Source organism: Jaculus jaculus, chromosome 17, assembly GCF_020740685.1.
Source record: "Jaculus jaculus isolate mJacJac1 chromosome 17, mJacJac1.mat.Y.cur, whole genome shotgun sequence".
NCBI classification, from domain to species: Eukaryota; Metazoa; Chordata; class Mammalia; order Rodentia; family Dipodidae; genus Jaculus; species Jaculus jaculus.
This window is the reverse complement of record NC_059118.1, coordinates 5,610,142-5,746,127: the sequence shown is the minus strand read 5'-3', so window position 1 is coordinate 5,746,127 and position 135,986 is coordinate 5,610,142. Positions and strand designations below refer to the sequence as shown.

Here is a 135,986-nt window from a genome sequence, read left to right as displayed (position 1 = left end):
AGGATTCACCTGTCTCTGCCTCCCGAGTGCTGGGATCATAGGTGTGTGTCATCATCACCAGCATTGCTTTTTCTGCATGCATATATACATGTAGTGTGGGTGTGTGATGTATGCATGCATGTGTGCGTGTGTGTGTGTGTGTGTGTGTGTGCACGCAGATGACTGTAACTCCTGCCTGTGCAGTGGAGGCCAGAGGGGAACACCACGTGTCCTTCTCTCCTCACTCATCTGCATATTTCCTTGAGGTGGGGCGTCCCCCTCGACTCAGACTTGCTGTCTGTCGGCCCCAGCAACTCTCCAGTCTGTCCCCCTCCTGTCCCTCATGACTTCATGGCCATGCCCAGCTTTTTACTTGAGTTCTGGGGTCACACTGGGCTGTCTCTGACCCAAGAAGGCCTCAAGGTGAAGCTGCTTTGTCATCTTCCCACCCGTTCATTCTTTCCATCACTTCTGCTACTGTAGTCCCTGAGCCTCGGAGGAGAAACAACAAAAATCGAGGCTGGCGTTTCACCCGAGAAATGGCCAACGACTGGGATGGATCACCGCCAGTGAGGTGCTGGCCAGGGAGCTCCCTGATGCCCCCAAACATTACAGGCCATTGCTGAGGCCCTTGGTTTCCCACCAGGAATAGATGGTAAGACCCTTCTGCTGAAGACTCCACATACTTGGGCTGCAAGGCCACTGAGAAATCCTGCTGGAACCGAGCTGATAACATCCTCCATGTAGACCAGCTGACAGAAAGCTGGAAGAAGCCATTCTACATGCAGTTCAATGGGAGAGAGAGAAATCACCAGTGAAGATACTCAACAGTGGACACTGAAAGCCTTATATTTGGCCAGCTAGGCCAAATGAGCCAACAGGTGCAATAGTGGCATGTCTGTCATGGTGGAAACCAACTTCCCTCTAATTGGACTGGAGGCCCGCTCCATGGGAGGGAATACATCCCTGATACTGAAAACCTACAATAGGGGTACTCATGAGCCCTAGGGGTGTAATGTCTGCTGCTGTCTGGCTAAATGTATATAGTATGCTCATCAAACTGCCCAGTAAGCACTTCTGTTAATGTACATACCCTTATATTAATGCTACTCTCACTTTTGATAGAGAACCTTCTCTTTTCAGATGGCAGTGACCTTGGGATGACTCAGAAGGCACCATGGTGCTGAGAAGAAATGACAGAGGAGTGCTCAGCACTGAAATATCTCTCTCACACCTTCCAAGGCTCAGGGTCTATTGCGGAAGAGGTGGCAGAAAGAATGTAAGAGCCAAAGGAAGGGTAGGATTCCTTACAATGTGCTCCTCCAGACACAAAATGGCCTGGATATCCATGACCTCACAGTGTCTGACACTACTTACACAAGACCATCATAATAGGAGGAAAAGATCATGACACAAAAATAAAAGAGAGACTGATTGAGAGGGGAAGGGGATATGATGGAGAGTGGAGTTTCAAAGGGGAAAGTGGGGGGAGGGAGAGCATTACCATGGGATATTATTTACAATCATGGAAGTTGTATATATATATATAAAAGAAACAGGTGATGAGGCATTCGGCATCATTAGCCATCATGGGAAAACAAGTTAACATGACTGAAACATATCCACTCAATAACCGTTGTTAAAGGAAAATGCAAAGATGACATCACCAAATGTTGGAGTGGACATGAAGCAACTAGAACTCTCATTGCTTGAAAGACACACACACCCATTGGAAAACATTGTAATTTTTTTGTTTTATGTTTATTTATTTATTTGAAAGTGACAGAGAAAGAGGGAGAGAGAGAGAGAGAGAGAGAGGGAGAGGGAGGGAGAGAGGGAGAATGGGCATACCAGGGCCTCCAGCCACTGCAAACGAACTCCAGATGCATGTGCCCCCTTGTGCATCTGGCTAATGTGGGTCCTGGGGAATCAAGCCTCGAACTGGAGTCCTTAGGTTTCACAAACAAACGCTTAACTTCTAAGCCATCTCTCCAGCCCTGGAAAACATTTTTATCATTTCTTTTCTTTTCTTTTTGTTTTTAAGGTAGAGTATTGCTCTAGCCCAGGGTGATCTGGAATTCACTATGTAGTCACAGGCTGGCCTTGAGCTCACAGCAATCTACCTATCTCAGCCTCCTGAGTGCTGGGATTAAAAGCATGTGCCATCATGCCTGGCATGGACAGAGAGAGAGAGAGAGAGAAACTCCAAATACACACACCACTTTGTGCACCTGGCTTAACATGGGTACTGGATACTGGAACTCGGGTTGTTAAGCTTTATGGGCAAGCTTCTTAACCATGGAGCCATCTTTCCAACCCACATTTTGATGATTTCTTAGGAGGTTAAATATATGCTCATAGAATGCTAAAAATTTTTTCCCTAGGTATTTTTTCCCTAAGAGACAAATCATGTGATCACACAAAACAGTGTGTACAAATGTTTACAGTAGTTTTACTCATCATAGCAAGAATTGTAAATAACCGCAACCACCCATCAGTTACTGAGAGGAAAGCAAGTGCACTTCTGGAGTACAGTCACAAGTGTGGAGCAGACAGACAGATGACCACATGCTTCCAAAGGAATTCCACTCAGTGAAAACAGCTAGGCTGGAAGGGCCATATTAGTGTCATATAGTTCATAGAAACTTTCCACAAGGGCTGGAGAGATGGCTCAGTGGTTAAGGTGCTTGCCTGCAAAGCCCAAGGACCCATGTTCCACTCTCCAGACCCCACGTAAGCCAGAGGCACAAAGGTGAGGCAAGTGCAAGGTCACACATGCCCACTAGGCGGCGGAAGTGTCTGGAGTGTGATTGCAGTGGCTGAGGCCCTGGCACACCAATTCTCTCTCTGTGTCTCTCTAGAAAGAAAGAAAGAGAGAGAGAGGGAGGGAGGGAGGGAGGGAGGAAGGGGAAGGGAAGGGAAGGAAGGAAGAAAGAAAGAAACCTTTCACAAAACACAAATCTGGGTCTGGAGGGATAGCTTAGCAGTTAAGGCACTTGCCTGTGAAGCCTAAGGACCCTGGATCGATTCCCCAGTACCCATGTAAGTCAACCGCACAAGGTGGCACATGTGTCTGGAGTTCATTTGCAGCAGCTGGAGGCCTTGGCATGTCTATTCTCTCTCTCTCTCTCTCAAGTAAATAAATAAAAATAAAAATGAAAAACCCCTGCAAATCTATAGGAACAGAAAACAGATCAGTGGTTGCCAGGAGCTGGGGATGGGAAAAGGGTTGACTGTAAAAGAGTTGAGAGAACTTGGCCTGATGGAGATGTTCAGAGTCCTGATTATGGTGGCTTATTTATCTGTCAAATCTCATTAAAATATTCATTGAAAAATGAAAAAGAAAAGTGGTGAATTATATTGTATGCAAACTATACCTCATTGTGGTGGTTTGACTCAGGTGTTCCCCAAAAACTCCTCTGTTTGGAGAGGTTGGTATCTAGCTGGTGGCAATTTGGGAGGTGGAGCCTTGCTGGAGGAGGTGTGTTACTGGGGGCCAGGTTGGGGCTGTTCCAGCCAGCTCCCCCTTGCCAGAGCTCTGCTCACCCCCTTGCTGCTGTTTTCCACCGGCTGTGGCAGAGGCGATGTCCAGCCTCTGCTCTCTTGTCTTTCCTCTGCCATCACGAAGCTTTCCCTTGAGACTGTAAGACAAAATATATCCTCCCACGCCCCATCAGCTGCTTTTGGTCAGGTGTTTTGTCCCAGAAACGAGAAAGTGACTACAACACTCATTGATTTATCTATATAAACCATGTCTGGGGAAGGGCAGAATATAGGCTGGTCATCACATTGCTCTGTCATGACCAGAGTGACATCTGCAAAACAGACAGGATGTGGGAGGGAGCCACATTCATCATAGATGGCCACGTAAGGCCTCAGGCACTTCCTCAGTGCGATGGAAGCCTTGGGAGAGATCCTAGAACACCCGGGATCAAGGACCAGTTGGGAAGCCATTGCAAGGATGTGGGTACTCAGACCACTGTGGCGACAGCGGAGGTGTTGAGACACGCTTGGACTTGGGTTTCCTTCTGAAGGCAGAGCCAACAAGATTTCCTGTTGGATTGGATGTGGGGGGCGGGGGGTTGTGCGTGTGTAAGAGAGAGGAGGCAAGGATAACGTCAAGGTTTCTTGGCCAGAGCAGCTGGAAATCTGGCTGGGCACCCCCCCCCCCCCGCCACCGTGGGTGCTGTTGAGTGGTTTGAGCTGTCTCCTGGGGCCTGTGGGTGAAGTCAAGGCAGAGGGAGGTGCGGCTGGGGCCTGCTCCGGCTCTGGGCTCAGGAGATGGGCTGCGTACACTGGTTATTCCATTTCCCTGTATTTATTGCCTTATTGGCTTTTGTCATTTCCTCGTTGTCTCCTGTCTGGAGTGAAGGCTATAAATGTGATGAATTGGTACAGGATACCGGCGGCCAATTATCTCTGCGGAGCCGGCCTCTCCTCCCGGGCTAGTCCTCTTCGCTCCCCACCACCTTGGCGGCAGCTCCAGCAACCCCGTGTGCACAAGGGGCCTGGCCCTGGCTGTCCACAAAGTGGGGTCCCCCACCCCAAGAAGGTGAGTGTAAGACAGATGGTTCCCAAGGAGACCCGGCTGCAAAGACAAGTCCTGAGTGCAAGTTTAGCCCTCTGTTACTTGAGCCTAGCATGCCAGCATATGCCCCTCCCCCCGCCCCGTGCCCTACATATGGCGGGGCATGGGTCAAGGCAGGGGAGAGGGCAGGACATACCGCGGGCCAGTCAGCCCACATCCGGGGAAGAGGCTCTGCTGGGACCTCACGCCTCTCTGGAACCTGAGCCTGCTTGTCCTCCACAAAGGCTGGGTTGACGGGGCTCTTTTTTGGCGGCAGCAGGTGCCTGGCAGCTGCCTGGGGATGCCAGCCCCATGAGCTGGTATGGGAGGAAGTGCTTGTAAGGGTGGCTGTTACTTGTGCTGGGCTCAGGCTGGCTCGGGGCTGACCACTATTGCTCAGGCTGGCTTGGGATGCCCACAAAAGGGTGGTGATGCCGCCTGCCCAGCTCCCTAAATCCCCTCTAAGGGATCTTGGCAGCTGCCAGCCTCGAGTATCATTTCTGAGCGAATTCTCTCAGCACTCCGTCAGTCCGAAGGCCCCATGGGAATCTGACTATCTCCATCCCTGGGAATGTTCTGAAGCTTGTATCCCCAGAAGATTTGAAATAGGAAGCCAGCAGTTCATTCCTGGGTTTTGAGCATCTTTTCCTATTCTTCTCTCTCCAGCCCCCACCATCCCCAGCACAGGCCCTTACACTTTGCATGTGTAGGTACACACGTGTGTGAAACCACACATCTCCCCACCTGGTGGAAGATCGCATAGGGACCTGGGTCTGGCCTCCTTCCAGATTAAAATACGGAGTGTGAGGGCTGGAGAGATGGCTTAGCGGTTAAGCGCTTGCCTGTGAAGCCTAAGGACCCCGGTTCGAGGCTCGGTTCCCCAGGTCCCACGTTAGCCAGATGCACAAGGGGGCGCACGCGTCTGGAGTTCGTTTGCAGAGGCTGGAAGCCCTGGCGCGCCCATTCTTTCTCTCTCCCTCTATCTGTCTTTCTCTCTGTGTCTGTCGCTCTCAAATAAATAAATAAAAAATTAAAAAAGAAAATACCGAGTGTGAAGTAGCACTGCTGGCGAGGAAGGGGCGAGCAGAAGGGGTGAGCGAGAAGCTGCGTGTAGGCTGATTGGTTGGTTGGCCCGCTTCTCCCCACGTTCTCCACACCTGTGCCGGGCCCCAGGGTGAGGGCTGGGCCAGGACTGTGAACAGACAGCCTCACCGGTGAGAGGACAGGACCTGTGTGCTTAGAGCGTGCTGGAATGCACAGGGGTGCGGGGTCAGCATGGGCTCGGAAATCAGGAAGGCTGGGGAGGCCCCAGTGCTTGGGGCCCCCACATCCTTGTGTTGCCTCCGGCCGTCCCATCAGGGCCCCTTTTCTTTTCTCCTTGCTTCTCTCAGCCTCCTGGGCACCGAGTCTCGTGGCTGTCAGGGCTGACGGTGGAGGGCTGCTGGCATGGGGTAGGGGCAGCTGCCAACACCGTGGCCCTAGGGTGAGAGCTGACGTCTGGCCTGGGGCATCTCGCTCCCTGCCAAGAGCTGAGATTCCCGGCTGCATGCCTTCCCTCTTGACACAGGAGCAGGCATCTGCCACTCACAGAGCCACCGGCTGCCTGGACCCCAGCCCCATCCCTGTGTGGCCTGGTGACAGCTGCAATATTGCGACAACCACAGGCCTCCTTGGACTGCCTCAGGCCCGGGTCCCGCTCACAGCACCCTCCACTCCAGGGCACGTGAGGCTGGGGAAGACCCCACATGAAGGTCCGAGAAGCCCAGACTCCACATCTTGGCTTTAAGAACAGAGGTCAAATGAAGCCATCATGCTGGTCCAGTCTGAGGGGGTGGTCAGTGCCCCCGGAGCTTGTGAGAGAAGAGACCCAAAGTCTTCCCCGGGCTGGTGGTGGCACGCAGCCTCAGACCCTTTGTCCCCTCATGCACTCCACAGATGCTGAGCTCCGTGTCAGCCTCTCAGGGAGGTCCTGGGAGAAAGTGGTTGAACACACAGACCCAGTTCTTGTGTTTCTTTTAAATTCTGTTGTGTGGAATATTTCATAAGAAATTTATTTGCAGGCTGGGGAGACAGCTTGGTGGTTAAAGGCACTTGCTCCACAGTCTGCTAACCCAGCGTTTGGATCTCTGGGACCCACACAAAGCCAGATGCCAAGTGGTACACCCATCTGTGATGCCAACACTTCTTTGGCAATGGAGGCAGATTTAGGAGAATCCTAGAGTTCACAGGTAGGATTGTCTGGGGCTCCCAGGAACAAAACAACAAGAGATCCCGTCTCAAACGGGATGGCAGGAGAGGATGGGCGCTGCGGGTTATCCTGACATGAGCACGTCACGGTGCATGTGTGCCCGTACAAACGTCACATACACACAAATAAGAAAACATTAAAAAACTTCCCCGCACCCGGCGGGGACAACACAAAGGCGCTTCCTGGGTGTACTTGCCTCTGAAGCAAGAGTCCCACGGTGACATGCATCCCCGTCACACAGGCGGCCTCTCCGGTGACATGCATTCCTACCACATCGATGACACCATTGCTTCCTGTTCTGATGTACTTTAAAATGTTTTGTAACTTATTTTTTATTTTTTGAGGCAAGCCCAACAGACTGGCTTTTCTTGGTTGTCATTTGTTTGTTTTTCCAGGTAGGGTTTCACTCTACCTCAGACTGACTTGGAATTTACTATGTAATCGAGGGTGGCCTCGAACTCATGGCAGTCCTCCTACCTCTGCCTCCCGAGTGCTGGGATTAAAGGCATGTGCCACCACGCTTGGCTTGGCTTTTTTTTTTTTTTTTTTTTTTTTAATGAGAGACAGCAAGAGTGAGTGAGTGAGAATTGGTGTACCAGGGCCTCCAGCCACTGTAATCAAACTCCAGACCTGTGTGCTGCCATGTGAGCAGGTGCAACCTTGTGAATCTGCATTATGTGGGATCTGGTCGAACATGGGTCTTTAGGCTTCACAGGCAAGTGCCTTAACCGCTAAGCCATCTCTCCAGCCCATGGTGCACTGTACTTTTTTTTTCTTTTTTTAAAAAAATATTTTGATTTTAATTTATTTGAGAGAGAGAAAGACACAGGGAGAAGGAGAGAGAGAATGGGCATGCCAGGGCCTCCAGTTCCTGCAAACAGACTCCAGACGCATGCACCACCTTCTGCATCTGGCTTACATGGGTCCTGGGGAATTGAACTAAGGTCCTTTGGCTTTTTAAGCAAGTGCCATGGTGCACTTTTTAAAAAGCTGGTGGTGGACCTGGGGCTCAGTGAATAAGAGAGCCTGCAGCTTAAGCACGAGGGTTCTCTGGCCAAAGATGGCCAAGATCAACTCCCCAGAACTCACATAAGAAGCTGAGCCTTACCGTGTGCTCCTGCCACCCCAGCCTGTGGGTGTGGAGATTGGAGATTGCTGGGGTTCACTGATAAACAGAAGTACCTGGCTGAGTGAGAGAGAGAGAAAGCCTGTCTCACAAAAATACACAAATGAGAGCTGGGGAGATGGCTTAGAGGTTAAGCACTTGCCTGTGAAGCCTAAGGACCCCGGTTCGAGGCTGGATTCCCCAGGACCCACGTTAGCCAGATGCAAAGGGGGTGCATGCATCTGGAGTTTGTTTGCAGTGGCTGGAAGCCCTGGTGCACCCATTCTCTCTCTCTCTCTCTCTCTCACTCTTTCTCTCCCTCTTTCTCTGTCTGTCACTCTCAAATAAATGAATAATAAACAAAAAAATTAAAAAAAAATACACAAATGAGCAAAGGAGAAGGACACCTGATATTCTCTGGCCTCCACACCCATGCACACAGGGCATACACATGTGCATGCACCACACATCCCAAATACACCAACACACGCATGCATACGCGTGCGCGCGCGCGCGCACACACACACACACACACACACACACACACACATACATGGTTGTAGCCCACTACCCTGAGACTTTCAAAGGCCCCGGTCTGGCTGGGGAAAGACAATTCAGTAGGTGACCAAGGAACCCATCCCAAGGGTTTCAGGGACCCAAATCATGTGTCTTTCAAGCAAGTGCCTTTAACTGCTGAGCCAGCTCTCTAACCCCTCATGTTCCTTTCATCTGAGTGTTTCTAATAAAGGAAATGTCACTGGACAGACAGACCCCTCTGTCTCCTCAAAGGTATCCAAAGGGGCCCGGGGGCTGGGGAAATAGCTCAGTGGGTAAAGCGTTGGCCTCCCACGCACAAGGCCCTGACTTTGACCCACAACTCCCGAGTGAAGTGCGGAGCATGGTGGTGTGTGCCTGTAACCCTAGCACTGGGGAGATGGAGTCAGGAGAACCCCTGAAGCTTGTGAGCCAACTGGTCTAGCTTCACGGGTGAGCTCCAGGCCAATGAGAGACCCTGTCTCAAAAACAGGTGGTGGGGGCTGGAGAGATGGCTTAGTGGTCAAGGTGTTTTCCTGTGAAGCCTATGGACCCAGGTTCAATTCCCCAGAACCCATGTAAGCCAGCTGTGCGTGGGGCATGCATCTGGAGTTCATTTGCAGTGGCCCTGGCTTGCGATTCCTCTGTCTGTTTGTCTGTATCTCTCTTTCTAGTAAGTGAATGAATAAGAAAAATGCTAAAATAAAAAAGTGATAGATGGAACTGTTGAGAAATGACATCTGCGGTTGTTCTGTGTCCTCCATGTGCATCTGTGTCACATATCCCCCACACGTATGTCTGAACACATATGAACATGTGTGCACACGCACACATCCACATGTACTAAAAAGGGAGCGTTTCTAAGAGAGGAAATACTGACATGACCTGTGACTATGTTTCTCATTTTTGTTTTGTTATGTTTATTTATTTAATTTTATTTTATTCATGAGAGAGAGACAGAGAGTGAGGGGAGGGGGAATTGGTGTGCCAGGGCCTTTAGCCATTGCAGTCAAACTCCAGATGTGCTGGGTATCATCTTAGGCACATGCACCACCTAGTGCACCTGGCTTACGTGGGATCTGGAGAGCCAAGCCTAGGTCCTTCAGCTCTGCAGGCAAGCGCCTTAACAGCGAAGCCATCTCTCCAGTCCATTGTTTTGTTTTGTTAAGGTAGGGTCTCACTTCAGTCCAGACTAACTTGGAACTCATTCTGTTGATCAAGGCTGGACTTGAACCCATGGTGATCTTCCTAACTTCGCCTCCAGAGGGCCGAAATTAGAGGTATGCACCACCACGCCTGGCTGTGAGCAGGTTTCTTTGGAAGGAGTCTTCACGGTGTTGTTCCCAGGACTCCAAGTCCTTCTCTTGGGGAAACGACTGAGGAGTGGAGTGGGCATGTGTCATCTTTTACATCCGGACCTACGTCACAGGGTGTTCAGGGGGCTCCTCAGAGCACTGGGGCTCCTTGGGCCCAAGAAAGCATGAGCGGATGAGTGTGGTCTGCCGCAGGCCTTAGAAACCTGGAGGCAGGACCTCTGCTGCTCTGTGGGGCCTGCAGATGTGCTTCTGTTAGAGCTTGGTTCCTTCCCAGAGTAGGGGACAGGAACTGAGAGTGTTTACCAGAGAGAGAGAGAGAGAGAGAGAGAGAGAGAGAGAGAGAGAGAGGGGAAGGAAGCAGCCTTAGGCTCACAGGTGCCTGTGGGCAAGGAAGATGATCCCCAGGGCTCCTGGAAGAAAGTATCCCCCAAGAAACTATAGAGAGAAGGCCCAGGGGAGGGCTGTAAACAGCTCAGGAAAGCACCTCCACACTGCCTACCTGGCTTGGGAGAAGCCACTCAGTCGCTGTCTGCCCTGGGCACTGGACAGTCTTAAGCCAGGCCTGGCCTGTGTGAATGAGAAGTGACTATAGACTGCTGTTCTGTTTCTAGAGCAGAAACACCTCAGGTTCTGTCTGTTCCCCCCAACACCAGGGCCAGGGAGAAGCCACCGAATAAGCCCACAAGCCACAAGGAGGGATAATATGGCTGGTTTCTCTTACATCAGGGGTCCCATTTGTTCCCAGACCACAAGGTCCACTTTTTTGGGGCGTGTTGAAATGGGAGCTTCTGAGAGCTGGGCCAATGACGGGGAAGGGGCTGGACTTTGTCCAGGAAGGATCCCAGAGAAGAGACATTTCTGCAAGTCTTGTAGCTGAGCAGAAAAGCAAGGAACATTCATGGTTGAGACACTGGCAACTGGAGAGGCTAGGGAGAAAGATCCTGGCGCCTCGGGGGTTAGTGAGATGCGGTTACAGAGCTTGGCCAGGGCTGGAGGTCTGGAAGGGTTTGCCCTGATCCTGAGGCAACAGGAAGCCAATGCAGGGCTTTATCCCAGAAGGTAATTATCTTGGATTAAAATGTCACCCTGAGCTGGGTGTGGTAGCACATGCATTTAATCCCAGCGTTTGGGAGACAGAGGTAGGAGGATCACTGTGAGTTTGAGGCCAGCCTGAGAGTACATAGTGAGTTACAGGTCAGCCTGGGCTGGAGGGAGACCCTACCTTGAAAAAAATATGAAAAAACAAACAAAACAAAAAGTCACTCTGGCCACTGAATGAAGAATTTGGAATAGATGAGGTCAGAGAAGGAACTGTTGAGGTAATCTCCAAGAGGCAACATACTGACATCAACCAAGGAAGGGGGACAAGGTGGAACCAAGTTGTGGGATTTAAGTCGCTAAGAAGGGCTACAGAGATGGCTTACCAGTTAAGGCTCTTGCCTGTGAAGCCTGAGGACCCAGGTTCGATTCCCCAGTGCCCACATAAGCCAGATGCACAAGGCAGTGCAGTGTCTGGCGTTCGTTTGCAGTGGTTGGAGGTCCTGGCACGCTCACTCTCTCTCCATGTACCTCTCTCTCTCAAATAAATAAATATAAACCAAAAAAAGATTTGTTTTAAGGAGTCACTAAGACAGTGAAGTCCCCAAGACTTGGGCTGGGTGTGTGGGTATAGGGGGTGTGCAGCTAAAAATGGTCTCAGTGGGCTTAGAGCGAGGCAGGGGAGTTCAGTGTTGGATGGGCTGCCTGAAAGTTCCTGAGACCCTCGAAGTTAAGCAGCTGCGTGTACCGGCCTGGGGCTTGGTGGGCAGGATAGCTACAGACAGACACACAGACTTCTTCAAAGCCACGTGTTCAGTGTTGTTCTCTATCTTTTATTTTGCTTATTTTTTTTTATTTTTTTGCGACATAAGGTCTCACTCTAGCCCAGGCTAACCTGCAACCAGGTTTGGTTCCCCAGTGAGGGGGAGACAGGTAGCACTGGAGACAGGCAGGAAGGTCCACGGGAGAAATACAGATCTCGACTCCTGTCCACCAATTAGAGATCAAACAAACAGCACTGCTTAGCAGCTCACATTCAGCCCCACCCTGCCGCAGAGCTAGAATTAGTCAGGTCCACGCGGAGTTCGGGGCCCGGCATCTTCCAGATGCTGCACTCAGGTGTGCTGGATTCCAGATTCAGCCTCGACCCAGGATGAAAAGCCTGGCTGCTCACCAGGCGTTTGGTGGCGTTTTCCTCTTGTCTGGCTCCTAGGCTGTTCATCTCCCGGTGCCTGAGGCTTTCACTACTGGTAAGATTCTGTCGTTGCCATCCAGGCAGCTTGGTGGTGCTGGGGTGGGAAAGAGTTGTTGTTGCCTCATTTTTAAAGCCTCTCTTATATTCTTTATTTGAGAGAGAGAGAGAGAGAGGGAGGGAGAATTGGTGTGCCAGAGCCTCATACTGCAATCAAACTCCAGACACTTGCACCTCCTAGTGAGCATGTGTGACCTTGCACTTGCCTCACCTTTGTGTGTCTGGCTTACGTGGAATCTGGAGAGTAGAACATGGGTCTTTAGGCTTTGCAGGCAAGTGCCTTAACTGCTAAGATGCCTCTCCAGTCCTTATATTGCTTTTCATTTTTTTTCCCCTAGGCCCATGGACTTTTACATGGGCCCTTAGACCACGTGAATGTACCCACTCCTCATCCTTTGGTCCCCGGACATTATGGAATAAAATGTAATGATTCACAAAAATAATCCTTCTCAGTCTTGTTTTGTTTCAGTTCTTTAAGTAAAGCAGACATGAGCTCGAGTTTGGAGTTTGCATTTGAACCCCCCAAGGTAAGCTCCATCTCACTAGTACCCACATAAAGCCAGATGCACTCAGTGGTCGCATGCATCTGAAGTTTGTTTGCAGAGGGAGGCTAGAGGCTACAGGCCCTGGTGCACCCATTCTCTCTCTCTCTGTCTGTTTTCTCCCTCTGCTTGCAAATAAATAAATACATAAATAAAAAGCCAGCGATTCTACTTGTGGGTATATATCCAGCAGAATTGGAAATAAAATCTCCTAAGAGATGTTATGTTCATAGTCACAGCAGCAACTAAAATGTGGAAGTAATCCCACGTTCATCAGTAAGTGAATGGGCAAATAAAGTGTGGTAACAATTAAGTGCAACATTATTCAGCTTTAAAAAGAAGATATAGATGGGCATGGAATTTACCATTCCAATCCACACTGAAATAGGAGGATCATCTTGAGTTTAAGGCCAGCCAGGGATACAGAATTCCAGGTCAGCTTGGGCTAAAGTGAGACCCTACCTCCGAAAAGAAAAAGAAACAGTAAAGAAATTCTGACACATGTTATGATATGGTTGAACCCTGAAGACGTTATGCTGAGTGAAACAAGTCATAAAAAGATCAGCACTGTGTGACCCCGTTAACAAGACTCTTAGCGACAGACTGTGGAATGGGGCTGCCCATGAGAGAGGACTGAGGAGTGTGCGGTTCATGGATACAGATGTTCAGTTTGCAAGGTGAAGACAATTCTGGAGATGAACATGGATGGGACGGGGCACAAGGCATTGAATACTGCTGAACTCTGCACTTAAAATGGCTAAGACACTAAGTTTTGTGTCATGTATATTTTAGGACAATTTTATGTGTTCTTCTCCCTCTCCCTCCCTCCTTCCCTGTAGATTTTTGAGGTAGGGTTTCACTGTGTTCCAGGCTGACCTGGAATTCACTATGCAGTCTCAGGGGTGGCCTTTAACTCACAGTGATCCTCCTACCTCTGCCTCCAGAGTGCTGGGATTAAAGGCGTGCGCCACCACACAGGGCTTAGGACAATTTTCAACAAACGACAGCAGATGAAAATACTAGATGGTGGCTCCTGGCCGGGGGAGGAGGGGAGGACTTCCACAGTGGCTGCCTGCTGCCTACTCCGCAGGTGCGTTCCTGAGGGCAGGGAAGGACGGGGAAGGCTCGGCTGTGCTGACAGAGGAGAGCCGCAGTATCCTGAAGGAGGGAGGCGGACAAGAAAGCCAGCGCCAGATGTTGTAGGTCCAAGGCAGCCAGGGATCCTGCCCTGGAGCTGCCCCTGGCTTGGCATTTGGGTGTGGCCCACCTCTGGGTGTCCTTCCATGGGGACACAACGCTTTGCCTGCATTGCACTTGTCCCAGCTGGGCCCATGTTTCCAGTTACTCCCCAAGACAAATCACTCCCTTCCTGCCCCCATAACCCCTGATATCTAGGCTTGCTCTGGCCAGGGCTCTCCTCACAGCCCCCCCTCCCCCCACCTCCATGAAATCTCAGCATAAGAAGAGATCCCAGACCAGGTCGCGTAAGCCATTTATTGGTTTGTTTGAAAAATATGTATTTTATTTATACACGAAGTTTGGTGTGAAGTGTTTCGTTAGTTCAGACAACACCTGACACATATGCACACCCCTCCCTCCTCCTTTCCACTCTCTTCTCCCTCCCGATGACTGTGCAGTTCTGGGAAAAAGAACAAACCACACTGAGCCAAGCTCTTGGGGTCTAGCTCTCAGCCGATCTGTCTACAGCCAGACCCTGGACACCTGTCTCAAGGCTCCAGGACTGTACACACACACACACACACACACACACACACGCACACACACGCACGCACACGCACGCACTCCTTCCGGCCAGCTGGGATGTCAGCCTGGCCAACTCCAGGCTACATTCCTGCCTGTGCAGCGGGCAGTGAGTGCCAGGGAGGGGCACACACCTCTCCAAGCCTTGGGAATAAAGCACAGATCTACAAAAATAAGATTTCCACTCGGAGAAGTGTCCCTGTTACAGTTAAAACCAAGCTTCCCCCACCCCTCCCAACCCCACCCCCCACACGCACTGGACTCAGAAGGGAACATGGGAGAAGAGACGTCTTCAGGGCTGGGTGGGGAAGGGGCTGGCTGCCACCAAGGGAGCTGAGGTGACAAGGAAACATAATACTTGACTCGCCGGCAACGCCCACCCTTCGGCCCTGCCACGAGTGTCGCGAACGTCCCGCCCTCCGACAGCTCGGCGAGGTAGGTTAGAATCAGCCAGCCTGCAGCGGGCAGGGGAGCTGCGGTGGCCCGTGAGGTGGGTGCCCCCTGGCCGAGGGTGGCTCCTGTCACTTCAGGGTGACAGTTCTCTACAAGAAAAGATTTGCATATGCTAAAAAGGATTGTCAGCAGCTGAAGGGTTTGGGCGGGGGGGGGGCATTAAACTAGTAAAGGTATGTATATGTATATATATATTTTTTCCCTGAAAAAGCCTTCTCAGAAGATACCTTGGGATGGCAGGGACCCTTCTCTGAGGAGTCCTGTATGAGGACCCAGGGTGGAGCCTCAGAGTCACACTGCTTCCTTTCCCCGGTGGGATGCAGGGCTCGTTCCCTCCCGGAGCCAGGCCTGAGCATCCGGGGCCTTTCTTTGGCCCCGTCCACACGCAATGTCTGGACAGGGGCTGGAGCTCCCTTGGGAGTCTCTCACCCACAGACCGGCCCTGCTGAGAGTCTGGGAGATGGTGACCAGCTTCCTGTTTGGACGGGTCGAGCAGCCACCAGGAGCAGGTGCCCATGTGTTCGACGGCCCAGAGCCCCCGTGGTGGAGCCGGCCTCCTCCTCCCCCAGCCCGCGGGCAGGGCCTGCCAGGCCCCGGAACTGTGGCCGCGGGCGCGGCGGGCTCCCTCGTGCCTGTGGGCTTCAGCGATCATAGTCCTCTCGGAGGGAAAGAGAAGAGAAAGCAGTGTGAGCGCCTGCGACCCAGCTGCTCTTCTGGAAGCTTCTGAGTTTTTGTAGCACTGACTTAGTGCGGCCTGAACGACAGACAGGAAGATGGGACCCTGGGGGACAACGGGGAGCCCCGCGGGAAGAACTCCACGCCCAGGGGCTGCCAGGAGAGGCCTGTCTCCCTTCAAGTGGCTGCTGGGACCGAAGGGAACCTAGGTCCTTGTGGCCTGCGTGCGGGGCCTGTGTGTGTGAGGAGTGGGTTCACGCGCACGTGTGTGTGTGTGTGTGTGTGTGTGTGTGAGAGAGAGAGAGAGAGAGAGACCTGGTGCCTCAGCCCGTGACTTTCCTCCCCGGGGCACAAAGGCCGAGGCATCCCGCCGGGCCTCACTTGGGAGCAGAGTTCGGTGGCTCTGTGGACGCTCTCGCTCAGGGTTAAGAGGAGGCAGCGTGGACTGCTGCCCAGGTCCATGGAAAACTGTTCTTTGTTCAAGTAAAAAAATATCAAATATAATAAATTTATGAAATCCCCTCCACAACCCGTGCAGTGTCCGCGTCTTGTTTTTCGCAGGCTATGTGGCAGGCTTCCACAAACTGGGGCCTCCAGCCGCTTCCAGAACTCCGCCCTGTGGCTCCTGGGGGCCGAGGCCCATCTCTTGCTCCCCCCCACCCCCAAATCCAAAGCCAGGAAGGCTGCAGCTGATGTTGGTTTTTGACTGCATTCAGGTTTGTTAAGATGCAACAGGGGGCGTCCTGGCCAGCTGAGGCCAGCGTCACACTACAGACTCTCGGTCCCTGTCTGGGGACGGGGGGAAGTCAGCAAGGTCCTCGCTATGGCTGTAGTCCGACATCCGCACGGGGAGGTTGTCGCTGGTGGCCCTGGTGACACTGTCGTAGGAGGGCGGGAAGGACGTGGAGGAGATGGAGGAGCTGGAGGGCGGGCCACCGCGCCGGGAGAAGTTCTCGTTCATCATGGAGGCGATCAGGCCCTCTCTCTCCGGGGCGTCCTCGTCCGAGAGGCCGCCGCTGCCCGCCTGCTGGCGGAAGAGGAAGGAGGCGTGCTTCACCGAGCGCTGCAGCAGGTGCCGCCGGAAGGCCCGCTGGATGACGGTGGCCGACACCTCCTCGTGCTTGCGCCGGAGGGTGGTGGTGATGGGTTCGTAGGAGATCTTGGACGGGTTGGCCGCCATGAACTTCTCCTCCATCTGGATCTTCAGGGCGTCCATCTCCCCGGACTCCCCCAGCACCCTCTTGGTGAACGCGAACAAGATGTCCATGCAGTGGATACGGTCCCCGCTGACCATGGGCAGGTCCATGTTGATGAGGCTTATCTGGTTGGGCTTGGCGATGCGGAGAGGCTCAGACAGGGCGTCGGCGAAGTCGGACAGCGCCGAGTACTCGATGAACTGGGTGGCCTCGGGGTCGAACTTCTCCCAGATCTCGTAGAACATGTCGAAGTCGTCCTCGCTCAGGGGCTCCGTGCTCTCCTCGGTGGCCACGCTGAAGTTCTCCAGGATGATGGCGATGTACATGTTGACCACGATGAGGAAGGAGATGATGATGTAGGTGGTGAAGAAGACAATGCCCACGGCTGGGCTCCCGCAGTTGCCCCGGGAGCCATTGCTGTTGTGCAGGTTGGGGTCACAGTAGGGGGGCCCCGTGTTGAGGATGGGGCTGAGCAGGCCGTCCCAGCCGGCCGACGTGGTGATCTGGAAGAGGCACAGCATGCTGTTGGCGAACGTCTGGAAGTTGAACATGTCGTCGATGCCGGCCTCCCACTTGACGTAGGCGAAGTTGGCCATGCCGAAGATGGAGTAGATGAACATGACGAGGAAGAGCAGGAGGCCGATGTTGAAGAGGGCGGGCAGGGACATCATGAGCGCGAAGAGCAGCGTGCGGATGCCCTTGGCCCCGCGGATCAGCCTGAGGATGCGGCCGATGCGGGCCAGGCGGATGACCCGGAAGAGCGTCGGGGAGAAGAAGTACTTCTGGATGATGTCGGAGAGGACGGTGCCTGTGGGAGACACGGGGAGCTGGTGGCCACTCACAACACCCCGGTTCTCCTCCCAGCCCACGTCCATGCTGAGGGGGCAGGGTGTCTATAGGACCCAGGGAGAGAAGACCCTTCCAGGGTGCCTGGGGCAAAGGGACGTGCTAGGACTGAGCCATGCACCTCTCTGTGACCCAGGCGATGAGGACTCACGCTTCACAAAATGCCCTCTCGGCTTCTCTGTTCCTTGCCAGGGTGACATGGTGGCATTCCCATCTTCTACCCACAGTTTCTGAGGCCAAAGGGGTCGAGAACTCAGACCTCTCAGCTCCCCACTACTCACTGTGTGGTCTGAAGACCAACGGCCTTGGGATCTCTTGGGTGCTTAGGGGAAATGCTAAAAATCTCAGCTCCACTCCTGCTCTTTACTTAAAATTATTTACTTATTTGAGAGACAGAGAGAGAAACAGGTAGGTAGAGAGGGAGACAGAAAATGGGTGCAACAGAGCCTCCAGCCACTGCAAGCAAACTCCAGACGCATGCACCACCTTGTGCATCTGGCTTATGTGGGTCCTAGGGAATCGAACCTGGGCCCTTAGACTTTGCAGGCAGGCACCTTAACTGCTGAACCATCTGTCCAGCCCCCTTTTCTTCTTAGTTAAACCAGGCATTTTGAGTCTATATTGAGGGTCAAGAAATGCTGGCCCCCACGTGGCACTGGCAGTCAATGGCATGGATGTGAGAGGCAGGTCCATGGCCGATGGGAAAGAGCTGCCGCTGGAGTAGCTGGCTGACGCCTCCCCTGTGTGCGTCTGACTGGGCGGCCCTGCCTCACCTCCAGTGAGAGGCTCACGTTGGCTTCTGTGCTCCGCTCACTTGTTGCCATTAGTTCCCAGTTATCTCCTGAACAGGGAAGCTTGGGCATTGAGATGCTAGAGACAGACTTTTTTTTTTTTTTTTTCTGAGGTAGGGTCTCACTCTAGCCCAGGCTGACCTGGAATTCACTACGTAATCTCAGGGTGGTCTTGAACTCACATTCATCCTCCTACCTCAGCCCCCAGAGTGCTGGGATTAAAGGCATGCACCACCATGCCTGGCTGTGACAGATATTTTTTTTTCTTTGAGGAAAGCCCAACAGACTGTTTTTTTTTTTTTAATTTAGAGTGAGACTGTGTGTGTGTGTGTGTGTGAGAGAGAGAGAGAGAGAGAGAGAGAAAGAGAGAGGGGGGAGACAGAGAGATAGAGGGAGAGAAAGACAGAGAGAGAGAGAGAGAGAGAGAGAGAGAATTGGTGCACTAGGGCCTCCAGCCACTGCAAGTAGAACTCCAGATGTGTGTACACCCCTGTGCACATGTGCGATTTTGTGTGCTTTTATCACTGTGCATCTGGCTTATGTGGGACATGGAGAGTCAAACATGAGTCTGTAGGCTTCATAGGCAAGCGCCTTAACTGCTAAGCCATATCTCCAGCCCGAGACAGATATTTTTAATCTGCACTGTTTCCAGACACCAACAGGGACCAATCTGTGATCCTGGCAGATGCTAGGCAATCTAGAATAGATCTTCTTCTCCAAAAAATTCATGAGATTTATTCAGACATTGCCCTCATGAATCCATTCTACTCTCTGGGAAAATGCCCATCAGGTGTGAACTGTCGGGAAAATGCCCATCAGGTGTGAACTGTCGGGAAAAATACCCATCAGGTGTGAACTGTTGGGAAAATACCCATCAGGTGTGAACTGTTGGGGAAAATACCCATCAGGTGTGAACTGTTGGGAAAATACCCATCAGGTGTGAACTGTTGGGAAAATACCCATCAGGTGTGAACTGTTGGACCAGAACCTGAAGCTCTGGAGGTGGCCGAGAAGGCTGGCACTTTTGGGCCCAGGTCATAAGCCGAGTCTGCGACGGACCCCTAAATTCTAAGAGATCCTGCGGCAAGGGTTTTGTTGCTTTCACTCTAGCAGCCTTGTTGGTGCACCTGAAAGATGGCAGACCACTGAGCGTGGTGACAGACTGACCCTAAGCTGGGACGCCATGCTCTCTTCCTTTCTGCACATGTTATGGTCCCACTTCCCCGTGCTGTACAGATTTATTTATGGAGGAAGCCTGCCTGTAAATGCTATAGTAAACATTCCTCTGTTCTAGAGAGAGAGAGAGAGAGAGAGAGAAAGAGAGAGAGAGAAACACTGGCCCGGGCTCTGTGTCCCCTGCCACGGGCCATGCCTCCGTGTCTTCACTCAGCCTCTGCTTCACCTCCCGCTTTCTCCACCATTGGGTCTCTAGTAGCCATCTGGCTTTGGAACTTTAAGGAACATGGATATAAATGACAGGAGAAAGCAAAATGAACCTGCCCCATAAGGATCAGGGGAACCTTTCCTGACTCCTCAGATAGCAGTAATGTTGCTGGCTCGCATGTGTCAAGAGGGCACTGCACCGAGCACTTTACAACCATCCTTCCATTTAGTCCTTCCCATCACCCCCGGGAAAGTGAGCCGGCAGCATCACGTTCACTTTCCAGAAGAGACAGCTGCAAGGCGAGGTGACTTATGCAAGCTGCTGCCTCGGTGAGAAGCTGGGGTGGAGCGCAGACACTCCGGCTCCACGGCGACCTCTCAGCCAAGAGCTCTGGGATGGCCAGCGGGTGACCCCAAAGCGCACACTGCACTTCCTCAGGCCGCAGAGACGCTTCCCGCCAGGCCCACCCCGCTCCCGACATCCTGCACCCCCTACCTTCTTCCAGCTCCATGGAGCACACTGGCACCCTCACCCCTGTCTGGGACCGCAGGGCATTCCTGACCCTCCTCCATGCTGCCAAAACCATCTGCCCATCACGGCAGCAACAGCGGTACCTGCTTTGGCCTCTGTTTGGGTTCACCAGATGGCAGAAAGATAAAAGGGTGACCCCCCCCCACTCCACAAGGCAGAGGTACTCATGGACGTAGAAATAGGATCAAGTATTTGGACCCTGAGCATAAGCAACAAAAGCAAAAATACAGGTAAAAATTAGGTTCCCTTGAGCCAGGGAAGTGGTTCAGTGGTTAAAGGTGCTTGCATGCAAAGCCTGATGGCCCAGGTTCTGTTCCTCAGTACCCACGTAAAACCAGATGCATAAGGGACAATGCATCTGGAGTTCGATTGTGTTGGTAATAAGGCCCCAGTGAGGGACAATGCATCTGGAGTTCGATTGTGTTGGCAATAAGGCCCCAGTGTTCCCATTCTCCCCTATCTCTTCTCTCTCTCAAATCAGTAAATAAATATACTGGGGCTGGAAAGATGCCTTAGTGGTTAAGGCATTTGTCCGTGAAGCCCAAGGACCCAGGTTCGATTTCCCAGCCCCATGTAAGCCAGATGTACAAGGTGACACGTGTCTGGAGTTCATCTGAAGTGGCTGGAGGCCCTGGCATGCCCATTCTCTCTTTCACTATCTGCCTCTTATTCTCTTTCTAATAAATAAAATAGTATAAAAAATTAGATTCCCTTAAAATTAAAAAAAAAAACCTTGTGTTTACATCCTAAAGAAATGGAAATAACACAGAGATGGGTAGGAAATATTTTCAAGTCATACATCTGATGAGGGACTAGTGTCTGGAATAGATACAGGATTTTTTTTGGGCTTTCGAGGTAGGGTCTTGCTCTAGTCCAGGCTGACTTGGAATTCACTATGTCGTCTCAGGGTGGCCCCGAAACTCACTGCGATCCTCCTCCCTCTGCCTCCCGAGCGCTAGGACCACCATGCCCGGCGGATTCAGGAACTCTTAAACCCAACAATTAAAAGATACGGAAGCCAGAGAAACTGGGAAGGAGGGGTGAGGCACGCAGAGAAGCAGGGCGAAGGAGCCTAGTACTGGACTCGGCACTGAGCGGAGAGCCGAGGGCCGGGTGGGCCTGGGTCAGGCTCCCCGCGTACCCACCCACGATGGAGAGGATGACGACCACGAAGTCGAAGATGTTCCAGCTGTTGGTGAAGTAGTAATGGCGCAGGGCGGCCATCTTGATGGTGCACTCGCCCGTGAAGATGGCCACGAAGAGCAGGTTGATCTTGCTTAAGATGTTGACCTTCTCGGGGCTCTGGTCATCCGTCTCCACCATCATGGTCACCATATTTAAGCAGATGAGAAACATGATGGTGACGTCGAAGGCCTGCTTGGTCACGATGTCGAATATGAAGCCCTGGTACTTGTTCTAGAGGGAGACGTGAAGGGGTTGAGGGCAGCGGGGGCCGCAGACACGTTCACAAGCCCTGCCCCCTCGCTGCCCCTCAACCCAGACCACCCGAGCTTGTTTAAGAGAAGGAAAGCAGGGCTGGGGGGGGGGAGGCTGGAGGGATGGCTTAGAGGTTAAGGCGTTTGCCTGCAAAGCCAAAGGATCCGCGTTTGACTCTCCAGGACCCACATAAGCCAGATGCATAAGGGGGCGCATGCATCTGGAGTTCATTTGCAGTGGTTGGAGGCCCTGGCACGCCCATTCTCTCCTCTCTCTGCTTCTTTCTCTCTCTCTCAAATAAATAAAATATTAAAAAGCACTGGGAACAGTGGTGCACGCCTTTAATACCAGCACCTGGGAGGCAGAGGTAGGAGGATTGCCATGAGTATGAGGCCAGCCTGAGACTACATAGTGAGTTCCAGGTCAGCCTGGGCTAGAGTGAGACCCTACCTCAAAAGAGAGAGAGAGAGAGAGAGAGAAAGAGAGAGAAAGAGAGAGAGAAAGAAGGAGGGGGGGGAGCTGGAGAGATGGCTCAGAGGCTAAGGCACTTGCCTGTAAAGCTTAACCACTTGGCACTTGGTTTCGATTCCCCAGAACCCACATAAAGCCAGATGCACAAAGTGGCTCATGCATCTTGAGTTCATTTGTTTGCAGTGGCTGGAAGCCTTGGCATGCCCATACTCTTTCTCTCTCTCTCTGTTTTTGTAACTCTCTGCTTTGCAAATAAATAAATAAAATACCTTTAAAAAGAGAAGGAAAAAAGGTAAGTTCCTATAAAATAAGAGGTGTCCATTGCCGGTGATTGCCTCCACTTCTTTTTATTTTGGGGTGTGTGTGTCATGTGAGTGTACAGTATGCATGTGTGCAGATGTGTGTACCCCATGTGCATGCCTGTGGAGACCAGAGAATGTTGGAGGTCCTCCTCTATTGCTTTTCCACATTGTTTCCTTGAAACAGCCTCTCACTGAACCTGGGGCTGCTGGGTTTTTTTGTTTGTTTGTTTGTTTTTGGTTTTTCGAGGTAAGTTCTCACTCTAGCTCAGGCTGACATGAAATTCAATTCACTATGTAGTTTCGGGCTGGCCTCAAACTTACTGTGATCCTCCCACCTCTGCCTCCTGAGTGCTGGGATTAAAGGCGGAGGTGCTGCTGTTTTCACTCAAGCTGGCCAGAGCTGGGGAAATGGTCCAGTGATTAAAGGCACTTGCTCACAAAGGCTGCCAGGCTGGGTTTGATTCCCCAGTAGCCAGGTAAAGCCAGATGCACCAAGTGGTGGTTGCATGCATCTGGAGTTGATTTGCAGTGGCAAGAGGTCCTGGTGTGTCCATGTTCTCTCTCTCTCACAAACACACAAATTAATAAATAAAAATATTAAAAATAAACTGGCTGAACAATGAGCCTCAGCGACTCTCTGTCTCTGTCCCTTTTCGGAATGTGGTTATATTGTTTTTTGAGGTAGGGTCTCACTTTAGCCCAGGATGACCTGTAATTCACTATCTAGTCTCCAGTGGTCTTGAATTCACTGAGCCTCCTACCTCTGCCTCCTGAGTGCTGGGATCAAAGGCGTGCGCCACCACGCCCGGCTTTTCCCATTCTTCACTCTTCTTATAGAATTAATTTTATATACCGACTAAAATTACTTTATATCTATGTGTCTTTTTTTTTTTTTCTTCAAGGTAGGCTTTCAGGCTAACCTGGAATTCATTCTGTATTCCCAGGTTGGCCTCAAACTTGGAACAGTTTTCCTACCTCTGCCTCCCAAGTGCTGGGATTAAAGACAAGCGCCACCACACCCAGCTATATCTGAGAATCTTTAACTGTACATGAGCCCAGATGACTTGGAGAAAGAGGATTACAAATTAGTACGCCCACTTTGGTTGGGGACTGGATGCCTGCACACACAAAACTAACCTAGGACAGAACATGGCGAACAGGAAAGAATCAGAAAGTGATGAATTAGACTTAAAAGTTGGGCATGAGATGGGTGTGGTGGCGCACGCCTTTGATGCCAGCACTCAGGAGGCAGAAGGAGGAGGATCATTGTGAGTTCAAGGCCAGTCTGAGACCACACAGTGAGTTCCAGGTCAGTCTGGGCTAGGGTGAGACCCTATCTCAGAAAAACAACAACAACAAAAAAGTTGGGTCTGCTACTTGGTAACTACTGGCTCAGGTAACATTACCTAATTATTTTGAGTATGTCCCCACATCAAAAATTTTTTTATTTATGCGAGAGAGAGAGAGAGAGAGGGAGAGAGAGACGCAGATAGAGAATGGCTGCACCAGGGCCTCCAGCCATTGCAAACAAACTCCAGACACATGTGCCACCTTGTGCATCTTGGCTTACGTGGGTACTGGGGAATAGAACCTGAGTCCTTTGGCTTTGCCAACAAGCACCTTAACCACTAAGCCATTTCTCTAGCGCCCATCCCACTATTTTCTAAAGTCTCACTACATAGCCTTGGTTGGCCTTGATCTTGCAGTGATCCTCCTGCCTCTGCCTCCCAAGTGCCGGATGACAGGTGTGTAGCATGTCTGGCTCCCATCCCACTTTTTAGAAGCAGCAGCTTGATGGGATCAGTGGAGCCAGCCTAGCCAACCAGCAGTCCAGCACCTATCTCGGCTCTACTCAACAGGGGACCCTGGAACACAGCTCCCCGACTGCTCTGGAGTTCTAAGGAAGAGACAATGAATGGGGATGGGGCTATGAAAGCTGTCTGCTCTTTCTGGAGGCAGCTTGGACCCCTGAAGGAAGGTCGGGGCTCCCTGGAAATCTGAGTTCTTTTGAGTAACCAGTACTCCCTGGATACCACAGGCTCTCTACTATCTAGGTGAGGGTTAGCCCTCTGTGAGGCGTCTCAGACTTCCAAGAACCTTTCTCAGCTGAGCTGAAAGACTGAGGAGCCTCAGATGGCTGGCTGGGAGGCCAGAGGGAATCCCAGACCCCCCCCCCCCGAGAAGGTTCTCCCCATTCTGCCAAGGAGCCTGTCTCACCAGAGGCCGTGGGATGGGTTTCTGGGGTTTCTTGGAGCCCAGCTTCTTCATGGCATTGTAATACTTCTTCTGTTCCTCTGTCATGAAGATGTCCTGGCCCCCTAAGTGCAGAGAGACAGCACCAGGCTCATTGTGGGGTCTTCAGAACCCCAGTACAGATGCCTAGGAATCTCGCCTCCTGAATGAGAGTTGTATCACTGCCTCATCACTTCCTCTCCCCTTCTATACTGAACGTTCTTCCCCCAAACTGCTGTCACTGGGATCTCTCGATGGCACCATGACCTGCAGACCCAATGCACATCCCACTCTTCCCCCTGGACCAGCACAGCCAGGCCTGGGTGTCTCTTCTGCTTGGTTTGCCTGATAATCGTGACCCCTCTGATGGAGCTCCAAGGTGACCTTGGGCCTCTTCACAGCCCAACATATGATCCCTGGTCATGGACCAGATGAACTGTCTCAACCTCATCCCAGCTTCTCGCAGAAGCCTCGCATCTCAGCCGATGGGGACGGGCAAAGAGCCTCCCTTCAAAGTCCTTCATTAGAACTGTTGGTGTGTGTATGTGTGGCATGCATGCATGTGTGTGCTCATGTGTGTGTATGTACATATGGAGGCCAGAGGATGATATGAGGCATTTTCCTCAATTGTTCAATTTTGAGAGAGGTAGACTCAATCTCTCCTCTCTTCTCCCTCTCTCTTTCAACGTGCAGCTGCCAGTTCAGCTAGACTAGCAGGCCGGGAAACCTCAGGGAGCCTCCTGTCTCTGCCCCTCAGTGCTGGGATTGCAGACACACAGCATTGCGCCCAGCTTTTATGTAGATCTAAACTCAGGTCCTCAGGCTTGTGTGGCAAACACATTACCAGTAAGCCATATCCCTGTCCTGCTCCTGACATTCTTTATAGACCATGGGCTTGGCTGTCCCCCACCTGATTCCACTGAGCTCAAGTAAAGGACCATTCCTGGTCTGGAGAGATGGCTTAGAGGTTAAGGCTCTTGCCCGCGAAGCCTGAGGACCCGTGTTCGACTCTCCAGGTCCCACGTAAGCCAGATGCACAAGGTGATGCAAGTGCGCAAGGCTGCACATGCGCACAAGATGGCACACGTGTCTGGAGTTCAACTGCAGTGGCTGGAGCCCCTGGCGTGCCAATTCTCTCTCTCTCATAAAAACAAATACAAGCTGGGCACGGTGGTGCACACCTTTGATCCCAGCACTCAGGAGGCAGAGGTAGGAGGATCACTGTGAGTTCAAGGCCACCTTGAGACTCCATAGTGAATCCCAGGTCAGCCTGGGCTAGAGTGAGACCCTACCTCAGAAAAAAAAAAAAAAAAAGAAGGAAAGAAAGAAAGAAAAAGAAAAAATGAAAAGAAAAGGACCATTCCCAAGAGAGCAGGTGAGCTGGGGTCTGGGGCTCCCCTGGCCCCTTGTCCTCCAGCCCGGCCCAGCCCGGCCCAGGTGGAGCCGGAGCTCTACGTATCTTTTTCTTCTGTTGGTTGAAGTTGTCAATGATGACGCCGATGAAAAGGTTCAAGGTGAAGAAGGACCCAAAGATGATGAAGACCACGAAGTAGACGTACATGTACAGGTTGCTCTCCCACTGCGGCTGCTCCTCGTACTGGGGAGAGACACACAGAGAAGCTGGGCGGGCAGCGGCTGGAGGGCGGCCGTGCCCCAGGAGAGGCCACCAGGACGGGGCTGGGTGGCTGTACAGACAGGGCAGGGCCCGAGGTGGGGTGACAGGCAGGCAAGGAGAGCAGGCGTGCTAGGCTCAGGGCCGACCCCGCGGCAAGCATGTGGCTTCAGCCCCTGGGCAGTGGGGGCCTGGGATACAGGAGGACCTCTCAGTCGTTGCTGAACCGTCACCGTGACAAGGTGGGGCGAAGGGCCGAGAGGAAGCTCGAGTTGCATCTCTGCTGCTTCCACCCTACTCTCCTAAGATCGGGGTCCACTACGGCGCATGCCGTTTGAAACACAAGCACGTGAGCGTGTGGGGACTTCATGAGCGGCCATGCAACCTCGCCCCAGGGAAAGGTGTGGGCACCCCAAGGAGATTGAACTCCAGGTTGACCCAAGAGCATGCTGATGTTGCAGGATGGGATTTCAGGCCTCGGAGTCAGAGCCTCAGGTTCCCGTCTGGTCGGGAGAAGCCAGGTGACAACTTACCCCTCGGGAGTCCACAGCCGCGTACATGATGTCCATCCAGCCTTTGAAAGTCGCCTGGCAAGAAAGCATGGAGAAAAGAGTTTCCTGAGGCCGCTCCTGGCTTCAGGTACACAGGGCTCCTGTCTAGACGAGCAGGTCGGGAAAGAACCGCCTACAGGAAGCAGGCAGGCCCTCTCGTAGCCATTCGTTTTCAAATGGCTGGGGCCAGAGGGGTAGCGACCGAGTAGACATCCCCAGAAGGCCAAGCCAGGTTTCTTGTGTGCGTGCGCGTGTGTGGGTATGACGTCTGAGTGTCCAGGTTTCTCGTGTGTGCATGCGTGTGTGACGTCTGAATGTGTGCGTGTGATGTCTCAGTGTGTGCATATATGATGTCCGAGTGTGTGCATGTATGTGTGATGTCTGAGTGTGTGTGTGTGTGTGCGTGTGCATGTGTGACATCTGAGTGTGTGCAGTTGGACATGCATGTGTTTGTTCAGGTCAGAGGACAACCTAGGGTGTTATTCCAGTTAGGCCCTTCAGTTTGTTTGTTTGCTTGTTTATTTATTTATTATTTGCAAGCAGAGAGAGAGAGAGAGAGAGAAAGAGAGGGAGGGAGAGAGAGAGGGAGAGAGGGAGAGAATGGACACACCAGCGCCCCTCCAGCCACTGCAAATGAATTCCAGATGCATGTGCCACGTTGTGCATCTGGCTTCACGTGGGTTCTGGGGAATCCAGACCAGGTCGTTAGGCTTTGCAGGCGAGCGCCTTAACCACTGAACCATCTCTCCAGTCCTACCCTTCTGTTCTTTGATACGGAAAATCTCATTGGCCTAGAGTTTGTCAATTAAGCTAGACCGGCTGGCCAGTGAGTCCTAGGGTTCCTCCTGTCTCTGTTTCCCCAGCTCTAGGATTAGAGGCACATGCCACCACACCAGGCTTTTTTTTTTTAATGTAGGTGCTAGGGATCGAACTCATGTTCCCACGCGTGGGAGGCCAGCGCTTCACTCTGCACTGTCTCCTCAGCTCCCAAGCCAGGCTTCCCAGCTGAGTGTAGCGACTGGTGAGGTCTCGAGGTCCACCCCTCAACACCACGCATTGCACATTAACACAATACAGCACCCCAACAGTGGCTGTCAGGGACTGAGAGACGGAGACTAAGCCCGTCCCCACTTCGGGTTAGCCCCCGGGCTGATCTAGTTCCTGGCGTCATTCATCTCATGTGCCTTTTGCTTCACAGGCTTTCAAAGGACACCCCTGAGGGACACTGACCCTGCCAGCATGAAGGGTCTTTTTTTTTTTTTTTTTGCTAGGCCCCACACCATGCACCTCTTCTCTAGAACTGAGACTTGGGACTTCCCAGAGTCACGTCCCTGGAAAACCCTAGCCTCCTCTGGTCCCTGAGACACTACTGTACAGGCCTCATGGGGTGCCCCTGCTCTCTTCTCCTGTCCATGCCAGGGATGAGGGCACATGCTAGAGTTCCAATGAGAGGAAGGGGTCCCTTCTACCCAGGACTTACCACCTGCAGAAGGGCCAGGTACCCAGCCCCCACGTTGTCAAAGTTGACCTTCACCTTGGTCCAGTACAATTCTCCAGTCACGTTGAAGGACTCACACTCGCTCTTGTTGTTCACAATGGTGTAGTTCAAAGGCATGTCTCCCTCGGTCTGGTTGATGCACTTTCCAAACTTGCCCGCGAACAGGTTCACACCCATGATGCTGAAGATGAGCCAGAAGATGAGGCAGACCAGGAGGACGTTCATGATGGAGGGGATGGCGCCCACCAGGGCGTTGACCACCACCTCAAGTGGACAGAGAGGAGATCTGGTTCTTGGGGATGCCCAGAACCCCCCTAGACCCTTTTTGAGACTCCTCACCACCAAGTGAACTCCCTGACCACAGGTGGCTGTGGGAGCAAGGATGGGGCCACTCCAGTCATGGGAGAGGCCGGAAGCCATGGCGCGGAGGCAGGGGAGTAGGAGAGAATGCAAGAAGAGGCCTTTGTCTTTGGGCACTAAAGTTTGACATAACTCCAGGACATACTATATTTTTCCCTTCTGAGCCCTCCCTCCCTTGCTTGTAACCATGACCTTCAAACCTTTTTTTTTTTCAAGGTAGGGTCTCACTCTAGCCTAGACTGACCTGGAATTCACAATGTAGTCTGAGTGGCCTTGAACTCATGGTGATGCTCCTACCTCTACCTCCTGAGTGCTGGGATTAAAGGCGTGCGCCACCAATCCCAGCTCTCAGAGCTCATTTTCTTGGATGTGTGTGTGTCTTCATGTGCATGCCACAGCGCATGTGGGGAGACCAGACGACAGACTGTCTCTGGTGTGGTCCTTGTCTCCCCCTTGTCTGAGGCGGAGTCTCCCACTATTCACTCCTATGCTTGCCAGGCCGGCCTGTGAGCTTCTCAGCCATTTTCTTGTCTCCGCTTCTCCTCATGACATGAGCTAGGATTACAGAGGTTGGTGCTGCCATGTTCGGATTTTAAAATTTACTTATTTATTATTTATGAGAGAGAGGGACAGAGAAAGAGAACATGGGTGCACCAGAGCATCTTGCCCCTGCAAACAAACTCCAGATACATGAACGGCTTTGTGCATCTGGCTTTACATGGGTACTGGGGAATTGAGCCTGGGTCAAGCAGGCTTTGCAAACAAGCATCATTGCCCGCTGAGGGTCTCCAGCCCCCACCCCTCCATGTCAAGATTTTAGATGGGTACTGGGGATACAAACTCAGACACTCATATTTGCACAGCAAGTGTTCTTTCCAGTGTGCCATCTTCCCCAGTCCCCAAAACTCGATTTTCAGAAACACAAGGTCTCTACAATCTGATGGGCTAGATATATTTAAAACATGTCCCCAAGACTCTGGGCCATTGATACAAATCAATGCTTACACTCTTTGAGCTAAGCTTAGGGTTCATTTTAGAGATGCTGCTACAGGAATGGATGGACGTTTTTCCCTAACGTCTACTTGGGGGACTTTGTGTCCTACGCCTGCAGGTGCTGCGACAGTTCTCCAGTGACCAGGTGTGAGCAAAGCAGGAGGGCGGCTGTCACAGCCACTCCTGCCCCTGTCCCTTCTGGTCTGACCCCCATACTCTCTAAACTCAGCTCTTAGAGGGTGGCTCCCTGAAAGATACGTTTGGGACACTCCGTCCCAGCACAAGGCCAAGTCTGGCTGTCCACGAGTTGGAAAGACGTCTGCCAGTCAGATGGAAGGAAAGCTGATGTGAGCTCTGCTGTAGTCCAGAGATGTGAGGACGAGGAGTGCTATCAAACAGCAGGTACCATGACCCCAGAACAGAATGGGGAACCCAGATCTGCAGAGCACGGGGCTTTCTGCAGAGAGGACAGGAAGGCCAACAGTTTGCCCTTGGCTGGCTCTGTGGCCAACAGCCACATCAGAGGCATTCCTGGCACCTCACATCACCCCGTGTCTCTCTAGAATGAAATGTCCTTGCTCCCAAAGAGACATCTGATTCTGGTCTGATTATTCCCTCGTGGGTGGGTCCCCACCAGGAATAAGCCGTATATTCCTCCATGAACTGGTGGTGTGGGAAAGGCTCACGGCCGCCAACCAAGTGGCGAGCTGTGGAATGGTGCCTGTGGGGTAGGGAGGCAAAAGATGTGCAAGTTTTGTGTCTCTCTCTTTTAGTTTTTTTTGAGGTAGGGTCTCACTGTAGCCCAGGCTGACCTGGAATTCTCTATGCAGTCTCAGGCTGGCCTCAAACTCATGGCGATCCTCCTACTCTGCCTCCCAAGTGCCCAGATTGAAAGCACGCACCACCACGCCTGGCAAAATCTGGCTTTAAAGTAGGTTCTGGGGATTCAAACTCTGATCCTCATGCTGATGGGACAGGCGCTTTATCCACTGAGCCATCTCCCCAGCCCTATGCCTGTTCTCTTGATGAACATTAAACTGTTTCTTTCTCAGTGCTGGGGTCTGACCCAGGGTTGGCACATGCCAGGCTCTGCCATGGAACCACATCCCTAGGCTTCATAGATGTTTACCTCAGGAGTTTTAAAATTTGCCTTATAAAAATGGATGGGACTGGAAAATACAATATTAAGGTAACCCAGGCTCAGAACAACAAATACTGCCTGGTCTTTCTCATACATGGACCCTAGCCTTTAATTTTTCTGTGCGTATTTATGTGGGAATGAGTGTGGGGAAAGGTTAGTTAAAATTAGACAGGGGCCCATGAGAGGGGGGCAAATGTGTTTTTTCAAGGTAGGGTCTTACACTAGCCCAGACTGACCTGGAATTCACTATGTAGTCTCAGGGTAGCCTTGAACTCAGAGTGATCCTCCTACCTCAGCCTACCAAGTGCTGGTATAAAAGGTGTGCACCTTCACACCCAGGAGAGAGAGAGGGAGAGAGAGAGAGAGAGAGAGGATAGGCATGCCAGGGTCTCTAGCATAAACCCCAGATGCATGTGCAACTTTGCGCATCTGGCTTTATGTGGGTACTGGAGAATCAAATCTGGGTGATAGGTTTTACAGGCAAGCACCTTAACTGCTGAGTCATCTCTCCAACCCCGGGGAAAGATGTTTTAAAAGAGGGGAGTGGGAAAGGTAGCAGAACACACAGGACCTAAAAATGAAAAGGAGATCACTGGGCACAGAAAGGAGCAAGCAGGGAGTGGGGGGCGGGGAGACGGAGAGAGGAGATGGGGAAGGGAGGGGCCAGCCCAAACTGAGTGTATACAAAAATGCCTTAGGAAAGCCTCTGACTTTGACTTTGTATCCTAACTTAAATAAAACTTAAATTAAAAAAAAAAAAAAGAAAGGGCTGGAGACATGGCTTAGTGGTTAAGGCACACTTTGCCTGAGAAGTCTAAGGGCCCAGGTTCAATTCCCCAGCACCCACATAAGTCAGATGTACAAAGTGGTGCATGCACCTGGAGTTTGTTTTCAGCGGCTAGAGGCTCTGGCATACCTATTCTCTCTCTCTCTCTCCCTCTATCTGCCTCTCTCAAAATGAAATAAATGGAAAATAAAATTAAAAAAAAATAAAATTTGAGGCTCTGGCATACCTATTCTCTCTCTCTCTCCCTCTATCTGCCTCTCTCAAAATGAAATAAATGGAAAATAAAATTAAAAAAAAAAATTTGAGGCTCTGGCATACCTATTCTCTCTCTCTCCCTCTATCTGCCTCTCTCAAAATGAAATAAATGGAAAATAAAATAAAAAAAAATAAAATTTTCCTATCCATTCACATTTTTTGGTAAAATATGTGAGCCCAAAACAAGCACAGGAGATGGCACTGCACCAATAGGGCAGAAGTATTTGCTGAGCTGCGAGCCCGCATGCTGCAAGCCAGCGTCTTAAGGTGGGCACACAGCTTGCTCCACGCCACCTCCCTGGCCCTTCCCACCACAGCCCCCTTGTCACCTCATGAGGGCAGAGGAAAGGACAGTCACACAAGGACAAGGGTAGACGTGGAGGGGCCCTGGTGCCCGTGGGGCTGGGGTGTCAGCCAAATGCTGCACCCCAAGGAGCTTTTCCCTCTTCCTCTACCCAGTGCTCTCTTGACCTCACTGGGGCCCACAGGGCCCAAGGTGCGAGTTCCGAGGATGTCTGTGTTGGAGACCCTGGACTCCTCTAAGCCAGTGAGGCCTCCACCCCAGCTTCAGGCTGGGCTTCTGGGTCCCTCCACCCCATAGGACAGCACCAAATCCATTTACCCTCATGCCCTCAAAACGTGACAGGGCCCTCAGGGGTCGCAGTGCGCGCAGTGTCCGCAGTGACTTGATGGGACCCATCTCGGCAAAGCCCAGAGTATTGGCCACGAGGCTGATCAGTGAGACCTGTAGAGAAACGGGGAGGGTATAGGGTAACGTTCTTGGCTCACCTCGGACGGGTGGAGTTGTCTTCATAAACCCCTTGGGCACTGGGCCAGGCTTCTTTGATTCCTAGGGGCGTGGGGCAAGCAGGATTGTTTTGACGGCAGACCGTTCCGAGAGCTGGCCACGTGCACGTCACGCAGGCCCGGCATGACTCAGCGCCCTGCCGCACTGCGCCGCGTCACCCCCGCTCCGCGCACGAGAACACAGTTCCAAAGCTCTGTGCTGAAGCGAGGAGAGGAGGGCACACAGCGGCTCCTGCCGTGGGCCTGGCGCCACCTGGGGCCTGGGCTACCTCTCCTGGGCAGCGTGGCCAGTGCCACAGAAGCCAGTGCTGGCATTGGCTGTGGGCTGGGCCCTTCCCGGAGGTGACCTCCGTGGCTTTCCCACAGGCTCATTTTCTTGTCTTTGGTCTGAGCTGGAAGCACTCAGTTCTCCTCAGCTCTGAGGTCCTTGGGTGATGGTGGGTGGGTCTCCTAAGAAGCCTCTGGGGCCTTCGTTGGAATGCCCTGGGGGTGTCCCATAGCAGGCCAATGTCCCAAGAAGCTACAGGTATAGCTGGCCAAGGACACCTCAGGGTTCAGCTGCCAGGATGCCAGGCTTTATCATGGCCATTCCAAAAGGAAGCCTCGGGTCTCTCTTATGCTCTCTTCTCTCTCCTCTCTCTCTCTCTCTCTCTCTCTCTCTTTCTCTCTCTTTGTTTCTTTCGAGGTTAGGGTCTTGGTTTGGCCCAGGCTGACCTGGAATTCACTATGTGGTCTCAGATTGGCCTCGAACTCAGGGCGATCCTACCTCTGCCTCCTGAGTGCTGGGAATAAAGTCATGTTCCACCACTTCTGTTTTTAAATATTTTGTTTATTCACTTGCAAGAAGAGAGGGGGACCGAGAGAGGGGTGGGGAGGTGGTAAATGGTGCATCAGAGACTCTGGCCATTGCAAATGAACTCCAGATGCATGCGTCACTTTGTGCATCTGGCTTTATATGGGTACCGGGGAATCAAACCCAGGCTGTCAAGCTTTTAAGGAAGCACCTTTAACCACCGAGAATCTCTTCCAGCCCCACCTCTCTTATCTTATGGAGGCAATGAAGGCTGAACTAAGCTGCCAATCACCCACTGCCATAGTCTTAACATCCTCTTGGCCACTTGGGGCAATAGGAAGATGCCAGACTGGAGGTTCAAGAACCTGGGATGGTGTCTCTGAGTATTCTCCACACCTCCCCTGCTGGAGACACCATGACTCAATCTCCCATCTTAGCTTAGTGGCCCTAGCTTGGACTTTGGCTAGGCCTACTGGGGTTGAGTCACTTCTCTAGACTCTGAATCATGTAGGAGGTATGGGCACTAGGGCATCCAACCCAGGCCACCAGGCTTTGTAAGCAAGCCCCTCTGCCGCTGAGCTGTCTCTCCTGTAGCCACAAGCCGTGCTGGTGTACAGAACTGCATCAATCCCAGGAACCACTAGTAAAGCAGCACCTTCTTGAAAAAAACATGGCCCTCAGTACGAAGATCCTCACGCCCACTCTATCCTGATGGCCCCACACCAAGGACACATGCTTCTGAGCCCCCTGACCCCCTCGCTTCTGCTCTGACCCCTCTGCCTTCACCAAGAGCAGATCCAGGATTGCTCTGTATACTCCCTGAGTCTTCTTTGTAAAATATTAACAATATTTTATGTGGGCTGGAGAGATGGCTTAGCGGTTAAGCACTTGCCTGTGAAGCCTAAGGACCCCAGTTTGAGGCTCGATTCTCCAGGACCCACGTTAGCCAGATGCAAAGGGGGCGCACGCATCTGGAGTTCGTTTGCAGTGGCTGGAAGCCCTGAAGTGCCCATTCTCTCTCTCTCTCTATCTGCCTCTTTCTCTCTCTGTCACTCTCAAATAAATAAATAAAAATGAACAAAAAATTTATGTATTCATTTGAGAGAGAGAGAGAGAGAGAGACAAAGACAGAAAGAGGCAGAGAAAGAGCGAGAGCGAGAGAGAGAGCGAGAGAGAGAGAGGAGGGAGAGAAAGAGGAAGAGGCATCAGAGTCCCCAGCCACTGTAAATGAGCTCTAGACACATGCGCCACCTGGTGCATATGGCTTACGTGGGTCCTAGGATATTGAATCTGGGTCCTTGGGATTCACAGGCAAGTGCCTTAGCGGCTAAGCCATCACCCAGCCCCACTGCTTCTTGACCCCTGCTCCCACTTAACCATGCTCAGGACCCCTGCTAGGCCTGCGCAGTGTCCTGGGGCCGGGAGAGCATGGGGCAGGGACTTCTCTTTCCTTCTGCCAACCGGGTGCTCACTAGACTTGCCAACTTCCCAGTCCTTCCACTTGGGCAGACAAAGCCTCCCAGCTGCCCAAGGGTGCAGCAGACAGCGCTGGTGTTCCTTGTCTCATCCTCCCAGGGTTCCTGCACGGGAACCCGCCCAGCATCCGTCCATGACCTGCGTGGGCACGGAGGCACTCTGCCAGCCTTCCATCTAGTGTTTCTGAGGCACCTGTGGTCCACCATCGAGGAAGGCTCCACGGAGACATGACTGCTCTCCCGCTCCTTCTGCTGCGCCTCTGCCCAGAATTCTGGCGAGCAGCTCTCGGCCCTGACCACCTCCGGCAGAAGCAGAGCCCTGGGCCTCCTCCTGCTCCCAACCGGACACTGTGATGGCACACCTTTGTGGGCTCCTGTGGTCAGGTCCCCCCAAAAGTGCTCAGGCAACTGGGGTGGGTGAGTATGTGATGAGAGAATCACTCTCAGGAGATAGTTGAACAGCGCTCTCAGTTTATTGTCAGGAAAATGGGTTTATAAGCATCTGAGGGTGGAGGGGTGCCTAAAGGGATTGGACGTACCAAGTTCATTTCTGATGCCTAATTACCACATGGGGATATTCATTCCAGCACTAGGCAATGGCAGGGGGGTCGGGCGGTCTAGGGTCTCAGGGGGTTGGGCTGTGTGAAGGCTAATAACGAGTTTCCTAGGCAACTGGCCAAAGGTCACAGGGCTATGGGCAGAGCCTAAGTTCAGGCAGGCCGGGCTTGGAGAGGGAGTGGCCTTCTGTAGCCTGGGGGTCCTTAGCCATGCCTGGCAGTTCAGGCCCCTCTCCTGAAGGCTCCAGCCTGTGCCTGGCATTGCCCAACACACCTTTGCTCTCCTGTTTCCTCTCTGCCTTCCAGACCCAGAGATCCCCGGGTTAGGGGCTTGGCCTTGGACTCCTGGCCTCGTTTTTTCTTTTTATTATTTATTTTATTTGCAAGGAGGTAGTGAGAAAGAATATGTGGGTGCACCAGAGCCTCTTGCCACTACAAAAGAACTCCAGATGCCTGCGTCACATTGTGCATCTATCTGGCTTTACACAGGTACTGGGGGTCCAACCCAGGCCATCAGGCTTTACACAGGTACTGGGGGTCCAGCCCAGGCCATCAGGCTTTGCAAGCAAGTGCTTTAACCACTGCATCTCTCCTGCCCCTTGGCCTTATTTTTTCCCCTCTGCCCACCCCATGGCACAGCTGAGCGTTTCCACTCCCACCAGCCAACTCTGACGGGGGCCTGCCGCTCCCCCCGCACGTGGCCACGGGCCTCCCCTCCTCCGCCCCTCTCACGCACCCACACTTACATCCACGATGAGGAAGTCGAGCCAGCACCAGGCATTGGTGAAGTACTTCTTGAAGCCATAGGCCACCCACTTGAGCAGCATCTCCAGCACAAAGACGTAGGTGAACATCTTGTCGGCATACTCCAGCAGGACCTTGATGGTCTGTCGCTCCTCCAGATAGATGTCCTCAAAGGCCTGCGAGCAAGGCACACAGGCTGGCTGGGTGTCCAGACACTCGGGCAGGCAAGGCCTCCAGCCGCCTGAGGAGGAAGGCACCACTTTCAGGAGCAGTGGCTGCCCCCCGCAGGGTGGGCACTCGGGTAGACGGGTTCCACCCCCCTCAGCGCCGGGTCAGGGCTGAAACCCGGCTGTGTATGTACCACAGCGGGGCAGGAAGTGGCCCTCGGGGTAGATGGGAGGCGAGGCAGCCTGCGTGGCGAGAAGTCCTGCTCCCTGCATGTCAAACAGCGAGTGTTGGTTTTGGGCCAGTGAACCTTTCAGCTCAGCCTCTGGCAGGGAGCCTGGTGGTGCAGGCCCTGTAATCTCAGCTACTCGGGAGGTTGAGGCAGGAGGATTACTTGCCTGGATGGGGGTGGGGGGGGGAGAGAGAAAGAGAGATGAAAGGGGGGGGCAGAGAAACAGAGGGAGGGAGAAAGGAGAAAGAAAAAAGCCGACAGAGACAGAGGGAGAGAGGAGGAAAGAGACAGAGATAGTGGACCCTGTCTCAAAATAAAAGATAATAACTAATTAATGCTAAGGATGTAGCTCAGTGGCATGCACAGTCTTTGCCTAGAATCCTAAAGGCCCTCGGTTCAATCCCTAGGACAGTAAAATAAATAAATAAAAAGTAGATTTTTAAAAATTTAACCTTTCTGGGCTGGAGAGATGGCTTACCGGTTAAGCGCTTGCCTGTGAAGCCTAAGGACCCCGGTTCGAGGCTCGGTTCCCCAGGTCCCACGTTAGCCAGATGCACAAGGGGGCGCACGCGTCTGGAGTTCGTTTGCAGAGGCTGGAAGCCCTGACACGCCCATTCTCTCTCTCTCCCTCTATCTGTCTTTCTCTTTGTATCTGTCGCTCTCAAATAAATAAATAAATAAAATTAAAAAAATTTAACCTTTCTGAAGTGGGGGGGGAGTACAGGGGAGAAGGGAATTGGGAGGAGGAAGAGGGGTGGAAAGGGGACTGAAATCAACAGAACAGATTGTATTTAAAAAGTACAAAAAAAATTAGCCTTTCTGAGACTTACCCATTTTAACCTTAAGACAAAGTATGTGGGTTCAGCTCAGCTCAGCTCTCCGCTGGATACAAAAACTTCTTGTTTTCACTCTATTTTGTTTTCATGTTATTTACCTTATATGGTTGGCTATTTTTAAAAATATTTATTTATTTGCAAGGACCTCTGAGAGAGAGAGAAGAGAAAAAGAGAAGAGAAAGATAGATAGATAGATAGAGACACAGACAGAGACAGAATGGGTGCACCAGGGTCTCCAGCCACTGCAAATGAACTCCAGATGAATGTGCCACCTTGTGCATCTGGCTTTACGTGGGTCCTGGGGAATCGAACCTGGGTCCTTAGACTTTGCAGGCAAGCGCCTTAACTGCTGAGCCCCCTGGCCTCTCCAGCCCATAAGTTCGCTATTTTTCATAGGAAACTGTCTTGGCCTCCAGTTCCAAAAATGACTGAATTCTTCCCTTTACCACACACACTTAAACAGAAGCCCAGCAAGGGCTAGTCTAAAGCAAAATTTTCAATCAATGCCCAAATGTAGTTTTCATTCTGGAATTCAGGCTCATCTCAGAATCTAGGAATCAGATGCTTGGCAGAGGCCCAGAGCTTGCTGGGCAAGTGGGAGGCTCTGGGATCTGACCATAACACACAACAAAGGCAAACGTTTTGTAAGATCCCCGAAGCTGTGAGTCTCTCTGGGTTTCCTCATTCCTGCCTCCACGCCAGCATCCCTGTTCAGCTAACAGGAGAGCTCGCCAGCGTCCACCTGCCCTCGTCCCCAGCCTTCCACTTGTCCCTGTTCTCCTCTGTCACCTCTCCATCCACTGTGCTCTGAGGCTCCCTGTCTAGGCGACCAAACACGTCACTGAGGGCCCCGGGGAGCGGCCTCCTCCTGTCACCCCTGGGCTTCCTCGTCTGACTTTAGGGCCTCTGCTGAGCTACAGTGATCCCTGATCAGGGTTGTTAGCATCACTGCTGAGGCAAAGGTAGGGCTAATTATAATTGTGGACACCATAGTGGTATAATTCAGTCATCAAGTGGACTTAGGAGTGCTTCAAGATAACAGGTGTAGATGTGTGCGTATACATTTTGTTTCTGAAATAAAAATGTGTGCTTCTTTTGAAAAAAATCACTCAATACAACTTGATGTGGTGGTGCATGCCTTTGATTCTAGCACTTGGGAAGCAAAGGTATGATCACTGTGAGTTCAAGCCTAGCCTGTGACTACAGAGTGAGATCTAGGTCAGTGTGAGCTAAAGTGAGACCCTATTTCAAAAAAATAAAATAAAATAAAATAAAATAAAATAAAATAAAATAAAATAAAATAAAATAAGTAAATACAGGCTAAGGATGTAGCTCAGTTGTAGAGTGTCTGCATGATGCCCTGGGTTCAATTCTCAGTACCTCAGAAATGAATGAATGAATGAATATAAACAAAATTTTAAAATACATAGAAATATATCAAAACTGGCACATCCAAACAGTGCTAATATTTAGGTGAGTGTGTGTGTGTGTGTGTGTGTGTGTGTGTGTGTATAAATTTTCAAGGAGAGAGAGGAGAGAGAGGAAAGAGAGAGAGAGAGAGAGGGAAAAGAGAATATGGGTGTTCCAGAGCCTCTGTAGTTGCTGTAAACAAACTCCAGATGCACGTGCCACTTTGTGCATTAGGCTCCATTTGGGTACTGGGGAATCAAACCTGGGTCATTAGGCTTTACTGATAAGAACCTTAGCCACGGAGTTATTTCTATAGCCCAAGCATTCCTTTTGACAATACTCTTGGGAATGCGTGCATGTATTTGTGTACAAACATATACATGATCTTATCAGATATACTTATAAGATAAACTTTTTCTTTGGAATTACTTTTCCAACCAGACACTGTGGTACATACCTTTAATAATCCCAACATTTGGACAGGCCAAGGCAAGAACAGTGAAAGTTCAAGGCAAGCTTGTCTACATGGCAAGACCCTGCCTTAAAAATATCAACCAAGGGCTGGAGAGATGGCTTAGCGGTTAAGCGCTTGCCAGTGAAGCCTAAGGACCCCGGTTTGAGGCTCGGTTCCCCAGGTCCCACGTTAGCCAGATGCACAAGGGGGCGCATGCGTCTGGAGTTCGTTTGCAGAGGCTGGAAGCCCTGGCACGTCCATTCTCTCTCTCTCCCTCTATCTGTCTTTCTCTCTGTGTCTGTCGCTCTCAAAAAAAAAAAAAAAAATTTTAAAAAAGTTTTGCCGGGCGTGGTGGCGCACGCCTTTAATCCCAGCACTTGGGAGGCAGAGGTAGGAGGATCGCCATGAGTTCAAGGCTACCCTGAGACTACAGAGTTAATTCCAGGTCAGCCTGGACCAGAGTGAGACCCTACCTCAAAAAAAAAAAAAAAATCAACCAACCAATCAATGAACAACCACCACCCATCCATTCATCCATCATCCATCCATCCACCTATCCAACCAACCACCACCCATCTGTCCAACCATCAATCCACCCAACCATCTATACATCCAACCAACTGACTGACCATCCATCCTCCATCCATTCCTCCACCATTTATCCATCCAACATACATCCGTCCAACCATCTATCAGCCATCCATTCACCATCCATTATCCATCCATCCATTCGCCACCCATCCAACCATCCCTCCATAATCCATTTATCATCCATCATCCATCCGTCCATGCACCCATGCACCCACCCATTCATCCATTCATCATCATCCATCCATCCATCTATCCAGCCAACCAAGAAAACCAGAGAAATTACTTCTTCCATTTGTTCACTATTATGAAAACGTGTGTCACCACCTGCTGGTCATTAGAGAAGCATGATGCCTCAATATTTGCACACTGAACTAGTTGGTAACTGTACATTTCAGTTGTTGTCAGTTTACCGAATCCCAGCGTCCACATAAGCCAGGTGTGGCTGTGCATGCCTGTAACCCGGTACTGTGGGGAGGCGCAGAAACAGGGGAATCCCTAGGGCTCACTGGCAACTCCAGGTTCAGTGAGAGACTCCTCAAGGGAATAAGGTGAAAGAGTGATAAAGGAGGATGGCTCGTTTTCTCCTCTGGCTTCCACATGCATGCATATGGGGTGCATGTACCTGCACACACACACAGGCATAACACACACACACACCCCACATGCTGTACACACACCAAAAAGTCCACTGATCAAAAGTCAATTTGGGGGCTGGAGAGATGGCTCAGCAGTTAAGGCATTTGCCCACAAAGCCTAATGTAACTGGGTCTGATTCCCCAGTACCTGTGTAAAGCCAGATGTACAAAGTGGCACATGCATTGGAGTTTATTTTCAGTGGCTGGAGGCCCTGGCATGCTCATTCTCTCTCTCCTTGCAAAAAACCAAATAATAGATTTTTTAAAGTCAATTTTGTCATATAGTTCTCTGTTTACTTAAATCTATTTCAGACCTTTCTACTTGATATTTTGTTTCATTTCTTTTGTTGCGGGAGTTGGAACCCATGCTAAGCCTTATTTATATATCCCCTTTTATATATCAGCTGTTCTGATGCTGTCTAATCCTGAATTAATGTCACATGCATTTCAATGGGTCTTTTTGAATTTTTTTTTAAATTAATTAATTAATTAATTTATTTCACAGAGAGAAAGATAGAGGGAGAGAGAGAGAATGGGCGTGCCAGGGCTTCCAGCCTCTGCAAACGAAGTCCAGAAGCGTGCGCCCCCTTGTGCATCTGGCTAACGTGGGACCTGGGGAACCGAGCCTCGAACCGGGGTCCTTAGGCTTCACAGGCAAGCGCTTAACCGCTAAGCCATCTCTCCAGCCCTGAATTTTTTTATTGACAACTTCCATAATGGTAAACAATATCCCATGTTAATTCCTTCCCTCCCCCCCTTTCCCATTTGAAACTCCACTCTCCATCATATCCCATTCCCGTCTCAATCAGTCTCTCTCTCTCTCTCTCTCTCTTTTTTTTTTTTTCTAGGTAGAGTCTCACTCTAACCCAGGCTGACCTGGAATTTACTATGTAGTCCCAGGGTGGCCTTGAACTCATGGCGATCCTTCTACCTCTACCTCCCTAGTGCTGGGATTAGAGGCGTACACTACCACACCCGGCTTCAGTCTCTCTTTTATTTTGATGTCATGATCTTTTCCTCCTCTTACGATGGTCTTGTGTAGGTAGTGTCAGGCACTGAGGGCATGGATAGCCAGGCCATTTTGTGTCTGGAGGAGCACGTTGTAAGGAGTCCTACCCTTCCTTTGTCTCAACAGGTCTTTTTTATTATAATTTTTTGTGTATGTGGGGGGGGGGGCATGCATGCATGCGTGAAGGCACACATGTGCATGCGTGTGGAGACCAGAAGTTGTAATCAGGTGTCTTCCTCCAATACTCTCCACCTTACTGAGTCAGGGTCCCTCATGAGAACCAGGGCTCATCGATTCAGTGGCTCTAGCTAACCAGCTTGCTCTGTCTTTGCCTTCTGGGCACTGGGATTATAGGCTGGCCTCCATGACCCCTGGGCATTTTCTGGGTGCTGGGGATCCTAACTCCAGTACTCAGGCCTGCACAGTGAGCATTTTACCCATTGAGTCATCTCCTTTGCACTTTTGTGATTTTTTTTTTCCCAGAGTTTAGGACTTTTAATTTGTCTTAAAGTCACTGGAGCAAAAAGAATCATGATAAAACATGTTTTTCTTCTTGGGTTTTTTGAAGTAGGGTCTGAACTCTAGTCTGAGCTGACCTGGGATTCACTATGTAGTCTCAGGCTGGCCTCAAACTCATGGTGATCCTCCTACCTCTACCTCCCAAGTGTTGGAATTAAAGACATAAGCTACCACACTGATGATAAATTCTTTTACAACCTCAATGCAAAAACAAAACCAAAAACAACCCCCCCAAAGAACACCAAAACTATTTGTGTATAAAAAAGGGTTTAAAAGATGAGTGATAGAGCTAACCATTATCTGTAAGTTTTGAATTCATATTGTATCACCTCATGTACAACCCTTTTGTAAGTTTAAAATTTTTTTTTTTTTTAATTTGTGAGCAGAGTGAGAGTGAGTATGGGCATCCAGGGCCTCTTGTCAGTGCAAATGAACTCCAGATGCATGCAACACTTTGTGCATCTGGCTTTATGTGGGTACTAGGGAACTGAACCTGGGCCATTAGGCTTTGCAAGAAAGTGCCTTTAACTACTGGGCCATCTCTTCAGCTCCGACTTCTCTTACATACATCTCTTGCTAAATTATTTCCAGTTATTTTAATTTTCAGTGCCTGAAAGGTAAGGAATATCTGAGAAATGTTAGTTGTGATGAGACTGTTTCTGTTAGCATAAAACAATAATGACAGGGCAATTCTTTGTGTACTTAGTCTATAATTGGCCATTTAGTGTTTTTTATGGGTTTAAATTTTTTTCTGTGAATTAACATTATACAAAATAATGATACATTGTTATTATTATTTGCAATATTGGGGAGCAAGTACTTTAACACTGAGCTATATCCCAATTTCTCATTTTCCTCTTTTAAAAAATATTTTATTTCCTTATTTGCCAGGAGAGAGAGTGAAAGAATGAACATGGCAGGGCCTCCAACTGCTGCAAATGAACTCCAGATGCATGTGCCACTTTGTGTATCTGGCTTTATGTGAGTACTGGGGAACTGAGCCCAGATCATTAGGCTTTACAGGTATTCACCTTAACTGCTGGGCCATCGCTCCAGCCCCAATTTCTCAATTTCTATTATCTGTACTGTATTTGCGTTTGTGTGTGGATGTGAGTGTGAGCGCCTGCCTACCACAGACCACCTCCCGCCTTGTCCCCATCTCTCGGTGATGCTCACTGTGTGTGCCTGGCGAGCTGGCCCCTGAGCCTCCGGGGAATTCTCATGCCTCCTCCGCCCATCTCACCACACATCACTGCGCTGGGATCACAGTACCTGCTATGGTTTCTGGCTTCTTGGTGGTGTCTGAGGATCTGAACTCAAGTCCATGGGCTTGAGAAGTAAGCATTTTATCCACTGAGCCATCTCCCATCCCCTATTAAAAAAAGACTTTATTTATTTGCACATGCGTGTGCGGGCCTGCATAGATGTGTGCATCAGAGTCTTTTACTGTTACAGATGAACTCTAGACACTTGCACTACTATTTGTGTGGGCGGCTAGGGAATTGAACCCAGGCCAGCAAGTTTTGCATGCAAATGCCTTTAACCACCTAGCGATCTCCCACAACCCTATCTTTCATTCTCATTTTTTTAAGGTATTTATTTGCAAGCAAAGAGAAACAGGGAGAAGAGAGACACACAGGGAGAATGGGTGAACAAAGGCCTCTAGCTGCTGTAAACAAATTCCAGATGCATGTGCCGCCTTGTGCATCTGGCTTTATGTGGGCGCTGGGACACCAAATCTGGTTTGTTATTGGATACTGGGACACCGAATCTGGTTTGTTATTGGGTACTGAGACGCCAAATCTGGTTTGTTAGGTTTCACAGGCAAGCATCTTAACCACTGAGCAATCTCTCTAGCCCCTAATTCAGGATTTTACATTCAACTGACTGTCTTGGTTCAGTTTCTCCGTTTTCCCATTTTCACACAATGTATTTAGTAGTTTTGGCTCAATGCACTGGCTAGGACTTAGTGGCTACTGTAAAATAATAACTAACAGCTAAAAAGTAATTAAATGGTCTTTTCTATATTCCTAACTTTGGGACTGCAGAATGAGACCCTGATATGCCCCCATGCAAATAAATAAGTAAAATGAAAATGAAACGATTCCCCATATTCCTAGCTTCAATGAAAATGATTCATATGTTTTACCACTGATGAAATACTAGAAGTTAAGGGCCTTATTTCTATTTTTACCAGATTTTTACACAAGCATTCATCAAGATAATTGTACGTTTTAAATCTTTTTTCTATTCATGCAAATAGATTCCCTAGCATGCACCATTCTGACATTTTAGAATAGATCTCTGACATAGTTAATTTTCTAGGTCTATTACAGGATCCCTTACTGCTTGTTTCCTTCAAGATTTCTGCATCATGATTCCTACGTAGTGAGTCTTAAGTATGAGAACTGGCATAACGTTTTCTTTTCTTTTCTTTTTCCTGAGGTAGAGTCTCATTCTACCTAGGCTGACCTCGAACTCACAGCAATTCTCTTACCTCTGCCTCCTTTAACTGCTGAGCCACCACCTCAACCTTTATTTATCATCTTTTTGCTTGTTTGTTTATTTATTTACATTTGTTTTTTTGAGGTTTGGTCTTGTTCTAGCCCAGACTGACCTGGAATTCACTATGTAGTCTCAGGGTGGTCTTGAACTCTTGGTGATCCTTCTACCTCTGCCTCCCAAGTGCTGGGATTAAAGGCGTGTGCCACCATGTCCAGCTGTTTATTAATTTATTTATTGAACATCCATGAACTTATCACAAGACGATTTTGTTTGATGAAAAAACCTCCAATATCTGAAAACATTTCTGGACTCAAGCATTTTTGGGTAAAGGATATTCAACCTAAATAAATTTTGTTCCATGTTTAGTATTTCCAAGGCATCTTGTTTTGGGTCTGTCATTTGAGAGCTCACAGGTGATGTGTTTTTCAAAAGTCTTTTCCTTTTCAAAGATAAGTTTTATCCAGTTACACTTATTATTAGAACAGGTTTCAAATTGCTTGGTCACATTCTTTCCTGCTTTCTGATTTCATAGTTCCTCGTCACTTTCCTTTTTTTCTTGTTAAGATCTCTGTTTTCTCTAAGAAAAACAAATTCTCTTCAGCAATTTGGAAGGGATATGGTTTGCTTTCTGTCAACTTTCTAACTTTAAATAACACACTCAGATTTCTTTTCCCCCAATATATCATCGACAGGGATTTTTAACAACACGGCCTGGCTGCCTACCCTGACTAGATTTGCCGGGCGCTTGCCAAAACTCCTCCTCACTTATGCCAGCCTGAGATTTTCCTGCACAGCACAGACTAAATGGCTCTGACTGCCCTTGTTTGTGGCTGTTTCCAAACAAAACTTGTTTAACATATTGTCAAATCATCTTTCTCTGAAACCTACGGAGACTTGGCACTGGCTGCTGATGGCAAAACAGCAGGCAGGCTGCAAGGCATGGCTCCAGGCCCGCTCCAGAGCCGGGCGGGGCAGGACGGGGTGAGGAGGGAGGCCTAGGGTGCAGATGCGAAAGCCGAGGTTCCTTCTCACAGCCCGTCCTGACAGGAGCGGACGACACGGTGGAGCATGGAGCTTTGGATCCATGGAGCTTGCTCCCTACTGGGTTCTTTTTCTTTTTCTTTTTCTTTTTTTTCGAGGTAAGGTCTCGATCTAGCCCAGGCTGACCTGGAATTCACTCTGTAGTCTCAGGGTGTCCTGGAACTCATGGCGATCCTCCTACCTCTGCCTCCCGAGCGCTGGGATTAAAGGCATGCGGCACCCGCTCCCCCCCCCGCCCTCTACTGGGGTTCCTATGTCACCAACAAAGCCTGCTCCCCACTTCTTTTATCTTCTTGGTCACCTGCACCCTTCTCTGCTCACCAGGACCTTCTCTTCTAGCACCATCTCCAGGGCTGGCTCATCTCTTCTTACAAGGGGTTCTACGAGATCGGAGCAAGGTTCTTGCAAGCCGGATGGGGGGGGGCATGTCTGGAGGGCAGCACAAACTGCCCTGTACTCCAATGTGGAGTTCTATCTGCTTCCTCCAGGGAGTCCTTCCTAATTGCCCCAGTGACCTCTGACCTCCCACTACCCAGAGTCTATTCTTTTTTTTTTTTTTTAAATCTTTTTATTATTTATTTGCAAGGAGAGAAAGAGAGAGAGAGGGAGGGAAGGAGGGAGAGGGAGACCGTGCGCACGTGGGCATGGGTGTATCAGGGCCTCCTACTACAGCAAAGGAAGGAACTCCAGATGAATGCACTTTATGTGGGTACTGGGGAATGGAACCCAGGCCACCAGGCTTTTGCTGATCTATTCTTGCTCAGCTCTATTTTTTATTTATTCATTTATTTTTTTAATATTTTATTTTTATTTATTTATTTGAGAGAGAAAGGGGGGGAGACGGAATGGGCTGGGCGCTCCAGGGCTTCCAGCCACTGCAAACAAGCTCCAGATGCATGCGCCCACCTTGTGCATCTGGCCTACGTGGGTCCTGGGGAATCGAACAGAGGTCCTTTGGCTTTGAAGGCAAACATCTTAACCACTAAGCCATCTCTCCAGTCCTGCTCAGCTCTACTTTTGATATCTCATCTACTGAATCTAGTTTTTTCAATGAGAGTGGGGGCCCCTGAGGCCACAGCTCCGTTCTCCTCTCCTTGCCCCCAAGTGCCTCACTGGACCAGAAACCAGGTGAGTTTACAAGCAACTGTTGATTTATTATTATTTGTGTGTGTGTGTGTGTGTGTGCACGTGAGTGTGTGCATGTGGGTGCCAATGCACAAATGTGGACGAGCATTAACGCTGGGCGTCTTCCTTTATGGCTTCTCCGCCTTCTTTGAGACAAGGTCTCTCACTGACCCTGGAAGTCACTGCTTGGCTGTGTCAGCTAGCCAGGGAACCCCAGACGCCCTGTCTCCCCCTTCCCAGTGCTGGGATGGCACGCCCACCCCACCGCGCCTATCCTTGCCCATGCGCACTGGAGTCATCCAAAGTCGGGTCCTCACGCTTGCGCGGTAAGTGCTTTACCCCACTGAGCCATCTTCCCAGCGCCTAGAACCTCACTGAAGCCTCATGCCAGATGCATGGCTTCGGAGTGGTGGGGCTTTGGGCAAATTACCGCCTGCCTTCGCCGAACTTGAGGTGGGCATGGAATGTGACGGTATGCCGGCTATGTGGCTCGGCCTGTAGCCCACGAAAGGCCGAGGACGTGCGGCTACCGCTGTGTCAGTCTCCACTGCACTCTGAGGTCCCACAAGACACCCAGTGGGCAGGTGGGCGTGTCCCCAGAGCCCCATTGGGAGATGATGGAGGGCCGGGGCATGCTATTTTCCTCTCATTGAACCAGGAGTCGGGCCGGACGCAGGGCCTCAGCCTGTCCTTCTGCTCGGGCCCCATACGTGCTGTGGGTGCGGCATTTGCCTTTATGAGCCACGGGCCAGGGGAGCACGTTTCCAGCAGAGGCTCTGGCCCGGTTTCTGACCTGGTGCTCCAGCTGGAGACCTCCTTCCCCAGCCCCCCTCTCCTCTGGCACCCCTCCTCTCTTCCTGCACCCCTCCTCTCCTGCACCCCTCCTCTCCTCCTGCACCCCTCCTCTCCTCCTGTTTCCCTCCTCTCCTCCTGCACCCCTCCTCTCCTCCTGCTTCCCTCCTCTCCTCCTGCACCCCTCCTCTCCTCCTCCTCCCCTCCTCTCCTCCGGCTCCCCTCCTCTCCTCCGGCTCCCCTCCTCTCCTCCTTCCCCCTCCTCTCCTCCAGCACCCCTCCTCCCCCGCACCCCCAGGAGGTACCAGTGCTCCACTGCTGAGCAGGATCATGAAGATGATGAACGTCTCGAACCAGCTGTGCTCCACGATGCGGTAGCACGTCTTGCGCAGTCGCCACCAGACCTTCCCAGGGGCCTGCGTGGTGTCCACAGTGCAGCAGGGACAGCGCCGGACACAGCCTGCGGGGGAGGGCGACGGTTAGGCCTGGCACAGGACCCGGGAGCACCCACATCCGATGGCCGGGGAGTGAGCGGGAGAAGGCTGTGACGACAGTGCGTGGGACCCCGGTGGCGCGGGGCTTGGCGCGCTCCCTGCAGGAGCCACACGCTCGGGTGGGATTCTGCAGTACCCAGGGAGAGGGTCTGGGCAGGGGCGAGGCTGGGGCTGACCAGCCTGTTCTCTGCTCGCTGGGGCAGCCTCGGGAAGTGTTAAAGCCATCCTGGGGTACTTGTTCCGCGGTTTTCTCCATCTCTGCGGCTCCTGAGCTCTGTTCAGAAGGGTGGACCCCGAGAGCTAACGCTGCAGGGGCCTATGAGGACGACCCTCAGTTGCCTTCCAAACGTATCACCAACTTACTCACGGGAGGTGGCAGTCACCATGTCCACAGGGCACACGCACCTCAAGTATTTCCCCAAGACCCGCCGGGGATGTGGGGTGACGCACCACAGGCAGGAGGCGCAGAGAGGAGAGACCCGTGTCCCCAAGCAGGGGGCGGCGTGGTGCGTGCCGAGTGCTCAGGGGCGGCTGGACCCCCTCCCCGTCCACTCTGAGTGGGTCTGAGCCGGGCCTGGGGGCCGTGCGGGGACAGGTACCTTCGGTGAAGCAATCCTCCGGGTCCTTGACGTCCTCACCAAGGTCCGGGATCTGCTCCATGAGGTCCGCAGTGTTTGTCACATCAGCGGTGCTCCCCTCTGAGTAGCTATCCTCCGGGGTCTATGTGGGAAGCAGCGCGTGGGCCTGAATGTGGGCCGAGCAGCAGCCTGGAGCCCCCACTCACCCCCACTCCACACACCCTGGCCGTCCCAGGCCCGGGTGGTCAGGCACCTGCGCCGGGCTCCTGCGAGCCAGGCAGGACCTAGCGAGGGCCGGGCCCGGGAAGCCTGGTTGTGCAGCTTCCGTCTGCTAGGTTTGGGGTGCAGGGGGGTGAGGGGCTTTGAAGAACACGGGGATGGGAACGCGCACACCCGGACACAAGACACACACGGCTGGGGCACAGTGAGGACATGCGCTGGGACGGGGACGTGCGTCTGGAGCAGACTTGGAGCGTGGACACGGGTGCACGCGGCTGCACGTCCGACATGCAGAGCCCAGGCCAGCCACGCAGCCCATGCTCGCGCCCCGCCCTGCGCACCCCGGTGTCGGAGGGGTGGGGCCTGGTGTGAGACAGAAAGCGCGGCAACCTGTCCTTCCGGACTCTGCAGGGGTGTGCTGCCCAGACCTGGGGAACTTGCTGGGCTCTAGGGTCTCCCATAGCCCGAGTGACACCTGGGTGCGGGTGCCTATGGCTGCGGCTGGAAGGATTCAGTAAGACAGAACACCCATCCTGCTCCGCTGCACAGCTGGCTCCCTCTTTATCTGCTATCCCGGGGAATGCCTCTGTGGTCACCACCTCACCCCAAGGGTGGCCAATGCCCAGCTGAGCGTCTTCCCTGGACCTACAAAAAGCCAACTCCTGGGCCGGGCGTGGTGGCGCATGCCGTTAATCCCAGCCCTCGGGAGGCAGAGGGAGGAGGATCGCGGAGAGTTCGAGGCCTCCCTGACACTACATAATGAATTCCAGGTCAGCCTGGGCTAGAGTGAAACCCTACCTTGGAACACCCCCCACCCCCCACCCCCCAAAAAAGCCAACTCCTGCCTTGAGCTGGGAGAAAACCACAGGGCAACTCCACTCCAGAGACCCTGGTCTTGTCCTTGGCTAGCCTCTGCCTCTCCAGCTTCTTTACTGAGTTCCCCTGAGATCACTCCCTCCAGCAGACATTAAGACACCCATCCCCGGCTCTGGATCTTCTGAGGAAGCCAGTGAAAAGACAGGTGAGCTGGGGACTGCTTTGGTCTGGTGCCTGCCTCAGGCCAGCGCAGGCTCAGGCTCCGCAGAGAGGAGGCCTTTGGCTGAATCCTTGGCCATGGCTGTGTCTTCTTTCCCTGCTTCCTCTGACGAGTCACTGTGCTCCGGGCTCCATGTCGAGTCTTCCAGTTTTGAGGTCTGTGATGGGAAAGGACCGGGTCCCACGGGAAAGCTGAGCCCGCTCCTTGGAATGGCCGGAGGAAGGAGGCTCTGTCTTTTGTGGTCTTGGTGCTTTGAGGCTGGGCTATGCAAGGTCACCCGCAGGGCCTCTCTGCAGAGGCTGAAGTGCTCTAAGATCCATGAGGAGGTCAGGCAGGCCTACTGTAACTGAGAGAGTCTTTCCTTACCTTACTTTACCTTTCTTTTCTTTTTTCTTTCTTTCTTTCTCTATTCCTTCCTACCTTCCTTCTTTCTTTCTTTTTTCTTTTTTGTTCTTTTGAGGCAGTGGCTGACCTGGAATTCACTATGTAGTCTCAAGATGACCTTTAACTCATGGTGATCCACCTACCTCTGCCTCCCAAATGCTGGGATTAAAGGCATGTGCAACCATGCCTGGCACCTTTTTTTTTTTTATTTTTTTATTTTTTATGTCTGTGTTTGTATGAGCATGGGGGTCCGAGTGTGATGGCGTGCGTGCAGAGGTCAGATGACAACCTCAGGTGTCGGTCCTCACCTTCTGCCTTGTTTGAGGCAGGGTCCCTTGTTCCTTACTGTGTTTGTCAGAGTAGCTGAACTGCGAGCTTCTGGGGAGGAAACTGTCTCCATTCCCCATCTCTCCACAGGAAGATGGGGGTTACAGATCCTTGCTACTGTGCCTGGCTTTATGTGGGTTCTGGGGATCTAAACTTGGGATGTCATACATGTGTTTTTGTTTGTTATTCCTCCACTAAGGCATCTCCCTCAGCTTCTCCTTTTTTTATTTTTTTATTTTTATGAGAGAGAGGGTGGGGAGGATAGGCATGCCAGGGCCTGAGCCACTGCATTTGAACATCAGATGCATGTGCCACCTTGTGCGCTTGCATCATCTTGTGCATCTGACTTACGTGGGATCTAGAAAGTGGCTTCGCAGGCAAGCGTCTTAACCACTAAGCCCTCTCTCCAGCCCCCCCCCCCCCCCCCGCCCAAGCCTCTCCTTTTCTTTCCACTTCTATTCTCTTGACAGGGTCTCGTATGGACCAGGCTGTCCTTGAACTCACTATATAGTGGAGGAAGATTAACATGTGCCGAGACTGCAAGTGAGCAAACTACGTCTGGTTCATGCAATCTTCAGGGTAGAAGTGCCCGTGGGCACTCCTACATCTGGCTTATGCCGTGCTCAGGATAGCACCCAGGGCTCCATGCACACTAGGAAAGCACTCAATCAACTGAGCTACATCCCCAGCTCAGAAGTGCTTTCCCCATGAAAACCCCAGTGCATCTCTCTCCACTTTTACAGCCCCCTTCATAAACGGAGAAGGAAAAAATTTCAAAACTCCTTTGAAGGTCCACACTCTCCCTTGTGACTCCAAGCATTGGACCGTCCAGTGACCGTGTCAGTGACTTCACAGTTAGCACAATGACTCCACTAGGCCCCTTGTGCTCCACACTGGCCGTGATGACGCAGCCTCCCAGGGCCGATCCCACAGACGGGAAGTTTCAAGCACTGGGCTGAGGAGTGAGGTCGGGCTGCAAGACAGCAGCGCCCAGCCCTTTCCGAACACATGCCTCCACCTTCCATGTGCTTGACAAGAGTGGAGGGTGAACAGGCCACAGGCTGTTGGCTCAAGGGCTGCAATCTCAAATGTACAATGGAGCCAGGCAGGTGATGCCTGTAGTCAGGCACGTGGCCCTTCAGGAAACGAGAGGCCTCCTGGTGGAGGCAGGGGAATAGCTACCACTTCTGTCCAGCAGGGTGACACCTCTCCCCAGTTATCAAAGGAAGTCAGAAATGCAGATTTTCACATGAAAACTCCCCAGTTTGAAAGAGCAGTGTGGTAGTTTGAAAAAGATTTTCCCCATAGCCTCAGGTGTTTTGAATGCTAAGTCCCCATCTGGTAGCAATTTGGGGGGTGGGTGGAGCCTCGTTGGAGGAGGCGTGTTGCTGGGGGTGGGATCTGGCCAGAGCTCAACTCACTCTCTTGCTGCTCTCTGCCAGCTGCTATGGCAAGATGTGATGCCCAGCCTCAGCTCTACCATCCTCTCCCTGCCATGATCAATCTTCCCCTGAAGACTGTAAGCAGGATTGAAAACTGCTCTGGGTTTCCCAGCAACGACAAGGTAACTATAACAGGTGTGAATCCAAAGGAAAGCTTTTGTTTGTTTGATCAGATCAGATCTGGTACAGGACAGGCTTGGAGGGTCTCCAGTTTGGCCCTGCTTTAGTTCGGGTATGGGGCAGCAGGTGACCTGTGTGGCCAGAATTGTCCTCAGAGCTCCCTAAAGTCCTCTGTGGATGGGGGAAGTCACAGGACAAGCGCTTGCCCAACAGTACAAGACACAGTGACAGAGCATGAGGAGAAGGCGGACACACAAGGTGCTGGGTCAGTCCTGCCTCGGAGTCCTGGGTTAGGTGTTTCCAGAATGTTCTTGTGGCCTTGGACAGTGCATCGTCTGGCCCTGTCATGACAGGAGTTACCCACCCTCCTCTGCACGGAGATCTCCCATGCTGCCTGTGACGGCGGCGGTGGCTCCCACTAGCAAATGTGGGCGTGTGCCAGGGACCCTCGCAGCGTGGTTCCAGCCCAAGCCGCAGGGCCCCGCTGACTTTGGGGACAAAAGCGAGCATTACCTCACCACACCCTGGGGCCCGGGGCTCCGCTTCCCACTGCTGCTGCTCGACTGCCTGAGACGTGGCGGCCTCAGCCTCGGAAGAGGCGGTCTCTGACACCTGGCTCCAGGCCCTGGGCTCCTGGGTGGCCTCTTGGCCATCGGACACAGGCTGGGATTCCTGCTGAAGAGATCCCAGCCCATGAGAGAGCTTACACACCCAGTCAGAGGGTCTCCAGGGCCGTGGCTCTGTGGACTTCAGGCTGTGCCGTGTGTCTCCTGGCTTTTTCAATGCATCTCCGTCTTATCAAAGACCCTTTCTGCAGGGGTCCTGGGTTGGCGACTGGGAGGTTCCGGGTAGGTCCAGGCCAAAGACCTATAGCTAGACAGAGCCCCTGACCAGCCTAGCACATTATCTCCCTTCTTCTAATATCTATCCACCTACCTGCCTGCCTATGAAGGAGGGAGGGAGAGGGACAGGGAGAGAGAGAGAGAGAGTATGGGTGTGCCAGGCCTCCTGCCACTGCAAACGAACTCCAGATGCATGTGCCACTTTGTTCATCTGGCTTTACATGGGCACTGGGAAATTGAACCTGGGTCATCAGGCTTTACAAGCAAGCCCCTCTAACCAGTGAGGCATCTCTCCAGCCCGTATCGCCCCTATTCCGATTCCTCGAATGTGTATCACTGGGTCTCAATGTCCATCTCACCAGTGCTGTCAGATCCACTTAGGACATGCTGGCTCCCTAAGTCCCCAAGGTGGGTGTATATAACACGCACACACCCACACCCCCTCCCCCCACACACCCTTCTGGCCCCAGGGAGTCAGTCAACAGGCCAAGAGAAAGAAAGGAAAGGGGAAAAGGAGGGCCAGGCGGAATTCCACCTCTGTGCCTGAGGAAGCTGCTGAGGGCCTGGTAACCCATGGCTTCCCTCCCCATTGCCACTGTTACAACCTCTGGGACCATCAGAGGCAGGGGCAGCCGGAGCCGCAGCACTAGAGCAAATCCCCACATCGGGCCAGGCCCATTTCCCCCAGAGCCAACTCCAAGGAAGCTGCCAGGATAGGCCACCTACGTGGAGAGACCCACTGGACACGCTGGACCTAGAGACCCGAAGGAGCAGGCCTGGGAGCCCGGCTCAGACCAAGGGGAGGCTGAGGGGCAGGCTCTATCTCTTTTGGCCAGGCTCCGGTCCCAAGTGTTAAAAATAACAGGTCAGGAGATAAGATAGTGCTGTCTCCAACACCTCTGTCTTACAGTTGCTTATTTTAAATCTTAGAATTAGCCCGGGGCAGGGGAGGAGGGGAAGGGGCAGCTGTGAGGTCATGGGACCGCACCCCTCCCACACCCACTCATTCCTCCTTGCTGGTCCTGGAGCTGGATGGACTAAATGGTCAGGGTTGGAGGCGAGAGGCCCTGGCTTGTTCTAAACATATGAGGAATCCCTAGCAAGTCTTTCTGGCCATGCCTCAGTTATCCCGTCTATGCAAGAAGCTGTCTAGGATCAGCCAAGGGATGAATGGGTAACATATGGTTTTGCTACCCTTCGTTTGTGTGTGTGTGTGTGTGTGTGTGTGTGTGTGTGTGTGTACAAATGTGCATGTATATGCGTAGCTGTCAGAGGACAACCTTTGGGATTATTCTTCAGGCACCATCCATCTTTAAAATAAATTGTTTTTTTGAGGCAAGCCCAACAAACTGGCCTTTACTTATTTATTTATTTTTGGTGTGAGAAAGTGAGATCAAGTGGGAGAGAATCTGCACACCAGGGCCTCCAGCCACTGTAACCGAACCCCAGACATGTGTGCCACCTTGTGCACGTGTGTGACCTTGTGTGCTTGCATCACCTGTGTGTCTGGCTTACGTGGGGCCTGGAGAGTCAAACATGGGTCCTTGAGCTTCATAGGCAAGTGCCTTAACTGCTGAGCCACCACTCCAGCCCCATCATCCACCTTTTGTGAGACAGGGTCTCTCGTTGGCCTGGAATTCACCAAATATGCAAGTCTGTCTGGCCCACACGTCCCAATGTCTGGGACTGCAAGCATGCACGACTATGCACGATTATGTGGGTTTGGGGGATCAGACTTGGGTCCTCATGCTTATAAGGCACTTTACCAACTGAGCTATCTCCCAGCCCTAATCCTGGCACCCTCTAGATAGCCCAGCTGTTGGGCAAAGGGGCTGTCTTCTATCCCCAGCTACCCCATGGCAGAGGCAGTCTGGCTCGGTCAAGGTTGGCTCCCCTGCCCAGTGCCGCTCCAGACCGTGCGTGAGCAGGTGCTCCGACCATCATGCCAGGGGCTTACCTGCTTGCTGGATTCTTCGTCAGTACCTAGGCTGTTCTCTTCCTCTTCCTCTTCCTCCTCCTGGTCATCGGTGTCTGATTCAGCCACAGCAATGGGAACACACACGGGCTCGGGATCCCCAGAAGTGCCCTGGCCTGGCCGCTTAGCTTCCTCAAATCGTGTTTCCTTCCGGGCTGGGGGTGCCTTCTCCACCTCTGGGGGTGGTGGGGAGCCGGGGGCAGCGATGCAGCTGGGCAGCTGGCCATGGGTGGCGAGAGCTGCGGGTTTCTTGGGCCGCCGTCGCAGGAGCCCGCAGCAGAAGTCCCAAGTGGCCCTCTTGACGAAGCGCAGGCCCCGCTGGATGCGGGCCAGGGCCAGCTGCAGATTGTTCATCTCCCCGTCCTCGTCGGGGGCGGTGAGGTTGTCTGCGCTGAAGGAGCTGAGCAGCAAGGCCAGAAAGAGGTTCAGGACCTGCGGAGGCAATGGGTCAAGTTCACCCAGGCCGTGCCGGGCCATGGCACTCACCTCAGCTTCATGGAGGGAAAACAGAGGATCTGAGATTTTGAGCCCTGCCTAGGACAAACAGCTCAAGGCATGAACCCAGCCCCTCATCCACCCTCTTTCTTCTCCTAGCTTTACAAATTCAGAGTCTTCCTCAAAGGGCTCAGATGTAGGCTGCAAGCAAGACCTTCAAAACTCGGGGCCCTTGGATGCTAGCTCAGGTCAAGGGCAGAACCATATGGTTCACCCAACGTCAAAGGTTACAGATGTTGTTGATGAGCAGTGGCTGGGGAGATGGCTTAGCCAGGAAGGTGCTTGTCTTATAAGAATGAGGACCTGAGTTCAATTCCCAATATTCACATAAATGCAGGTGTAATCTTAGCACTGGGGAGGCAGAAAAAGCCCCTGGAGCTCACTGGGCAGACTAGCCTAATTGGTGACCTTGAGGCCAGTGAAAGACCATCTCCAAAAGAAGTGCATGGGGGCTGGGGAAATGGTCTAGTGGTTAAGGCATTTGCCTGCGAAGCCCAAGGACCCTGGTTCGATTCCCCAGGAGCCACGTAAGCCAGATATGCACAAGGGGGCGCATGCGTCTGGAATTTGTTTGCAGTGGCTAGAGGCCCTGGTGTGCCCATTCTCTTTTTCTCTCTGTCTCTTTCTCTCTCTCAAACAAATAAGTAAACAAATAAATAAGAAGTGGATAGAATAGTGGAAGAGAGATGCCTGAGGCTGTCTTTTGGTCTCCACACCACAGACGTGTACCCATACACATCTGCACATGCATGCACATATAATGCCAAAAAAAAAAACCCTACCTACCCCTGGGGATGAGGTATAGGGAGGGGCTCACTCGGGGTCACACAGGGAGGCCAGGCAGAGCCCCGTCTGCTTCTGCATATGGGCTTCCCTCTCCTTCCAATTCTTCCTACTGTCTTGTGAGAAATAGAGAGCAGGAATAAGGCAGAAACCCCCCCCCCCGAAAAAACGGTTACCCACAGCTCTACAGGCTTTCTCAGGAGGGGGCCAGTGGGCCTGGGGGTGAAGATGGGAGGATGAAGATGGAGGAGCAGAGGCAAGCAGCCTTGACTCCTCATAGAGGAAGGCTCCCTGCTCACAGTGTCCGGGGCTGACTGGCTTTCCGCAGCAGAGGCTCAGGGAAGGAGCGGAGAGGGGGCAATGGCAGGGAGAGGCCGGGCAGGCAGCCGCCTCAGACCAACGGCGGGCTCAGGAGGTGCTTGCACCTTATCCAAGGTGTCTGTAATGGGTGCTGTGGGACAAGGGGCTGGGCTGGGATTGGCCCACAAACAGCCCCAGTCCCCAGGAGGAGTGCAGCCAAAGGGACAGCAAATACCTCTGAGTCTCTGTTGCCACCTTTTTATTTATTTATTTATTTATTTATTTATTTATTTATTTATTTATTGTTTTTTGAGGTAGGGTCTCACTCTAGCCCAGGCTGACTTGGAACTCACTATGGAGTCTCAGGGTGGTTTTGAGCTCACAGCAATCCTCCTACCTCTGCCTTCTGAGTGCTGGGATTAAAGATGTGCACCACCATGCCCAGCATACTTCTTATTCTTTCTTTTTTTGTAAGGTAGCTAAGGCTGAACTAGAACTCGCTCTGTAGTTCCAGGTTGGTCTTGAACTCACAGCAATCCTCCTACCTCTGCCCTCGGAGTGCTGGTATTAAAGGCATTGTGTCACCACACCCCGGCTCCATAGTTACTTCTTACAAGCCCCTAAGCGATGTCTTCCGTCGGGGACCCTACACCTGTCAGAAAACTGGGGAGGATTCTGATGAAACCTGGCAAGGCTAGAGGACCAGGCCTCAGAAACAAGCCTTTGGTTTTAAAAGGTAACTGCAGGGCTGGAGATATGATTTAGTGGGTTAAGGCACTTACCTACAAAGCCAAAGGACCCAGGTTTGAATCTCCAGGACCCACTTTAGCCAGATGCACAAGGTGGTGCGTGTGTCTGAAGTTCTTTTTTCAGGGGCTAGAGGCCCTGACATGCCTATTCTCTCTCCGTCTTTCTCTTTCTCTCTGTCCTCTCTGCCTCTCCCTCTCTCTCAAATAAATAAATAAAGTACTTTTTAAAAGGCCACAGCACACATTTCTGTGACCAGCGCGTAACAGCGAAGGAAAAGATTCTTCCATGTCCACTCTAGAGAGGTGACCACTTCTGGTACCTGGCACGTCATCACTGGGGGTGAGCCATGTGACGTGAATCAGAGCTGCTGCCCATCCTGACCGCCCACCTGGCCCCTGGCCCCTGTCCTCGGGGCGTGAGCATACCCTCCTCTGCTCCTGTCCTACTCAGTCCTCACCCTGGCTGACCCCCGTCCTGGGCCCAGGAGGAAGGCGACGTGGGGGTGTGGGGGTGGCCATCAGTGGCTCTGTCCACCCACCCGGGACCCGAAGGCCTCCCTGTCATCAGCTTTCCAAGTCTGCCTTCTTCTAGGGCTCCCTGTCCATCACACGTGGCTTCCAGCCCTGCCCGATCACTTCCCATTTCAGTGGCAGGCTTGTTTCCACCCACGCGCCTGCCCCCAGCGGCGCCCGTTCCTGCAGGCAGCGTGGGCTGGCGGGCTGGCGGTAGCTTCCCTCCTCCGGAGCCTCTAATCTTCTGTCCCCAGGCAGATCCGCTAGGAAATGGCAGGGTTCTGTGTGACAGGCGGCGGGCTGGGCGCTTTCTCTTTGGAAAGACACGGACTGGCAGCTCCTGGGACTGGGCCCTGAGACGCAGCATGGCTGCACCCCAAGGGGCAGCTGGTGTGCGCGGCCAAAGAGTTGGGCACTATAGGTAGGCACTATGTACCTGTGCCCTAGTTATTTTGGGTACATGTAAGGACTGGTGAGGGCTGACCCACCACTGGACTGAGGCAGCCGGGAGGAGAAGGCAAGCAGTTTTGGGGAAAAAGCTCTACAATCTACAGCCTGCAGCTCCTACCCCACTGCGGGCTCGGAAAGTGAACTGGAAACCGTCCCACTGCTGTGACAAGGTGTCCCCCGCGAGCTAGACAGCCACGCAGGGCCAGACCACGCAGCAGCATGCGTGTGCATTGAGGTAGGTCGCTCCTCGTCCACCGTGACACTGGCTCCTGCCTGAACCACTGATTAGGCCTCACCTTGCCTCTTTTGGAGCCCCTTTTTCTTGGCGTTTAGGCCTTGCTCTCTCGACTGTGGAGTCTGCCCATTGAAAGGGTCCTCGGCAAGGTGGACTTGCCCTAGGATAGACAGGTGGCCACGGGAGCAGTGATCCCTCACGATGGGTGACATAAAAAGCTCTTACCGGGGCTGGGGAGATGGCTCATTGGGTAAAGTGCTTGCCAAACAAGTATGAGGACCTAGGTTCTGACCCCCAGCACGCAGGTAATGCTGAGACGGTGGTATACACCTGTAATCCCAGAGCGGGGGCGGTGGAGACAGGCGTACGCCTGGGGCAAGCTGGGGAGACGAGCTAAGTAAGTGAGCTCTAGGTTCAATGTGAGACCTTGTCTCAAATCAATCAATAATAATGGTAACGTAGGTGCTGGAGGGATGGCTCAGCAGTTAAGGGTGCTTGCTTCCACAGACTGGCGATCTGGGTTTGAGTCCACATAAAGCCAGATGTACAAAGTGGCGCATGCATCTGGAGATTGTTTGTAGTGGCAGGAGGCCCTTGAGCTCTCTGTGTCTCTCTCAAATAAACTTAAAAAAAATTAAAAACATAGGTTGGGGCTGGAGAGATGGCTTAGCAGTTAAGGTGCATGCCTGTGAAGCCTAAGGACCCTGTTTTTTTTTTTTGTTTTGAGGTAGGGTTTCACTCTAGCCCAGGTTGACCTGGAACTCACTATATATAGCCTCGAACTCATGGCGATCTTCCTAACTCTGTTTCCCAAGTGCTGGGATTAAAGGGTGTGCCACCATGCTTGGCTTTTTTATTTATTTATTTTTTTTTGAGGTAGGGTCTTGCTCTAGCCCAGGCTGACCTGGAATTCACTTGGTAGTTTTAGGGTGGTCTTGAACTCACGGTAATCTTCCTACCTCTGCCTCCCGAGTTCTGGGATTAAAGGCGTGAGCCACCATGCCCAACTTTTTATTTTTATTTTATTTTTTTAGTTAGGACCCAGGTTTGATTTCTCCAGGTCCCACGTAAGCCAGATGCACATGGTGACACATACGCCTGGAGTTCGTTTGCAGTGGTTGGAGGCCTTGGCGCACCCATTCTCTCTCTCCCTTCCTCTCTCTGTCCGTAACAGATGAATAAAAATAAACCTTAGAAAAATATAGGGTGGAAAGTAACTGTGCAGCGCACCCAGTGTCCATCTGTGGCCTCCATCTGCACATGTGCACCCATGTCCACAAACATGCACACACGCACACATCCACATGCAGAAACAAAAGCTACTAGGAGTCCTTCCCTCCCTTGGACCAGTGTCTGACGGTCCCTATGCTTTTTCCCACTCCCCCCACCTCCCAATCAGGGACGCTCCAGCGCTTACTGACTGAGGTCATCTTCCTAGAGTTCCCTAGCCGGGGGAACCGCACCCATGGGCTCACGCATGCCTCTGGTCGATTGCCGGCCCACTGGACAGTTATTTTCAGGTCTGAGTGCCATCCTGTGCCCCTGCACCCTCCTGTCCTCACCCCCCGACACTGCCTGACCCCACATTCCCGACCTCCCGTGCCGGGCCTGGGTGGAAGGCAAGGTGGGGGAGGTGTGGGGCTGGTCACCCCGCATCCCCTTCCCACTGCCTCTCAAGTTGGCAAGCCCTGCCAGGGCTGGGGGCTCGACCATATTCTCCTCTGTATGCGCACCAGCCTCAGGCACAGCGCTTTGCATGCAACCGGGGCTTGGCAAATGTCTGTTACCCTGAACTGGAAACCGAGTGGTAACTCATGGAAGAAAAGGAACAAGTCAATAAACAGATGAGTGCTAATGAATAAACAAACGAGTCAATAAACACGTGAGTGAATTTAAAACAAGCAGATGGTGAATAAGTATGTAAAACCAGTGGGCAAAGGAATGGGCAGACGAGACAAGTGTAACGAAGAGTACACGGATAGGTTGTCGGAGGGTGAGCGCAGTGAATAAGCAAACGCACGGGAGATGTGCTGACGGGTGAGTGTGGGTGAGTGGGCAGGGTAGAGCGGTGAGCAGACAGATGGGTGCGGGGATGAATGGATGGCTGATGGGGAAATGACTGGACAGGTGATGGGTGAGGGCGTGGATGGATGGGTGAATGTGTTCAACGGACAGATGACTGATTGCGTGACTTGACGGGAACATTGGTGACTTGATTCGTAGATGGATGGTAGAGCTGGCTGGTGGGTGATTAAGTAGATAGATGGCTGGATAGGCAGATATGGAAACGAGCAGGTAGAAGAATGAATGAACGTGTGAACAGATGGATGGATAACATGGGTGCCCAGGTGGGTGGATGAATGGAATGGTGAGTAGACAGGGCAGGATGGGTAAATGGGGAGAGGTTGATTGACAGAAGGGTAAGATGGTTCGATTGACTGATGGCTAGGACCATGCGTGGACAAAAGGAGCTGTAGGTGGATGGATGGACGGACGGACGGGTGGATGGATGGACGGATGGATGACTGCGTACATGGGCATTGAGTGGATGGCTGGGTGAGTGGCTGAGCATGTTATAAGTCCCCTGGATGACTCACCACAAGGTTACCAATGACCATGACGAGTAGAAAGACCAGCAGACACAAGGACTGGCCCGACACCTCCATGCAGTCCCACATGGTCTCGATCCACTCGCCGCAGAGGATGCGGAAGATGATGAGGAAGGCGTGGAAGAAATCCATCATGTGCCAGCGGGGCAGCAGGCCCGAGTCGCCAATGCGGTGCCTCAGCTCGGAGTAGTTCTTGCCGAAGAGCTGCATGCCCACCACGGCGAAGATGAAGACGATGATGGCCAGGACGAGGGTCAGGTTGCCCAGCGCGCCCACCGAGTTCCCGATGATCTTGATGAGTGTGTTGAGGGTGGGCCACGACTTGGCCAGTTTGAAGACCCGCAGCTGGGCAAGGAGGAAGAGGGAGGTGCCCTGAGCTGAAGGGCCTGGGCTCTTGCTGCCCACGGGTACTGTTAGAGGAGGCCCCTGGCACTCATTTCTCCCAAACCACCACACTGTTCATTGCCAGCACAGCCTCAGGGCAGTTTCTTCAACTCCCCTCTGAGGGTCAGGGCACAGCTCCAACCTACGTCCCAACCTCAGCCCTCCTCTCCGTCCCCACTCCAGCCCCCACCTGCCTCATCCTCACACTGCCAACACATTTTCCCAGCCTGCAGTGTCTTTCCTCTATCGGACCTGTCTTAACAGATATCCTTAGGGTTAGCTCAAACCATCTGACTTGTCCAGTCACCTCCATCTTTCTTTCCTCTCAGTTATCACAGAGAAAGATGACGGGTGCTTAATACATATAATTAATAAAAACATTAGTATTTATCAAGCATCTACCATATGCCAGGCTTGTGCTTAGGATAAATAAGCTCATTCTGAACATCAATAACATCCACAGTTGGCATAACTGGCATCTCCTTTGACTCTTGCAGGTGGAGTGACTTGTGCGTATTTCTAGGCTCATGGGAATGAAGTCCGGGTGAGAACTCACAACTTAGTTTCTCTTCACTACCCTGACCAGCCTGCCTTCCTACATCCCCAGTAGAGCTACCCACAACGTTCAGGACCTCCTCTAGGAAGGGCCACATTTGCAGCACCTTGTCTAGACTCTGAGCTGCAGGTGTGGTTCCACAGACTGGCAGATTTGGCTGCACCTGAGACCTACTGTATCAGTCTCTGATTCAAACAAGGTCCACAGGCACCTTCAAGCCTCAAAAATACGGATTCTGTGGGCAAAGCCCAGGGCGAGCAGTCAATAGACTTGGTCACACCTGCCAACTTGCCATGTAGCTTTGAAACTTTACTTCTTTCTCTGAGCCTCAGTATCTCATCTGTGAGATGGGGGTGTAGTAACACTAACCCCACTCCCGGATCCTGTGAGGACTCAAGGGGACACACTGTGGACCCCAAAGGACCTTGCAATCATCAGCTGTTTCTCTGGAGTGGTGATTCCTGTCTTGTTCACTTCTACCCAATACTCCCAGTACTGGGCCAGGTACCCGGGACGCTTAACCAGTAGATTGAAATGGTCAAAGCAGGGGAGGTAAAAGCAAGGGCATCTGAGTGGTGACCTCAGAGGGTTGTGCCCAGCCCCGGCCCCCCGCCCCCGTGGATCCAGGCAGGTACCAGGCGGAAGGAGCGCAGCACAGACAGGTTGCCCATACGGGACAGGCCCAGCTCCATGAGGCTGAGGATGACGATGATGCTGTCGAAGATGTTCCAACCCTGCTGGAAGTAGTAGTAGGGATCAAGGGCAATGATCTTGAAGGTCATCTCTGCGGTGAAGATCCCCGTGAAGACCTGAGGAGGGGGCGTGCGTGAGAGGCTGTGCCCCACTTTCTACCTGGGTTCTGGGGAGGTGAACTGGGCGGTCTCTGGCGGGAAAGGCTCTCATGCTCAAGTGGCAAGCGGTCTTCACTGCTGAGCTCTCGCCTCAGTCCCTTGTTCTTTTATGTTTCTATTTCCTTTCTTTTACATCTTTCGTTATTACAAACCTTGTTTTATTATCTCTACCCAACAGTTTTGTCATGTGGCTTTTTTACTTTTCCAAGGTAGGGTCTCACTCTGGTCCAGGCTGACCTGGAATTCACTATGTAGTCTCAGGGTGGCCTCGAACTCACGGTGATCCTCCTACCTCTGCCTGGGATTGAAAGTGTGCACCACCACGCCCAGCTTGTGTGGCATTTTTTTTTTTAATTTTTATTTATTTATTTGAGAGTAACAGACACAGAGAGAAAGACAGATAGAGGGAGAGAGAGAGAATGGGCGCGCCAGGGCTTCCAGCCTCTGCAAACAAACTCCAGACGCGTGTGCCCCCTTGTGCATCTGGCTAACGTGGGACCTGGGGAACCGAGCCTCGAACCGGGGTCCTTAGGCTTCACAGGCAAGCGCTTAACCGCTAAGCCATCTCTCCAGCCCTTGTGTGGCATTTTTAAGTCGTTAACTGTCTCTGTCTGCCTTTCTGTCTCTCTGTCTGTGTGCTGCCATTTGCTCATGGCGCAATATGTCCTTGCGTGGTGTGTAATTTGATGAATCCAGTTTGGCCCGAGTTGAAGATGTGTCCTCGAGAACTTTTGTTTTGTATCTTTCAGGGCTCTAGCAATCACCCAGGGATAATTTTGTATGTGAATTTTTTTTTTTTTTTTTTTTTTTTTTGGTACACACAGATTCTAGAACAAGTCTAAATTTGAAACTTATATCTGTATGCTGTCAAGTCCATAGTCACAAGCTTCCGGGGTTCCATCTTTTTTTTTTTTTTTTAACTCTTCTAGCCTGGGCTAAGGCAGGGCTTCTGCCTCGCCCCTGCTGCCAGGTGCAGGCTTTGTGGTCTGGCATTTGACTGAATGTAAATGGTTACCACTATGGTTTAAGACTCATGTTGAGATTTAACTGCTGTTGGGCTGGAATTTAGAAGCGGGACCCCAAGGAGGTGACTGGGTGATGGGGCTACAGCCCTCATGAATAGGCTAAGGCTGTTACTATGAGAGTGGGGTCGTTTTAAGGAAAGGAGCTTGGCCCCCTTTTCCTCTCTCCCTGTGACTTGCTTTCTTGCCGCATGATCCCTTCCAGTAGGCTACGAGACAAGAAGACCAGCAAGGGGTCCCTTGATATTGGACTCCTCTGCCTCAAGATCCATGAGCCTGGGGCTGGAGAGAGGGCTTGGTGGTTAGGAGCACCTCCCACGCAAGCACAAGGCCGAGGGACCTGAGACCACCTTAGTTCGATTCTCTAGCACCCCCATAAGCAGCTGGGCGTGGCCATGCACTCCTGTCACCTCGGTCCAGTGGGGGAATCACTGGGGCTCATGGAAACTTCAGGCTTAAGAATCAGTGAGAGACTCCATCTGAAGGCAACACACAAATATTTGAGCGATCCAGGGCGGGACACCAGATCCAGCCTCTGCCTGAGGGTCGCATGAGTCTGCATGCACACACACACACACACACACACACACGCACACACATGCACATGCCGCACATACACAACACATATACCATATCACACATATGCAAAACAAAAACAAACCCATGAGCCAAATAAAGTGCCACTGTTTCTAAGTTGTCTGTGGTATTTTGTCACAGCAGCAGAAAATGCATGAAGACAGTTTTCTTTCTCTGAGGCCGTTCGGTTCAGTTCTAATGGCCACTGCCTTTGAAATCTTAGTCTCCAGAGGACTCTGATGAGTGTCCTCACACACATGGGCACAGCCTTTCATGTGCTTACTGCTGAGGACTTTTTCCTTCATGTATATGCATTTTTTAAAATTATTTATTTTATGATCTGGGTGTGGTGGTGCACGCCTTTAATCCCAGCACTCAGGAGGCAGAGGTAGGAGGATCACTTTAAGTTTGAGGCCACCCTGAGACTCCAGAATGAATTCCAGGTCAGCCCAGGCTAGACTGAGACCCTACCTCAGAAAACCAAAACCAAAACCAAAACAAAAACAAAAATTATATATTTTATGAGAGAGACAGAGAAGAAGGGGGGGGGGGATTGAATTGGCATGCCAGGGCCTCTAGCCACTGAAACTGAACTCCAGACACGTGGGCTATCTTGTGTGCGTGTGTCCCCATGTGCGTCTGGCTTACATGGGTTGTGGGGAGTTGAACCTGGGTCCTTAGGCTTCGCGGGCAAGTGCCTTAACTGCTAAGCCATCCCTCCAGCACACCTATATGTATTTTACTAGCACATATTAATTGTGCAAGGTAACAGGTTTCATTGTGACATTTTCATAAATGCTCCTGTGGTTTTCTAAGCCCCTCCTTGTGTTTGGCACTTGGAGATTTTGTTATTTTCCGTTAACTGCACAATAAAAAAAAATGCTGTCTTTTCTTTTCTGTTGCTTCTTAATGAGACTGGCTTTTCAGATTCCCTCGTCCAGAATGCTACTGGGAAAGGGAGTTTCATTTACCTTTCATCTTGTTTATGTGATGGGCTGGGCAGTCTAATCTGACAATCTTCCCCTTTATGGAGTCTGTCTTTAGAGAAAGGCTTAGAAAGGCTTTCTCCATACCAACATTATTTACCTGTGTTTATTTTTGTGGTTTTGTTTCTTTGCATTTAATATTTAAGCCACATGGACTATATTAAATTCAAGAAAAATCAAAACCTTTCATATGAGCAATAAAGCAATCCAAACAGAACATAATATAGCTGTAAACCAGCCACATCATCTGTTACCAGTAACAGAGTCACGAGGGCAGCACAGGGCCATTCAGCCACTGGCTGACAGTCCACTGAAGCCACCACCATTGCTGAGCACCACATCCAAGCGCTGCCCAGTCCAACCCAGGGCTCCCAACTCAGCAGTACCACACCCAACTTAAAGCCTACCGAATCACCACCTAAAGACCAAGCCATATGCTCAGCAGTGCCACGGGACTCCTGGGGGCCAAATGCATCTTTCCTGGGGTTCGCATAGAGACAACAGGAAGGATTCCCATATGGGCTCAAGTGCATGGAAAAGTGTGAATACATTCTGCAGGTAGCTATCTAAGGAAAGCAGGGAGGAGAAAAAAGTCCCCTTGGCCTGCAGTGTGTGAGATCTCCTTGTGGGGCCACCTGAGCAGCTGGGTCTGAGAGAGAACCAGGTCAGGTGTGTGTGTGAGAGAGAGAGATTAGAGAGAGAGAGAGAGAGAGAGAAGAAGAAGGAGGAGGAGGAGGAGGAGGAGGGAGGGAGGGAGGGAGGGAGGGAGGGAGAGAGGGAGAGTGTGCTGAGACCAGGCCAGGAGCCTCCCCTCCAGCAATGATCTCAGGGGACTCCCTGAGGAGCCCATGGAGGAGGGCTGGCTCTGTGACCACCTGGACCCACGGCCAGCAGGTCCCTGTGCCTGGAGGTCAGGAGACAGTGGCTACAAGGCACAACTCTGCCCCCAGGTCACCCCACTTGCCTCTAGGCTTCGGTTTCCCCATCTGTGTAGTGAAGAAACAGGGCTTCATTGTGTCTCGAGAAACTGATCAGAATTTCAACCCAGACATTTTGGGACGTCTAGGGTCAGTCACTCGAGTAATGACAATGGCCATAGCTGTCGCCTGTTCTGAATGCGCTGCTTCTTGTCCACCCAACTCTGACCCAAACACATTATATGCATTGTCTTTTTCAGCCCTCATTAGCTTCCTATGAGGTTGATATTGTCATACTGATTTTGCATTGATTAAATTCAGCTAATACTTATTGTGCCAATTACCAAGACCAAGTAATTTGCTGGAGATTAGCAAGAGCTGAGGCAGAATTCAAATCTGGTTCTGCCTGATTTCACTAACTATTCTCATCCATTCCTTTTTCCTTTCATCCAAGTATGTATTTATCTATTCACTTCTCTATACCTTTTCCTTCATTTACACATCCATCCATCTTTCTATCCTTCCCTCCCTCTATGCAATCGTCTGCTCATTCTTTTTCCCACCTAGCAACAGAGGGTCATCTGTGCAAGCCCTGGTTACATATGCACAACCCCCGACTTCATGCCCTTTCTCCCTGTCTACTCATCACCAATCTCATGTCCCCACACATTTCAGCCCTACCCCCAAATCACTTCTGTTTTGTAACTACTGGGCATTTCCACAAACTTGAAGCTCAGCCTCTCACTGAAAATCCATAACTCTTTTCTCCTTAAAAGCTGGCTGGGGAGATGGCTCAGCAGATAAGGCACTTGCAAGTGTGCTGACCTGGGTTCAGATTCCCTGAGTGTACGTGAAAGTCTGGTATTGCAGTGGGAACCTATAGTCCCCGTGTGTTTACAGCGAGAAGGGAGGCAGAGACTGGAGATTTTCCCAGAATCTCACATAGCGGCAAACACTAAGAGGCTGCCTCAAACAAGCAGAGAGCAAGGACAGACACCAGCAGCTGTCCTCTTGTTTCCACATCTGTGTGTCAGCATGCACACCACCTTCCCAGCACACACAAGACTAATGTCTTCCAGGATTCCACAAAGATTCCTTCCCTCAAATGATCCTGGGGGGTGGGGGAGCTGGAGAGATTGCTCAGTGGTTAAAGTGCTTGCCTGTAAAGCCTTAGGACCAGGGTTCAATTCTCCAGTATCCACGTAAAGCCAGATGCACAAAGTGGCACATGAATCTGGAGTTCGTTTGCAGTGGCTAGAGGTTCTGGTATGCTCCTTCTCTCCCTCCTCCCCCCCCCTGCCTGCAAAATAAATAATTAAAATATTTTCTAATAAAATATCCTGGGCTGGAGAGATGGCTTCGCAGTTATAGTGCTTGCCTGCAAAGCCTAAGGACCTATATTCCATCTCTCTCCAGATCCTATGTAAGCCAGACACACAAAGGTGAGGCAAGTGCAAGGTCACACATGCCCACTAGTTGGCACAGGTGTCTGGAGTTCAATTTCAGTGGCTGAGGCCCTGCCATGCCAATTCTCAATCTCTCTCTTGCTTGCTCTAAAAATAAATCCTGCTGGGTTGTGGTGGCGCATGCCTTTAATCCCTGCACTTGGGAGGCAGAGGTAGAAGGATTGCCTAGAGTTCGAGGCCATCCTGAGACTACATAGTGAATTTTAGGTCAGCCTGGGCTAGAGAAAGACTGTATATATGTAAGTAGAACAGATTAATGGGGTGAAAAGGCTCACGTGAGGTCAGGGGAAGAGACTGTGTAAAAGAAAGGTGGATGGGGGCTAATCAAAATCTAAGAGGAGATAAATAGGTCATATGGAAGCCTACTGTTTTGGACAATGGGACACCTAGAAGCCATTGATTGTTACTAGAAAAATTTCAGTGCCAGGAATAGGATACCTTACAGTGAGTTGTTGGCCAGGGAGGTCCCTGATACCCCCAAAACATTACAGTCCATTGCTGAGGCCCTTGGTTTCCCACAAGAAATAGATGGTAAGACCCTATTGCTGAAGACTCCACATACTTGGGTTGCAAGGCCACTGAGAAATCCTGCTGGAGCTGAGCTGATAACCTCCTCCATGTAGATAAGCTGACAGAAAGCTGGAAAAAGCCACACTGCATGCAGTTCAATGGGAGAGAGAGAAATCACCAGTGAAGATACTCAGCAATGGACACTGCAAGCCTTAAATTTGGCCAGCCAGGCCAAATGAGCCAACAGGTGAAATAGTGGCATGTCTGTTATGGGGGAAACTAACCATCCTCTAATTGGGTTGGAGGCCTGCTCCATGGGAGAGAATACATCCCTGATACTGAAAACCTACAACAGGGTTAGTCATAAGCCCTAGGGGTGTAACGTCTGCTTCTGTCTGGTTGAACGTATATACCATTCTCACCAAACTTCCCAGTAAGCACTTTTCTTAATGTTCATGCCCATTTATTAATGCTACTCTCACTTTTAGTTAGAGAAGCTTCACTTTTCAGATGACGGTGACCTTGGGATGACTCAGAAGGCATCATAATGTGAGAAGTGACAGAGGAATGCTCAGCACTGAAATATCTCTATCACACCTTCCAAGGCTCAGGGTCCATTGTGGAAGAGGTGGCAGAAAGAATGTAAGAGCCAAAGGAAGGGTAGGACTCCTTACAACGTGCTCCTCCAGACACAAAATAGCCTGGATATCCATGACCTCACAGTGCCTGACACTACCTACACAAGACCATCATAATAGGAAGAAAAGATAATGACATCAAAATAAAAGATACTGATTGAGAGGGGGAGGTAATGTGATAGAGAGTGGAGTTACAAAGAGGAAAGTGGGGGGGGGGAGGGAATTACCATGGGATATTGTTTACAATTATGGAAGTTGTCAATAAAAAATAAAAATTAAAAAAAAACAAATTAATTAATTAATATAAAAGATTATTTTATTCAGGATCCCTTCCTCCCTTCTCCATGAAGGCCGTGACCCTCCCACCAGCAAGGTTTTAACAGTCAGCAACAGGGCTGGAGAGATGGCTTAGGAATGAAGGCGCTTGCCTGCAACGCCGAAGGACCTGGGTTTGAGCCTCCAGGTCCCATGTAAGCCAGATGCACCGAGGGGGCGCACGCGTCTGGAGTGCGTTTGCCGTGGCTGGAGGCCCTGGCGCGCCCATTCTTGCTCTCTCTCTCTTTCCCTTTCTCTATGTCTAATAAGTAAATTAAAGAGTTAAGAAACAATTGTTGACGGGCGGTTCTTACCAGGTTCCCGACCTGCAGCATCTCCTCGAATTCGGAGGTCATGTTGTAGTGCTCCAGCGCCATGAACAGCGTGTTGAGCACGATGCACATGGTGATGGCGAGGTCGGCAAACGGGTCCATGACCACGAACTTCACCTTCTCCTTGATGGACAGCCACAGCGGGCAGCACTCCCAGATCAGGTAGCGCTCGGCAAAGCGGTGCCAGCACGGGGGGCACTTGCGGTGGGACTCCTCCAACTCTGAGGGAAACCGGGGAGTTAGCCAGATTTGGGGACTGAGCCAGATCCGTGCCTGGTGGCGGGGGTGGGGGCTGACAGGGTGCTTTATCACAGAGGGACAGTGAGGAAGGCTGAGGGATGGGGTGGTCTGTGCCCAGTGCTCTCTACTCTGGAAATATTGGAGCTCTGGGCTGCAGGGACAGGACACCAAAGGATATGGGGGGAATTGGGGTGCGGTAGATTAGGACCAGCATAGGCTATCTTAATATAACAGTCCCGCACAGATATGGGGGTTCTCTGAGCAGAACAAGGCTGCGAAGGACATGAGACAGTACGTGGAACAGGAAGGACAGGAAGGGACAGACAAGGACCTCTGGGACATAGCAGGGCAGAGGGGGAGGAGGGTGGCTGGGAGAGGCTGTAAAATATGAGCATGCACCTGGGATGGGGTCACGTACAAAGGGGGTGTCCAGTTTGGCCTGGCATGGATGTGGGGCTATTTGTAGTGGGATTTCTGCCACAGTCTGCGTTCATATGAATGGCTGGGAAGAGGCTATAGCAGAAAAGACATGCATGGGCTTGGGTGGTTCTAAAAAGACACTATGCTTGAGAGAAGAGGGACGAGACAGAGAAGGGCCTCAGCCGGGCCAGATGCAGGAACGCCTAGGAAAGGAATGGCCAAAAGCAAGGAAGAGAACCAAGAGCCGTCAAGGGCAGAAATGGCTACTGCGGAGTCCCCAGTCACCACAACGGGCCGGTGGCGCCCCAGAGCCTAGGATGGAGGTGAGGCGATGGGAGAGTTGGTGAGGTTTGGACAATGCCAAGGACACTGACCTTCCAGGGCACTGGTGAGGACACTGACGGCGCTGAGTGCCCGCTGCCGAGCTCCTGGCTCCTCGAAGCCATCCGCGCATGGAACCTGCGGGGTCAGCATCTGGGGCCCACCGGGCTCCTCCGACGGTGTGGTCTACGTGCAGCCAGGAAAGATGCATCAGCCCGGAGGGGTCCTGGCCCCACCCTTAGTCTGCTGGGCCTGGGGTGGCTGGCCCAGGCTGGGGAGGTCACAGGGGACAAGATGGAGGTGTGGTCCTGTGTGTGAGTGTGCACGTGTGCATGTAGAGGCCAGAGGAAGCCAGAGGATGGCCTTGGGTGTCATTCCTCAGGCACTGTCCTTCTTTTTGTTTCTTTCTGAGGCAGGCACTCTCATTGGCCAGGAACTCACCAATTAGGCTAGACTGGCTGGGCACCAAGCCCCAGGGATCAGTCTCCCTCGGTCTCCCTAGTGCTGGGGCTAACCATGTACCCCCATGTCCTGCATTGTCCATGAGTTCTGGGAATCTGAACTCGGGTCCACATGCTTACAAGACAAGCGCTTTACCCACTGAGCTATCTCTTCAGCCCCGGAATGGAGGTCTTGAACACTGGGAATGGAGATGCTGAGCCCAACTCCCCCACAGCCTACAAGTCCAGGTCCGCACATCCCCTTTCTTCTGTTTGCGTCACCACCTCTCAGCAGCAGTGTGGTCAGGAAGCTACATGTACCATATAACACCATATTGTGCTAGATACTGTCACACGCATGAGTATGTGCAAAAATGACCTGGGGACCTTAGCTGACCACAAGTTCCCTAGAGTCAAGAGCATGAAAGAGCTGGAAAAGAAATAATCTAGGGTTGGAGAGATTGCTTAGTGGTTAAGGCACTTGTCTGCAAAGCCAAAGGACCCAGGTTTGATTCCCCAGGACCCATATAAGCCATGCACAAGGAGGCACATGCATCTGTAGTTTGTTTGCAGGGCTGGAGGCCCTGGCGTGCCCATTCTCTCTCTCTTTCTCTGTTTGCTCCTTCCTTCCTTTCTCTCTCTCAAATAAATGAATCAAATAAAACACATTTTAAAAAATAATCTAACAAACTCTAGGATAACGTTAATAGAAGCACAAAGCATTGTGATTAGATGGGGCTGGTGGGAGATCATGTCTTGTGGAGACAGTGTGGCTGTATGTACCAAGAAAATTTTAAATTGGTCCTGTAACTCCTTGTCTAGTAATCTAACTTCATAAATAATTATACTATTACACCAAAAATATGCAGAAATGATGTTCACTACAGCACTATTTATTCCTAATACCATAAGACAAATTGACTGACCAACAGGGTGACATGTGCATCTTTGTGGGGGACAGAGGACAGTCAGGAGTGTTGCCCCTCAGGTGACATACCCTTTTTTGCTTACTTGTTTTCGAGGAAGGGTCTCACAAGAGCCCAGGATGGTTTGAACTCACTCTAGTCTCAGGCTGGCTTTGAATTCACAGCGAACCTCTTACCTCAGCCTCCTGAGTTCTGGGACAAAAGGTATGTGCCACCACACGCAGCTGATGTCCACCTTTCTTTCCCCCCTAGGTAGGGTCTCAGTCTACCCTAGGCTGACCATGATCCTTCTACCTTAGCTTCCTCAGTACTGGGACTAACGGCTTGTGCCACCATGCCCTGATTGATGTCCTTTTTACAAACAGGTTCTCTCACTGGTTGGCCAAGTCTTAGTCAAGTTACAGGTAAGGAGCATGAAAACTAAAACTTCTTGTGAGCCACTGCCTTCCAGGGTGAAGGTCTGTTGCTCAGCACTGCAACAGCTGATGATATATTCACACTGTTGCCTCTTTGCTACATTTCTACAAGGTCCTGCAAGCTGACCTCCTCTCCACGTCGCCACATAATGGAAAGGGTGTCCCTTCAAACAACACAAACCATGTAACATCACTCCTCCGTTCAAGGACCCTACCTCCTCCTTTTACTGAGAGTATATCCAAACGTTTTTCTGCTTTGGTTTCTCAAGGTAGGGTCTTACTCTGGGTCCTTAGGCTTTGCACGTAATTGCCTGAACAGCTATCTCCAGGCAATGCTGACCACCGAGCTACTCTACCTCCCTGTGATGAGCAGTGTTAACTGTCAACTTGATTGGATTGAGATGCCTAAACAATCAGCAAAGCACACTTCTGGGGGCATCTACACAAGCTTCTCCAGAGGATAATTAAGGGCAGAAGACTCCCTTCCCCAAAGGTGGGCTACACTACCCCGTAGGCTGGGGCTTGGATAGGAGAAAAGGGGTAAGAAGGAGGGGTCCCCCAGCAAAGTCTCTCTCTCTCTCTCCTTCCTGGCCACCGGGACACGAGCTGCTGTGCGCCATCACGCTGTTCCTACCGTGACGGACAGAAGCCTCTCAAGCTGTGTGCTAGCTTAATCAATCACATTCCGCCCTTATTGTTTAAAAATTATCTTTTGGGGCTGGAGAGATGGCTTAGTGGTTAAGTGCTTGCCTGTGAAGCCTAAGGACCCTGGTTCGAGGCTCAATTCCCCAGGACCCACGTTAGCCAGATGCACAAGGGGGTGCACGCATCTGGAGTTTGTTTGCAGTGGCTGGAGGCCCTGGTGTGCCCATTCTCTCTCTCTCTCTATCTGCCTCTTTCTCTGTCTGTCTGTCGCTCTCAAATAAATAAATTAAATTAAAAAAATATCTTTTGAAGCCAGGCATGATGGCCTTTAATCCCAGCACTTGGGAGGCAGAGGTAGTAGGATCGCTGTGAGCTTGAGGCCACCCTGAGACTACATAGTGAATTCCAGGTCAGCCTGGGCTAGAGTGAGACTCTACCTTGGGGAAAAAAAAATTATTATCTTTTGACCATTTCATACATACATAGAATGTGTTCTAACAGGTATATACTCATCTTCATCCTCACTTCTCCCCCTCCTCTTCCTAACTTCCCCCTTTCTACTTTCATGTCTTTAAAAACTATATTTTATTTATTTATTTGCATGCAGAGAGAGAGAGAAAATGGACACACCAGGGCCTCCAGCCACTGTAAATGAACTCCAGATGCATATGCCACTTTGTGCATCTGCCTTTATGTGGGTCCTGGGGAATTGAACCCAGGTTGTTTGGCTTTGCAGGCATGTGCCTTAACTGCTGAGCCATCTCTCCAGCCCATCCTTTTACTTGTTTGCTTTTGTCTTGTAATGCTGGGTTGGATTAGGGAGTTATTTACTGGGTCATGCAACTTTCCAGTGGCTATACCACTGACAGGCATGACTCCTCCTTCCCCCTTGAGTTGTTTGGCTCAGGTATTTTGCTGCAGGAACGAAAGTCCTCACAGGTGACCTGAACATTATCATCACCACTCCACAGCCAGCTTCCTGCCTGCTATAGACTCCAAAAGGGCAGAGGTCAGGTCTGCCGTTCAGTAATGTCGCCCAGGAGCCTTCATGTCGCCTGGCACTAAGCACAGCGGCTGGTACTATGCTATTATTGAGTGGATGGATAAATACTCGAGACCCAGAAGGCGCAAGTTACAGGACGTGAAGGTGAACGTCTAACATGCGGAGGTACTCACATAGTTTGGGGGACATAGTAAATCTTCTCCCTGCCCCCACTTAGACACCCTGGATGTAGCTTCCTGCTAGCCCCACTTTTCGCCCCCTTCCCCGCTGACTCGGGGACCACCATGTGCTGGCAGCAGGGAAAGCATTCCCAGGGGCCTCTGCCTGCTAATCTCCTTGACTTTTCAAATGTCTCCATCTTGGTCGCTAATTCCTTTAACCTTATAAATGACCCCATCTTGGCCTGCTAATCCCTTTAAAGTTACAAATGGGCCCTGCAGAAGTGAGAATGGGTGAAGTCAGGGCTCCTGGTAATGAAGTGTGTGAACTTGGATTCCTCCCGACATGTGCGGCACAATGAGAAGATTTTCTCCCTAATGGGATTAGGAAATTCTATTAGTGCTCCTGGCTGAGGCCCCAGAGCTCGGCTGCCTGGCTCAGGGTTCCTGGAAGCCAGACACCCCACCCTTTAGGTGATGGGTTCAGAAGGACCCAGATGGCTCTGCCCTGCTCTCATGGGTCTCAAAGGGTCTCCCCTTCACACTCTGCTCTAGAGGACTTCGAGGTGCACCTGGATGCACTTGGCAAAGCATCCTTAGGAGCCTTGGCTCACCCACAACAGATACCAAGAACTCCATCGTAGATGAGGGTGCCACAAGCCCTGACCTGTTCCATCTCTCATGGTTCCTGCCACCCGCAGACACATCTTAATTGTATTTCCACTGTGCAGATGAGGAAATTGAGGCACAAAGATAGTAACCTATACAAAGTCTGATAGCTCACGGTCACCTGGCTGTGAGCCGTCTTCAACCTCACACCTCCACCTTCCTGACCAAGTCTCCTGTCAGTCCAGAGAAAGTCACCCTCCTGTGTCCCCTGCGGGTGTGAGCCTTTTCCTGGTAGGGATGTTCAGATGCCATGTGTGCGGTGGGGCATATAGGGTCAGAAAAACACCATGGCTATCTAGGCAATCGTCAATGTGTCAGTCACTGGATTGACCGAATGACCAAGTCTCTGAGTGGTCTTTCATGATTCTGACATTTCTTTCTTTCTCTTTCTTCCCTTCCTCTCTCCCTCCTTCCCTCCTCTCTCTCTCTCTCTCTCTCTCTCTCTCTCTCTCTCTCTCTTTCTTTCTTGGTTTTTCGAGGTAGGGTCTCACTCTAGCCCAGGCTGACCTTGAATTCACTATGTAGTCTCAGGTCTCAGGCTGAGGCTAGCCTCAAACCTATAGTGATCCTCCTACCTGTGGGTGGTGGTTTGATTCAGGTGTCCCCCATAAACTTAGGTGTCCTGGATGCTAGTTTCCCCAGCTGATGGCAATTGGAAATTCAAACCTCCTGGAGGCGGTGTATTGTTGGGGGTGGGCTTATGGGTGCTGTAGCCAGTTTCCCCACGCCAGTGTTTGGCACACTCTCCTGTTGCTATTGCCCAGCTTATGTGGGCCAGGGGGTGATGTCTACCCTCTGCTCATGCCATCGTTTTCCCTGCCACCACGGAGCTCCCTACTCGACCTGTAAGCCAAAATAAAACTCTTTTTTCCCCACAAGCTGCTCTTGGTTGGGTGATTTCTACCAGCAATAAGGACCTGACTGCAACACTCTGCCTCCCAAGTGCTAGGATGAAAGGCGTGCACCACCACACCTGGCTCTCTCTTTCCTTTTTTAGAGACAGAGAGAGAGGAGAGAGAGAGAGAGAAGAGAAGAGAAAAGAAGAGAGAAGAGAGAGAAAGCAGAGAAGAGAGAGAGAAGAGGAGAGAGAGAGGAGAGAGAAGAGAGAGAGAGAGAAGTGGCACACCAGAGCCTCAGCTACTGCGATCTAACTCCAGACACTTGCGCCACCTAGTGGGCAGGTGCAACCTTGCGCTTGCCTCACCTTTGTGCATTTGGCTAAGGTGGGATTTGGAGAGTTGAACATGGGTCCTTAGGCTTCACAGGCAAGCGCCCTAACTGCTAAGCCATCTCTGCAGCCCGATTCTCACTTTTCTAAAACTAGCTCCATCTGTCTCCTTGGCTCTCGTTCCAGCCACACAGACCGCAGGGCACAAGAGCCCAGCCACGCTCCTCAGGCCCTCTGCTGTTCTGCTCTGTGGTGATTCCCCGAAGACGGCTGTTGACAGCGTGTCATCGTGACATCACAACAATCTAGTGTGCTCATGTGTACCTTCACTACCTCACACGCGGTAGCCAGTGAAAACCTCATGGTGGCCGGAGATGGGCGTTTTCCACCCGCTTTACTGATGAGAGACTTGAGGCACCAAGGAGTCAAGCAGCCACCCACGCAGCAAGCTGTGACTGGGGGTGCAAACCCAGGTGCTGCCAGAGCGTGGGTGCCAACCGTTCTACTACCCCCGTTTCAGAGACAGCCAATTCCTCCTCTTCCCTCTTGTTGCGTGGACGCCTTCTAATAAGTAGGCTGGACCCTTCCTCTTTTCCCACCTGCCACCCTCAACACTTAGCACTTGGCCTGACACCTAGTTACCAGTTAGTAAATATATATTTATGAGCTACAGGACTTTGCATAGGTGTGTGTGTGGGGGGGTGGGTGTGTATTTTGTTTCACTCTAGCCCAGGCTGACCTGGAATTCACTATATAGTCTCAGGGTGGCCTCCAACCACAGCCATCCTCCTACCTCTCCCTCCTGAGTGAGTGCTGGGATTAAAGATGCGCGCCACCACTCTCCCGGCCCCCTGTAGACCTTTTTTGACACAGGGTTTCTCATTGGCCTGGCCCTCATGAAGCTTCTAGACTGGCTGGCCAGTGAGCACGAGGGATCTGCCTGTCTCCAGCTCCCCAGTGCTTGATCACTAGTACGCACCATCGTGTCTGACCTTTTTTTTTTTTTTTTTTTAAGCCTGGTTTCTGGGGATTGAACTGGGGTCCTTATGCATGGTAAGCACTATTGACTGAGCCATCTCCCAGTGCAGTCTATGTGTTTACACACACATTTCTCGTTTTTCTCTGAGTTCCGTGTGCCTGCCCTTTAGCACGGAGGCTCAGTGAGGGCAGAGATGCCCTGGTCGTGGGACACACAGTGGCGAGCAGCTTTGAGCCTGGCCGGGGATCCCCGGTTTGGGAGACAGACCCGAGCTGGCGCCTGCAGGGTGGGCTCACCGTGTCTGGGGGTCGCTCCAGCATCATGGGGCGGAGGAGGCGGCTCCCTGGAGAGGTGGCCTCTGCGTCACCAGTCCCCAGCAAGGAGACCACCCCGTTGCAGTCCACGCTACTGTTTCTCTTGCCATTGAGGACGTGGCCAGAAGCCGGCGTCCCGGGGCTGGGCTGTCCGTGCGCACTGGGGCGGCGCAGGGCCCAGGGCGCCGGCGTGCGGCGGCTCTCGCTGTCTCCTGCTGTGCTGTTCTCGTCGTCGGCGAAGTCGGCCTCGGAGCCCGGGTCCCTCCGTCGGAAGGCGAAGACGCTCCCGCGGCTGGAGCGCGGCTTCAGAGACGTCCCGCTGAGCCCCTGGCCCAGGCCCAGCCGACTCTGAGGGCACAGGGAAGGAAGGTGGCACACACCGGGCGCCCCCGCCTGCGCGCCCGCCTCGCTCGCTCCCATGGCCGTGGACCTGCTCGGCTTCTCAGGGCACCGGGGACTTGGCCAGCTACGTGGGAACCGGGGGGGACTGAAGCGGGGGAGGGGGTGCTAAGAGAGAGCGAGAGGCTCTGCGGTGGTCTCTGCCCACTTCGCATCTGTGCCTCTGACCCCGAAGCTGCTTTGGGCCTGAAGGTGGGGCAGGGACTGGGTGCGGGGTGGGGAGCTGGTGCTACGGACTGGCCTGGGAAACTTGGCCCTGACGCACACTCGCGTGGGTATATTCTGGGGCTCCCACCCATCCACACCATAGGTTGCCCCCCAGCCCCAATGCTAGAGGACTCGCCCCCTGGTTGGGGGGCGTCATAACACCCACACCTATCCTGCCCCTGTGCCCAGGATGATGTTGGGAACCGGGAGGGTGGGGAGGGGCTGGCTCAAGGAAGCCTTCTTGGAGAGGACTTTTGGGGACCATGTGCCAAATGTCTAGCCTGATGGGCTTTGGAGGCCACACCTGCCCGGAAATGAATGATCAGAGCCACAGGGAGGATTACCAATGCTCTGGGCCCGTCTTCTGAGTCAGATTTGGGAAACCTGTCATCCCCGCCGTCCTCTGTCCCCGAAGACAGTCGTTTTCTCCTCTTGCTTCTTCTCTGGTAGTTGGTTACTGGGGCCAAAGGGGACATCTCCAAGGAGCTACGTGACACAGTATCCACACCTCTGATGGTGAGGGCCTGGAAAAGAGTGGAGGAAGGGATGTCTGTTCACTGAGATACTCTGTGTAGCCTCGGGCTTAAGCAAGCCCTGAGACTCTAAGGGTTTGGTTTTGTCGCATCAATAAGCTGACTTGCACAGTTGACCCAGAAAGGGAACGTTGTGGAGGTCATCTGAGGCAAACCCACAGTGTTTTGAGAAGGATCCAAAAATATGGAAGAGTGAGTGCCTTGGAAGAAAAGGAGTGTGGGCCATGTCAGAGGGGAGGAGTGTTTGTGAGCAGAGGAAGTAGAAGAATGAAAGGGAAGAAGATCTTCTGGAAGGTTCAGCTGGCCAGGAGAGGGTTGGAGGAGGCGGCCTGGGACAGAGAGAAAAGAGCAAGCAGATACCTCGAATCTGGTTTCTTGTCACCGGCTTCGTCCCAGCCTCCGCCAGCTCCACACAGGCGACTGTGCGATGCGGGGGCAGCGTGGCCGGGGCTTACTTTCTAAGCTGGCTCAGGTCTCCAGCCTTGGACTCTCCTCACTACCCCATCAAGGAATCCCTGGACTATGAACACAAGGTTTTCTTTCACCCAGCACGTGCTGTGCTCACAGAGGCCACCTTGACCTAGAAGCTACCACCTGTCCCCAGCACATGCCACCTTCACTTGGAAAACAAAATGACCACCACAGAGGGAACAGCTTTACCCAGCATGCACCACACACAAGCCTCATCTGACACAGCAGCGGCCTCAGAGGTTCTACCTTTACCCAGAGGTTCCTTGGTGGTTTTTTTTTTTAAAGGTTTTTTGAGGTAGAGTCTCCCTCTAGCCCAGGCTGACCTGCAATTCACTATGTAGTCTCAGGCTAGACTCAAACTCACTGCGATCCTCCTACCTCTGCCTCCCAAGTGTGCTTACCCAGAAGGTTCTAAATGTTTACCCAGAAGCTCCTTACTCATAGGTCACTCGACCTTTCATCCGAATAAGCACTGACTTTTACCCAGTAGTCTCCCCAACACTGGTGTTACCCAGCATGCACCACACCTCCAGGCACCCACAGTCGGGAGAGGGCCTGCTCTAGGAGGCTCCTCCTTTGTACTGGTGACACCCACCTCGTGCTCCTTCTTGAGCATCTCCATGGCCTCCTGGAAGCGCTTCTCCTTCTCCTCTGTCTCAGCGATGGTGGCTTGGTTCTGCTCCTCGTAGGCCATGGCCACCACAGCCAGGATCAGGTTGACCAGGTAGAAGGAGCCCAGGAAGATGACGAGCATGAAGAAGATCATGTAGATCTTGCCCGCCGACCGCAGGGTCTGAAGGAGCGAGGGGCAGAGGTCATCCTCGTGGAGGCCCCTTCCAGCATATGGTTTCCCCAAACCACCCGTCCGGCTGTACCACGGGTTCAACAGCACAAAGCCTGAAGGCCAGGGAAGCACACGGCCCCTATACATAGGTCGGTGTGCTAACTACAAGAGTGTCCTACCTACGGGACGCGGGTGTCCCATCTCATGGGGGGTGTTCCCTCACGCAGCACACTCCCTTGTCTGAGGGGAGGAATATTTATTCAGGGTAGAGAGTAACCTGAATACGGGATGAGGACTTGCCAAGTAAACTTTCTTTCTTTTTTTTTTTAAAATATTGTTTATTTATTTATTTGAGAGAAAGAGGCAGAGAGGGAGAAAGGGAGGGAGGGAGGGAGGGAGGGAGGGAGGGAGGGAGGGAGGGAGGGAGGGAGAGAATGGGCACGCCAGGGCCTCCAGCCAGTGCAAATGAACTCCAGATGCGTGTGCCACCTTGTGCATCTGGCTAACGTGGGTCCTGGGGATTTGAACCCGGATCTTTTGTCTTTGCAGGCAAATGCCTTAACCACTAAGTCATCTCTCCAGCCCCCCGTTTTTTTTTTTTTTTCAAGGTAGGGCCTTGCTCTAGCCCAGGCTGACCTGGAATTCACTATGGAGTCTCAGGGTGGCCTCGAACTGATGGTGATCCTCCCACCTCTGCCTCCCCAGTGCTGGGATTAAAGGTGTGCACCACCATGCTCGACTGAATGTTTGTTTTACTTTAATTTTTTAAGTTTTTCTCTTCTTATACATGTACAGTCTGTATCATGTCCATGTGTGTGGGTGCTTATGCACATGTGTGCTTGTGTGTGTGGGGATTAGAGGCTGATGCCAGGTGTCTGCCTTGATCTATCTCCACCATGTTTACTGAGACGTGGCTTGGTGGTTCGAATGTAAAATGTCCCCCAGAGCCTCGGTGTTTGCGATGAAAGCCTCCTACTCAGTCCCCAGCTGGCGGAGCCGTTGGGGGGCGGAGCCCTGCTGGAGGCGGTGTGTGACTGGAGGTGGGCCTTGGGACTTTACAGCCCAGCCACTTGCCAGTGCGAGGTCGCTCTGACTGTTCCGTCTGCTGCCGTGACAAGATGTGACAGCTCGGAGGCCTGCTCGGCCATGCTTTCCCTGCCAGGACACAACTTCCCTTTGAAGCTACAAATGAAACCAACCCTCCCGTTCCATCAGCGGCTTCTGGCCAGGTGTTTTGTCTCAGCCATGAGAAAATAATTGCAACACAGGATCTCTCGCTTGAGCTCAGAGCCCACTGTTTCGACTCGTCTAGCTGGCCGGCTTGCCCCGGGAATACCCTGTCTCTAGCTGCTTTGCGCAGGTTACCACCTTCTTATGACATTTGCGTGGGTGCCTGGAATCTGAACTCAGGTCCTTAGCCTCGTGTGGCAGGTGTTCTGAGCCGTCTCCCCAGCCCCGCGGAAAGTTCCTTTGCTCAATGAACCTGCACATGAAAGGGCCCTTGTCCCCTGTCCCACAGCTCTCACCAGCGGGAAGCTGCTGGGGACGCGTCACTCGTGCAGCCTGGAATGCGCGCCCGTCCGGCGCAGCCCTCACCTGCTGGTAGAGGCGCTCCCAGCAGTCCTGCGTCATCAGGCGGAAGAGGGCCAGGAAGGCCCAGGCGAAGGAGTCGAAGCTGGTGTAGCCGTGGTCAGGGTTCTCGCCAGCTTTCAGGCACCGGTAGCCCTCGGGACACGTCCTGTCGCCAGACACACACACAGTGTCTAGTGACGTAGGGGTGTTCTCTGCCCCCAAGACCCTCGCTGGTCTTCCAGGCAGCGCTGCACAAGCCTGTTTTTTTTTTTTTTTTTTGGTTTGTCGAGGTAGGGTCTCACTCTAGCCCAGGCTGACCTGGAATTCACTACGTAGTCTCAGGGTGGCCTCGAACTCACGGCGATCCTCCTACCCCTGCCTCCCGAGTGCTGGGATTAAAGGCGTGTGCCACCACGCCCAGCTTGCTCCGTTATTTTGACCTTAGCTCGCCTACTACCAGATTACAGGGTTCTGTCTCCATAAGTTATTTATTTATTTATTTATTTATTTATTTATTTATTTATTTATTTATTTGAGAGTGACAGACACAAAGAGAAAGACAGATAGAGGGAGAGAGAGAGAATGGGTGCGCCAGGGCTTCCAGCCTCTGCAAACGAACTCCAGACGCATGTGTCCCCTTATGCATCTGGCTAACGTGGGACCTGGGGAACCGAGCCTTGAACCGGGGTCCTTAGGCTTCACAGGCAAGCGCTTAACTGCTAAGCCATCTCTCCAGCCCTCCATGAGTTTTTTTCCTGCTCGGTTCATCACAGCCACGCAGGGCACCATCTTCCTTTTTCCTATACCTACTTGGATTCTCCAAGGTCTACATGCAGTTCCTATTTGTCCACACAACACGCCCTTCCCAGCCACTGTCTGAAGGGCTTCGCTCCACCGAGTAAGCACAAAGCTCTGGCTCTTGTCCCTCTGCGGTGTGTTAATAATGTTAACTTGAGCACAGTGGGGGACCCCGGGAGGGAGAGGGCAAGCAGCCAGGCTTAGCTGAGTCCAGGGCAGAGGCGGGGCGAAGGGCCCTGGAGGCCCTGGGCTGGGTGGGCGGTGGCTGGAGAAGAGCTCCTCTGCTTCCGGGCACCACATGCAGGCGTTTGGTTCAGTGAGGTCGAGTCACAGAGCAGCGAGCTGGAGAAGGCAGCTTCTTTCCTGGAGAGGGTGTGTGCGTGCGTGTGTGTGTGCGTGTGCCTGCTCGTGGATCAGGGTACTTAGCAAGGGGGTTGGGTACAGCCAGGGGCTTCTGTGCCTTGCTAATGCCCAAAACCTTCCAAACAATCTCTCTAGCGACAGGAAAGAGGCAGCAAGCATGAGATCCAGAACCTTACATTCAGAAATATGGGTTAGAGGGCTGGAGAGATGGCTTAGCAGTTAAGCGCTTGCCTGTGAAGCCTAAGACCCCAATTCGAGGCTTGATTCCCCAGGACCCACTTAAGCCAGATGCACAAGGTGGTACATGCATCTGGAGTTTGTTTGCAGTGGCTAGAGGCCCTGGTGTGCGCATTCTCTCTCTCTCTCGCTCTCTGCCTTTCTCTCTGTGTCTGTCGCTCTCAAATAAATAAATAAAAATAAAAAAGAAATACAGGTTAGAACTTTGTGGAACACTTCTCCGCCAGGCAAGCTTGCAGGTGCCCTCACTCTGCCCCAGGCCCTGGAAATCGCACATGGAGACGAGTTATGTCAGGCTCAGGCTCCTGGCCTTGCTGGACCTTATGGAGGGTTTAGTGGCTCAGTATGGGGCCTCCATCACCCCCCAAGAGATAGACTGGCAGGGAGGGAGTGAATGGGTGCCAGCAGGGTTGGGGTGACAGGGGCCTGCAGGGTGCCCTGGGTGACCCTTGGCCCTCCCTATAGATCTCTGACCTTTCTTTTTTTTTTTTTAATTAAGAAAAAAATTTTTTTTGAGGTATGGTCTCACTCTAGCCCAGGCTAACCTGGAACTCACTCTGTAGTCCCTGGTTGGCCCTGAACTCATGGCGATCCTCCTACCTGGGCTACCAGACCTGCTCATTCATTTTTTTCTAAATTTTATTTTGTTTTAGAGAGAGAGAAAGAGAGGGGTAGATAGAGAATGGGTACACCAGGGCCTCTAGCCACTGCAAATAAATGCTAGATGTGGGCTGGAGAGATGGCTTAGCAGTTAAGGCGCTTGCCTGCAAAGTCAAAGGACCCAGGTTCAATTTCCCAGGGCCCATGTGCGCCAGATGCATAAGGGGGCACATGTGTCTGGAGTTCATTTGCAGTGGTTGGATGCCCTGGCATACCCATTCTTTCTCTCTCTCTCTCTCTCCCTCTCTCTGCCTCTTTTGCTCTCTCACCCAAATAAATAGAAAAATAGATGCTAGACACATGCGCCACATGCACCACCTTGTGCGCCTGGCTTTAAGTGGTTACTGGCAAATTGAACCTGGGTCCTCTAGTTTTGTCGACAAGTGCCTTAGCTGCTAAGCCGTCTCTCCAACCCCCCTGCGCTTGTTAAAAAGTCGCTTGTGTGTGTGGCCGTGTGTGTGAATGCAGGCGCATGCGTACCACAGTACACGTGTGGAGGCCAGAGGCCAACCTCGGGTGCTGGTTCTAGTCTTTGGCCTTGTTTGAGGCGGGTCTCTGTGTACGCCAGACAGGCTGGTCTACAGCCTTCTGGGAGTCTCCCGTCTCTGCCTCCCAGCTCACCGTGGAAGGCTGGGATTATAGGGGTTTGTCTCAGATCGTCACGCAGATGAAGAAAGTGCTTTTATCCACAGAGCCTTCCCTTCCCTCCAGGCCCTGGCTGGCCTTTGGACATCTGTGTGCTGGTGTGCACGCAGGTGTCCATTCAAACGTGCACGCGTGCGTTTACGAGGGCGAGAGGACAATACCAGGGTGTTGTTCCTCGGGAGCTGCCAGGGTCTCTCACTGGCCTAGAACTTTCTAAGAAGGCTAGACCGGCGGGCCAGTGAACCCAGAGATTTTCCTGTCTCCACCTTCCCAGTGCTGGGATTACAAGTGTGCATCCACATTTAGGTTTTTTTTTTTCTTTCTTTTTTTCTTAATGAGAGAAAGAGAGAGAAGGAAGTAGGGAGGGAGGAGGAATGGGCACATCAGGGCTTCTTACTGCTACAAATAAACTTCCGCTGCATGCACGTCATCCTGCATCTGGCTTTATGTGGGTACTGGGGAATTGACCCCAGGCCAGGGGGCTTTGCAAACAAGCGCCTTTAGCCACTGAGCCATCTCCCCAGTCCTCTTATTTATTTTTTTTGAGGTAGGGTCTCGCTCTAGCCTAGGCTGACCTGGAATTCACTATGTAGTCTCAGGGCGGCCTCAAACTCACAGCGATCCTCCTACCTCTGCCTCCCCAGGGCTGGGATTAAAGGCTAATAGTTGATCTTTCTTTATCCGTTGTCCCCTGTGGGGCAGGGGCATGGGCAGGTGAGGGAAGCTGGAAGACAAGGGAAACAAGACTGTCCTAGGGCTAGGGTGTCAGCAGTAGCGGAGGGAGCATCGAGGCCACTGGGAGACGTTCCACTTACCCAGCATCTGAGCTGTTTCCACACAGTAGCACGTCGGAGGTACCATTCTTAAGCAGGTAATTGTCTGCAAGACAAACATCGGATGGTGAGAGGTGCACGGGACCAGCCTCCAGGTCCCCACCTGGCATTAGGTTTTGGGGAAGAACAGAGTTATTATTATTATTATTATTGTTATTATTATTATCCTATACCTTGACCCTTACTTTCTGCCTGACCAGGCCTCAGGCCTCTGGGGCTGCTTCCCTGGCTATTCTATTGCTCTTTCCAGACATTCCTCCCACAGTCCCGCTCACAACTCTCAGAGGACACAGGAAGCTCTGGGCAGGACTCAGATGTCCCCACAGGCAGCTTCCCATGTCCTGCCTCAAGACTCTCAGGGGGCTGGCCAGGGCCAAGAGAGGCCCTGAGCCAGGACGTGAGGGTCTGGGCACACTTCCAGCCCGGCCTCTGGACTGCTGTGCGGTCTTGGCTACTGCTACTGCCATCGCATACACTGGGGGAAGAGACGCCTGCTGGTCACCATGGCAACACGGTGGTCCGTCCATATGCAGCTGGGCCTGGACCAGGTAAGATGGAGAACACCTGTTGCCTCTTCTCTGGGGATGCTCTAAGTCCCTGCCACTCGCCGTGACCAGCCTTCGTCTTAGGCAGTAACTCTCGAAGCGTGGTCCTCAACCTACGGCATTCGGGAAGTGGTTGGGAATGTTGCTTCCCAAATGTTGGTCACACCTGACTCAGAAGCAGGGTAGGTATGGCCTGCAGTCTGTGTTTTCCAGAATCTTCCGGGTGACCAGTGCACGCTCAAGTTTTAGAATCATTCATTTCCACGAGGCCACAGCTGCGCCATAAGCACATTACTGATTGATCTTCTGTCTGTTTCTATTTTCCAGAGGAGTGCTGCTCTAGGTAAGAGGCTCTAACTCTCGCTCTGTGTGGCCTGGCATCTGGCCTCGTCCCAACATCTACCTTTGAGCTATATTGATGGGACTCATCAAAAGAGGTGCTAGCCCAGAGGCCTAGAGGATCGAAGGACGAACCACAGAGGACTGGAATGCACACGGCCACGCCATTCAGAGCTGGTCACAAAACTCTTGCAGAGTTCTATGGGACACGTGCAGTGAACCGGTGTCCAAGCAGGGGACAGTGACCGGGAACCCCGGCGGCAAGCGTGGGAGCGACACTCGAGTCTCACCCAGGCTCTCTGCCCTGCTCTTCTGGTAAGATGATAGTCTTCTGTGGACAGGCTGGTCGCCCCTCCAGTCCCAGACCCCTGAGATCAGCCCCCTTCTAAACCATCTAATTACATCCATCACTGTCTCTCCAGCTAACCTGAGGGGAGGGCACCCTCATGAGGGAAGGTCCTAAGCCTGCTCAGCTTCTGTCCATCAGCTGAGGTGCGCTGCTGTGAGATGGGTATGGTTGCATGGAAGAGGCCTGTCTGCCCTCCAGTGAAGTCTGGGTGGGAGATACCCAGTCTTGATGGTCTCTCAGAGCCCTTCCTGGGTCACAGAGTTCAGTGCATACCTGGGTCATTGAGGTAGAGGTCCAGCGAGTTCCAGACCAGACCGTTGGCTTCCACCGAGCCATTGGTGCCATTGAGCTCGGTGAAGTTACGCACACACTTGTGCCTCAGGTTACCCATGAAGAGCTGCAAGCCGATGAGGGCAAAGACGCTCAGGCAGAAGACCGTGAGGACCATTACGTCAGCCAGCTTCTTCACGGACTGGATCAGGGCCCCCACGATGGTCTTCAGTCCTGGGAAGGTGAGATGGGGCGTGCGGTCACCGGCAAGACACCCTGCTGCCCGCGTCTTCCTTCTTCAGGAAGGCACTGGGCTCTCCCCGAGCTCTATGCTGGGCCAGGGAGGGCAACGGTGAGGCAGGGATGGAGTGTGGGAGGCTTGCTGGTTCTTTATGAGCAAAGCTTGCCTTTCTCCAGCTCAGATCCATTCCTGACGGCTCAGAGGAGGCGCTCATCCTGGCCTTTTTTATTTTTTATTTTTTTCATTTTTTAAAATCGACTTTTATTTATTTGCACAGGATTGTGTGTGAGTGGGTGCACTAAGGTTTCTTGCCACTTCAAACGAATGCCCATCTGGCTTTATATGGGTGGCTGGGGAATTAAACCTGGGCTAACAGAGTTAATGCCCTTTAACCACTGCTGAGCCATCTCCCCCCAACCCCCCTCCAACTTTTTTTTTTATTTTTTGGTTTTGTCTTGGAGACAAGGTTTCATGGATCCCACATTGGTCTTGAACTTGTTATATAAATAAGGATCACCTCAAGCTTTTGATCCTCTTGCCTCAACTTCCCAAGTGCTGGGATTACAGGCACGGGCCACCATGCCTGGTTTATAAACTGCTGGGGATGGAATTCGGGGCTTCCTGCCTGCTAGGTCTGCTCTCTACCAACGGGGCTGTGCCCCCTTGTGTTTTCAAAGGGCGCCTGGAACGCTCTTCTCCATCAGCCAAACATATGAGCAAGTGGGAAAAGCGCTATTTCCTTGAAGAAACATGCATTTCCCACTCTCTGGCTGGTCCCAAGGCACACCAGGCCTTTGAGCACAGCCCATTAAAAAAAAAAACCTTGAGAGTTCCAGATCCCATTCTAGGGGTCTCAGCTTGATCCAGAGAAAGGGAGACGCAACTGTTCCTGGTGCGGTGGGGGGGATGGTTTCCTGATGCCAATTGTCTCTAGTGATAGAGGGACTTTCGGTAATATGAGAAGAACCAGGAAACCCAGGGCTGGGGTTAGGCTGGGCTGAGTGTGTGTGTGTGTGTGTGTGTGTGTGTGTGTGTGTGTGTCTGGGGGAGGGGGGAGGCTATGGGAGAAGGTCCAACAGGGCTGGGTGAAGTCGAAGGGCTCTGCTCTGGTTTGATCCACCTTTGGAGGTTTCGGGAGAGAGACTGTGTTCGCCTCCACTGCATCCTCCCTCATTTGGCCTGACCCTCTGAGACCCTCCTTGTCCCTTCACGTTCCCCGAAGCTGACTGACAGGCTGTGTTCTGTTAGTTAAACAGCCCCAGCTCCCTGCAAAAGCCAGCCCCACACAGCGGAGTGACAGAAAAGCACACGTAGACGTGGTCCATCTGACCCTTAGCTACCATCCGAGCAGAGCGTAAGGAGCAGCGGGTCCCCTGCCCGCAGCAGGGCCCAGCCCCCCACCCCCACCCCAAGCGGCCAGATCTCAGGTTAAGCTCCGTCCATCCATTGTCCAGCCTGCTAATGTGTTAGGAGCACCTGAGCCTACTTGTGCCCGCGCCCAGCAACAGGGAGACAGCGATGGGCAGACACGAGAGAGGCCAGCTCCCCCGTGGTGCCGTCATCGCTGCTGCCCGCCCAGGGCTCAGACACTCTGTGGAAACCGTCTTGGCACATGTTGGCAACTGCCGGGCAGGGGATGGGCCTGGCAGAGGATGAGTGTGATATGGGGGTGGGATCCACGAGCTCTTCGTAGTCCAGAGCGTCAGTGACCTCCCGGGGAACACATAGATGGTAACCCTAACCCCCAAGCTTGGAGACTGTGACATATCATGCGGGACTTTGGAACTAGTTCTCTCAACCTAGAAACCCACCCCGGCCTCTGTGGTCTTAGGCTAAAGCATCTTTTAACTCAAAGCATCCCGTGCAAGGCCAGGGAGGCAGTTCTGCAGAAATGGTGGCGCAGGTCCGTCACCCCCTCGGCCCCTTTCCAACAATGACAACAGATTTCACTTCTGCCAGAAAAATGGTTCCAGCCAAGTCACAGGACTCTAGGAACCCAATGGCTCTGGCTTCACTCCCGTGTTATGGAAAAGGAAACTGAGGTCCAGAGGCTCTTTAGAACTTGGCCCTGGGAGCTCTCCGTCCAGGGAGCTTTTTCACCATCCTGAGAGTCATGTTTGAGGCCTTCTCTCTGCTGTTTGGGGAGACCTCATGGGATTTTGTCTTTCTCCTCATGCTTTAGGACTGTCTTCCTTCATGAATCCTTCTGGAACAATCTAAATATATCTGTTCATAATGGCCATGGTCAGTGTATTTAGCAATCCTGGGGGAGTGTGTGTGCCTCTGAGGCTGTTCCCAGGACCCTGGAGGACACACCACGAAGCTTCTGGGCTTATGTGTGTGTTCCAAGGCTTGGCGATGTCTCTCCTCTCTTTTTCTCTCTCTGTGTGGTGCATGCTGGGGATAGAACCCAGGGTACTGTACGTCCTGAGCAAGAACTAATCTACATTCTCAGCTTTTGACTTTTTTTTTAAATTTTGAGACAAAGGCACACTGACCTTGAACTCACTGTAGTCCAGGCAGGCCTTGAACGTTCAATCCTCCTGCTCCAAACTCCTCAGTAACTGGGATTACAAACCTGGGCACCAGCTCTGGCTGGTGATGACTATCTGAATGGGAGTGGCTGAGGGGTGACTGTCATCAGTTAATGACTCATGGCAGGAGTCGGGGACACTAGTGCAAGTAGGAGCTGTGGCACCCAGGCACACCCTGGGTGGGTTCAGAGGCTAGGAGGGACGTTCTAAGCTTAGTAGGAACAGAAAACAGTTGTGTGTATGTGTTGGGGGGGCTACTCTTACAAGATCATTAGCTCTTGACTCTGAAATTTCTTATAGGAGTACAGAGCAGGGGTCCTGACATCCCAGGGAATCATCAGTCCTTCAGTTTTGACATCTCTCCAGAGCAAAGGCAGGCCTTATCTCTAGCCACCTTCTTAAGGGTGTCCAGCTCTGAGGGCCATATATATGCTGAGGAAGCTTCTGGAAGCAGCTTTGAGTACTACCCGTCCGGAACAAGTTCCTCAAATCAAGGAGTTTGGCCTCCCTCTAATGCAGGGAGAAGGAATAAAGGCTGGGAGAGCGCTTCCCACAGGGAAAGGGGTCTCTCATCTTCAGCACCAACACTGTGCTCAACTGGACTCAGAAGTCATCACAAAGGATTCTGGGAGCTTTCCTGGATGGACAAATGGAATTGGTCACTCGCGAGGCAGTCTGGGCTTTGGTTTCCCGGGTACAATTGCCAACATCTGTCAAGGAGGATTTCCTCCCCCAGGCTACCATGCACGGCTCGCTAAATCTCTACCGCGCCATGCAGCGAAGGTTGGTAGACGCCAAGGCCGGAGGGTGCCTGCCTGTCCACAGAGTGCCCGTCATCTCACGAGGTGGGGCTCAGCTCTGGGTATGTGGCCACTGGAGAGGTCACGAGGCCAGGGCTCAGCACTTAGTCACAAAAGACAGTGAGTTTTCCTTTTTTTTTTTTTGTGCATGTGGGCTTCCCTCAAACTCTGTCTTTTTGTTTGTTTCTTCATCAGAAAACGACACTTGCAGCTAAAGCAATGCCTAGCTTTTGGCTAGGAATGCAGCTGAGTTTGGTGTGGAAAGGCAGCTCAGTATTGTGGGAGGAAACAGAGGCTCAATATGGCCCTTCTGTGAGGGGTGCTCTGTGCCCTGGCATCTGAGAGTGGGCTTGGCGGAGGTGGATAGCCTGAGCCCGTTCAGAGATTCCCTGGGCACAGATCTTTCCACACTGCCTGACTCTGGGGAAAGGTACTCTGGTGACAGGCACATTTGAAGGACCTTCCTGAGGGTCGCCTTGGCTCCCAGGTGACTGGAAAGACCCAGATGCGTCCCTGTAAACCTTGGCGTTCAACCTGGTTTTTCACCTGAAATGACTGATATAGTTTTCAGGGCCCGGAGGACTCGGAAGGTGCGTAAGGCTGAGACATTGCCAAGGTCCACAAATTCAGTGGTGTATCTGTAACAGGGGAAATTCACACACGAGACAAGTGACAACACGCCAAGAGGAGACACACGGTCAGAGGAGGAGAGGGTCGGGGAGACAGAGAGAAAGTCACTTGTAGTAGATCTGAGAGGCGGACCTGGGCATCTTACCTGGGATAACTGAAATAGTTTTTAGAGCTCTCAGGACTCTGAAAGTTCGAAGAGCCGACAAATTGCCTAGCTTTATATTCTCAGATACATACCTGTAGAATCAAACCACAGTTACCGGGGGTTACAACGCAGAACCCCAGTCCGCCCTCCAGGCCAGCCCCTCTCCCTTCACCCTATCCCATGAAATGAGGTACAGAGGGTAGCTCAGGTCATCCTTTTCTTTTTCTTCTTCTTCTTCTTTTTTTTTTCTCTACTCTTTCAAAGGTGGTATCTCGTTCTAGCCCAGGCTGACCTGGAATTCACTCTGTACTATCAGGGTGGCCTCGAACTCACTACGACCCTCCTACCTCTGCCTTTCTCCCGAGGGCTGAGATTTAAGGTGTGTGCCACCATGACCAGCCAATTGTGTTTTTTCCTTCCCATCAAGCCCTCCTGACATGAGACTCTGGTCTGGGAGCTGTAAGGATGTCCACATGACAAGCTCCTGACAGCTCTCTGTACACCGATCCTAAGGACGATCAGCACTGAGAGCCAGCTACCCTGGGGTCTGAGACACAAAAGTACACGGCAAGGTGTGAAGAGAGAAATGCCTGTCCAGGAGGAGACATTGGGGGCTGGTGGGATTCTTTGTCTCTTCTGTTGTCTGTCCCGAGCGTGTGTTTGGCTGACGCTAGCTCACAGTAGAGGAGCATCTGGGTTCGTGGAGGAAGGGCACCCATTTGTACCTTCCAACCAAAGACCTCTCTGGGTGGAGGCTAATCAGGAAACCATGATGTCATGGGGTGGAGGTGGCCTGAGAAAAACAGCCTCAAGATGGAGGCATGGGAAGAGAGAAGGAACGTCGTGTGAATGGCCACTGAGGAAGAGACACAATGAAGGTCCTCAGTGCGATGTCAGCCCTTCCTTGCAAGCCCGCACATAGGCTCATCTCGGCCCCTTGGTATCGTCTAGGGATGGCCATGCATCTCTGCAGAAGTGAGTTCAGGAAGCATGTGGACTTCCTGCGCTCTGTCCTATAACGGATATCAGCGATGCTTAGCGTGGCTGACTGGCTGTGGGACTCTCGTTTTGAACTTGGACAGCCTTCCACCTCTGGTGTCCATGGGCACAGGGAGACGCCAATCTCTGAGAGGCAGGGACCTGCTTAAGCAGAGTCTGAGGGCACGCAGTGCGTGGGCCACGTGACCACAAAGATAGTGAGAGGAGAATGGGCAGTATGTGACCAAGGCCATTGGGACAGTGGCAAATGACCCGTGATATTTAACCAAAGGCTTCGCATCCAGGGTGCCTGACATTTAACCGAAGGTTTCTGGTGTTTAAAAAGGACATCAAACTTAGGATGTCTGATGTTTAACCAAGTGTGTCTGGCCCGGGTGTCTGGCTGATGTCAGGCCGGGCCACCTGCACTGCAACATCGGGTTAGAGTCAAGCCTGCTTGCTCTGCCAAGCAGCCTGCTCCGGCACAGCCTTCCACGCCACTCAGGGCTTCTGAATTCCTTTGTGGGCAAGGGGTGTCTGTAGTCAGAACTCAGCTGCTCTCAAGGGACTCAAGGGGTCAGTAGGGTCACTAGCCCAGCTCTGCCACTGAGCTGACATCATTTTCCTCATCCACCTGTGAGGCCTGTCCAGCTTCATGGAGCTGCATGGATGTGCCTATTCCTGTCTTGCTCTCAGATCATTCCTGCTTTTCTTTTATCTTTTAAAAAATTTATTAGAGAGGGAGAGAGAGAGAGAATATGAACGTGCCAGAGCCTCCAGCTGCTGCGAACCAACTCCAGACACATGCGCCACCTTGTGCATCTGGCTTACATGGGTGCTAGGGAATCGAAACTGGGTCCTCTGGCTTTGCAGGCAAGTGCCTCAACCAATAAGCCATCTCTCCAGCCCCCTTTTTTTTTTGTCTTTTAAAAATATTTTTATTTATCTATTTGTAAGCAGAGAGAGGGAGAGAGACAGAATATGAGAAAGAATGGGTATGCCAGGGCCTCTAGCCCCTGCAAACAAATTCTAGATGTACACACCGCCTTGTGCACCTGGCTTTCTGTGGGTACTGGGGAATTGAACCTGGGTCGTTAGGCTCTGTAGGCAAGCACCTTAAGTGCTGAGCCATCTCTCCAGCCCCATTCCTGCTCTGCTTTCACTGGCTAACCCCGGACCTTTCCTGTGGTGTGGATTGTATTTCAATCCCCAAAGTAATTCAAGCTCGCAGTTCCCAAGGCAGCAGTTAGATGTACGTGTCTCCTCATGCACTGAGGAGCAGAAATCACCTCCTTCACACACACCCATTCATCTGGTACAAGTTACTGCTCAATATACGAGAGCTTGTCCCTTCTCCTAGGTGGCTCAGATCACCAGGCCTCTCTCGCACACTCTTTCCTTAGCCTGCCACAGGAGTGTGAGGTTGAGCTGGGACACTGCTGAGGTCACCATCTCAGGGAAGCCACGGCTCAGGGTCACCAGAGGCTCCAATGCCCGTTTCCTGCTGCCCGTCTCCTGGGTATGGTCTGCAATCCTAGCTCCGCCTTCCCACCACACTGGTTCCAAGGCTCTGTCTCCTGGCTACAGAAAGTAAGTGGGGTGCCATGCAAGCCAGAGAGGGAACCAACTATCCTTGCCTCTCTCCTGTCCCCGATAGACCTGGTTTGTCCCTTGGCGTCAGAGAACAGCCTGCCTGCCCTGTCGTCAAGGGCCCTGGCTCAGACAGTGCTTGCTCTCCATCCATCAGGTGCCTCTTTGGAAGCTAGTCCCTAGGTGGCAAGGACAGGCTGGTGACAACATGGATGGGGAATTCAGCTGTTCTCTTGGCAGGAAGCTGGGAATGGAAGCAGAGTTGGTGGCGGCATTTGGACATGAGCATAACCATGGGTTGGAAGAAGTCTCAAAAGAGAAGCCAGGAGTCAGGAGAAGTGTGTCTGGGACTGTCTGTGACATGGGGCCGGGGGGGGGGGAGGGGCGGTGGTGGTGGTGGGGGGCTGCTGGCCATTTCACTAGACCTAGAAATGAACACTGGGCAGCCTCCCACGTGGGGATCTTAGGCCTCCACGATGTCCTCTCTTGGGACTGCTGAAGGTGACAGCAGAGGAGACCCTCTCATGGCCCAGAGCCAGCTTTGGAGGCGCTGTGGGTGGAATGGGTGAGGGGCAGACTGCCAGCACACCCTTTGAAGATCGTCTTTCTCTGCTGGCCAGAGGCCGAGGGCTGGGTGAGACCGTGGGCCCACCACAGAAAGGGCAGAGGGCAGTAGGTGAGAATTCTATCCATCGCTTCAGCCCCAGCACCCCAGGAGCCTTCCTGGAGGCTGAGGGGCCCCAGAGAGACCTGAGTTCTACTCTACCCATGTCTTGAGATGGTGGCGCTCACATTGTTAGCGCCTGTGGTGGCTGGCCCCTCTTCTCTGCCCTTCCTTCTTCCCCTCTAGGTTTGGTTTCCATAACAACCCCAGGAGGTAGGAGGCTGTGTTAACGAGCAGGTGATGCCCAGCTGTGAGGGGGCCACAGGAAGCACTTGGGCTATGCAGTGAGCCTGGCAGCCTTCCCAGAGTCCCCTGGGCCAGCCTCTAAACCAGGTGGTGGTAGGTATCAGAAGGAAACCTGGCCAGAAGGTCAGCTCTGGGTGGACATCTTCCATCCATCCCTGGCTAGAGCTCCGACAGCTGGTTTCAGTCCCAGCCTTGCTACTGATGCTATGATTTTGGGCAAGTGGTAGGTTCTCCCTGAGCCTTGTTTTCTCCATCTGTACAATGGAGAGTTGATGGGAGTTTGGCTTAATTAAACTCTTCCGCCATCCAAGACTCATTTGATTATCCTGGGAGCACTATGTCATTGAACCATTTCCTTGACAGCAAAATGCATTTTAGAATGCTGTCAACGAAAGCTTCCGGGCCAGTCCAACCACTGGCGCCCCGTGGGTCTCCACGCAGCCCTTCGGGATGGAGGCATGCCGTTTCTATGAGACACCCCGAATATGGGGCGACTATCTGAGCCTTGGGTTTGGTTCTGTTTTGTCATGTTTGGTTCCAGCATGGAATGAAGGGTGAAGAGGTTCAGCAAGAAGGTTCACCCGCTGTGTGGTTCGAGCTGAAGACGTGGCTGTCCATGGGGTGGGGACAAGGATTCTTCCATGAGATGGACCCTCGCTCAGGGTCCCGAGAGCGTCCTCTAGAGATTGGGCTAAGCTCAGGCCTTGGCCTGGCTTGGTGTGTGTGGTGGGGGCGGGGGGCGGGGATGGTGGCTTTCCTTAGGGTCTAGTAGCAGTTATGCAATGACACTCTGAAGGTAGCAGGATGGGGACACAGGCCCCTCTTTTCCTTGGAGCTCCTTGGGGGACTCTATGGACCACTGCTCCCCACCCCTGGATCATGAGGCCCCACAGAGCCAGAGCCCAACCTGACAGTCATACTTCAAGCCCCCTACCTCCCACCAGCCTGAGCAGTTTCCCAGTTCTGCCATCGAGTCCTCCCTCTCTCTCTCTCTCAAACCTCAGCCTGGCCTCCCCACCCTACTTGCTGATGATCCTGCTTTTTATTTCACTGAGAAAATAGAAGCAATCAGGAGAGAAATTCCTCCTTCTCTCCTCATCAGCCCTCTCAACCTACCTCCACGCGCAGTGGGGACTCTGCTCCTCTGAGCCTGAGCTGAAGGTCAGCGGTCCCACCTCAGCGCCCGGGTTCCCGCTCCCGGGGGTGGGGGGACGTGCAAGGGCTTTGTTCCCCCTGCCTACCTCGCCTCCTCTCTCTTGAGATCATTTCCATCAGCATCTCTTCTTTAAAAGTCCTCCCCTGACCCCATTTCTCTCTGGCCACCATGCCATTTTCTATCTTGTTTCATAGAAATTCCATGAAATCCACATCTCTTCCTACACCTCCTCCCCCCACCCAAACCCAGCGTCGATTCCCCCGCTCCACTGAGACATCTCAGCGCTGACACTGATGACCTTCGCAGAGTCAACAGTCTATCCACAGCCATCACCTTCCTCAGCCTCTCCCTGGTATGTTTCAAGTTGGGTCACCTTCCTTGTTGGTTTGTGGGGACCGCTGTCCTGGGCATTGTTCCCTCACTGGCCTGTTCTCTGGCTCCATCCCCCACTTCTCTCCTGACCTCAAGATGTTCGCTCAGTCCACAGCATGGCCCATGGCCATGTTCAGTCCTGGATGATCTCACCTGGCCTGTGGCTTTAAATGTCAAGGGTATCCCAATGGCTTCTATTTAATCCCCCTCTTTCCTGAACTCCAGACGGGAATGGCTATCTCATTGTCCCTCAGCAAGTCACCCTGGCGCTCAGTGCTTTATACATTCCCAACTAGACTTTTCTCCTTTCCTCCCTTCTTTCCTTCCTCCCTTCCCTCCCTCCTTTCTCCCTTCCCTCCCTTCCTTCCCTTCCTCCCTCCCTCCCTCCCTCCCTCCCTCCCTCCCTCCCTCCCTTCCTTCCTTCCTTCCTTCCTTCCCCAACTTCCTGCCTTCCTTTCTTAATTATTTGAGAAGGAGGAGAAAGAGGAAGAGAGAGAAAGAGAAAGAATGGGCACACCAAGGCCTCTTGCCACTGCAAACGAACCCCAGACATATGCACTACTTTGTGCTTCTGATTTTAAGTGGGTACTGGGGAAGTGAACCAAGTGCCTCTAACCGCTGAGCCACCTCTCCAGCCCCACCCCACCCCCAACGGGACTTCTGACTGCCCCCTTCTTCAGCCAGCACCCCCTTCAATTCTCCTTTTCCACAAAGGGCGCGTCCATCCACACAGCCGTTCCTATCAAAACCTATCAGCTCGCTTTCGAAACACCTGGAGCTGACGGGGTCCTGGACCCTGGTCCCGGCTACCCTCCTCTCCTGGCTTCCGAAGCAGCCTGTTGGCCGCCATCTGTGCCCGGCCCTCTCCTGTTCAGCCCGTGCTCTACGCAGGAGCTGGGGGGACACCAGAGGTTGTTCATCAGCTCCCAGCTCTGCCAGTTCTCCTCTCTGCTCCAGCAGCTCCTGCCCCACCTGGCTCTGCCACGACCCGCGCAGACAGCATGGTCGCTCGGTGGCCTCATCTCCCGCCATCCTTTCCTCGCTCATGGAGCTCCGTACTGCCTGGATGCACACTAGGTCTGGGCCAGGTGGCATGGTCTCGCCACGCCTCCGTTTCCTACCTGTACAGAGCCAGCTCACGGCGCACACAGAAACAGAGGCTCTGACCTACTTCTAGCCCCTAGCTTCTCCACCTAGCTTGGAAGAGCCCTCCCCTCAGATTCCAGTGAAATCCAGCTGCCCTCCTGGCCCTGCCTTCCCCACCGCATGGCTGCTGCGCTCAGGGCTGCTCAGGTCTGGGGTTACATAGAACCCTTGTCACAGACAGGTGGTCAGCAACCAAGCTCCACGCGGCTTTTCTGCACGTGGGGAGATCAGGGGCTTGGAGAGCAGAGAGGCCAACTCCCGTGGCTCTCTCCTTGCCCAAGCATGGAGCTCAGCCTGGCACGTGCCGAACCCTTGGCTCGCAGAAAGATTTGCAGGCTGAGTCCCTGATCAGGCCTTCCGCAAAGCAGCCCCATCCTGACCAGTTGACCCACCACAGCCAAGGCCCTGTGACATCAGGGACGGGGCCGGATGCCTCAATTCCAACCCCTCTTCAAGGGTCTCTTGGGATATGAAGTGAGGTCTTAGCTGAGGTCTCAGCAAGTCCCGGGGTCATGCTCACTTTGTGGTGGGCTCCTTGTGGATTCCGCCCTGGGCATCAGTTTTCTTGCTGGTAAAATGGGGCTGCGTCCAGCTTATATGTCTGGCCTGTGTGAGGATCTGCTGAGCAGGACCAGTGGCTTTGAGATATGCCCAACACGGGGTCTCCTGGCAGTAACTCCAGGGGGATGCCTGTCACTTCTCCGGGATCCTTTATCGCATGTTCACTGTTAAGTGCTGTGGAAGCCAAGCCACTGGGAACAGTGGGATTTGGGCTATAATATTGGTTTCTTTTGGTGGAAAGGGGAGAGGAAATTAAAGCAGCATCTATTTTTGCTTATATACATACATACATACATATATATATATTTGAGGCAGAGTCTTGATTTGTAAACCTGAGATGGCCATGAATTCACTAAAAAAATGGACTAGGCTGGGTTCAAACTCACTGCAATCCCCCTGCCTCCGCCTCCCAAATGCAGGATGAGCCATGAGCCAACATACCCAACCCAAAGCAAACTCTAAACGACGGCCCAAAGAGCACAGGGCTGCTGTGGTCTCAGGATAAACCCAGGGGCTTAAGATGGTTAATATCAGTTGTCACATGTTCAAGATCTAGAACCATCTACAAGACAAAGCCCTGCTCAGCAGCATTCCACACTCTCTGCTTCCTGACTGTGGATGCAACGTGACCAGCTGCCACAGAGCCTTCCTTCCTGCTTCTGGTCATGTATTTTGTTGCAACAATGAGAAAAGTAATTAACACAAGGTTTGAGAACCCTGGCTCGGAGTTCCTGCAGATCCGTCCCTTCCCATCGACCTAAGACACAGGCCTCCACTCTACCCCTCGATCAAGGCAGGCACTCCTCTGTGGGGTGCACAGCTGATGTGAACTACAGCAGGGAAACCCAGGAGGTGTGCAATCTCCCCCCCACCACCGCCCCACGTGGCCGCATGAGACATGTTGGTGGGGCGGCGAGTGGAGAGGAATACTTACGCCATGACAATCACGCTGAAGTCCAGCCAGTTCCATGGGTCCCGAAGGAAAGTGAAGGCGTGCAGGCAGAAACCGCGAGCCAGGATCTTGACCAGAGACTCGAAGGTGTAGATGGCAGTGAAGGTGTACCTGGGAAGAGGGGCCGGCGGGAGTCGTGAGGGAGGCCAGTGGCTTCAGGCTGGGCTCATGAGCTTCCCCACGTGCCAGTTCCTCACACCAGGGTCACTGCAGGAGGCTGCCTCGTGCTGTAGCTCTGGTTGTGAACTCTATTGCAAAGAGGCCATCTGCACATTTGTTAATGCAGAGCCTGCCATGGGACCAGAGACCTCTCCATGTCTACTGCAAGCAGTCCTGTGCCTACTCCCCACTCCGGCCCTGGGGGTCTATGTGAACGGGAACATGGTGGCCACTGGATCTACAGCATGGGACACTGTCCCTCACCCTCATGTGTAAGTCCTCAGTAGACAGTAGTGGGGCCCTGGGCTGGAAGGAGTGCTACGGTTTAATGCATGGGGAGAATCAGGGGCATCAGGGGATCCTCTCCAAAATGCCTGGATGCTGGGACTGGTCCATAGGGTTGGGAAGGATATCTCGGGACTAAGGGCAGCTGGGTGCAGTCCAGGCAATGCCAACACCGCGTGGTCTTGTAAGAACACGGAGAACTGCCTTACAAGCCACTTTGGTAAGAGCGGGTACAGGACTCCAAAAAACAGGAGCCAAGTACGGTGAGAGTCTATCAAGTCTGCTCAGAACCTGTAGAGATCGGACTTTTGTGTAGGAAACAAACAAACAACAACAACAACAAACACCAACAAAGTCCAAAAGTGGGTCTGTAAAACTGAAAACGGTTCTAGGAGGTGAGGCTGGAGGAGGGGGAGGGGTGTGTCCGGTGCAATAGTAAAGTGAGGATAGCCCTGACTTTCCTCCACCACCATGCCTCTGGCTGGCTGTCAGGCCAGGCTTTCTCCAATTCTCAGCCTGCCCATCTGCCAACTGGGACAGGGATGCACCCAAAGGAGAGGATGCTGACCAGTCTTATGACACTGCTTGACCTGACCCAAGTGGTCAGCAAATCGTTATTTCACAGCCTTCCCTTCTTTAGTAGAAGACAAGAGGTCCCCAGTTTGCCAGTGCGGATAGTCTCTGTCCTTGAGGTCACAACTTAGAGTGAGCACATGGCAGGATTTGGAGAGATAGGCTGCTCCAAGGATGCCCTCCTCCCCATGGGGGGTGGGTGGGAGTCTGGGTGTGGACACATTTTCCATTGGGGGGTGACTTCAGAGCCCAGAAAGAGGAATGGAAAAGGGAGGGATAGGCCATGGTAGAGGTCCTGAAGATACTCACTCGACATACTTGGTCCAGGGTGGAGGGTCGTGCTGGGCCATGAACACGCAGTTGGTCAAAATGGTGCACATGATGAGCATGCTGAAGAGCGTGGAGCTAGGTCAAGGAAAGGCTCAGAAGGGTCCCATAGAGAGTCACAGGAGGGTCCTCACAGAGAGCCATGGGAGCCCCATAGAGAGTCACAGGAGGGTCCTCACAGAGAGCCATGGGAGCCCCATAGAGAGTCACAGGAGGGTCCTCACAGAGAGTCATGGGAGCCCCATAGAGAGTCACAGGAGGGTCCTCACAGAGAGCCATGGGAGCCCCATAGAGAGTCACAGGAGGGTCCTCACAGAGAGCCATGGGAGCCCCAGGGAGTCACAGGAGGGTCCTCACAGAGTCACGGGAGCCCAATAGAGAGTCACAGGAGGGTCCTCACAGAGAGCCATGGGAGCCCCGTAGAGAGTCACAGGAGGGTCCTCACAGAGTCATGGGAGCCCCAGGGAGTCACAGGAGGGTCCTCACAGAGAGTCATGGGAGCCCCAGGGAGTCACAGGAGGGTCCTCACAGAGAGTCATGGGAGCCCCATAGAGAGTCACAGGAGGGTCCTCACAGAGAGCCATGGGAGCCCCAGGGAGTCACAGGAGCATCCTCACAGAGTCACGGGAACCCAATAGAGAGTCACAGGAGGGTCCTCACAGAGTCATGGGAGCCCCAGGGAGTCACAGGAGCATCCTCACAGAGTCACGGGAACCCAATAGAGAGTCACAGGAGGGTCCTCACAGAGAGTCGTGGGGCCCCAGGGAGTCACAGGAGGGTCCTCACAGAGAGTCGTGGGGCCCCAGGGCGTCACAGGAGGGTCCTCACAGAGTCATGGGAGCCCCAGGGAGTTACAGGAGGGTCCTCACAGTCATGGGAGCCCCAGGGCGTCACAGGAGGTCCCTGTATGGACGGCCATAGTGCCCATAGTGCACAACACGACATGGAAGGGGACTCCACAGACTGGCACAAAAGGGGCACCTCAAACACCAGAGCAGAAGATCCATAGAAAACCACGGAAAGGAGAGCCAGAGAGCCTGCGAGCGTGGCCCACAGAAGTCCACAAAGACCCACCAAAGGAAATCCATAGAAATCCATAGACGGACCCCGCAGAAGTCCACAGGGAGGGTCCACAGAGAGCCATGGGAGGAGGCCACCCAGGTCACCACAGCTGCAGAGGGCCATTCTGGGGACTTCACTACCAGGCAGGTGCAGCCAGCTGAGTGAGGAGTTGAGGTGGGCTCCAAGAGACACACCGGGGCTGGGGCCCATCTGGTGCCAGCCTCTGTATACTGAGCAAGCTGTTTTCTATTCCCTCCCGGGCACTTGCTACTGGAGCTTGGCTCTGTTCAGCCTCTAGAAGGTACCAGACACGCAACATCACGCTTTCCACAGGGCTCTCTGTGGGACCTGGTGAAGAAGGAGACCTCAGACCTCAAGGCCTTTGACTCTCCTGTCCCCAGTCACATGGGAGGGATATGAGCATTTGCAAACTGATCCTCAGGTTGGGAAAGTTGAAGGGGGGGGGGAATTAGGGCTCAGAGCCCCAAGTTCCCTCCAGCCAGACCTTGGTCTAGAAGTACTCAGCTTTCAAATACTCATTTAACTCCTGGGGACCCGCTGATCCTAGAAGGCAGGGCATTGCTTTCTTGTTTGTTTCCAGTCATGGTACCTGCATCCTCACACTGGTCCTCTGTCCTGTCTGGAAAACTTCTCACCCTTCAAGAACTCTTTAGCCAGAAACCCTCACACACTGCCCTAAATCCTTGGCCAATTCTGCCTTGCATCCCCAGAGGCCAGACATGCCTCTCAACCGTGATCTACATCTTGGATATCCTTGTGGGATCTTGGCCTTAGACTGAGTTGTCTGAGGCCTTATCTAATCTCCCCACCCCTCAACCCACTTCTGACTCTGAGGGTGTGTCCTAGCCTCTTAACTGCTGCTTCTGGCTGGACAGGGCTGGGACTAATCTCCTCCAACCTGGGCTTCACTGAGGCTGCGGCACCCAGGAACCTTGTACCCCTCATACATCCCTTTCCACTCCTTGTGGCTCGGGACGTCACAGCCTTGCCTCAGCTCCGACTTCCAGATGGCGATCCCCACAGGCAGTCCAGGAGCCTCCTTTGACTCCGCACAGCTCCACTGACCCGAAGGGCAGGCCCATGCTGCACGATCCCAAGCTGGATCAGGCAGGAGTTCCTCGATGCCTGGCCTGGCTAGAGGCCAGGAGGGAAAACTAGAGGAATGTAACCAGGTGGAGGCCCCTCCTGCCTCCACTCCTCCTTCTAGGGAATCCAGGCAATTAAGAAATCAGCCTCCTGTTTAGAATTAATTTTGACAATTTCTCGTCAGAGATGAGAGATGCACAGGCTTTGGGAATCCCTCTTCGTCAACCAACGGTTAGCTCACAGGACTGCTGAGCTCGCACGAGGCCACCTCTCCAGGTGGCTCAGTGGTCTGTCCCTCAGTGTGGAAACAACCAGCTAGACCTCTCTGAGGTCACCAAGGCCAGGCCTATTTTCCTGGTCCAACTTTCCTGGACAGATCAGACACTTCTCTCAGGACCACGTTCCCCATTCTCCTTACACATCCCCAGACCCAGACTACGTGACAAGCTTCCCTCACTGGGTAGACCATTAACAAGACCCTTAGAAAGCCTTTAACCATTTCTATGGAGGTTCATGGTTCAACAGTCTGAGGACAGTCCCTGAAGATTTCTGAAACATGCATAGACACACACACACTCTCTCTCCCTCTCTCTCTGTCTCTAATAAATAAATAAAAATAAAATCTTTAAAAAAGAAAAAAAAACAATTAAAAGGGCTGGAGAGATGGCTTAGTGGTTAAGGCGCATGCCTGTGAAGCCTAAGGACCCAGGTTCAATTCTCCAGGTCCCATGTAAGCCAGATGCACATGGTGGCGCATATATCTGGGGTTTGTTTGCAGTTGCTAGAGGCCTTGGGAGTGCCCATTCTCTCACACACACTCTCTCTCCCTCCGTCTCTAATAAATAAATAAAAATAAAATCTAAAAAAAAAACACATGTATAGAACGATGCCAAGAGCAGAACTTCCTTGAGTCCCTCTAGGAGCCATGGTCTGTTCTCAGTGTTCAGGAGCCAGTTGAATTCTCTCAAAAATCCTAAGAAGTGAGGACTTGGCCTTCACCTGAAGAGATGAGGGACGGGAGGCACAAAGAGGTGAAATCAGAGGTCACTGCAGCTGGCAGCATACAGTCCCCAAAATGACCACTTCTGAGTCCCTGGAAACTGTGACTATCAATCTGTACGTGATGAGAGGGACCTTGTAGGTATGAGTAAATTAAGCACTTGAGATGAGAAGGGTTGGATCCCTGGATTATCCAGGAGGGCCTAATGTCACAAGGGTCCTTATGACATGGGGGAGCAGTCAGGGAAGGAGGGTTTATAGGCTCCCCTAATGGGCACCACTGGCTCGAAGACATAAGGAGGTCATGAGCTAAGGAGTATGAACAGCTTGTAGAAAAGGGAAAAACTTAGAAAGCAGGCTGTCCTCTGGAGCCTCCAGAAAGAAACATGGCCCTGCGGACCCCTCACTTCTGCCTAACGAGAGCCCGGGGGACTGTAAGATGATGAATGCGGGCCCCGTGAAGCCAGGGAGTCTGTGGTGGCGTTTCCACACAGACAGAACTGATGGATGACGGAGCCAGCCCCGAGCCCCAGCTGCAGCCCTCTCTGGTCCAGGTGCCCCCTCCCCATCGCTCCCATCCCCCCAGGAAGTTAGCCAGCGCTGCCTGATCCACCCTCCTGTCTCCAGGCAGAAGAGCCCAGAGTGACTTGCTCCTGGTGAGCTGGTTTGCCCTCTGCCACCCAGCCTTTGTCACCCATGATGCGTTATGAAGGCCAAACCAAGCGAGGGACTCTACTGCGCCCGAGAGGGGCTAAGGAGGGGCTGTCGGTAAAGCCTTGCTGTGCGAGTGTGAGACCCGAGTTCAGATCCCCAGCACCCACCTGGGCAGGTGAGGTGGTAACCTCCTAGCAAATTCTTGGGTGGGGGGGATTTGGGCAAACTGGCATACTAGACTATCCGGATTGGTAAACTGATGGAACAAACACTGTGGGAAATGACACAGGCCTCTGCAGGGCTGGCTGGGGTTCCTCCTGCAGTCACCCAGCTAGTCCAGGCAAAGGGGTGCAGGCTGGGAATCCCAGGCCCCTCTGTGAGGCCAGAATCCTTTCGCCCTAAGTGGATCCCTTACAGCTCTCCTCGGAGTGGTGAAAAGGTCCCTTTGCAGGGTGGACCAGTGTGGACAGGCTGCCTTGGACAGATGCGAGGACTTGCTGGACAGAGGCGAGCGAACCCCCAGGGAAGAGCCTGGTCCCATGACGCGGTCAGCAGTGCTGGGCCGTCCCGCTAGGTCCTCCAGACCCGGTGAGGGTTTGGATAGCCCGAAAGCTTTGCCAGGCTTCTCTGGCCTTGGGGCTTGTACTGAGCATCACTCTCTATCTTTGTTCTCCCTGTGTGGATGTGCGTGCGAGTGGGCACTGGCTTTTCCTACCTCTACTGAACCCCTAGTCCACGGGATTCTGAGCCAAGCACCCCAGGTCCTGGCGTGTGCAAGGGGAAGCTCAGCGTGGGGCTAATACCAGACCGATGAGTTGTGTGAAGTTCAGGCCAGGGCATACCTGTTTGCACTGTCTGCTCCTTTCAGGCCAGTCACAGGCTGGTCCTTTTGTGTGGGCAGAGGCAAAGGCCGGCCTCTGCAGGCCCGTGCACAGCCGAACATCTTCCATCCTGTCGTGTCATTGTCCCAAACACCCACTCCTAGCCTCGTGATTAAAGTGCCAGCAAAGACAGCCTGCACGGTTTGGGGAATGTCTGACACTTGGGTTACTTAAGCCTTCAGCTCACAGGAGTCAAAACTCCCAAGGAAAAGGGAATTAATCGCGGGGGGTATTGTCATGAGCTTGAGCTATTCAATGAACATGCACGCATGTACACACGTGCGCGCGCGCACACACACATGTAATTTGATTGCCTATTTGAATCTGTTAGAGAAACGTGGGAGGGTTTTGTGAGCAGATCCTGGGCACCCAGGAAGGCAAAATGGTTCTTGGCATGAATGTGAGGCCTCTCTGAATGTGACTGCAGTGCAGTTTGGAGTTCTAGTGGTTTCTTTTATTTGATCCTGGCAGGAACACATTCTGCAAGATTATAACACAAATATACAGAAAAAAAGATAATTCTACATGCCCATATATACTTCTTTGGTGCCTTCCTAGGGACACACAGAAAGGATGGACTAAAGATGACAGCCAGACAGAACGACTGTGCCCCTTCCCAAGGGCCTTGTGCAGAATCTTGCATATGAAGGGACTTAGTAGATATATTTGAATGAATTTAAAAATGTAAATACAGTGAACATTCAAAATTCAAAATGTGGGGGCTGGAGTGATGGCTTACTGGTTGAGGTGCTTGCCTGCAAAGTCCAAGGACCCAGGTTAGATTCCCCGGTACCCACATAAGACAAATGCACAAGGTGGTACATGTGTCCAGCACACTCATTCTGTCTCTCTCTCATTCTGTGCTTGAAAATAAATTTTAAATTTTTATTTATTTATTTGCAAGCAAGCAGAGAGATATAAGAGAGAATAGGTATATCAGGGCTTCTAGCCACTGCAGATGGACTTCAGATGCACGTGCCACTCTGTGCATCTGGCTCTAAGTGGGTGCTAGGGAATCGAACTCAGGGCCTTAAGCTTTCCAGGCAAGTGCTTTAACTGCTGAGCCATTTCTCCAACCTAAGAATGTACTTCTTAAATTTTTATTTTTATTTATTTATTTGACAGAGAAAGAGAGAGGGAGGGAGAGAGAGAGAGAGAGAGAATGGCCACACCAGGGTTTCCAGCCACTGCAAACGAACTTCAGACGTGTGTGTCTCTGTGCATCTGTCCTGGGGAATCGGTCCTTTGGCTTTGCAGGCGAATGCCTTAACCACTAAGAAATCCCTCCAGCCCAAGAACGTGCTTTTAAAATAAACTCCCTGGGTGTCACAGAGGTGGCTAGAAGTTGGAAACGACTGGATTCAAGTTCTGGGTTAGGGCCCCAGATCCTGCAGTTCCTACAAAACCTTGCTGACAGGGCTGCATAAGCCTGATGACCTGATTTTGGGTCCTTAGAAGCCGTGCAAAGCCAGACAATGACGCGGCTATGGTGAGAAGGCAGGTGGAAGCAAGAGCCCTGAAGTCTGCATACGTGGCAGTGAATAACAGGACCTCAGGGCAGGGGCCTGAGGTTGTCCTCAGACCTCCACACGTGTTGTGGCATCACATGCTCCGCATTCACACACACCTATGCACACTCAGAATCCTGACAGTGCTGGAGCTACTGGTGAGTGCGTCGCCACACTCAATGTCCAGGACGCAGATGGGGCTGAGTGGCTCCCAAACCCACAGATCTTGGCTCTCTCTTCCCCGCCCAGTGCTTGCTGAGCCCACTAGGTGGCGCTGCCAAAGGGCAACATCCCATCCCTAGAGAGGGTGCTGAGGCAGCCGGGAGGAGCCTGGGGTAGGGCCTCCCAGATGCTGACCATTTCCCTGGGGCAGCTGCCCCGGGCGGGGCGGGAGTGGGGCGAGGCAAGCAAGAGGCTTAGGGAGTTCCAGGGTGGTCCTGACAGGTGGTACCAGCCCCTCACCGCCTCAGAATCACTGCTCACGGGGCCATCTGTCTGGGTGAGGGATGCCAGGGCCCCCACTATCTTCCTTGCCCACGTACCCCCCTGGCCTGTCATCTGTCTGAGGCCCAGCCTAGCTCCTGGCAGGAGCTGTGGGACTTGGGACTGCATCCCGAGGGACTTCTGCGGCTGCCAAACAGTGCTGGGTTGGCTAGATACCCGGAGGAGAAGCCCCAGGTGAGACTGGAGGATGCCTTCAGGGTGGCCACGCCCTTAGAGTCGGGCTCAGAAGCCAACCTCTCCTCCTCCTCCTCCTCCTTTGTTCCTCCCACCAGGCTGTGGCAGGAATGACAATGGTCTGGTAGCTGTCTTATTACTCTTAGGGGACTCTAACATTACCAAAGGGAATGCCCATTTAGAGTGAGGGGTTGGGGAGGACCTGGGGGGATCCCGTCTAGCTGGCCCACAAACCAGACCCACAACCGGACCCAGGCAGCACTGGGGAGCCAGAGGCATTGCTTAGATGACCAGGGGGACACCAGTGACCGCAGGAAGGGCTGTCCAGCTCCTCATAGCAAAATGTGGATGGGTGGTTTAGCACCACCCACCTATCTGAAGCCCTATTTTTTTGGGGGGGGGGTTAGCCCTTCCCAGGTGCTGCATGATGAGGTCCCTGAAGCCAGCTTAGGTCTCCTCATCTCTTCCTCACTCCACTGGTTCTCATGGAAGGCTGCAGCTTTTGGGGGAGCTGTGGTTCAAATAAGTGAATGCTAACCAGAGTTTTCTGAGATGTCCTGAAGCTGCAAATGTTTTGTCAACACCTAGTCCAAAAGCACGTGTCGACTCCCTCGAAAGATGCCCACGTGAGAACAAACTGCCTTTTTACCAGGGAAATGGCTTGTCCTGTCTCTGTGAGGGCGGAGGGAGATGGAGGGCTCCAGGGGTGCTGATGGCTGGTGGGGTGCCTGGCAGCTGTTAGAGGCAGGGGAGTACTGAGGGCGTTGTTGCTCTTGGACTGTTTGGCTTTGAGGCTGGTTTTAGTTTAGTTTAGTTTAGTTTTTTTTTTTTTTCTTGAAGAACCACAGAAAATTTGAGGATTTCTCAAACCTTCTGCACCCCAAAGCTAGGGATCTTGTTAACATGTAGGTGCTGACTGGGCAGCTCTAAAGTGGGGTCAAGGTTGCGTCTTTCTGTTTTTTTTTTTTTTGGTTTATTCTTATTTATATATTTTTTTAAATTAGTTATTTATTTGAGAGCGACAGACACAGAGAGAAAGACAGATAGAGGGAGAGAGAGAGAATGGGCGCCCCAGGGCTTCCAGCCTCTGCAAACGAACTCCAGACGTGTGTGCCCTCTTGTGCATCTGGCTAACGTGGGACCTAGGGAACCGAGCCTTGAACCAGGGTCCTTAGGCTTCACAGGCAAGTGCTTAACCGCTAAGCCATCTTTCCAGCCCTATTCTTATTTATTTGACAGCGACAGATAGAGACAGAGGCAGAGAAAAGAGAGAGAGAGAATGGGCACACACCAGGGCCTCCAGCCACTGCAAACGAACTCCAGATGCGTGCGCCCCCTTGTGCATCTGGCTAACGCGGGTCCTGGGGAATGGAGCCTCAAACCGGGGTACCTTAGGCTTCACAGGCAAGCGCTCAACCGCTAAGCCATCTCTCCAGCCCAGGGTTGTGTCTTTGTAATTGCTTACAGGTGGCAAAGGCACTACTTCCCAGGAGCAATGAGGGACTCAAAACTACCTTCGCCCCAAAGTAGGGTTAAGATGGGAGGCAGTGGCACGTGTGTCTGTGCCCTGGAGCAGGTCCTGGGCACAGGCAGTAGAACTACACGGAATTAACAGAAAAGGATATGAGTGAACTAGAATCTTCACTGCTGCTCTACGAACAGGGTGGAAGGGACTGAGGACGTACAAGGCGTTGGTGGCGCTGAACCGGAAGATGGTCTTTCCTTTATTCAGCACGATGAAGGTCTGTGGACAGAGGCAGGCATTAGGCTGGGGCCATGGACAGAGGCCCCGGTGGGCTCAGAGCCCACAGCCATGGCTGAGGTATGGGGGTGGAGGGAGTCAGAGTCTGGGTGATGTCAGATTCAGTTTGGTCCCAGAATTATAGTCCCTGCAAGAAAGGCACGGTGGCCCCACGCCTGTAATTCTAGCACCTGGGAGGCTGAGGCAGGAGGACCTTGAGTTCCAGCCCAGCCTAAGCTATCTAGCAAGATTCTGTCTCATGGTCCCAGGCTCAGAAGAACCAGGGATGCCTCCTTCTCTTCTCCTACCCTGCATGAGAGAGAAAGAGAGAGAGAGAGAGAGAGGACAGGACAGTTCGGAGGCTGGATCAGCAGGGAAGACTTAATGGGTGAGGAAAAGGGAAGATGATGTGATGGAATCTCCGGGTACCCCATCCACTGAGGCCGGCACATATGGGCCTTCTATCTGGAGACAACTTAATGCTTCCCTCTCAGGTCAGCTCAAGGGGGGAACCCGCCTTTGGTGTCTAGAAGATGCTGCCCACAGGGGATGAAGGGACAGGTGCATCGGGTGGGAGCTGGAGCCGAGGTGCCCAGCACACAGGCACGGCTCTGGCATATCTCTTCTCCAAAAGGCTGGGCAGGTAGAGACAGGTTCTGTTTAATCTAGCCTGGGGAAACCAAGATGACCAGATAGATTAGAACTGGAAGTTCTTGGGTGCTCCTCTCATCCTGTGGGGCTACAGGCAACGTGGCCAGGGTCAGCAAGGAGAAACAGAGGCCGGGACACCGTGGGAACCTCTGTTCAAGCATTCCCAGAGGTAGAGATTTTTAAAAAAAGATGTTCTCGGCTCTTCCCAGGCTGACAGTGGCCCTCAAAGGCCCAGCCCAGCCTTGACCCCATCCTTGGGCAGGTCCACCCGCTGGACCTGTTGCCTGTCAAACCTTATAACACCCCCCCATCTGCTTACTGAGATGGTCACTCACTCTCAGCCATATCCTTCACCCTAGCCCCAAATCTTCCTGCCAGTCCTGACCACTCATGATCAAGCCCCACCCACTCACCCACCCAACCTCGCCTTCCAGCCCAATAACCCTGACCTCAACACCCGACCTTAGCCCGTCCCGGTCACTTCCCCAGAGGGAAGCTCTGGAAGCCTTGAGGTAGGACCAGGTTCAAGGTTTCCTTGCCTGCCTGCCTTCACAACTACATCTGCTCACACATGCACACGTGTGCACGCACACATACATGCTCTCAAACCTTATGTGTCCGCTTTGGTGTCTAGTAACCACACACACAGACATACACACGCTTACACACGGGCATTCTCACTTACACACTTGTCTAGCCAGTCCCTCTCCTGAAGCTGACCACAGTACCATCGGCCGTTACCCTCCTCCCTGGCTCCTGGTCTTCTGGGCAAGGCCCTCCCCCACCCCAAAACTCAAGCCTGCCATCCTGGAGTGGGGAGTCGGGAGCTCAGACCACCGCAAGAGCCCCGTGTGCCTGTGAACTTGCTGGGTGCAAGGTAGTGGCACCGGGCCTGGCAGAGGAGACCAGGGCAAGGAACCCAGGCTAGGGGCAGGGAGAGGCTAAACTAAAGGAAACCTCAGTCTTGCTGTCCTAGTGGATAAGTGAAGGCCACTTCCCTGTCTCCCCTACAGAGGGGCGATGGCAGAACAGGCCCCCCTGCCCTTTGGGCCCCCAGCAATCGCTGTACCGCGTTACCCCTCTCTCTGACTTCCCAGCGACCTTCACCACCCACAGCAGGGCATGAGGTCCAAGGGGCTACTGCTGGGGTCCAGCCCGAGCCGGCCGGATCTGTGGGTGATGACTGGCAAGTTCTCCATGCTGCCCCAAAGTTAAGAGAGGGGCCCACACATTCACAGCAGGACTCGGGCCTGAGTGTAGAAAGGAGGCGCACAGACACCCTACAAGGAGGCAAGTCTTCAGCAGAGGCTGCTCAGTTTTCCTCCTGGCCTCAAGCTAGCAGCTTCCATTTACTCCAGCACTCCAAAACGAGGGTCCCCAGTGAGTCACTCCTTGTAAACTCAGGGAAGCCCTCCCCCACCCAGAGCCTACACTGAGGTCGGGATCCCCCTGTCTGCTGCCTCGAGGATGAGGAAGGTGGGGGGGGGCAGAAGTCACCTTCTGGGTGCTATAGAAGGGGTCCAGGTCTTCCAGGGGCTCCCCGATGAGCTCTCGGGGTGGGCTGCCATAGAGATCAGGCAGTTTTTTGGAGGCCTGCAGGTCCAGCTGGGGCCGGGGAGCCTCCTCCTCCGGCAGGCCCTCCCGGCTCTCCTGCGCGGCGGCTGAGCTCCGGGCTTGCTTTTCCGCCTTGCGCTTCTCGATGGCTGCCAGGGACTCCCGGGTGAACCTGCGGAAGCTGCTGGTGCCCCGAGGTAACAGGAAGTCTGCCATCTTCTCATCCTGCTTCTGAGTTCTGACGCACAGGTTCCCCTCAGGGCTGCCTGGGGTAGGGAGGCGGAGCTGGAAGACATGGACATGGGGGTGATGGGGTGCCACAGCCACAGAACGGGCGGGGGGGGCAAGCCCTGCCAGGGAAGGACGCGGTCTACAGGGATGCTCAGGACCCCAAGTTGCCAACTACTACACAGGCATGCCTGATTGGCCAGGGTGAACTCACGGCCCAGGCTGTGTGGTGTGTGAGGACTGGAAGTGCGTTAGCCTTTCATTCTTTTCTCTTTTCTTCTTAATACTTTTATTTATTTATTTGAGAGAGAGAGAGAGAGAGAGAGAGAGAGACAGAAAGTGGCAGATCTACTGCAAATAAACTTCAGATGCATGCGTCACCTTGTGTATCTGGCTTACGTGGTACTAGGGAATCGAACCTGGGTCCTTTGGCTTCACAGGCAAGTGCCTTAACTGCTAAGCCATCTCCCCAACCCATAGCCCTTCCATTCTTTACTAACGTGTGTCTAAATGTCACTGGGCGGGGCGAGTCTGTCACCACAATACCTTCGTCCTGCGCCCATCCAACACAAACAGAATACTTCAGCTGCTTTCACTCGAGATCCTCCTGCCCTGACACCCTCCCTGGACTGCGGAAGTACACGCCATGGGGCGGGAATGGGGTCTTGTCGTCATCTTACCCCAGAATACTGACAGCACGGGCCCTTTACAAAGGAAGGGTGCACAGGCGAGGAGGCGTTAGACACAGATGACCAAGTCCTGTCCCAACTCTCCAGGGGCCATTCCCAGCCCAGTGCTGCTCCCTCAGCCCAGCACCATGTGCTCACGTGGGGGATGGGCGATGTCCACCTGAACCACAGGAGGAGGCCACGGAGGGGACATCTCTCTCTACAAGGGACCCGGGGAAACATTTTCAGGAACAGCTGGGCAACAACTCCAGAGCTGCCACCCAGATGTTGGCACTCTAGCGTGCCCAGCTGGGGCAGCGCCCACGCTGATAATCTCACAGGAATCTCCCGGGTGCCGAGTCACACTCAGCTAAACCAATTCCAAGGACGGGAAGCGTCGCGGGCACACCTCTGGCTCCTCACGCGGTTCCTCTCTCCACAAGGGAACAAACAAATGCCATTCCCCAGAGACAGCGGCACCGGAAAGCGATGTCCACGACTGGACTGGCTGGGACATGCAGGAGGCACAGGGTGCGTGACGTCAAACCGGGAGAATGCGGCCCCTGGTGGCCTCGCAGATCCAGAATGTGGTGCTAACGCTTTGCCTATGACAGCGAGACAGAGGAATGCATTCCTGCCGGCCCCACCAAAACAGGATGTGGTCAGAGGGCTCCTGACTGTGGCACCAAACCAGGAGGTCGTGTCGCCGCCGCTCCTTTCTGACATCAAACCGGGGAATGGCCGGGCACCGGCTCAAGAGGACAGAGCAAACACCTGCTAGAAGTCCCTGCCAGGGCACAATCCCTTCCTGTCAGCCTAGGGCTTTGCCCTGGTCTCACTCCTGAGGAGCGTGTCACCAATGACCCTCGTGGGCTGCTGTGGCACCCACCCCCGCACATGGCCACAGGGGCCTAGACTCAGGGCTACCCTAGGCACTGTGGGTTATGGGCACCTGACCAGGGGGCACGTAAACCGTGAGCAAACATGACACAACCCGGCCTCAAGAGGGCACCTCTGGTCCCCAGGGGAACCGCAGAATGGATTTTGTGCAGAGCAGCAGGACAGACATCCCCAGGACCTCAGCCTTTACGGCTACTCACCTATTGTACTTTTTTTTTTTCATTAACATGAAGTTAAAGAAGCATCTTTGTCAAAAATAGCAGGTGGGAGAGTAGGTTCCCACCTGCTTTTATTTATTTTTCTTTTCTTTATTCACTTTTATTTTCCATAAAAGCATTTTCTTGTCTGGCTTCCATCTTTGAATGAGCAGAGATATGCGTAACTCATGCCACCCAATATGAATGGTGATTTTTCTTTTCTCCCTAGCTGAGGAGAATTTGGGTCATTTTAAACTTTCTTTGTATTTTCCTTCATTGCTTGCATTTGCTATGATGAGCTTGCAAAAAAAAAAAAAAAAAAAACCCAAACAATAAAGTCATTATTCATTGTCAGTAAGCCACAAATCACCTATCCTGTAGGGACGGCAGGGCAGCCCTCTGCATGGAATTGGGAAGTCACACCTAAGCTTGGAATTAGCTGCTAAAAATAATGCCCTCTGGTTCACTGAACCCATGGGTACCTACATGCCTGCAAGGGTTCTGAAGATGTGTACGCCCAGGGAGGGGCACACACTGGCAAAAGTGCATGTATCAGCGTGCACCTGCACACACAGCTGTCCGGCAAAGATGCTTGTAATTTACACTGAAATAAAGCACGCGTGCAGTTAGGTGTCTGCGTGACTACAAACTGAACCCCCGTGGTAACCAGCATCCAGATGAGGAAATATTGTTCTCAGCCACGCACCCCTCCACTCTCATGTTCCCCTCCCGACACTAGCTGCCCACTACCCCCAAAGGTGGGCCACTCATCCTCCTGACTGCTCAGGGTGTGGGTGAGTTCTGCCTGCCTAGGAGGTTCTTAGAGGGATGTGGAAAGACGTAAGGGGGCGAGATTGTATCTCCTTCCCATTAACTCAGATGCAGCCTTCCCGCCACTTGCGGATGCAGGGGAACAAAATGAGAGGCTAGCAGTACCTGCGGCCAAAAGAGCCTGTCATACCTTCCCTGTCCCATTACAGCTGCTGTCGGTGTCTCAGACACCGCACTTCCCATCGCTGCCTCCAGATTACAGTGCTCACACCTGCTGCTCCACCTTATTTAAGACGTTATTAGAGTTGTCAGAGAAATACACGCGTTGCTCTGTTGAAATTGTGTTTTAAGTGTTCCGATAGCCTTATTCCACACAACTGATTTCTTTTTTTTATTTTTAATTTTACCATTTATTTGACAGAAAGAGGGAGGGGGGGGGGAACGAGTGCGCCAGGACCTCCAGCCACTGCAAACTAACACCAGATACACACACCACCCTGTGCATCCGGCTTACATGGGTCCCAGGGAATTGAACCTGGGTCCTTACACTTTGCAGGCAAATGCCTTAACCGTTAAGTCCATCTCTCCAGGCCCCATTTCTCTTTTAATGCTATGCATTTTAATTTGCTTTGGAAGCTGCCATTCTAAGATGTGCTTCACTAGGTTGCCAGAGGGTCGCCTCCTCTACATCACGCCTTCCACATCTGAGAAATGAGGCATACGGACAGGAAGACTCTCAAAGCTCTTTCTGGGGTCCCACTGTGATCTGCTGCTCCCCTTCCGGTAGTTTTCAGCCTGTCCCTGGCTGTCTGCAGCTTTGCTCACCTGGGCTCGGCCGTATCTCTGGGTAAGGACGGAGGCCAGGACCAGTGGCTCTTCCAGGAGGGGAGAAGCCTGGCCTGACGTCCTAGCGTGTCCTGCCCTTGGGCCTGACAAGTTCCATCTCAGCCTTGCAGGAGCCGAGTGGGAGAAGCACAGTTCCCTGGAGTACGAGAAACCTCCACTCCAAACCCTGCTGCTGCGGGGGTCCTGGGCCCCAAGAAGAGTTTTATAAACCTGTGGGCATCAGCCGGGCACCCACACCCTTGGGGGCCCGGGTACCCAGGGGCGTCTTTGAAATCAGATTCCAGGTGAAGCTTCCAGGCAGCTAGGCAGCCTCGGGTTCCAAAGTAAACTGGTCAGGGGAGTCTTTTGTGTCTGGGCTGCTCGGGAGGGTGGGTGGGAGGGATCGGTTTTCTGCCCTTGTTCTCGGGCTTGCACCTGGTTCTGGCTCCGCCCCTCCTTCAGCACAGCCTACACCCTGCTGTGCCCAGCCTAGCCTGGTCGGCTGCAGGGTTCTGAGCTGCCAGGGTGAGGGGACTCTGGAGTAGTTGGAGCGTTCTGGAGAGAGGATGTCTATGGTTGTGGAAGACTATGGCAAAACTACACAGTTGAGCAGGCTTCTGTCTGACAGCTCCCTGGGTGGGGAGTCTGTGTGTGTTGGGGGCTGGGGGTTGGTTCCAAGATCGTAGCCCCTCTCCAACTGCATGCCTACACACCACTCCTTTCCCACGACAGTTTTCCCTCTCTGGGCTTCTCACTAGGCCTGACCTTCCAGCTTCCACACTTCTCCCAGCTGACCACCCTGCCTGGGGCAGTTTCCTCTGCTCTTCCACTTAGCTTTCTGCATTCCGCTGCCTTGGGTCATGAGGCATATACCCCTAAGTCCCACTGGCTCCAGACTTACTGAGAGAAAACAGTGTGGGAGCTCTCTGCCCCCCCCCAATTCTCCACCTCCAGTGCCAGCACCACAATCCTGGGATGGGATCCTCCACCCTGGTTGGGCCACTGCTATGATGGCTTATACTGTCCAGTTGGCAGGCTCTAGAATCACCCAGGATACCACCTTCAGGGCATGCATGAGATAACTGAGGAGGGAAGATCCACCCCTCACGGGCTGGGGTCCTGGACTGAATGAAAAGGATAAAGTGAGCTGGGCACCAGCATTGGTCTCTCTCTGCTTCCTGACTGTGAACTCAATGCCACCAGCTGCCTCACGATGCTGCTGCCAAGCTGTCTCTGCTACGCTGGGCTATCTCCCTTGGAACTGTAAGCCTCCCTCCTTTAAGTTGCTTCTTGCCAGGTTTTTATCTTTATTTTTTAATTTTTATTTACTTGAGGGGGGAGAGAGAGTATGGGCACACCAGGGTCTATTGATGCTGTAAACAAACTCCAGATGCATGTGCCACTTTGTGTCTCTGGCTTTATGTGGGTACTAGGGAATTGAACCTGGGCTAGCAGGTTTCAAAAGCTTGAGCTTTTAACCTTTAGCCATCTCCCCAACCCCTTTTCAGGTATTTGATCACAACAACATGAAAAGTAAATAGGGGCTGGAAATATGGCTCTGTGGTTAAGGTGCTTGCCGGCAAAGCCTGACGACCTGAGTTCAATTCCCCAGTACCCATGTAAAGCCAGATGTGCAGAGTGGCACATGCATCTGGAGTTCGTTTGCAGCTGCCTCAGCCTTTCTCTGTCTCTCTCTGCTTGCTAATAAATAAACTAATTTTAAAAAGAAAAGAAAAGCAGAGGTTGGAGAGATGGCTTAGTGGCTAAGGCACTTGCCTGTGAAGCCAAAGGACCCAAGTCTGATTTCCCAGGACCCACGTAAAAGATGCACAAGATGGTACATGCATCTGCAGTTTGTTTGCAGTGGCTGGACACCCTGATACACCATTCTATCTCTCACTTTCTCTCTCTACCTCTCTCTACCTCTTCCTTTCTCTCTCTATCTCCCTCAAATAAATAAATAAGTAAAATATTTTTAAAACTTTTTTTTTAAAGAATGCTGACCATTGGTGCCGGCAGCTAGGACCACGCTTTCTATAGTCCCCGTTGCCTGAATGCATGGGGCATACAGCAGAAGTTCATCACTGATGTTTACAGGGCCATGGCATGACCACACAGCCTGCCAACCTAGAGTGCCGTCCTGGATGCTGTCCCAGATCAGACTTTAGCTTTGAAACACCGGGATTCCTAAAATCCCATGACGCGGCCGGCCACCCGAAGGTGAGGAGGAGCCAGCTCCAGTCTCCTAGCTCCTTGCAGCCCCTCCCTGCCCACTTCAGTGCCAGAGCCTGAAGGCAGGCTCACTCCAGCCTCCTGAGTCATGTCTGGCATTTTGGTCGCCTTGGAATCGGAGTCTCTGGAACCCAGCATGCAAAGAATATCCTTTGCTGTGTAAATTTATGCACAGCTCTCTGTGGAAGTGGCTTCCTTGGAAATCTCTGTCGGCTTCCTCTGCTGTGTGCACCTCCCTGCCTCCTGCCTGGCAGTCCTGTGACCCTCGGCCAGAATGCCCACCACTGTGGTAGGGTCCACCTTTCCCGGCCCTGTGCAGTAAACTTCTGCTTGTCTCTGATATCTCTCTCTCTCTCTCTCTCTCTCTCTCTCTCTCTCTCTCTATATATATATATATATATATATATATATATATACACACACACACACACACACATACATACACACACATATACACATATATGGATATAGATACACACACACATGTGATTTACTTAAGAGAGAAGAGAAAGGAAGAGGCAGATAGAATGGGCCTCCAGCCATTGCAGACAAACTCCAGAGAGGACTTGCTCCTTGGAGAGGGGAGGCCAGGGCACCTGTGAGTTCACCTAAGCCATGTCCCATGTGATCATGGCCTTGTCCTACTCCCAGGCTGACGGGGTGTTAAGATGGCTCCACGCTGCTCGCACTAGGGGTGGGAGCATGGGATTAGCAGGGGTCTCACGAGTTGGAACTTCATGCCAGTGAAGGACCCCCGTACATCGACATAAGAACCAGGGACCTGGGTGTCATTTCCTGACACGCTCCCCCTGCGCTTGAGGACTTATGGCCCTTGCATATGCCAGGTCGCTTCATTTCTTCCTTGAGGCGCTAACTAGTCGACGCCTCAGTTCACTCGTCTCACTACTGCTGCAGGGAGCACGCATTCAGCGCCTACTGTATACACGGTCCCACAGTGATTGCATCAGGTACTTTTCTTCCCAAGGTGATGACTACCAAGTCAACCAGTGACAATGATGACATGGACAGGTCATCAGGTCATCAGCAGAGACCCCCCCGCCCACCACCCACCCCTTGTCAACTCACAGGGATTTTTGTTTTTGCCCAGACTTGCTGAGACTGGTGATGAGGAAATGACCTGGCTAGAAACCCGTCTCCATCCTGCTTCCCTCTCTTGGAGATTTCCCGGGGGGCGTGAGGTGAGGAAGTGGTTAGAGCTGTGGCTGAGAAACCAGCCTGTGTGCGGAACCTAGTCCCTGGCCACTTGCTTGTCGTATGTCCTTGCGGTGGGGGGGTAACTGATGCTTCTCTAGGTCCAGTGGGGTTGGACAATACTGCTACTTCACAAGGCTGCTGTGAAACATCCAAACGTTGACACTTTTCCTAGTCTGGCCCACAGGACGGCTCAGTGATATCAGGTATCAGCTGTCATTATCGTTGTGGCCACTGCCGTGGAAGAGCGGATACTGGGAGAAATGCATCCGTACATAATTCTGCCTTGTGAACGGCAGTGTGTTTCATAAACCTACATGGTGTCGGTCAGGACACGGTCTCTGTTTTCGGTTTGTTTGTTTTTGCTTTCCTGCTGCTGCGATGGGACTGAGGGTGTCACTCATGCTAACCATGTGCTCTACCACTGAACGAACCCCCACTCAGGAGGACACCCCAAACTCAATGTGGCCTCTTGCAGTCCAGGGAGGAGATAAACATGAGTGGAATAACCTAGCGTCAACTAGTTCAAGAGCAAGAGTGGGGGCTGCAACAATGGTAAAGACGTAGCACAGGACTGCAGAGACGGCTCAGTGGTTAAGGTGTTTGCCTGCAATGCCTAATGACCTGGGTTCAATTCCCCAGTACCCACGTAAAGCCAGATGCACAAAGTGGCACATGCATCTGGAGTTTGTTTGGCTGAAGGCCCTGACATGCTCATTCTCCCCCTCCTGTGAGTGTGTCTGTATCTCTGTTTGCAAATAAAATTTGAAAAAGACACAGTGGGCTAGAGAAATGGCTTAGTGGTTAAGGCATTTGTCTGCAAAGCCGGAGAACCCAGGTTTGATTTTCCAGGACCCATATAAGCCAGATACACAAAGTGGTGCATGCGTCTGGAGTTCATTTGCAGTGGCTGAAGGCCCTGGCGTGCCCCTTCTCTCTTTCCCTTTTCCTCTGTCTCTCAAGTAAATAAATAAAAAAAAAAATTAGGGCTGGAGAGATGGCTTAGTGGTTAAGCATTTGCCTGTGAAGTCTAAGGACCCCGGTTCAAGGCTCAATTCCCCAGGACCCACGTAAGCAGATGCACAAGCGGGCACATGCATCTGGAGTTTGTTTGTGGGGGCTGGAGGCCCTGGTATGCCCATTCTCTCTCTGTGTGTCTGTCCCTCTCAAATAAATAAAGATAAACAAAAATTAAATAAATATTGAAGGAGACTCAACTTGAAAAAAACCCAAAAATGTGTTTTCAAAAGACACAGTATAGTGAATGCATAAGTCACTGGCACAAGTGTCTCCATCAAACACGACGTGCTTTGCGCGTGGAACCTGTGCGTGCGTGTCGCCGGCAGTGTAGGAGGAAGGCCCCCACAGCACTGCGCCCTGCCACGCGGCGATGGCATCGTGGGGCGACAGGCATTTTTCAGGTCCTTTATAATCTCTGGGGCCTACTGTTCCTGGCAAGCCCTTGTTGAAGGCTACTCCACCCACCTGTGAATGGGCTCGCATTACTGTTCTCACGGACATCCAGCAAAGGGGGTCTCCTTCCACTTCAGCCCTTCCGGCCTAGCTGCCTCTTGCCTTTCCCGTGTCCCTGAAACTCCTGAGCCCCAACATCTGCGTCACGGCTGCGCAGTTTACTTCTTCCTCCCCCGGCATTCAACCTGAGTTTCCAGGACAGGGCCAACTCAGGGGGGGCGCCTGGCAGAGCCGCACGGCTGGAGGTCAGGACAGTAAAGGGGTGAAGAAATGGCTGTGCACCAGTACAGATCCACACTGTCCCCTGGCCCCTGGTCGGCCTCAGTTTCTGGGGTGGACACCGGACTTAGGGCCACGCCAGCAGCAGCGCGTGTTCTCTAAGAATCCTCTCCCCATCCCCACCACCTCACAGGGTGCTCTGTAAGGTCACCTTATTTCACCTTTGCAATAATCTTAGGAAGGGGGAGGGAGTTGTCCTGCTAAGTGAGATACTGACGGGGACTTAAGCAAGCCCTGGCGGTCCCAAGCCTAACCTCTATACCTGCTGCGGAAGAAGGGGTGTGGCCACCTGTCTGCCCTGAGTGGGTACAAGACCTCTCACTCCAAGTGTATGCGCTGACCACTGGCCTGCCTGGGAAGATGCTCCCAGGTACACCTGGCTGATTTCAGGCCCAGCCCAGACGCATCACCACCCCTTTTCCTAAGAAGCCATCCCCCAGCAGATTTTTAAAAAATATTTTATTTTTATTTATTTATTTGAGAGAGAGAATGGGCACGTCAGGGCTTCGTGCCACTGCAAACGAACTCCAGACGCGTGCGCCACCTTGTGCATCTGGCTTATGTGGGTCCTGGGGAATCAAACCATCTCTCCAGCACCCCACCCCCCCCCCCGCCCAGAAGTTTTCATCTCCAGCTCCAGCAGGGCCACCACAGGATTGCTAGGCTTCCCACGGCTGGGGGTGTGGTGGCCCGACTTTGCAGGCTTAGGAGGAGACCAAGAATGCCAACTTGTCCATTAATCATTTCTAATACTGGTGGCCAGTTAAACACACACTATTGAACTTAATAGCATACTGAATGAAGTTAAACACATTAAAACTAATTTCGCGTTTCTTTTTACATTTTTTAAACATAGCTGCTAGGAACCCGAAAACTGCATGTGATTTGCATTTGAAGATCACGTCCTGGTTCTGCCGGGTGGCAATGCTACAGGGTTATAGCAACCCGAAACCTAAAAGGCCATCTGCTTGGGGGCCAGGCAGGCCTCGCTGGCCCCTGGGGCGGGGGTGGGGACGGAGTAGATGAGTTGAAGGAGAGGTGTTCTGACACGACAGAGAGTGGCCACATGGTTTCTGGCGGCGTGGGTGACTGTGGAGGGTCGGAGCCACAGGTCGGGTGGCGAGGGGACAGCTTGTTGCAGACCATCTCTCCCACCCAGGCAATTATCTGTACAGCCCCCACTCTCTAGGGCAACAGCTTGGACAAAGGCTCCGTGGGGGTGCCAGCTGGTGCCCTGGCCCGTGCATTCCGGTCCTTGCTCCCAGATCAAAGGCCCACTGACAAGTCCTTGCACCAGGGCCTCAGCTAACCGGCTCCCTGCAGACTCCGTTCCTTGGAGACTACACAAGCGTTAACCCTGTCCAGTCCAGAGCACTGTGAGGAGCCCAGACCAGAAATCTCAGAAGCCCCGCAGAATCACCCCCACTTCCCTCCCTGGAGTCGAGCCGCCCACCCCAGAAGCTGGGGATGCCCTCATTTGCATACATTTGCATCTCATTAATTCCACCACTCAGGCTGAAGGGGAAGCTGAGTTCCCTGACAGGAAAGCCCCGCCCCCTGGAGCAGTGCAGGAGCCAGTCCCCGCCAAAGACAAAAATGGTGTCTTGGAGACAGGGGCTCCCTCCATGGGTGGGAGCTGGGTGGGGAGGGGTGAGGGGGAGCTGGCACCTTAGCCCTACTGTGCATTTTCCCACTTCCCAACTTCAAAGTGCCTTGAGAATTCCCTTACAGGAGCTCTGAGCCCTACTTTTCCTTCCTCATCTCTTTCCCAAGCGCGGGTGGGGGCTAGGGGCTTAGCAGTGGCTCTATTACCCCATCAACTGCCCCATAGTGTCTGGGTGCCAGGCCAGGGAAACCAGACTCAAGTTGTCAGGACCCTTGCCTCTGCAGGGCACAAGGCACACAGCACCCCCTGCCCCAAGGCCTCCACATAGGGGATCTGTAATAATGTGCCCAGACACGCTGAGCTCAATATTGCTGGGTCCTGGGTCTCCAAGGTGGGGGGGACCTGGGTGGTCTAATACCCCATGACCAGAGGTATAGGGGTCAGGGGGCTGGCTCAGTCACACAAAGGCATGTCCATCCCAGACCCTGAGCCACATACCTACCCCCACACAGTGCACGTAATCCGGTTATAAAGGTGCCCATCAGAGCTGGATGTGGGGCGCACACCTTTGAGTTGAGGTGGGAGGACTGCCTTGAGTTCAAGGGCAGCATGAAGCGGCCGAGCAAGTTCCACCACGCTCAGTGTGGGGTGAAGTGAGACCACGCCTGGGAAAAACAACAATGAAAGAAAGGCGCCCGCCAGAGAGAGACCCCGTGTTCCCTCAGGGCCCACGGGTGCCTGTGGGACAGCCATTAGCATCCCAAGTCACCAACTCATTTTTAATTTTTTTAAATATTTATTTTTAACATATTTATTTATTTGAGACAGTGAGAGAGAGACAGACAGACAGACAGGCAGAGAATGAGCACGCCAGAGCCTGCGGCAAATGCACTCCCGACACATGCGCCACCTTGTGCATCTAGCTTATGTGGGTCCTGGGGAATCGAACCTGGGTTCTTTGGCTTTGCGGGCAAGTGTCTTAACTGCTAAGCCATTTCTTTAGCCCTCTTTTTTTTGTTTCTTTAACCTGACATGAAAAAGCCTCCACAGGGATACTGTACACTGATGCTATGGTAACCAAGGCATTCATGGGGCACCTACTGTGTGCATCAAGGGAGACAAACCTGCCCACAGGAAAACCTGGGGGAGGGTCTTTCCTCTGGAGTCTCCTATTGCCCAGAAAGAGATCGACTAAGCCATCTGCCAAGAGGCTGAATCTGTGTCACAAAGGTGTCCACAGCTCGCTACTCTCTTTTCCTTAATGCTCTTTTCATTTGAGGCACAACTCACCTATAAGCAAACGTGCGCAGTCAGCGTGTGCCGCTGGGTGTGTGGGCACCTACAGAAACTGTCGCCCCATCACCATCCTGCTGTCCTCTTCAGTCCGCTGCAGGTCCCTTCCACCACAGAGTCGCTCACTTCTACAACTTCACACATCACAGGCTCTTTTGTGCCAGCCTGGTTTGGCTCAACACATAGAGATTTTCACTTCTCATTTGTTGGTGAGTACACTTTAAGCTACCTGTACAACACACGGTGGACACAAGTGACCCCTCTGGGGACAAGTCCTTAATTCCACCCTAAAAGGCAAGGGAGGACTGGAAGGGGTCCAGAGCCCAGCTGTCTAGGGGTAGGGGGTGGGGTGAAAGGCCCCAAAGGATCTTCAGCGAGTTTTTTTTTTTTTTTCCATTTTTTTTCCTCCTTCCCTCAGACAGATCCTGAAACTGAAGCCTCAGCAATTATACATCTAATAGGCACTCAGGCTCAGCGAGTGAGTGGGGGCTTTTTCTGGGCATCCAAGCACTGCTGAAACTAGCTGTCTCTTCGTTTAACTGGCAGTTTATGCTCTGTCCAACCCGAGCACGGGGGCAGGGCAGGTACTGGCGCCGTCTTCTGCTCAGCTCTAGCTGTGGTGGGCAGAGCTCTGGCCCTCAGCCTCTCTCTAGTCCCACACCAGGTGGTGTCCCCTGGGTGGGTCCCAAGCCTGGCAGGGAATAGAATCTGGCTGGGGTTCTTCCTGGGGATTCGCCCAGAGGCAGTAGGGCTGGGGAGCTTGTCTGGGGATTGTCTGGGTCCCTTCCCTGCCTTGGCCCTGGGTGGATGAGGTGGAGCTTTGATGCCAGGAAAGAAGGGCTGATTGGCTGGGCACACCCCTCCCATGGTGTCACTGCCCCTGCCCAGCGTCCGAGCCCTTCCTCCACAGCTGGCCCCAGGTGCAGATGGGTGGCCAATGTGGCCTGGAATGGCTCTGATGCCCACATCAGATTACATCTCCCTCAGTTATCCCTTTAAAATCCATTTCCAGAGTCCGACCGTTCCTTCCCCTTCAGAGAGGTGTTGCCCACCGTCCCCGTCCCCGTGTTCAGAGGAGCCTCTCTACAGCTCAGAAAGGTCTCCTCCAAGGGAGGGCGAGGCCCTGGCTGCATCTCTGGGCAACCTGGAGCCCAGAGTGTGGCCACTGCTGGCCCCTACTCCAGGGGTGTGAGGACAGCAGCCAAAAGCTCGTGTGGACAAGGACGACACAGGCATCTCCGAGTGCGTGAGGGACCTGTCGCGGCCCACACAGACGAAGGAAGCTCAGGCCTCCCCTGGTGCTGCTCCGTGATACCCCTGGGGGGCCCCACTTTCCACTGCCTCCCTGAGAGATTTCACAAGAAAATACTGAAGAAGAGAGAAAGGACTCAGGCTCAGAGAGTAAACATTCTCACACCACAGGCCCAGAGACGCAACTCCAGCCCTTCCCAGAGTCCTTCACTGCTCAGCTCCGATCGCACCTCCTCCAAAAAGCACACTTCCTTAATCTCCAGATCACACTGAGCAACCCTGAAGAGGGGAGGCTAGGCATCCCCAGATCCAACCTTGTCTCTTCTCTATCCGGGGCAGGTAGGTCTCTTTCTGGCTCAGGGGATGAACTTGGGAGGAGGGCCAAGAGTCCCCCCCAGAGCTGAAAACAAAGTTGGGGACTAGATCAAGGAGGCTGCATCTTCCATAGTCACAACTACATTTTCTGTTGGGCTGCAGCCAGACCAGGCCCCCTGTGGGAAACCAAGTTGTTAGAAGGGGCTCCGGTACTGGTGGCTCAGCGCAAGGCCGTGGCTTTATGGGGAAGGCTCTGGCAGGGGGGCGACATAAGTCTCGCAGGATCGATGCCACCGTCCCCGTGTCGTGCCAACTGTGGCGCCTCGTCCCCACTGCCTGGTCCTTGGACTTCCTTCCTTCTGTGAGGGTCCCAGGCCCCAGGACTTGCCATGGGGTCTCTATAAATAGCACCATCTCATATTGATCATCTTAAAAAGACACGGTATGTTCTAGGCCCACAGAGAGGAGAGTCGCATCTAAAAATAGTCTCTCCCAGGAACCAGTGCCAGCTCTAGGCGAGTGGTGTGGCGCACAGCCGAGGGGGCAGTCCACTGAGGGGAGGGGCTAAAAACCGAGGCTTGGCACCTCTCCACACCCCCTCACCTCATTCCCTCTGCTCCAGCCACAGCAACCAACCACGGAGCTCATCGCTGCCTCAGGGCCTTTGCACAGGCAGTTTCCTCTTCAGTATTTTCTCCCTACACCCCAGGTTTGGGCTGTTCTTGTTATTCTGGTCTCAGATCAGCTGCCTTCCTTCAAGAGGTGTTCCCTGGTCACCCCTGTCTATAACATTACAGCAGTCGCCTCTACCTAAACTTATCTTCTGCATCTACGTGTTGGTATCTAGTCTCTTTCCCTGCTACTATACACATGTATCAGGCCTGTCTCGGTCACCTTCTAGAACCTTCCACGGAAACAAAGCAGGAGCCGAATGCTCCCTCCAGACTGCACTCCTGTGCCCCAGGCTAGCCTCAGAGGTCTGTGTGAGCGTAGCTCGGGTTGGCAGAAGGTGAGGAGAGAAGACTCGAACTCTCCCCCAGGCCTCTGTTATTCCTGGAGTGCCCTGATCCTCACAACATCTGTGTCTCCTCCAATCTCTCTCTGCCTATGTCTGTTAGCCACGGGGCTTTACTCCAGTCCTTCATCTTTCAACTCTGTCACCATGGACACCTGTGCTGGACAAGCACACCCTGTCTTGTCTCTGGAGACAGCTTGCTGAATACTTTACTCTTCCCCGCCCCCCCTCCCCAGTCAGGACTGACCCCTGCCGGGCTGAGGGAGGAATTACAGTTTCTGCCATCGCACCTGTGCAAGAGGCTCACAGGGAAGCCATTTTACCCTGGCATCTCCGACTGGCCCAGCAGACAAACCACAGACACTGCACAGCCCCACGGGTACAGTTTTGAGCCACTGAGGATTTTCCCATAAGCCCCTGCCCAGGGATGCTCCGAAGGCCTGATCAGTCAGCCTATGGTGTGTGCTCACTCCTCCTCCCAGCCCTTCCTAGACCCCCACCCCGTGCCAGCTCCCCCCCTCAACCATCGCATCTCCCCCTTGTCTTCAACCCTTATTAAAAGTACTGTTGGGCTGGAGAGACGGCTTAGAGATTAAGGTGCTTGCCTGCGAAGCCTAAGGATCCAGGTTCGATTTCCCCAGTACCCACGTAAAGCCAGGTGCACAAGGTGGCACATGTGTCTGGACTTCTGTTTGCAGTGGCTGGAGGCCCTGGAGTGCCCATTCCTTTCTCAAATAAATAAAGAAATAAATAAACAGACCAACAAACAAACCTTTAAAAAAAAGTGCTGCCTGGGAGTGCCATCCTGATGTTCTCACCTCTTGCTTAAGCTTCAACCCGTTCCAAACCAGCTGGCATCCCTGATTCCTTCAGCCACCGGAAGCAGTCTGTGCAGGGAGGACACCGCCTCCTGTGGGCTCTGAGAGCGCCCACTTCTCTTGCCAAGGTCATCAGCACCCTCACCGTGGCTCAAGCTAATGGGCACTTCTTTCTGAATTATTCATTCTTGTTCATCTGCCCATGAATGCTCCAGCAAGTACCTTCTAGAAATCGCTCTGCAGCGATAGGGGAGTCCCCTCTCCCCCAAGGGCAGGCTCCCCCTGTCTCCTGTGGGCACCACCTCTCCAGCTGGCTTTCCCCTCGTCCCTTTCCCACGCTCCTCAGCAGGCTTCTGCTTGGGTTTTTGAGGCCCTCTGGGTTTCTGCTGACAGGACCCCTCTTCCCTCTCTCCTGAGCTCATCAGAAAATATCCCTCTCCAACCCATATGCCTAGGGGCGGAGCCTGGGCCAGCCCTGGGATTTTTATGTCAATCTTCTCAAATTGTATTAATATTACCAGGATTGAAGATCTCCGCAGTGTGGCCAGGCGACCTAGTCCATGGCTGTGGCTACCACCCCAAGGTCCTACCTCCAGCCCAGGTTTCCTTCTAGAAGCCCGGGGAGCCTTCCCTCCAAGGTTCTGCTGGACACCACAGCCCCAGTCTCTTTGTTCAACAAGCTTGTCCACCCAGCCTTACCCGCGCCCCCCACAGTGCGCTCCATCGGAGCCTTCCAAGGCAGGGGTGGCGCAGCGGTGGGCTCCTCAGTGGAGAAAGGTGCCATGGGGCTCTTGGCAGTGACCTGCCTGTCAACAGTCGATAGGGTTGGAACAGGTCTGACTTGTACTGGGGAGGTGGCATAGTATGCACACTGACCCCTGGGCATAAGCCTGACTTCAGTTACTCAGGAGACGTGAGGGCTGCGGAGATGGCTCAGCAGCCAAAGGCAATTGTTTACAAAGCCTGCCGGCCCAGGCTCAATTCCCTAGTACCCACATAAAGCCAAGATGCACAAAGTGGCACATGTGTCTGGAGTTTATTTGCAGAGGCCCCAGTGTTCCCATTCATTCTCTCTCTCCTCTTGCAAATAAATAATTTTTGTTTTTAAGAAGCGATGCAAGCATCTGACCTTTGCAGCGGTAAGAGACTCTGGCGCGTATGTGCGCACACCCACATTCACGCAAATAAATAAAAATAGGTACATATTTTTTTCTCTCTCTCACTCAGGTACATATTTTAAAGGACATGCATGACAGTGACCCAGCTGCTTGTCCTTGCTGACCTTCAGTTTCACCATCTGCAAAATGGCTGCTTTTGTGGTGCCCACCTCCAGGGGAAAACGTTCACCCAGAGGAGCCTTGTGAACTGCCTGATGTGGTCCTGGCCCACAGAAACCACTGGGCACCTGCTAGCTATTTTAAATACCATTACTGAGGATAAATTCCCAAATTCCTTGGGACAGCTCACAAAGGCCTCTGTGACCATGGCCTTGGCTTCTGCTCTGCCCATCTCTCCTCACATCAGGGGCCCAGCGGACCGCTCATTTCACAGCGCCGGTTCAGCTCTCTGTACTTTGTATACGCCAACAACTTGGCCGCACTGTCTTCACCTGAGCAGCACGTATTCAGCCCTCAAAACCCAGGTGGAAGGCTGTTCTTGTTAGAACAATATTCTTGACCCTTTTTCAGTGAGTTCTGGGGACACACGTCTATGGTTGTCTATCCTTCCACAGTTTCAGCAGAAACCAGCCTCCTGCAAAAGAGACTCCTGCTTCCCGCTGCCCCAGGCCACTCTCCGGACCCCCTTCTTTTTGGCTTGCCTGGGTACCCGTCTCCAGGCCTCCCGTTCCATGGCTGCCACTGGTGCCCCTCACCCCGCCTCTGCATTCGCTCTTCGTGCTGGGCAAATGAATCCTGCTGTTCTTCCAAGATTCACTCGGACCACCACGACACAGGGCATGACCAAACACCCTAGAGGGTGACGGCTCTCTATGCCACATCAGGCTGAAAGCAGGTTCTTGGCACCTAAGGGCCACTTCCTTTCTGCTCGGACCCTCTTTGGCCACTTCTAGGCCAGTTTGGCTACAAGGAAATAGTTCCCAAGGGATCTTCACCCTGGGTGCTGTCCCCAATCCAGGGATTTATGTGACCTTGGAAAAGTCCTTGACCCCTCTGGGTCTCAGTTTCCCCTCCTGTACAAGGAGCTGGTGGTGACAGGTTAGATGAAAACTTGAGTAAGACTTTTTTTTTCCTGCACCTTCTGCGTTCTAGCAACCACTGTGTTCTGTCCCCTGACCTCTTTCGTGCTCCCCCCTCCCCCATTCTGCAAAAGCTGCCTGTCTCATGCTCTTCCCACCTGCTGGCAAATGACCACCACTTATTTGTGTGTCCCTGCCCAGTTCTAACTGGGAGGAGAAAGGGGACAAGGAGGGAAGGGCAGCTTGGAGGGTCTGGGCCAGAGGTGGCCTGGATGTCTGCTTCACCAGCTCCTCCTAGAACCCCAGAGATGGTGGGGACCTTGGAGAGGGCTGGGTGCTCTGACAGCATGGGCGTCCTGTGTTGTTGGATGGCGCTGTCTAGGCTCACTTGGAGAGTTACTTGAGGTTCCCAGCCAGAAGAGAGCAGCTCGAACCCCAACACCACACTGACAAGGACAGACACGCTAGACCTAAGTCACTAAAGAGACAAGAGTGACTTCTGCCCAAGCAGTGAACTGTCGCTAACAGGTGCGTATGCAGGGCGGGCCTACAGCCAGGACCCCGTCCTCAGTATTTCCCCTCCACCACCATCACCACCGTCATCATCACCACCACCAGCAGCAGTCAGTGCCCACCACCATCACCAAGCCCTTGGCCCCTTGGACAAGGCTTGGCACCTCCACTTCCTAGCAGGGCGCCGCCAAAGACGATCAAATAACACGGAGGTCGACCGGCGCCTCCCGTCAGGGCGCGCGAGCTTGTCGGTCCGGGTCAGAGCCAGTAGGAGAGCTGAGAACTCTCCCGCGCCCAGAGATCTCTCTGCCCTTGAGCAGAGACCAGGGGGAAGTGATGCGGCCACTTCAAGGCGACCCCGGGCACCAAGATCTCGGCGTGCTCGGCGCGCCCAGAGACAGCACACACACACACAGATCTGTCCACCCCCCCCCCCAGCAGGGCGCACGGATTCCTGCCAGGGGTGCAGAGGTGTCTCGTCTAACCGAGGGCATAGCCCAGGGCGACAGGTCCCCGGGGCCCAGGGGAAAAAAAAAAAAAAAAAGAGCGCTCGGCCTGCGTTAGGTTCCGGTCTTGGCTTGCCAGCCAGGGAAGCCACATTCCCTGCGCGCTTGGTCGCTGCTCTGACCTTGGGGTCTCCGGCCTTGGGAATCCGGGTCCCAATCCCAAGACCCTTCCCGGGCAAACCCGAGCCATGGAAGACCCGGCAGCCTGGACCGAAGCTCCCCTCCCCCGGCCCTCGACAGCGCGCGCCGGGGAAACCCGAAAAGGAAGGGGACGAGAAGGGGGGAACCCACGGCGACCAGAGACGCCCCCCTCCCCGGGGAATCCCCTGCACCCCCCGGGGCCACCTGCGCCCCTCCCCCCTCGGGGACACCGGCGGGCCCGGGGACAGGCGCACAGGGCCGGAGGCTCCGGCCCACGGGGGAGGAAAGTTGGGCGGCGGCGGGCGCAGAGGGGCTCGGGTCCGGCCAGGGCTGCGCCGGGTCCCGGGGGCGCTCGCTCACCTGCTGGTCCCCCGGCCCGGGGTCCCCCCCGGGGTTGGGCGGCTGCGGCGCGGGCGCGGGCACGGCTCGGCACGGGGGCTTCGGGGCAGCGGGCGCAGAGGCTCAGCGACCCCGGGGGCGCGATCCCCGCATGCCACGGGCAGCGCCGCCGCCGTCTCGGCTCCGCCGCTCGGCTCGGGCTCCCGGGCTCGGCGGGCGGGCGGTGCGGGCTCGGGTTGGGGGCGGGGTCGGGGGCGGGCCCCGCCTGGGCTCGGCCCGGGGCTAGGGGGCCCCCCGGGCTGGCTCCGCCCCAGAGCGACGCGCCCTGGGCTCCGCACGTGGCGCTCCGCCCGCCGGCCCCGCCGGCTAGCGCGGGGAGAGAGCCGAGCCCGGCCCGGCCGGCCGGGGCGCACGCCCACCACCCCGACCCCGACCCCAAGCCCGACCCCGGGAGCGCACTGCCGGAGACGGCCGCCCACGCGGACACCGACACACAGACAGACACACGGACACCGGCACACGCCCGCGGACGCTTCGCCACAGATGGCCACCCACGCAGACCTGGACAGGCACACACCGACAGACATTGGCACACAGCCTCCCAAGCCCGAGTCCACACACACACGCACACACACACGCACACACGCATGCACACACGCACATCCCTCCTCACTCTCTGCTTTGAGGACCCTGCACCTGACACTCACGCACGTGGACGCAGCCCTACACTGACGTCCACGCCGACTCGCACACATGCACACCCAGAGAGATTTCTGGCACGCGGATGTCCACACAGACACAGACATCCCTGACACACACGCTCACACCGAGACAGATACACTGACACACTCACATAGAGCCACAATCTCGTAGAGACGCGCAGCGACAGCACAGAAGCCCGCGGGTGTCGCGCACGAGGGGGACACTGTCGTCACAGGCATGCATCCACTCCGAGAGACAGTCGGACACAACCGGGCACGGATGCCTACACGGAGGGACACGAGCTTACACGCCCGGCCGGACAGACTCCCAGGGGAAGCACCCTGAGCCGGTTGGAGTGCGCCTCTCTTTAAACAAGACAGGCCACCAGCTTTTATCCACAGGCCATTAAAAGGGACAGTGTCCTCCCTCTGTAGGGCTACTGTCCCAGGCCCATTATAGGAGCCCACAGATGCGCATATGCACTATTTTTCCCTTCCCTAACAGTGTTTTAGTTTTCAGACATGCTCCCAGGAGCAACGACCACTCTTAGTGGGCAAGACCGGTGCTTTAGTGTCTGAGGGTACTGAAGTTATGGGCTTGGGTGACCCGCCACCTTATTATTAAGACCTGGAAGAGATAGAGGTGTGGGGGCATGGTACGCGGTGCCATTGGCCATTTGGGACTCGAGTGTGGGTTTCTAGAGGTTTCTGGTGCCTTACATGTCTCCAGAGGGTCTACACCCTACTTACAGAGGGTGTCAATAAGAAAGTCAGTCTGTAAGGAAGTACGAGACCAGGGGCTGGGAGCGGGACGGGGTGTGTGGGGGTGGGGTGGGGCGGGGGGTGACAGCTGGACCATTCTGATCCGCTGCCCGCCTCTGCCTGGCTCCTGCCGGCCTCAGGTTGGCCAGCAGCGCCCACTAGCGGCCAGAGCGAGGCGCGCAGGCCAAGTCTTCGTTTCAGTTCTGAAAGAGGGAGGACCGGCCTTCCTGCAGCCAGCTCGCACCTACCCTGCAGCAAGAGGAGACAATGGGCCGGAGATTCGTGCACCGAGAGACACCCGAGCTTACACATCCAGCTGGGCTCACAGGGAAACAACCCGGAGCTGGTAGGGGCACACCCCTCTTTAAACAAGACAGGACCCCAGCTTTTACCCATAGGCCATTGAAAGGTCCCATCTTCCCTGACAGCTTCTGGGCCCAGGAAGATTCGAACTTGCAAACAGACACAGGGCCAAGCAGGAGAGAGGGTGGAACCGAAGGCGCTGTGGGCGGGAGCAGAGGGACCCCCGCTCTTTCTGTATCTAGTTGGGGGGTCTTTTGAGCCGTGGGATGTTTTGTTGTCCCGGGAGATGGGGCCAAACCCGGGAATGGGCGTAAAGCCCTGATTTAACCCGGGTGTATGTTGGAAGCCTATGGGAAAGAGAGAGCCCATACCCTGTGAATGCTTAGCCCCCAAAACCACAGCAGGGGCCCCGAGAGGCAAGAGGGCAGCAGGAACTCAGGGTCTGCTCCCTTGAAAGAGGCCTACAAGATCTGGGGTTTCCCTTCTCTTTGGAAGACTATATAATTACTGGGGGATACACAGGGACCACTCAGAACCAGCAAAGCTTTTTTTTTTTTTTTTTACTATTTTTACCCCCCACCTCAGTTCAAAGTGGGATAAGTACATTGTCACTGTGTGTCTGGAAGAGTCCTCTTTCATTATGTTATTTTGCTTTGTCTCCCTCTTACTGCTACCTCATTGCCACCCCGCTGCCCACAGACATCTTCTGTAGAAGTGCCTAACCCTGTAAAAAGATAGGAGCCCTGATACCAAGTTGCACACTCGGATTTTCATTTAGTTTTCTTCTATTTTTTAAAAGATTTTTTTTGTTCCTTTTTATTTATTTATTTGGGAGAGAAAGAGAGAGACAGAAAGAGGGAGAGAGAGAGAGAGAACGGGCGCGCCAGGGCCTCCAGCCACTGCAAACGAACTCCAGACGTGTGCGCCCCCTTGTGCTTCTGGCTAACGTGGGTCCAGGGGAATTGAGCCTCGAACTGGAGTTCTTAGGCTTCACAGGTAAGCGCTTAACCGCTAAGCCATCTCTCCAACCCAGTTTTCTTCTATTTTAAAAATATTTTTATTTATTTATTACACACACACACACACACACACACACACAAACGGGGGGGGGGGTGGAGAAAGGGAGGGAGGGAGGGATGGGCTTCCTGCCACTGCAAACAAATTCCAGTTGCATGCACCGCTTTGTGCATCTGGCTTTACGTGGGTCCTGGGCAACTGAACCTGGGTCCTTTGGCTTTGCAGGCAAGTGCCTTAACTGCTAAGCCATTTCTCCAGTCCTAATATTTATTTATTTTTTTTAGAAACATTTTTCATGGTGAGGTCTCCCTCTAGACCAGTCTGACCTGGAACTCTGTAATTCTAGGCTGGCCTAGAACTCATAGTGATCCTCCTACCTTTGCCTCCCAAGAGCTGGTATTAAAGGTGTGTTCCACCACAACTGGCTAAAATTTTTTTAATTTCATTTTTTGGTTTATTTTTATTTATTTATTTGAGAGTAACAGACAGACATTGAGAGAAAGAGGTGGGGGGCGGGGAGGGAAAGAATGGGGTACGCCAGGGTCTCCAGTCACGGCAAACAAACTCCAGATGCATGTGCCACCTTGTGCATCTGGCTTACATGGGTCCTTAGGCTTCACAGGCAAGCACTTAACTGTTAAGCCATCTCTCCAGCCCTTAATTTCATGTTTGAAACAGGGTCTTACCAATTTACCCAGCTTGACGTTGAATTCGCTTTGTACCTTCAGTAGGTCCTAAATTTGCTTCCTTTCTTTTCTTTTTCTTTTTTTCTTTCTCAAGGCGAGGTCTCTCTCTAGACCAGGCTGTCCTGGAATTCACTATGTAGTCTTAGGTTGGCCTCAAACATCGATCCTCCTACCTCTGCCTCCCAAGTGTTGGGATTAAAGGCACATGCCACCATACCCAGCTCTTGAATTTGCTTTCTTTTTATTAAAAAAAAAATTTTGGTTCATTTTTATTTATTTATTTGAGAGTAACAGAGACAGAAAGAGGCAGATAGATAGATAGAGAGAGAGAGAGACAGAGAATGGGCGCGCCAGGGCTTCCAGCCACTGCAAACGAACTCCAGATGCGTGCGCCCCCTTGTGCATCTGGCTAACGTGGGTCCTGGAGAATCGAGCCTTGAACCTGGGTCCTTTGGCTTCACAGGCAAGTGCTTAACCGCTAAGCCATCTCTCCAGCCCGAATTTGCTTTCTTTATAAAACATTTTTATCTATTTACTTGTGTGTGATTTGTGTGTGTAGGGGTGTGTGTATGTGCCACAGCACACCTGCGGAGGGCAGAGGACAACTTCAAGGCGTCTGTGTTCCATCTTCTTTGAGACAGGCTTTTTGGTCTGAGCAAATGACCCGTCAGACTGCGGGTGCATGCCAGCCTAGCTGGTCTGCAGCTCTGGAGTCTCCTGGCTCTGCCTCCCATTGCAGAAGGTGCGTTGAGATCCCGGATGCAGGAGCCACTTTGCATCCAGCTTGGTGTAGGAAGTTGAGTCTGGGCTGGTAGGCTTAGAAGCAAGAGCCTTTAAGAGCCTTTCATTGCTGTGACCTTTCCCCATCCCTTTGCCTATTTTCAGTATTGAAGGGAATTATAAAACAGATTCCTTTTTTTTTTTTTTTTTTTTTTTTTTTTTTTTTTTTTTTTTTTTTGGCTTTTCAAAGTAGGGTCTCACTCAAGCTCAAGCTAACCTGGAATTCACGATGTCGTCTCAGGGTGGCCTTGAACTCACAGCGCTCCTCCTACCTCTGCTTCCCAAGTGCTGGGATTCAAGGCATGTGCCACCACGCCCAGCTATGAAGGCACACATTTTTTTCATGTCTTTCTTTTTAGAAAATCAATTTTATATTTGTGAATCCATCCAAATTACCATTTGTTTTCTGTCTCCTTTGTTCTCCTGGGTGTTCAGAAGATCTTCATCTGAATATCCCAACATTTATTTATTTATCCATCTTATTACTGATGGGTGTTTCTAGTTTGAAGTTATTATTTTTAATTTGATTTTTTTTTTCTTTTGGCTTTTTTAGGGTAGGGGCTTTCTCTAGCCCAAGCTAGCCTGGAATTCACTATGTAGTTTCAGACTGGCCTCAAACTCATGGAAGTCCTCCTACCTCTGCCTTCCAAGTGCTGGGATTAATGGTGTGTGCCACCATACCTGGCTTTGTTTGAGGGCTGTTATGAATAGTGGATTAGGGCTGGGAATGAAGTTCAGGTGGAAGAGAGCTTGTCTAATGAATAGCATCCTGTGGGCATTCTAGGACATGAATGTGTGTGTGTGTTGGTTTGATTGTGCAATGTCCCCCACGGCCTCCTGTGTGGTTAAGCCTAAACCTGGCTGGAGGAGGCGTGTCGCAGGGGGCCAGCCTTGAGGTTTCCTAGTCCAGCCCCCTCAGAGCGCTTTCCTCCTGCTGATGTGGAGGTGGGAGCCAGGCTTCCTCCTCAGGCCTGAAATGTCCTTGTGAAACTGTAAGCTGAGATGACCCCTTTCCTCCCATGAGCCTCGGCCTGGGTGCTTTGTTCCAGCAGTGAGGAGGTGACCCTTAGGGAGAGTCTCTGCGACCACGTCTGCCATGCTCACGGCTGGCAGCAGGGTGGCTGGGTCCCGGGCGAGCGGGCATCCACTTTCAGCAAGGCCTCACCACCCTTGGCAGTGGTTCCACTGTCCCAGAACTCGGGTCCGCGCGAGGTCTCCGACGCTTGATATTTTCTGTCGTTTTCATTTTCGTCACTTGAGTGGGTTGTGCAGAGGTTTTACATTGTGGTTTTAATTGGCATTTCCCTGATGACTAATGAAACGAAGCACTCTTTCACGGTTTACTGGCCATTTGTGTGTGCGTGCTTTTCATTTCTACAAATGGGCATTGTTCTTATTTTATTCTTTTCTGGTGCTTCCCTCTCTGCTTTGCTTTTGCGCCCCGTCCGTGGCATGGCGTGGGCAGCAGACATGTTGCTCCACTCGGCAGCAGCGCATCCTGCATTCGCTGCCTCCTCTGTCTTCTCTCTCCATGCCCATAGAGGTGTGTGGGGGTGGGGTGGGGGGGTTTGGGGCTGCTATGTCGGGGAAGAGTTGTACCTGCTCCGTGTGTTTCTGTTTCTTCACTTGCTAACTCATGATGTGGGGGGAGGGAAAAGCTACAAGTGTGTTGGGGTGGGGTCTCAGAAACACTGTGGAGTGGGAGGCATTTCAGATGGAGGAGGTGCAGGGCAGGGCTGGTGACAACTCAGAGATGGGACCCCAACACACCTCCTCTCGGCTTCCACACAGGCTCTGGTCCTCCCATGGGACACTTGGCTCTGCGAAGGGAGATTTGCATATTTAAAAAAAAATTTTTTTAAAAAATTTATTTATTAGAGAGAGAAAGAGGCAGAGAGAGGGAGAGAGAATGGGTGCACCAAGGCTTCCAGCCACTACAAACGAACTCCAGACACGTGCGCCCCCTAGTGCATCTGGCTTATGTGGGTCCTGGGGAACCTTGAACTGAGGTTCTTTGGCTTTGCAGGCAAGTGCCTTAACTGTTAAGCCATCTCTCCAGCCCAAGATCTGCATCTTAAAGGAAGGAGTGAAGAGTTATCCTGGGAGGAAGGGGCTCTAGTGAGGCTCTTACTCACCCCCTCTAATTCTCTTGTGGACTAAAGCCCTAGTTCTTTTTCTTTGTATGTATTATGTGTGCATGTGTGTGGGCATATGTGTGTGTGTGGAGGCCAGAGGTTGACACTGAGTGTCGTCTTCTATTGCTCTCTATCTTATCTTTTTTTTTAAAATTTTTATTTATTTATTTGAGAGCAACAGACACAGAGAGAAAGACAGATAGAGGGAGGGAGAGAGAATGGGCGCACCAGGGCTTCCAGCCTCGGCAAACGAACTCCAGACGCGTGCGCCCCC

The 135,986-nt window shown here is 52.7% G+C and overlaps 1 protein-coding gene across 4 annotated transcripts; it reads right to left on the bottom strand.

Annotated features, from left to right (window-relative positions):
• Positions 1–14,617: 14,617 nt before the first annotated feature.
• On the bottom strand, positions 14,618–110,803 carry Scn5a (sodium voltage-gated channel alpha subunit 5). Of its 4 annotated transcripts, none has more exons than XM_045136518.1 (27): positions 110,493–110,803; positions 108,229–108,347; positions 99,697–99,786; positions 98,353–98,481; positions 90,706–90,797; positions 86,359–86,589; positions 84,835–84,898; positions 81,341–81,482; positions 79,556–79,753; positions 78,301–78,480; positions 77,333–77,698; positions 70,686–70,818; positions 69,634–69,872; positions 62,674–62,847; positions 61,087–61,443; positions 54,947–55,396; positions 52,661–52,822; positions 48,641–48,761; positions 47,853–48,007; positions 36,236–36,409; positions 32,480–32,602; positions 28,304–28,585; positions 26,806–26,859; positions 26,120–26,257; positions 24,646–24,750; positions 21,364–21,634; positions 14,618–17,474 (listed from the first exon to the last, which is right to left on the bottom strand). In XM_045136518.1, exons 1-27 carry the CDS (start codon positions 110,763–110,765, stop codon positions 16,234–16,236), a joined length of 6,063 nt encoding a protein of 2,020 aa, XP_044992453.1. In that variant the 5' UTR covers positions 110,766–110,803; the 3' UTR covers positions 14,618–16,233. The 4 variants fall into 4 exon arrangements, with proteins under 4 accessions (XP_044992453.1, XP_044992454.1, XP_044992455.1 ...); XM_045136519.1 differs by lacking the exon at positions 90,706–90,797 and adding an exon at positions 90,477–90,568; XM_045136520.1 differs by lacking the exon at positions 52,661–52,822.
• Positions 110,804–135,986: the final 25,183 nt, after the last annotated feature.

Excerpts from the sequence above, each read along its gene's own strand:
- Scn5a (XM_045136518.1), bottom strand. The coding sequence starts at position 110,765 with ATGGCAGACTTCCTGTTACCTCGGGGCACCAGCAGCTTCCGCAGGTTC. Across the intron at positions 69,873-70,685 it reads CCTCACCAGTGCCCTGGAAG|AGTTGGAGGAGTCCCACCGC; the intron begins GTCAGTGTCCTT and ends GGTTTCCCTCAG. Across the intron at positions 55,397-61,086 it reads TGGTCATTGGTAACCTTGTG|GTCCTGAACCTCTTTCTGGC; the intron begins GTGAGTCATCCA and ends TTGCCTCCGCAG.